Below are 144179 nucleotides of genomic sequence, written 5' to 3'. Positions count from 1 at the left end.
TCGAGATATTTAAAAGTTCCGAAGCCGCACCAACATAATAGAGATACAGAAACACCGTGGCCCCTTTCTTTGAGATAACTCTGCACTAGTGCGAACCGCAAACGCCACTTACAGCTTAGCTGTGCAGAAGAAGAGCAACAAGAAGAAGAAATATCTCGAAATATGTCCGACAGGCCCCTTCCCTTGAGATAAATCTGCAAATATCTCGGAAACGATGCGAGCTATGGCGAAATGTTAAGAGACATTTTTTGTAGAGAATTAAGTTTCCTACTTTTTATCTTCTATGATATTTTTTGATCAGATGCGTAGTTCTCGAGATAGATCAAGATACTTAAAAGTTCCGAAGCCGCACCAACATAATAGAGATACAGAAACACCGTGGCCCCTCTCTTTGAGATAACTCTGCACTATTGCGAGCTGCAAATGCCACTTCCAGCTTAGCTGTGCAGAAGAAGAACAACAAGAAGAAGAAATATCTCGAAATATGTCCGTCAGGACCCTTCCCTTGAGATATATCTGCAAATATCTCGGAAACGAAGCGAGCTATTGCAAAACGTTAAGAGACCTTTTTTGTAGAGAATTAAGTTTCCTACTTTTTATGTTGTATGATATTTTTTATCAGAAGCGTAGTTTTCGAGATATATCGAGATATTTAAAAGTTCCGAAGCCGCACCAACATAATAGAGATACAGAAACACCGTGGCCCCTTTCTTTGGGATAACTCTGCACTATTGCGAGCTGCAAATGCCACTTCCAGCTTAGCTGTGCAGAAGAAGAACAACAAGAAGAAGAAATATCTCGAAATATGTCCGTCAGGCCACTTCCCTTGAGATAAATCTGCAAATATCTCGGAAACGAAGCGAGCTATGGCAAAATGTTAAGAGACCTTTTTTGTAGAGAATTAAGTTTCCTACTTTTTATGTTCGATGATATTTTTTGATCAGATGCGTAGTTCTCGAGATATATCAAGATATTTAAAAGTTCCGAAGCTGCACCAACATAATAGAGGTACAGAAACACCGTGGCCTCTTTCTTTGAGATAACTCTGCACTATTGCGAGCCGCAAATGCCACTTCCAGCTTAGCTGTGCAGAAGAAGAACAACAAGAAGAAGAAATATCTCGAAATATGTCCGTCAGGCCACTTCCCTTGAGATAAATCTGCAAATATCTCGGAAACGAAGCGAGCTATGGCAAAATGTTAAGAGACGTTTTTTGTAGAGAATTATGTTTCCTACAATTTATGTTCTATGATATTTTTTGATCAGAAGCGTAGTTTTCGAGATATATCGAGATATTTAAAAGTTCCGAAGCCGCACCAACATAATAGAGATACAGAAACACCGTGGCCCCTTTCTTTGAGATAACTCTGCACTATTGCGACCTGCAAATGCCACTTCCAGCTCAGCTGTGCAGAAGAAGAACAACAAGAAGAAGAAATATCTCGAAATATGTCCGTCAGGCCCCTTCCCTTGAGATAAATCTGCAAATATCTCGGAAACGAAGCGAGCTATGGCAAAACGTTAAGAGACCTTTTTTGTAGAGAATTAAGTTTCCTACTTTTTATGTTCTATGATATTTTTTGATCAGATGCGTAGTTCTCGAGATATATCAAGATATTTAAAAGTTCCGAAGCTGCACCAACATAATAGAGGTACAGAAACACCGTGGCCTCTTTCTTTGAGATAACTCTGCACTATTGCGAGCTGCAAATGCCACTTCGAGCTTAGCTGTGCAGAAGAAGAACAACAAGAAGAAGAAATATCTCGAAATATGTCCGTCAGACCCCTTCCCTTGAGATGAATCTGCAAATATCTCGGAAACGAAGCGAACTATGGCAAAATGTTAAGAGACCTTTTTTGTAGAGAATTAAGTTTCCTACTTTTTATTTTCGATGATATTTTTTGATCAGATGCGTAGTTCTCGAGATATATCAAGATATTTAAAAATTCCGAAGCTGCACCAACATAATAGAGGTACAGAAACACCGTGGCCTCTTTCTTTGAGATAACTCTGCACTATTGCGAGCTGCAAATGCCGCTTCCAGCTTAGCTGTGCAGAAGAAGAACAACAAGAAGAAGAAATATCTCGAAATATGTCCGTCAGACCCCTTCCCTTGAGATGAATCTGCAAATATCTCGGAAACGAAGCGAGCTATGGCAAAATGTTAAGAGACCTTTTTTGTAGAGAATAATGTTTCCTACAATTTACGTTCTATGATATTTTTTGATCAGAAGCGTAGTTTTCGAGATATATCGAGATATTTAAAAGTTCCGAAGCCGCACCAACATAATAGAGATACAGAAACACCGTGGCCCCTTTCTTTGAGATAACTCTGCACTAGTGCGAGCTGCAAATGCCACTTCCAGCTTAGCTGTGCAGAAGAAGAACAACAAGAAGAAGAAATATTCGAAATATGTCCGTCAGGCCCCTTCCCTTGAGATAAATCTGCAAATATCTCGGAAACGAAGCGAGCTATGGCAAAATGTTAAGAGACCTTTTTTGTAGAGAATTAAGTTTCCTACTTTTTATCTTCTATGATATTTTTTGATCAGATGCGTAGTTCTCGAGATATATCAAGATATTGAAAAGTTCCGAAACCGCACCAACATAATAGAGATACAGAAACACCGTGGCCCCTTTCTTTGAGATAACTCTGCACTATTGCGAGCTGCAAATGCCACTTCCAGCTTAGCTGTGCAGAGGAAGAACAACAAGAAGAAGAAATATCTCGAAATATGTCCGTCAGGCCAGTTCCTTTGAGCTGAATCTGCAAATATCTCGGAAACGAAGCGAGCTATGGCAAAATGTTAAGAGACGTTTTTTGTAGAGAATTGTGTTTCCTACAATTTATGTTCTATGATATTTTTTGATCAGAAGCGTAGTTTTCGAGATATATCGAGATATTTAAAAGTTCCGAAGCCGCACCAACATAATAGAGATACAGAAACACCGTGGCCCCTTTCTTTGAGATAACTCTGCACTAGTGCGAGCCGCAAATGCCACTTCCAGCTTAGCTGTGCAGAAGAAGAGCAACAAGAAGAAGAAATATCTCGAAATATGCCCGTCAGGCCCCTTCCCTTGAGATAAATCTGCAAATATCTCGGAAACGAAGCGAGCTATGGCAAAATGTTTAGAGACCTTTCTTGTAGAGAATTAAGTTTCCTACTTTTTATGTAGTATGATATTTTTTGATCAGATGCGTAGTTCTCGAGATATATCAAGATATTTAAAAGTTCCGAAGCCGCACCAACATAATAGAGATACAGAAACACCGTGGCCCCTTTCTTTGAGATAACTCTGCACTATTGCGCGCTGCAAATGCCACTTCCAGCTTAGCTGTGCAGAAGAAGAACAACAAGAAGAAGAAATATCTCGAAATATGTCCGTCATGCCCCTTCCCTTGAGATAAATCTGCAAATATCTCGGAAACGAAGCGAGCTATGGCAAAATGTTAAGAGACCTTTTTTGTAGAGAATTATGTTTCCTACAATTTATGTTGTATGATATTTTTTGATCAGAAGCGTAGTTTTCGAGATATATCGAGATATTTAAAAGTTCCGAAGCCGCACCAACATAATAGAGATACAGAAACATCGTGGCCCCTTTCTTTGGGATAACTCTGCACTATTGCGAGCTGGAAATGCCACTTCCAGTTTAGCTGTGCAGAAGAAGAACAACAAGAAGAAGAAATATCTCGAAATATGTCCGTCAGGCCCCTTCCCTTGAGATAAATCTGCAAATATCTCGGAAACGAAGCGAGCTATGGCAAAATGTTAAGAGACCTTTTTTGTAGAGAATTATGTTTCCTACAATTTATGTTGTATGATATTTTTTATCAGAAGCGTAGTTTTCGAGATATATCGAGATATTTAAAAGTTCCGAAGCCGCACCAACATAATAGAGATACAGAAACACCGTGGCACCTTTCTTTGGGATAACTCTGCACTATTGCGAGCTGCAAATGCCACTTCCAGCTTAGCTGTGCAGAAGAAGAACAACAAGAAGAAGAAATATCTCGAAATATGTCCGTCAGGCCACTTCCCTTGAGATAAATCTGCAAATATCTCGGAAACGAAGCGAGCTATGGCAAAATGTTAAGAGACCTTTTTTGTAGAGAATTAAGTTTCCTACTTTTTATCTTCGATGATATTTTTTGATCAGATGCGTAGTTCTCGAGATATATCAAGATATTTAAAAGTTCCGAAGCTGCACCAACATAATAGAGGTACAGAAACACCGTGGCCTCTTTCTTTGAGATAACTCTGCACTATTGCGAGCTGCAAATGCCACTTCGAGCTTAGCTGTGCAGAAGAAGAACAACGAGAAGAAGAAATATCTCGAAATATGTCCGTCAGACCCCTTCCCTTGAGATGAATCTGCAAATATCTCGGAAACGAAGCGAACTATGGCAAAATGTTAAGAGACCTTTTTTGTAGAGAATTAAGTTTCCTACTTTTTATGTTGGATGATATTTTTTGATCAGATGCGTAGTTCTCGAGATATATCAAGATATTTAAAAGTTCCGAAGCTGCACCAACATAATAGAGGTACAGAAACACCGTGGCCTCTTTCTTTGAGATAACTCTGCACTATTGCGAGCTGCAAATGCCGCTTCGAGCTTAGCTGTGCAGAAGAAGAACAACAAGAAGAAGAAATATCTCGAAATATGTCCGTCAGGCCACTTCCCTTGAGATAAATCTGCAAATATCTCGGAAACGAAGCGAGCTATGGCAAAATGTTAAGAGACGTTTTTTGTAGAGAATTATGTTTCCTACAATTTATGTTCTATGATATTTTTTGATCAGAAGCGTTGTTTTCGAGATATATCGAGATATTTAAAAGTTCCGAAGCCGCACCAACATAATAGAGATACAGAAACACCGTGGCCCCTTTCTTTGAGATAACTCTGCACTAGTGCGAGCCGCAAATGCCACTTCCAGCTTAGCTGTGCAGAAGAAGAGCAACAAGAAGAAGAAATATCTCGAAATATGTCGGTCAGGCCCCTTCCCTTGAGATAAATCTGCAAATATCTCGGAAACGAAGCGAGCTATGGCAAAATGTTTAGAGACCTTTCTTGTAGAGAATTAAGTTTCCTACTTTTTATGTAGTATGATATTTTTTGATCAGATGCGTAGTTCTCGAGATATATCAAGATATTTAAAAGTTCCGAAGCCGCACCAACATAATAGAGGTACAGAAACACCGTGGCCTCTTTCTTTGAGATAACTCTGCACTATTGCGAGCTGCAAATGCCACTTCGAGCTTAGCTGTGCAGAAGAAGAACAACAAGAAGAAGAAATATCTCGAAATATGTCCGTCAGACCCCTTCCCTTGAGATGAATCTGCAAATATCTCGGAAACGAAGCGAACTATGGCAAAATGTTAACAGACCTTTTTTGTAGAGAATTAAGTTTCCTACTTTTTATTTTCGATGATATTTTTTGATCAGATGCGTAGTTCTCGAGATATATCAAGATATTTAAAAGTTCCGAAGCTGCACCAACATAATAGAGTTACAGAAACACCGTGGCCTCTTTCTTTGAGATAACTCTGCACTATTGCGAGCTGCAAATGCCGCTTCGAGCTTAGCTGTGCAGAAGAAGAACAACAAGAAGAAGAAATATCTCGAAATATGTCCGTCAGACCCCTTCCCTTGAGATGAATCTGCAAATATCTCGGAAACGAAGCGAGCTATGGCAAAATGTTAAGAGACCTTTTTTGTAGAGAATAATGTTTCCTACAATTTACGTTCTATGATATTTTTTGATCAGAAGCGTAGTTTTCGAGATATATCGAGATATTTAAAAGTTCCGAAGCCGCACCAACATAATAGAGATACAGAAACACCGTGGCCCCTTTCTTTGAGATAACTCTGCACTAGTGCGAGCTGCAAATGCCACTTCCAGCTTAGCTGTGCAGAAGAAGAACAACAAGAAGAAGAAATATCTCGAAATATGTCCGTCAGGCCAGTTCCTTTGAGCTGAATCTGCAAATATCTCGGAAACGAAGCGAGCTATTGCAAAATGTTAAGAGACGTTTTTTGTAGAGAATTATGTTTCCTACAATTTATGTTCTATGATATTTTTTGATCAGAAGCGTAGTTTTCGAGACATATCGAGATATTTAAAAGTTCCGAAGCCGCACCAACATAATAGGGATACAGAAACACCGTGGCCCCTTTCTTTAAGATAACTCTGCACTAGTGCGAGCCGCAAATGCCACTTCCAGCTTAGCTGTGCAGAAGAAGAACAACAAGAAGAAGAAATATCTCGAAATACGTCCGTCAGGCCACTTCCCTTGAGATAAATCTGCAAATATCTCGGAAACGAAGCGAGCTATGGCAAAATGTTAAGAGACGTTTTTTGTAGAGAATTATGTTTCCTACAATTTATGTTCTATGATATTTTTTGATCAGAAGCGTACTTTTCGAGATATATCGAGATATTTAAAAGTTCCGAAGCCGCACCAACATAATAGAGATACAGAAACACCGTGGCCCCTTTCTTTGAGATAACTCTGCACTAGTGCGAACCGCAAACGCCACTTACAGCTTAGCTGTGCAGAAGAAGAGCAACAAGAAGAAGAAATATCTCGAAATATGTCCGACAGGCCCCTTCCCTTGAGATAAATCTGCAAATATCTCGGAAACGATGCGAGCTATGGCGAAATGTTAAGAGACATTTTTTGTAGAGAATTAAGTTTCCTACTTTTTATCTTCTATGATATTTTTTGATCAGATGCGTAGTTCTCGAGATAGATCAAGATACTTAAAAGTTCCGAAGCCGCACCAACATAATAGAGATACAGAAACACCGTGGCCCCTCTCTTTGAGATAACTCTGCACTATTGCGAGCTGCAAATGCCACTTCCAGCTTAGCTGTGCAGAAGAAGAACAACAAGAAGAAGAAATATCTCGAAATATGTCCGTCAGACCCCTTCCCTTGAGATGAATCTGCAAATATCTCGGAAACGAAGCGAGCTATGGCAAAATGTTAAGAGACCTTTTTTGTAGAGAATAATGTTTCCTACAATTTACGTTCTATGATATTTTTTGATCAGAAGCGTAGTTTTCGAGATATATCGAGATATTTAAAAGTTCCGAAGCCGCACCAACATAATAGAGATACAGAAACACCGTGGCCCCTTTCTTTGAGATAACTCTGCACTAGTGCGAGCTGCAAATGCCACTTCCAGCTTAGCTGTGCAGAAGAAGAACAACAAGAAGAAGAAATATCTCGAAATATGTCCGTCAGGCCAGTTCCTTTGAGCTGAATCTGCAAATATCTCGGAAACGAAGCGAGCTATTGCAAAATGTTAAGAGACGTTTTTTGTAGAGAATTATGTTTCCTACAATTTATGTTCTATGATATTTTTTGATCAGAAGCGTAGTTTTCGAGACATATCGAGATATTTAAAAGTTCCGAAGCCGCACCAACATAATAGGGATACAGAAACACCGTGGCCCCTTTCTTTAAGATAACTCTGCACTAGTGCGAGCCGCAAATGCCACTTCCAGCTTAGCTGTGCAGAAGAAGAACAACAAGAAGAAGAAATATCTCGAAATATGTCCGTCAGGCCACTTCCCTTGAGATAAATCTGCAAATATCTCGGAAACGAAGCGAGCTATGGCAAAATGTTAAGAGACCTTTTTTGTAGAGAATTAAGTTTCCTACTTTTTATGTTCGATGATATTTTTTGATCAGATGCGTAGTTCTCGAGATATATCAAGATATTTAAAAGTTCCGAAGCTGCACCAACATAATAGAGGTACAGAAACACCGTGGCCTCTTTCTTTGAGATAACTCTGCACTATTGCGAGCCGCAAATGCCACTTCCAGCTTAGCTGTGCAGAAGAAGAACAACAAGAAGAAGAAATATCTCGAAATATGTCCGTCAGGCCACTTCCCTTGAGATAAATCTGCAAATATCTCGGAAACGAAGCGAGCTATGGCAAAATGTTAAGAGACGTTTTTTGTAGAGAATTATGTTTCCTACAATTTATGTTCTATGATATTTTTTGATCAGAAGCGTAGTTTTCGAGGTATATCGAGATATTTAAAAGTTCCGAAGCCGCACCAACATAATAGAGATACAGAAACACCGTGGCCCCTTTCTTTGAGATAACTCTGCACTATTGCGACCTGCAAATGCCACTTCCAGCTCAGCTGTGCAGAAGAAGACCAACAAGAAGAAGAAATATCTCGAAATATGTCCGTCAGGCCCCTTCCCTTGAGATAAATCTGCAAATATCTCGGAAACGAAGCGAGCTATGGCAAAATGTTAAGAGACCTTTTTTGTAGAGAATTAAGTTTCCTACTTTTTATGTTCGATGATATTTTTTGATCAGATGCGTAGTTCTCGAGATATATCAAGATATTTAAAAGTTCCGAAGCTGCACCAACATAATAGAGGTACAGAAACACCGTGGCCTCTTTCTTTGAGATAACTCTGCACTATTGCGACCTGCAAATGCCACTTCCAGCTCAGCTGTGCAGAAGCAGAACAACAAGAAGAAGAAATATCTCGAAATATGTCCGTCAGGCCCCTTCCCTTGAGATAAATCTGCAAATATCTCGGAAACGAAGCGAGCTATGGCAAAACGTTAAGAGACCTTTTTTGTAGAGAATTAAGTTTCCTACTTTTTATGTTCTATGATATTTTTTGATCAGATGCGTAGTTCTCGAGATATATCAAGATATTTAAAAGTTCCGAAGCTGCACCAACATAATAGAGGTACAGAAACACCGTGGCCTCTTTCTTTGAGATAACTCTGCACTATTGCGAGCTGCAAATGCCACTTCGAGCTTAGCTGTGCAGAAGAAGAACAACAAGAAGAAGAAATATCTCGAAATATGTCCGTCAGACCCCTTCCCTTGAGATGAATCTGCAAATATCTCGGAAACGAAGCGAACTATGGCAAAATGTTAAGAGACCTTTTTTGTAGAGAATTAAGTTTCCTACTTTTTATGTTCGATGATATTTTTTGATCAGATGCGTAGTTCTCGAGATATATCAAGATATTTAAAAATTCCGAAGCTGCACCAACATAATAGAGGTACAGAAACACCGTGGCCTCTTTCTTTGAGATAACTCTGCACTATTGCGAGCTGCAAATGCCGCTTCGAGCTTAGCTGTGCAGAAGAAGAACAACAAGAAGAAGAAATATCTCGAAATATGTCCGTCAGACCCCTTCCCTTGAGATGAATCTGCAAATATCTCGGAAACGAAGCGAGCTATGGCAAAATGTTAAGAGACCTTTTTTGTAGAGAATAATGTTTCCTACAATTTACGTTCTATGATATTTTTTGATCAGAAGCGTAGTTTTCGAGATATATCGAGATATTTAAAAGTTCCGAAGCCGCACCAACATAATAGAGATACAGAAACACCGTGGCCCCTTTCTTTGAGATAACTCTGCACTAGTGCGAGCTGCAAATGCCACTTCCAGCTTAGCTGTGCAGAAGAAGAACAACAAGAAGAAGAAATATTCGAAATATGTCCGTCAGGCCCCTTCCCTTGAGATAAATCTGCAAATATCTCGGAAACGAAGCGAGCTATGGCAAAATGTTAAGAGACCTTTTTTGTAGAGAATTAAGTTTCCTACTTTTTATCTTCTATGATATTTTTTGATCAGATGCGTAGTTCTCGAGATATATCAAGATATTGAAAAGTTCCGAAACCGCACCAACATAATAGAGATACAGAAACACCGTGGCCCCTTTCTTTGAGATAACTCTGCACTATTGCGAGCTGCAAATGCCACTTCCAGCTTAGCTGTGCAGAGGAAGAACAACAAGAAGAAGAAATATCTCGAAATATGTCCGTCAGGCCAGTTCCTTTGAGCTGAATCTGCAAATATCTCGGAAACGAAGCGAGCTATGGCAAAATGTTAAGAGACGTTTTTTGTAGAGAATTGTGTTTCCTACAATTTATGTTCTATGATATTTTATGATCAGAAGCGTAGTTTTCGAGATATATCGAGATATTTAAAAGTTCGGAAGCCGCACCAACATAATAGGGATACAGAAACACCGTGGCCCCTTTCTTTGAGATAACTCTGCACTAGTGCGAGCCGCAAATGCCACTTCCAGCTTAGCTGTGCAGAAGAAGAACAACAAGAAGAAGAAATATCTCGAAATATGTCCGTCAGGCCACTTCCCTTGAGATAAATCTGCAAATATCTCGGAAAAGAAGCGAGCTATGGCAAAATGTTGAGACGTTTTTTGTAGAGAATTATGTTTCCTACAATTTATGTTCTATGATATTTTTTGATGAGAAGCGTAGTTTTCGAGATATATCGAGATATTTAAAAGTTCCGAAGCCGCACCAACATAATAGAGATACAGAAACACCGTGGCCCCTTTCTTTGAGATAACTCTGCACTAGTGCGAGCCGCAAATGCCACTTCCAGCTTAGCTGTGCAGAAGAAGAGCAACAAGAAGAAGAAATATCTCGAAATATGTCCGACAGGCCCCTTCCCTTGAGATAAATCTGCAAATATCTCGGAAACGAAGCGAGCTATTGCAAAACGTTAAGAGACCTTTTTTGTAGAGAATTAAGTTTCCTACTTTTTATGTTCGATGATATTTTTTGATCAGATGCGTAGTTCTCGAGATATATCAAGATATTTAAAAGTTCCGAAGCTGCACCAACATAATAGAGGTACAGAAACACCGTGGCCTCTTTCTTTGAGATAACTCTGCACTATTGCGAGCTGCAAATGCCACTTCGAGCTTAGCTGTGCAGAAGAAGAAATATCTCGAAATATGTCCGTCAGACCCCTTCCCTTGAGATGAATCTGCAAATATCTCGGAAACGAAGCGAACTATGGCAAAATGTTAAGAGACCTTTTTTGTAGAGAATTAAGTTTCCTACTTTTTATGTTCGATGATATTTTTTGATCAGATCCGTAGTTCTCGAGATATATCAAGATATTTAAAGGTTCCGAAGCTGCACCAACATAATAGAGGTACAGAAACACCGTGGCCTCTTTCTTTGAGATAACTCTGCACTATTGCGAGCTGCAAATGCCACTTCCAGCTTAGCTGTGCAGAGGAAGAACAACAAGAAGAAGAAATATCTCGAAATATGTCCGTCAGGCCAGTTCCTTTGAGCTGAATCTGCAAATATCTCGGAAACGAAGCGAGCTATGGCAAAATGTTAAGAGACGTTTTTTGTAGAGAATTATGTTTCCTACAATTTATGTTCTGTGATATTTTTTGATCAGAAGCGTAGTTTTCGAGATATATCGAGATATTTAAAAGTTCCGAAGCCGCACCAACATAATAGGGATACAGAAACACCGTGGCCCCTTTCTTTGAGATAACTCTGCACTAGTGCGAGCCGCAAATGCCACTTCCAGCTTAGCTGTACAGAAGAAGAACAACAAGAAGAAGAAATATCTCGAAATATGTCCGTCAGGCCACTTCCCTTGAGATAAATCTGCAAATATCTCGGAAACGAAGCGAGCTATGGCAAAATGTTAAGAGACGTTTTTTGTAGAGAATTATGTTTCCTACAATTTATGTTCTATGATATTTTTTGATCAGAAGCGTAGTTTTCGAGATATATCGAGATATTTAAAAGTTCCGAAGCCGCACCAACATAATAGAGATACAGAAACACCGTGGCCCCTTTCTTTGAGATAACTCTGCACTATTGCGACCTGCAAATGCCACTTCCAGCTCAGCTGTGCAGAAGAAGAACAACAAGAAGAAGAAATATCTCGAAATATGTCCGTCAGGCCCCTTCCCTTGAGATAAATCTGCAAATATCTCGGAAACGAAGCGAGCTATGGCAAAACGTTAAGAGACCTTTTTTGTAGGGAATTAAGTTTCCTACTTTTTATGTTCTATGATATTTTTTGATCAGATGCGTAGTTCTCGAGATATATCAAGATATTTAAAAGTTCCAAAGCTGCACCAACATAATAGAGGTACAGAAACACCGTGGCCTCTTTCTTTGAGATAACTCTGCACTATTGCGAGCTGCAAATGCCACTTCGAGCTTAGCTGTGCAGAAGAAGAACAACAAGAAGAAGAAATATCTCGAAATATGTCCGTCAGACCCCTTCCCTTGAGATGAATCTGCAAATATCTCGGAAAGGAAGCGAACTATGGCAAAATGTTAAGAGACCTTTTTTGTAGAGAATTAAGTTTCCTACTTTTTATGTTCGATGATATTTTTTGATCAGATGCGTAGTTCTCGAGATATATCAAGATATTTAAAAGTTCCGAAGCTGCACCAACATAATAGAGGTACAGAAACACCGTGGCCTCTTTCTTTGAGATAACTCTGCACTATTGCGAGCTGCAAATGCCGCTTCGAGCTTAGCTGTGCAGAAGAAGAACAACAAGAAGAAGAAATATCTCGAAATATGTCCGTCAGACCCCTTCCCTTGAGATGAATCTGCAAATATCTCGGAAACGAAGCGAGCTATGGCAAAATGTTAAGAGACCTTTTTTGTAGAGAATAATGTTTCCTACAATTTACGTTCTATGATATTTTTTGATCAGAAGCGTAGTTTTCGAGATATATCGAGATATTTAAAAGTTCCGAAGCCGCACCAACATAATAGAGATACAGAAACACCGTGGCCCCTTTCTTTGAGATAACTCTGCACTATTGCGACCTCCAAATGCCACTTCCAGCTCAGCTGTGCAGAAGAAGAACAACAAGAAGAAGAAATATCTCGAAATATGTCCGTCAGGCCCCTTCCCTTGAGATAAATCTGCAAATATCTCGGAAACGAAGCGAGCTATGGCAAAATGTTAAGAGACATTTTCTGTAGAGAATTAAGTTTCCTACTTTTTACGTTCTATGATATTTTTTGATCAGAAGCGTAGTTTTCGAGATATATCGAGATATTTAAAAGTTCCGAAGCCGCACCAACATAATAGAGATACAGAAACACCGTGGCCCCTTTCTTTGAGATAACTCTGCACTATTGCGAGCTGCAAATGCCACTTCCAGCTTAGCTGTGCAGAGGAAGAACAACAAGAAGAAGAAATATCTCGAAATATGTCCGTCAGGCCAGTTCCTTTGAGCTGAATCTGCAAATATCTCGGAAACGAAGCGAGCTATGGCAAAATGTTAAGAGACGTTTGTTGTAGAGAATTATGTTTCCTACAATTTATGTTCTGTGATATTTTTTGATCAGAAGCGTAGTTTTCGAGATATATCGAGATATTTAAAAGTTCCGAAGCCGCACCAACATAATAGGGATACAGAAACACCGTGGCCCCTTTCTTTGAGATAACTCTGCACTAGTGCGAGCCGCAAATGCCACTTCCAGCTTAGCTGTGCAGAAGAAGAACAACAAGAAGAAGAAATATCTCGAAATATGTCCGTCAGGCCACTTCCCTTGAGATAAATCTGCAAATATCTCGGAAACGAAGCGAGCTATGGCAAAATGTTAAGAGACGTTTTTTGTAGAGAATTATGTTTCCTACAATTTATGTTCTATGATATTTTTTGATCAGAAGCGTAGTTTTCGAGATATATCGAGATATTTAAAAGTTCCGAAGCCGCACCAACATAATAGAGATACAGAAACACCGTGGCCCCTTTCTTTGAGATAACTCTGCACTATTGCGAGCTGCAAATGCCACTTCCAGCTTAGCTGTGCAGAGGAAGAACAACAAGAAGAAGAAATATCTCGAAATATGTCCGTCAGGCCAGTTCCTTTGAGCTGAATCTGCAAATATCTCGGAAACGAAGCGAGCTATGGCAAAATGTTAAGAGACGTTTTTTGTAGAGAATTATGTTTCCTACAATTTATGTTCTGTGATATTTTTTGATCAGAAGCGTAGTTTTCGAGATATATCGAGATATTTAAAAGTTCCGAAGCCGCACCAACATAATAGGGATACAGAAACACCGTGGCCCCTTTCTTTGAGATAACTCTGCACTAGTGCGAGCCGCAAATGCCACTTCCAGCTTAGCTGTGCAGAAGAAGAACAACAAGAAGAAGAAATATCTCGAAATATGTCCGTCAGGCCACTTCCCTTGAGATAAATCTGCAAATATCTCGGAAACGAAGCGAGCTATGGCAAAATGTTAAGAGACGTTTTTTGTAGAGAATTATGTTTCCTACAATTTATGTTCTATGATATTTTTTGATCAGAAGCGTAGTTTTCGAGATATATCGAGATATTTAAAAGTTCCGAAGCCGCACCAACATAATAGAGATACAGAAACACCGTGGCCCCTTTCTTTGAGATAACTCTGCACTATTGCGACCTGCAAATGCCACTTCCAGCTCAGCTGTGCAGAAGAAGAACAACAAGAAGAAGAAATATCTCGAAATATGTCCGTCAGGCCCCTTCCCTTGAGATAAATCTGCAAATATCTCGGAAACGAAGCGAGCTATGGCAAAACGTTAAGAGACCTTTTTTGTAGGGAATTAAGTTTCCTACTTTTTATGTTCTATGATATTTTTTGATCAGATGCGTAGTTCTCGAGATATATCAAGATATTTAAAAGTTCCAAAGCTGCACCAACATAATAGAGGTACAGAAACACCGTGGCCTCTTTCTTTGAGATAACTCTGCACTATTGCGAGCTGCAAATGCCACTTCGAGCTTAGCTGTGCAGAAGAAGAACAACAAGAAGAAGAAATATCTCGAAATATGTCCGTCAGACCCCTTCCCTTGAGATGAATATGCAAATATCTCGGAAACGAAGCGAACTATGGCAAAATGTTAAGAGACCTTTTTTGTAGAGAATTAAGTTTCCTACTTTTTATGTTGGATGATATTTTTTGATCAGATGCGTAGTTCTCGAGATATATCAAGATATTTAAAAGTTCCGAAGCTGCACCAACATAATAGAGGTACAGAAACACCGTGGCCTCTTTCTTTGAGATAACTCTGCACTATTGCGAGCTGCAAATGCCGCTTCGAGCTTAGCTGTGCAGAAGAAGAACAACAAGAAGAAGAAATATCTCGAAATATGTCCGTCAGACCCCTTCCCTTGAGATGAATCTGCAAATATCTCGGAAACGAAGCGAGCTATGGCAAAATGTTAAGAGACCTTTTTTGTAGAGAATAATGTTTCCTACAATTTACGTTCTATGATATTTTTTGATCAGAAGCGTAGTTTTCGAGATATATCGAGATATTTAAAAGTTCCGAAGCCGCACCAACATAATAGAGATACAGAAACACCGTGGCCCCTTTCTTTGAGATAACTCTGCACTATTGCGACCTCCAAATGCCACTTCCAGCTCAGCTGTGCAGAAGAAGAACAACAAGAAGAAGAAATATCTCGAAATATGTCCGTCAGGCCCCTTCCCTTGAGATAAATCTGCAAATATCTCGGAAACGAAGCGAGCTATGGCAAAATGTTAAGAGACATTTTTTGTAGAGAATTAAGTTTCCTACTTTTTACGTTCTATGATATTTTTTGATCAGAAGCGTAGTTTTCGAGATATATCGAGATATTTAAAAGTTCCGAAGCCGCACCAACATAATAGAGATACAGAAACACCGTGGCCCCTTTCCTTGAGATAACTCTGCACTATTGCGAGCTGCAAATGCCACTTCCAGCTTAGCTGTGCAGAGGAAGAACAACAAGAAGAAGAAGTATCTCGAAATATGTCCGTCAGGCCCGTTCCTTTGAGCTGAATCTGCAAATATCTCGGAAACGAAGCGAGCTATGGCAAAATGTTAAGATACGTTTTTTGTAGAGAATTATGTTTCCTACAATTTATGCTCTATGATATTTTTTGATCAGAAGCGTAGTTTTCGAGATATATCGAGATATTTAAAAGTTCCGAAGCCGCACCAACATAATAGAGATACAGAAACACCGTGGCCCCTTTCTTTGAGATAACTCTGCACTAGTGCGAGCCGCAAATGCCACTTCCAGCATGGCTGTGCAGAAGAAGAAGAACAAGAAGAAGAAATATCTCGAAATATGTCCGTCAGGCCCCTTCCCTTGAGATAAATCTGCAAATATCTCGGAAACGAAGCGAGCTATGGCAAAATGTTAAGAGACCTTTTTTGTAGAGAATTATGTTTCCTACAATTTATGTTCTATGATATTTTTTGATCAGAAGCGTAGTTTTCGAGATATATCGAGATATTTAAAAGTTCCGAAGCCGCACCAACATAATAGAGATACAGAAACACCGTGGCCCCTTTCTTTGAGATAACTCTGCACTAGTGAGTGCCGCAAATGCCACTTCCAGCTTAGCTGTGCAGAAGAAGAACAACAAGAAGAAGAAATATCTCGAAATATGTCCGTCAGGCCCCTTCCCTTGAGATAAATATGCAAATATCTCGGAAACGAAGCGAGCTATGGCAAAATGTTAAGAGACCTTTTTTGTAGAGAATTAAGTTTCCTACTTTTTATGTTCTATGATATTTTTTGATCAGATGCGTAGTTCTCGAGATATATCAAGATATTTAAAAGTTCCGAAGCTGCACCAACATAATAGAGGTACAGAAACACCGTGGCCTCTTTCTTTGAGATAACTCTGCACTATTGCGAGCTGCAAATGCCGCTTCGAGCTTAGCTGTGCAGAAGAAGAACAACAAGAAGAAGAAATATCTCGAAATATGTCCGTCAGACCCCTTCCCTTGAGATGAATCTGCAAATATCTCGGAAATGAAGCGAGCTATGGCAAAATGTAAAGAGACCTTTTTTGTAGAGAATAATGTTTCCTACAATTTACGTTCTATGATATTTTTTGATCAGAAGCGTAGTTTTCGAGATATATCGAGATATTTAGAAGTTCCGAAGCCGCACCAACATAATAGAGATACAGAAACACCGTGGCCCCTTTCTTTGAGATAACTCTGCACTATTGCGACCTGCAAATGCCACTTCCAGCTCAGCTGTGCAGAAGAAGAACAAGAAGAAGAAGAAGTATCTCGAAATATGTCCGTCAGGCCCGTTCCTTTGAGCTGAATCTGCAAATATCTCGGAAACGAAGCGAGCTATGGCAAAATGTTAAGAGACGTTTTTTGTAGAGAATTAAGTTTCCTACTTTTTATGTTCTATGATATTTTTTGATCAGATGCGTAGTTCTCGAGATATATCAAGATATTTAAAAGTTCCGAAGCCGCACCAACATAATAGAGATACAGAAACACCGTGGCTCCTTTCTTTGAGATAACTCTGCACTATTGCGAGCTGGAAATGCCACTTCTAGTTTAGCTGTGCAGAAGAAGAACAACAAGAAGAAGAAATATCTCGAAATATGTCCGTTAGGCCCCTTCCCTTGAGATAAATCTGCAAATATCTCGGAAACGAAGCGAGCTATGGCAAAATGTTAAGAGACGTTTTTTGTAGAGAATTATGTTTCCTACAATTTATGTTCTATGATATTTTCTGATCAGAAGCGTAGTTTTCGAGATATATCGAGATATTTAAAAGTTCCGAAGCCGCACCAACATAATAGGGATACAGAAACACCGTGGCCCCTTTCTTTGAGATAACTCTGCACTAGTGCGAGCCGCAAATGCCACTTCCAGCTTAGCTGTGCCGAAGAAGAACAACAAGAAGAAGAAATATCTCGAAATATGTCCGTCAGACCCCTTCCCTTGAGATGAATCTGCAAATATCTCGGAAACGAAGCGAGCTATGGCAAAATGTTAAGAGACCTTTTTTGTAGAGAATTAAGTTTCCTACTTTTTATGTTCTATGATATTTTTTGATCAGAAGCGTAGTTTTCGAGATATATCGAGATATTTAAAAGTTCCGAAGCCGCACCAACATAATAGAGATACAGAAACACCGTGGCCCCTTTCTTTGAGATAACTCTGCACTAGTGCGAGCCGCAAATGCCACTTCCAGCTTAGCTGTGCAGAAGAAGAGCAACAAGAAGAAGAAATATCTCGAAATATGTCCGACAGGCCCCTTCCCTTGAGATAAATCTGCAAATATCTCGGAAACGATGCGAGCTATGGCGAAATGTTAAGAGACCTTTTTTGTAGAGAATTAAGTTTTCTACTTTTTATGTTCTATGATATTTTTTGATCAGATGCGTAGTTCTCGAGATATATCAAGATATTTAAAAGTTCCGAAGCCGCACCAACATAATAGAGATACAGAAACACCGTGGCCCCTTTCTTTGAGATAACTCTGCACTATTGCGAGCTGCAAATGCCACTTCCAGCTTAGCTGTGCAGAGGAAGAACAACAAGAAGAAGAAGTATCTCGAAATATGTCCGTCAGGCCCGTTCCTTTGAGCTGAATCTGCAAATATCTCGGAAACGAAGCGAGCTATGGCAAAATGTTAAGATACGTTTTTTGTAGAGAATTATGTTTCCTACAATTTATGCTCTATGATATTTTTTGATCAGAAGCGTAGTTTTCGAGATATATCGAGATATTTAAAAGTTCCGAAGCCGCACCAACATAATAGAGATACAGAAACACCGTGGCCCCTTTCTTTGAGATAACTCTGCACTAGTGAGAGCCGCAAATGCCACTTCCAGCTTAGCTGTGCAGAAGAAGAACAACAAGAAGAAGAAATATCTCGAAATATGTCCGTCAGGCCCCTTCCCTTGAGATAAATATGCAAATATCTCGGAAACGAAGCGAGCTATGGCAAAATGTTAAGAGACCTTTTTTGTAGAGAATTAAGTTTCCTACTTTTTATGTTCTATGATATTTTTTGATCAGATGCGTAGTTCTCGAGATATATCAAGATATTTAAAAGTTCCGAAGCTGCACCAACATAATAGAGGTACAGAAACACCGTGGCCTCTTTCTTTGAGATAACTCTGCACTATTGCGAGCTGCAAATGCCGCTTCGAGCTTAGCTGTGCAGAAGAAGAACAACAAGAAGAAGAGATATCTCGAAATATGTCCGTCAGACCCCTTCCCTTGAGATGAATCTGCAAATATCTCGGAAATGAAGCGAGCTATGGCAAAATGTAAAGAGACCTTTTTTGTAGAGAATAATGTTTCCTACAATTTACGTTCTATGATATTTTTTGATCAGAAGCGTAGTTTTCGAGATATATCGAGATATTTAAAAGTTCCGAAGCCGCACCAACATAATAGAGATACAGAAACACCGTGGCCCCTTTCTTTGAGATAACTCTGCACTATTGCGAGCTGCAAATGCCACTTCCAGCTTAGCTGTGCAGAGGAAGAACAACAAGAAGAAGAAGTATCTCGAAATATGTCCGTCAGGCCCGTTCCTTTGAGCTGAATCTGCAAATATCTCGGAAACGAAGCGAGCTATGGCAAAATGTTAAGATACGTTTTTTGTAGAGAATTATGTTTCCTACAATTTATGCTCTATGATATTTTTTGATCAGAAGCGTAGTTTTCGAGATATATCGAGATATTTAAAAGTTCCGAAGCCGCACCAACAGAATAGAGATACAGAAACACCGTGGCCCCTTTCTTTGAGATAACTCTGCACTAGTGCGAGCCGCAAATGCCACTTCCAGCATGGCTGTGCAGAAGAAGAAGAACAAGAAGAAGAAATATCTCGAAATATGTCCTTCAGGCCCCTTCCCTTGAGATAAATCTGCAAATATCTCGGAAACGAAGCGAGCTATGGCAAAATGTTAAGAGACCTTTTTTGTAGAGAATTATGTTTCCTACAATTTATGTTCTATGATATTTTTTGATCAGAAGCGTAGTTTTCGAGATATATCGAGATATTTAAAAGTTCCGAAGCCGCACCAACATAATAGAGATACAGAAACACCGTGGCCCCTTTCTTTGAGATAACTGCACTAGTGCGAGCTGCAAATGCCACTTCCAGCTTAGCTGTGCAGAAGAAGAACAACAAGAAGAAGAAATATCTCGAAATATGTCCGTCAGGCCCCTTCCCCTGAGATAAATCTGCAAATATCTCGGAAACGAAGCGAGCTATGGCAAAATGTTAAGAGACCTTTTTTGTAGAGAATTAAGTTTTCTACTTTTTATGTTCTATGATATTTTTTGATCAGATGCGTAGTTCTCGAGATATATCAAGATATTTAAAAGTTCCGAAGCCGCACCAACATAATAGAGATACAGAAACACCGTGGCCCCTTTCTTTGAGATAACTCTGCACTATTGCGAGCTGCAAATGCCACTTCCAGCTTAGCTGTGCAGAGGAAGAACAACAAGAAGAAGAAGTATCTCGAAATATGTCCGTCAGGCCCGTTCCTTTGAGCTGAATCTGCAAATATCTCGGAAACGAAGCGAGCTATGGCAAAATGTTAAGATACGTTTTTTGTAGAGAATTATGTTTCCTACAATTTATGCTCTATGATATTTTTTGATCAGAAGCGTAGTTTTCGAGATATATCGAGATATTTAAAAGTTCCGAAGCCGCACCAACATAATAGAGATACAGAAACACCGTGGCCCCTTTCTTTGAGATAACTCTGCACTAGTGAGAGCCGCAAATGCCACTTCCAGCTTAGCTGTGCAGAAGAAGAACAACAAGAAGAAGAAATATCTCGAAATATGTCCGTCAGGCCCCTTCCCTTGAGATAAATATGCAAATATCTCGGAAACGAAGCGAGCTATGGCAAAATGTTAAGAGACCTTTTTTGTAGAGAATTAAGTTTCCTACTTTTTATGTTCTATGATATTTTTTGATCAGATGCGTAGTTCTCGAGATATATCAAGATATTTAAAAGTTCCGAAGCTGCACCAACATAATAGAGGTACAGAAACACCGTGGCCTCTTTCTTTGAGATAACTCTGCACTATTGCGAGCTGCAAATGCCGCTTCGAGCTTAGCTGTGCAGAAGAAGAACAACAAGAAGAAGAGATATCTCGAAATATGTCCGTCAGACCCCTTCCCTTGAGATGAATCTGCAAATATCTCGGAAATGAAGCGAGCTATGGCAAAATGTAAAGAGACCTTTTTTGTAGAGAATAATGTTTCCTACAATTTACGTTCTATGATATTTTTTGATCAGAAGCGTAGTTTTCGAGATATATCGAGATATTTAAAAGTTCCGAAGCCGCACCAACATAATAGAGATACAGAAACACCGTGGCCCCTTTCTTTGAGATAACTCTGCACTATTGCGACCTGCAAATGCCACTTCCAGCTCAGCTGTGCAGAAGAAGAACAAGAAGAAGAAGAAGTATCTCGAAATATGTCCGTCAGGCCCGTTCCTTTGAGCTGAATCTGCAAATATCTCGGAAACGAAGCGAGCTATGGCAAAATGTTAAGAGACGTTTTTTGTAGAGAATTAAGTTTCCTACTTTTTATGTTCTATGATATTTTTTGATCAGATGCGTAGTTCTCGAGATATATCAAGATATTTAAAAGTTCCGAAGCCGCACCAACATAATAGAGATACAGAAACACCGTGGCTCCTTTCTTTGAGATAACTCTGCACTATTGCGAGCTGGAAATGCCACTTCTAGTTTAGCTGTGCAGAAGAAGAACAACAAGAAGAAGAAATATCTCGAAATATGTCCGTTAGGCCCCTTCCCTTGAGATAAATCTGCAAATATCTCGGAAACGAAGCGAGCTATGGCAAAATGTTAAGAGACGTTTTTTGTAGAGAATTATGTTTCCTACAATTTATGTTCTATGATATTTTCTGATCAGAAGCGTAGTTTTCGAGATATATCGAGATATTTAAAAGTTCCGAAGCCGCACCAACATAATAGGGATACAGAAACACCGTGGCCCCTTTCTTTGAGATAACTCTGCACTAGTGCGAGCTGCAAATGCCACTTCCAGCTTAGCTGTGCAGAAGAAGAACAACAAGAAGAAGAAATATCTCGAAATATGTCCGTCAGGCCCCTTCCCTTGAGATAAATCTGCAAATATCTCGGAAACGAAGCGAGCTATGGCAAAATGTTAAGAGACCTTTTTTGTAGAGAATTAAGTTTTCTACTTTTTATGTTCTATGGTATTTTTTGATCAGATGCGTAGTTCTCGAGATATATCAAGATATTTAAAAGTTCCGAAGCCGCACCAACATAATAGAGATACAGAAACACCGTGGCCCCTTTCTTTGAGATAACTCTGCACTATTGCGAGCTGCAAATGCCACTTCCAGCTTAGCTGTGCAGAGGAAGAACAACAAGAAGAAGAAGTATCTCGAAATATGTCCGTCAGGCCCGTTCCTTTGAGCTGAATCTGCAAATATCTCGGAAACGAAGCGAGCTATGGCAAAATGTTAAGATACGTTTTTTGTAGAGAATTATGTTTCCTACAATTTATGCTCTATGATATTTTTTGATCAGAAGCGTAGTTTTCGAGATATATCGAGATATTTAAAAGTTCCGAAGCCGCACCAACATAATAGAGATACAGAAACACCGTGGCCCCTTTCTTTGAGATAACTCTGCACTAGTGCGAGCCGCAAATGCCACTTCCAGCATGGCTGTGCAGAAGAAGAAGAACAAGAAGAAGAAATATCTCGAAATATGTCCGTCAGGCCCCTTCCCTTGAGATAAATCTGCAAATATCTCGGAAACGAAGCGAGCTATGGCAAAATGTTAAGAGACCTTTTTTGTAGAGAATTAAGTTTTCTACTTTTTATGTTCTATGGTATTTTTTGATCAGATGCGTAGTTCTCGAGATATATCAAGATATTTAAAAGTTCCGAAGCCGCACCAACATAATAGAGATACAGAAACACCGTGGCCCCTTTCTTTGAGATAACTCTGCACTATTGCGAGCTGCAAATGCCACTTCCAGCTTAGCTGTGCAGAGGAAGAACAACAAGAAGAAGAAGTATCTCGAAATATGTCCGTCAGGCCCGTTCCTTTGAGCTGAATCTGCAAATATCTCGGAAACGAAGCGAGCTATGGCAAAATGTTAAGATACGTTTTTTGTAGAGAATTATGTTTCCTACAATTTATGCTCTATGATATTTTTTGATCAGAAGCGTAGTTTTCGAGATATATCGAGATATTTAAAAGTTCCGAAGCCGCACCAACATAATAGAGATACAGAAACACCGTGGCCCCTTTCTTTGAGATAACTCTGCACTAGTGCGAGCCGCAAATGCCACTTCCAGCATGGCTGTGCAGAAGAAGAAGAACAAGAAGAAGAAATATCTCGAAATATGTCCGTCAGGCCCCTTCCCTTGAGATAAATCTGCAAATATCTCGGAAACGAAGCGAGCTATGGCAAAATGTTAAGAGACCTTTTTTGTAGAGAATTATGTTTCCTACAATTTATGTTCTATGATATTTTTTGATCAGAAGCGTAGTTTTCGAGATATATCGAGATATTTAAAAGTTCCGAAGCCGCACCAACATAATAGAGATACAGAAACACCGTGGCCCCTTTCTTTGAGATAACTCTGCACTATTGCGAGCTGCAAATGCCACTTCCAGCTTAGCTGTGCAGAAGAAGAACAACAAGAAGAAGAAATATCTCGAAATATGTCCGTCAGACCCCTTCCCTTGAGATGAATCTGCAAATATCTCGGAAATGAAGCGAGCTATGGCAAAATGTAAAGAGACCTTTTTTGTAGAGAATAATGTTTCCTACAATTTACGTTCTATGATATTTTTTGATCAGAAGCGTAGTTTTCGAGATATATCGAGATATTTAAAAGTTCCGAAGCCGCACCAACATAATAGAGATACAGAAACACCGTGGCCCCTTTCTTTGAGATAACTCTGCACTATTGCGACCTGCAAATGCCACTTCCAGCTCAGCTGTGCAGAAGAAGAACAAGAAGAAGAAGAAGTATCTCGAAATATGTCCGTCAGGCCCGTTCCTTTGAGCTGAATCTGCAAATATCTCGGAAACGAAGCGAGCTATGGCAAAATGTTAAGAGACGTTTTTTGTAGAGAATTAAGTTTCCTACTTTTTATGCTCTATGATATTTTTTGATCAGATGCGTAGTTCTCGAGATATATCAAGATATTTAAAAGTTCCGAAGCCGCACCAACATAATAGAGATACAGAAACACCGTGGCTCCTTTCTTTGAGATAACTCTGCACTATTGCGAGCTGGAAATGCCACTTCCAGTTTAGCTGTGCAGAAGAAGAACAACAAGAAGAAGAAATATCTCGAAATATGTCCGTTAGGCCCCTTCCCTTGAGATAAATCTGCAAATATCTCGGAAACGAAGCGAGCTATGGCAAAATGTTAAGAGACCTTTTTTGTAGAGAATTAAGTTTCCTACTTTTTATGTTCTATGATATTTTTTGATCAGATGCGTAGTTCTCGAGATATATCAAGATATTTAAAAGTTCCGAAGCCGCACCAACATAATAGAGATACAGAAACACCGTGGCCCCTTTCTTTGAGATAACTCTGCACTATTGCGAGCTGCAAATGCCACTTCCAGCTTAGCTGTGCAGAGGAAGAACAACAAGAAAAAGAAGTATCTCGAAATATGTCCGTCAGGCCCCGTTCCTTTGAGCTGAATCTGCAAATATCTCGGAAACGAAGCGAGCTATGGCAAAATGTTAAGAGACGTTTTTTGTAGAGAATTATGTTTCCTACAATTTATGTTCTATGATATTTTTCGATCAGAAGCGTAGTTTACGAGATATATCAAGATATTTAAAAGTTCCGAAGCCGCACCAACATAATACAGATACAGAAACACCGTGGCCCCTTTCTTTGAGATAACTCTGCACTAGTGCGAGCCGCAAATGCCACTTCCAGCTTAGCTGTGCAGAAGAAGAACAACAAGAAGAAGAAATATCTCGAAATATGTCCGTCAGGCCCCTTCCCTTAAGATAAATCTGCAAATATCTCGGAAACGATGCGAGCTATGGCAAAATGTTAAGAGACCTTTTTTGTAGAGAATTAAGTTTCCTACTTTTTATGTTCTATGATATTTTTTGATCAGAAGCGTAGTTTTCGAGATATATCGAGATATTTAAAAGTTCCGAAGCCGCACCAACATAATAGAGATACAGAAACACCGTGGCCCCTTTCTTTGAGATAACTCTGCACTAGTGCGAGCCGCAAATGCCACTTCCAGCTTAGCTGTGCAGAAGAAGAACAACAAGAAGAAGAAATATCTCGAAATATGTCCGTCAGGCCCCTTTCCTTGAGATAAATCTGCAAATATCTCGGAAACGAAGCGAGCTATGGCAAAATGTTAAGAGACCTTTTTTGTAGAGAATTATGTTTCCTACTTTTTATGTTCTATGATATTTTTTGATCAGACGCGTAGTTCTCGAGATATATCAAGATATTTAAAAGTTCCGAAGCCGCACCAACATAATAGAGATACAGAAACACCGTGGCCCCTTTCTTTGAGATAGCTCTGCAATAGTGCGAGCCGCAAATGCCACTTCCAGCTTAGCTGTGCAGAAGAAGAACAACAAGAAGAAGAAATATCTCGAAATATGTCCGTTAGGCCCCTTCCCTTGAGATAAATCTGCAAATATCTCGGAAACGAAGCGAGCTACGGCAAAATGTTAAGAGACCTTTTTTGTAGAGAATTAAGTTTCCTACTTTTTATGTTCTATGATATTTTTTGATCAGATGCGTAGTTCCCGAGATATATCAAGATATTTAAAAGTTCCGAAGCCGCACCAACATAATAGAGATACAGAAACACCGTGGCCCCTTTCTTTGAGATACCTCTGCAATAGTGCGAGCCGCAAATGCCACTTCCAGCTTAGCTGTGCAGAAGAAGAACAACAAGAAGAAGAAATATCTCGAAATATGTCCGTTAGGCCCCTTCCCTTGAGATAAATCTGCAAATATCTCGGAAACGAAGCGAGCTATGGCAAAATGTTAAGAGACCTTTTTTGTAGAGAATTATGTTTCCTACAATTTATGTTCTATGATATTTTTTGATCAGAAGCGTAGTTTTCGAGATATATCGAGATATTTAAAAGTTCCGAAGACGCACCAACATAATAGAGATACAGAAACACCGTGGCCCCTTTCTTTGAGATAAATCTGCAAATATCTCGGAAACGAAGCGAGCTATGGCAAAATGTTAAGAGACCTTTTTTGTAGAGAATTATGTTTCCTACAATTTATGTTCTATGATATTTTTTGATCAGAAGCGTAGTTTCCGAGATATATCGAGATATTTAAAAGTTCCGAAGACGCACCAACATAATAGAGATACAGAAACACCGTGGCCCCTTTCTTTGAGATAACTGTGCACTAGTGCGAGCTGCAAATGCCACTTCCAGCTTAGCTGTGCAGAGGAAGAACAACAAGAAGAAGAAATATCTCGAAATATGTCCGTCAGGCCAGTTCCTTTGAGTTGGATCTGCAAATATCTCGGAAACGAAGCGAGCTATGGCAAAATGTTAAGAGACGTTTTTTGTAGAGAATAATGTTTCCTACAATTTACGTTCTATGATATTTTTTGATCAGAAGCGTAGTTCTCGAGATATATCAAGATATTTAAAAGTTCCGAGGCCGCACCAACATAATAGAGATACAGAAACACCGTGGCCCCTTTCTTTGAGATAACTCTGCACTATTGCGAGCTGCAAATGCCACTTCCAGCTTAGCTGTGCAGAGGAAGAACAACAAGAAGAAGAAATATCTCGAAATATGTCCGTCAGGCCAGTTCCTTTGAGTTGAATCTGCAAATATCTCGGAAACGAAGCGAGCTATGGCAAAATGTTAAGAGACGTTTTTTGTAGAGAATTATGTTTCCTACAATTTATGTTCTATGATATTTTTTGATCAGAGGCGTAGTTTTCGAGATATATCGAGATATTTAAAAGTTCCGAAGACGCACCAACATAATAGAGATACAGAAACACCGTGGCCCCTTTCTGTGAGATAACTCTGCACTATTGCGAGCTGCAAATGCCACTTCCAGCTTAGCTGTGCAGAAGAAGAACAACAAGAAGAAGAAATATCTCGAAATATGTCCGTCAGGCCCCTTCCCTTGAGATATATCTGCAAATATCTCGGAAACGAAGCGAGCTATGGCAAAATGTTAAGAGACCGTTTTTGTAGAGAATTAAGTTTCCTACTTTTTATGTTCTATCATATTTTTTGATCAGACGCGTAGTTCTCGAGATATATCAAGATATTTAAAAGTTCCGAAGCCGCACCAACATAATAGAGATACAGAAACACCGTGGCCCCTTTCTGTGAGATAACTCTGCACTATTGCGAGCTGCAAATGCCACTTCCAGCTTAGCTGTGCAGAAGAAGAACAACAAGAAGAAGAAATATCTCGAAATATGTCCGTCAGGCCCCTTCCCTTGAGATAAATCTGCAAATATCTCGGAAACGAAGAGAGCTATGGCAAAATGTTAAGAGACCTTTTTTGTAGAGAATTAAGTTTCCTACTTTTCATGTTCTATGATATTTTTTGATCAGATGCGTAGTTCTCGAGATATATCAAGATATTCAAAAGTTCCGAAGCCGCACCAACATAATAGAGATACAGAAACACCGTGGCCCCTTTCTTTGAGATAACTCTGCACTATTGCGAGCTGTAAATGCCACTTCCAGCTTAGCTGTGCAGAAGAAGAACAACAAGAAGAAGAAATATCTCGAAATATGTCCGTCAGGCCCCTTCCCTTGAGATATATCTGCAAATATCTCGGAAACGAAGCGAGCTATGGCAAAATGTTAAGAGACCTTTTTTGTACAGAATTATCTTTCCTACAATTTATGTTCTATGATATTTTTTGATCAGAAGCGTAGTTTTCGAGATATATCGAGATATTTAAAAGTTCCGAAGCCGCACCAACATAATAGAGATACAGAAACACCGTGGCCCCTTTCTTTGAGATAACTCTGCACTATTGCGAGCTGCAAATGCCACTTCCAGCTTAGCTGTGCACAGGAAGAACAACAAGAAGAAGAAGTATCTCGAAATATGTCCGTCAGGCCCGTTCCTTTGAGCTGAATCTGCAAATATCTCGGAAACGAAGCGAGCTATGGCAAAATGTTAAGAGACGTTTTTTGTAGAGAATTATGTTTCCTACAATTTATGTTCTATGATATTTTTTGATCAGAAGCGTAGTTTTCGAGATATATCGAGATATTTAAAAGTTCCGAAGCCGCACCAACATAATAGAGATACAGAAACACCGTGGCCCCTTTCTTTGAGATAACTCTGCACTAGCGCGAGCCGCAAATGCCACTTCCAGCTTAGCTGTGCAGAAGAAGAACAACAAGAAGAAGAAATATCTCGAAATATGTCCGACAGGCCCCTTCCCTTGAGATAAATCTGCAAATATCTCGGAAACGAAGCGAGCTATGGCGAAATGTTAAGAGACCTTTTTTGTAGAGAATTAAGTTTCCTACGTTTTATCTTCTATGATATTTTTTGATCAGATGCGTAGTTCTCGAGATATATCAAGATATTTAAAAGTTCCGAAGCCGCACCAACATAATAGAGATACAGAAACACCGTGGCCCCTTTCTTTGAGATAACTCTGCACTATTGCGAGCTGTAAATGCCACTTCCAGCTTAGCTGTGCAGAAGAAGAACAACAAGAAGAAGAAATATCTCGAAATATGTCCGTCAGGCCCCTTCCCTTGAGATATATCTGCAAATATCTCGGAAACGAAGCGAGCTATGGCGAAATGTTAAGAGACCTTTTTTGTAGAGAATTAAGTTTCCTACTTTTTATCTTCTATGATATTTTTTGATCAGATGCGTAGTTCTCGAGATATATCAAGATATTTAAAAGTTCCGAAGCCGCACCAACATAATAGAGATACAGAAAAACCGTGGCCCCTCTCTTTGAGATAACTCTGCACTATTGCGAGCTGCAAATGCCACTTCCAGCTTAGCTGTGCAGAAGAAGAACAACAAGAAGAAGAAATATCTCGAAATATGTCCGTCAGGCCCCTTCCCTTGAGATAAATCTACAAATATCTCGGAAACGAAGCGAGCTATGGCGAAATGTTAAGAGACCTTTTTTGTAGAGAATTAAGTTTCCTACTTTTTATCTTCTATGATATTTTTTGATCAGATGCGTAGTTCTCGAGATATATCAAGATATTTAAAAGTTCCGAAGCCGCACCAACATAATAGAGATACAGAAACACCGTGGCCCCTCTGTTTGAGATAACTCTGCACTATTGCGAGCTGCAAATGCCACTTCCAGCTTAGCTGTGCAGAAGAAGAACAACAAGAAGAAGAAATATCTCGATATATGTCCGTCACGCCCCTTCCCTTGAGATAAATCTGCAAATATCTCGGAAACGAAGCGAGCTATGGCAAAATGTTTGGAGACCTTTCTTGTAGAGAATTAAGTTTCCTACTTTTTATGTAGTATGATATTTTTTGATCAGATGCGTAGTTCTCGAGATATATCAAGATATTTAAAAGTTCCGAAGCCGCACCAACATAATAGAGATACAGAAACACCGTGGCCCCTTTCTTTGAGATAACTCTGCACTATTGCGAGCTGCAAATGCCACTTCGAGCTTAGATGTGCACAAGAAGAACAACAAGAAGAAGAAATATCTCGAAGTATGTCCGTCAGACCCCTTCCCTTGAGATGAATCTGCAAATATCTCGGAAACGAAGCGAGCTATGGCAAAATGTTAAGAGACGTTTTTTGTAGAGAATTATGTTTCCTACAATTTATGTTCTATGATATTTTTTGATCAGAAGCGTAGTTTTCGAGATATATCGAGATATTTAAAAGTTCCGAAGCCGCACCAACATAATAGAGATACAGAAACACCGTGGCCCCTTTCTTTGAGATGACTCTGCACTAGTGCGAGCCGCAAATGCCACTTCCAGCTTAGCTGTGCAGAAGAAGAACAACAAGAAGAAGAAATATCTCGAAATATGTCCGTCAGGCCCCTTTCCTTGAGATAAATCTGCAAATATCTCGGAAACGAAGCGAGCTATGGCAAAATGTTAAGAGACCTTTTTTGTAGAGAATTATGTTTCCTACTTTTTATGTTCTATGATATTTTTTGATCAGACGCGTAGTTCTCGAGATATATCAAGATATTCAAAAGTTCCGAAGCCGCACCAACATAATAGAGATACAGAAACACCGTGGCCCCTTTCTTTGAGATAACTCTGCACTATTGCGAGCTGTAAATGCCACTTCCAGCTTAGCTGTGCAGAAGAAGAACAACAAGAAGAAGAAATATCTCGAAATATGTCCGTCAGGCCCCTTCCCTTGAGATATATCTGCAAATATCTCGGAAACGAAGCGAGCTATGGCAAAATGTTAAGAGACCTTTTTTGTAGAGAATTATCTTTCCTACAATTTATGTTCTATGATATTTTTTGATCAGAAGCGTAGTTTTCGAGATATATCGAGATATTTAAATGTTCCGAAGCCGCACCAACATAATAGAGATACAGAAACACCGTGGCCCCTTTCTTTGAGATAACTCTGCACTATTGCGAGCTGCAAATGCCACTTCGAGCTTAGATGTGCAGAAGAAGAACAACAAGAAGAAGAAATATCTCGAAATATGTCCGTCAGACCCCTTCCCTTGAGATGAATCTGCAAATATCTCGGAAACGAAGCGAGCTATGGCAAAATGTTAAGAGACCCTTTTTGTAGAGAATAATGTTTCCTACAATTTACGTTCTATGATATTTTTTGATCAGAAGCGTAGTTTTCGAGATATATCGAGATATTTAAAAGTTGCGAAGCCGCACCAACATAATAGAGATACAGAAACACCGTGGCCCCTTTCTTTGAGATAACTCTGCACTATTGCGACCTGCAAATGCCACTTCCAGCTCAGCTGTGCAGAAGAAGAACAACAAGAAGAAGAAATATCTCGAAATATGTCCGTCAGGCCCCTTCCTTTGAGTTGGATCTGCAAATATCTCGGAAACGAAGCGAGCTATGGCAAAATGTTAAGAGACCTTTTTTGTAGAGAATTATCTTTCCTACAATTTATGTTCTATGATATTTTTTGATCAGAAGCGTAGTTTTCGAGATATATCGAGATATTTAAAAGTTCCGAAGCCGCACCAACATAATAGAGATACAGAAACACCGTGGCCCCTTTCTTTGAGATAACTCTGCACTATTGCGAGCTGCAAATGCCACTTCCAGCTTAGCTGTGCAGAGGAAGAACAACAAGAAGAAGAAGTATCTCGAAATATGTCCGTCAGGCCCGTTCCTTTGAGCTGAATCTGCAAATATCTCGGAAACGAAGCGAGCTATGGCAAAATGTTAAGAGACGTTTTTTGTAGAGAATTATGTTTCCTACAATTTATGTTCTATGATATTTTTTGATCAGAAGCGTAGTTTTCGAGATATATCGAGATATTTAAAAGTTCCGAAGCCGCACCAACATAATAGAGATACAGAAACACCGTGGCCCCTTTCTTTGAGATGACTCTGTACTAGTGCGAGCCGCAAATGCCACTTCCAGCTTAGCTGTGCAGAAGAAGAACAGCAAGAAGAAGAAATATCTCGAAATATGTCCGTCAGGCCCCTTTCCTTGAGATAAATCTGCAAATATCTCGGAAACGAAGCTAGCTATGGCAAAATGTTAAGAGACGTTTTTTGTAGAGAATTATGTTTCCTACTTTTTATGTTCTATGATATTTTTTGATCAGACGCGTAGTTCTCGAGATATATCAAGATATTTAAAAGTTCCGAAGCCGCACCAACATAATAGAGATACAGAAACACCGTGGCCCCTTTCTTTGAGATAGCTCTGCAATAGTGCGAGCCGCAAATGCCACTTCCAGCTTAGCTGTGCAGAAGAAGAACAACAAGAAGAAGAAATATCTCGAAATATGTCCGTTAGGCCCCTTCCCTTGAGATAAATCTGCAAATATCTCGGAAACGAAGCGAGCTATGGCAAAATGTTAAGAGACCTTTTTTGTAGAGAATTAAGTTTCCTACTTTTTATGTTCTATGATATTTTTTGATCAGATGCGTAGTTCCCGAGATATATCAAGATATTTAAAAGTTCCGAAGCCGCACCAACATAATAGAGATACAGAAACACCGTGGCCCCTTTCTTTGAGATAAATCTGCAAATATCTCGGAAACGAAGCGAGCTATGGCAAAATGTTAAGAGACCTTTTTTGTAGAGAATTATGTTTCCTACAATTTATGTTCTATGATATTTTTTGATCAGAAGCGTAGTTTTCGAGATATATCGAGATATTTAAAAGTTCCGAAGACGCACCAACATAATAGAGATACAGAAACACCGTGGCCCCTTTCTTTGAGATAACTGTGCACTAGTGCGAGCTGCAAATGCCACTTCCAGCTTAGCTGTGCAGAGGAAGAACAACAAGAAGAAGAAATATCTCGAAATATGTCCGTCAGGCCAGTTCCTTTGAGTTGGATCTGCAAATATCTCGGAAACGAAGCGAGCTATGGCAAAATGTTAAGAGACCCTTTTTGTAGAGAATAATGTTTCCTACAATTTACGTTCTATGATATTTTTTGATCAGAAGCGTAGTTTTCGAGATATATCGAGATATTTGAAAGTTGCGAAGCCGCACCAACATAATAGAGATACAGAAACACCGTGGCCCCTTTCTTTGAGATAACTCTGCACTATTGCGACCTGCAAATGCCACTTCCAGCTCAGCTGTGCAGAAGAAGAACAACAAGAAGAAGAAATATCTCGAAATATGTCCGTCAGGCCCCTTCCTTTGAGTTGGATCTGCAAATATCTCGGAAACGAAGCGAGCTATGGCAAAATGTTAAGAGACCTTTTTTGTAGAGAATTATCTTTCCTACAATTTATGTTCTATGATATTTTTTGATCAGAAGCGTAGTTTTCGAGATATATCGAGATATTTAAAAGTTCCGAAGCCGCACCAACATAATAGAGATACAGAAACACCGTGGCCCCTTTCTTTGAGATAACTCTGCACTATTGCGAGCTGCAAATGCCACTTCCAGCTTAGCTGTGCAGAGGAAGAACAACAAGAAGAAGAAGTATCTCGAAATATGTCCGTCAGGCCCGTTCCTTTGAGCTGAATCTGCAAATATCTCGGAAACGAAGCGAGCTATGGCAAAATGTTAAGAGACGTTTTTTGTAGAGAATTATGTTTCCTACAATTTATGTTCTATGATATTTTTTGATCAGAAGCGTAGTTTTCGAGATATATCGAGATATTTAAAAGTTCCGAAGCCGCACCAACATAATAGAGATACAGAAACACCGTGGCCCCTTTCTTTGAGATGACTCTGCACTAGTGCGAGCCGCAAATGCCACTTCCAGCTTAGCTGTGCAGAAGAAGAACAACAAGAAGAAGAAATATCTCGAAATATGTCCGTCAGGCCCCTTTCCTTGAGATAAATCTGCAAATATCTCGGAAACGAAGCGAGCTATGGCAAAATGTTAAGAGACCTTTTTTGTAGAGAATTATGTTTCCTACTTTTTATGTTCTATGATATTTTTTGATCAGACGCGTAGTTCTCGAGATATATCAAGATATTTAAAAGTTCCGAAGCCGCACCAACATAATAGAGATACAGAAACACCGTGGCCCCTTTCTTTGAGATAGCTCTGCAATAGTGCGAGCCGCAAATGCCACTTCCAGCTTAGCTGTGCAGAAGAAGAACAACAAGAAGAAGAAATATCTCGAAATATGTCCGTTAGGCCCCTTCCCTTGAGATAAATCTGCAAATATCTCGGAAACGAAGCGAGCTATGGCAAAATGTTAAGAGACCTTTTTTGTAGAGAATTAAGCTTCCTACTTTTTATGTTCTATGATATTTTTTGATCAGATGCGTAGTTCCCGAGATATATCAAGATATTTAAAAGTTCCGAAGCCGCACCAACATAATAGAGATACAGAAACACCGTGGCCCCTTTCTTTGAGATAAATCTGCAAATATCTCGGAAACGAAGCGAGCTATGGCAAAATGTTAAGAGACCTTTTTTGTAGAGAATTATGTTTCCTACAATTTATGTTCTATGATATTTTTTGATCAGAAGCGTAGTTTTCGAGATATATCGAGATATTTAAAAGTTCCGAAGACGCACCAACATAATAGAGATACAGAAACACCGTGGCCCCTTTCTTTGAGATAACTGTGCACTAGTGCGAGCTGCAAATGCCACTTCCAGCTTAGCTGTGCAGAGGAAGAACAACAAGAAGAAGAAATATCTCGAAATATGTCCGTCAGGCCAGTTCCTTTGAGTTGGATCTGCAAATATCTCGGAAACGAAGCGAGCTATGGCAAAGTGTTAAGAGACGTTTTTTGTAGAGAATAATGTTTCCTACAATTTACGTTCTATGATATTTTTTGATCAGAAGCGTAGTTCTCGAGATATATCAAGATATTTAAAAGTTCCGAGGCCGCACCAACATAATAGAGATACAGAAACACCGTGGCCCCTTTCTTTGAGATAACTCTGCACTATTGCGAGCTGCAAATGCCACTTCCAGCTTAGCTGTGCAGAGGAAGAACAACAAGAAGAAGAAATATCTCGAAATATGTCCGTCAGGCCAGTTCCTTTGAGTTGAATCTGCAAATATCTCGGAAACGAAGCGAGCTATGGCAAAATGTTAAGAGACGTTTTTTGTAGAGAATTATGTTTCCTACAATTTATGTTCTATGATATTTTTTGATCAGAAGCGTAGTTTTCGAGATATATCGAGATATTTAAAAGTTGCGAAGCCGCACCAACATAATAGAGATACAGAAACACCGTGGCCCCTTTCTTTGAGATAACTCTGCACTATTGCGACCTGCAAATGCCACTTCCAGCTCAGCTGTGCAGAAGAAGAACAACAAGAAGAAGAAATATCTCGAAATATGTCCGTCAGGCCCCTTCCTTTGAGTTGGATCTGCAAATATCTCGGAAACGAAGCGAGCTATGGCAAAATGTTAAGAGACCTTTTTTGTAGAGAATTATCTTTCCTACAATTTATGTTCTATGATATTTTTTGATCAGAAGCGTAGTTTTCGAGATATATCGAGATATTTAAAAGTTCCGAAGCCGCACCAACATAATAGAGATACAGAAACACCGTGGCCCCTTTCTTTGAGATAACTCTGCACTATTGCGAGCTGCAAATGCCACTTCCAGCTTAGCTGTGCAGAGGAAGAACAACAAGAAGAAGAAGTATCTCGAAATATGTCCGTCAGGCCCGTTCCTTTGAGCTGAATCTGCAAATATCTCGGAAACGAAGCGAGCTATGGCAAAATGTTAAGAGACGTTTTTTGTAGAGAATTATGTTTCCTACAATTTATGTTCTATGATATTTTTTGATCAGAAGCGTAGTTTTCGAGATATATCGAGATATTTAAAAGTTCCGAAGCCGCACCAACATAATAGAGATACAGAAACACCGTGGCCCCTTTCTTTGAGATGACTCTGCACTAGTGCGAGCCGCAAATGCCACTTCCAGCTTAGCTGTGCAGAAGAAGAACAACAAGAAGAAGAAATATCTCGAAATATGTCCGTCAGGCCCCTTTCCTTGAGATAAATCTGCAAATATCTCGGAAACGAAGCGAGCTATGGCAAAATGTTAAGAGACCTTTTTTGTAGAGAATTATGTTTCCTACTTTTTATGTTCTATGATATTTTTTGATCAGACGCGTAGTTCTCGAGATATATCAAGATATTTAAAAGTTCCGAAGCCGCACCAACATAATAGAGATACAGAAACACCGTGGCCCCTTTCTTTGAGATAGCTCTGCAATAGTGCGAGCCGCAAATGCCACTTCCAGCTTAGCTGTGCAGAAGAAGAACAACAAGAAGAAGAAATATCTCGAAATATGTCCGTTAGGCCCCTTCCCTTGAGATAAATCTGCAAATATCTCGGAAACGAAGCGAGCTATGGCAAAATGTTAAGAGACCTTTTTTGTAGAGAATTAAGCTTCCTACTTTTTATGTTCTATGATATTTTTTGATCAGATGCGTAGTTCCCGAGATATATCAAGATATTTAAAAGTTCCGAAGCCGCACCAACATAATAGAGATACAGAAACACCGTGGCCCCTTTCTTTGAGATAAATCTGCAAATATCTCGGAAACGAAGCGAGCTATGGCAAAATGTTAAGAGACCTTTTTTGTAGAGAATTATGTTTCCTACAATTTATGTTCTATGATATTTTTTGATCAGAAGCGTAGTTTTCGAGATATATCGAGATATTTAAAAGTTCCGAAGACGCACCAACATAATAGAGATACAGAAACACCGTGGCCCCTTTCTTTGAGATAACTGTGCACTAGTGCGAGCTGCAAATGCCACTTCCAGCTTAGCTGTGCAGAGGAAGAACAACAAGAAGAAGAAATATCTCGAAATATGTCCGTCAGGCCAGTTCCTTTGAGTTGGATCTGCAAATATCTCGGAAACGAAGCGAGCTATGGCAAAGTGTTAAGAGACGTTTTTTGTAGAGAATAATGTTTCCTACAATTTACGTTCTATGATATTTTTTGATCAGAAGCGTAGTTCTCGAGATATATCAAGATATTTAAAAGTTCCGAGGCCGCACCAACATAATAGAGATACAGAAACACCGTGGCCCCTTTCTTTGAGATAACTCTGCAGTATTGCGAGCTGCAAATGCCACTTCCAGCTTAGCTGTGCAGAGGAAGAACAACAAGAAGAAGAAATATCTCGAAATATGTCCGTCAGGCCAGTTCCTTTGAGTTGAATCTGCAAATATCTCGGAAACGAAGCGAGCTATGGCAAAATGTTAAGAGACGTTTTTTGTAGAGAATTATGTTTCCTACAATTTATGTTCTATGATATTTTTTGATCAGAAGCGTAGTTTTCGAGATATATCGAGATATTTAAAAGTTCCGAAGACGCACCAACATAATAGAGATACAGAAACACCGTGGCCCCTTTCTTTGAGATAACTGTGCACTAGTGCGAGCCGCAAATGCCACTTCCAGCTTAGCTGTGCAGAAGAAGAACAACAAGAAGAAGAAATATCTCGAAATATGTCCGTCAGGCCCCTTCCCTTGAGATATATCTGCAAATATCTCGGAAACGAAGCGAGCTATGGCAAAATGTTAAGAGACCGTTTTTGTAGAGAATTAAGTTTCCTACTTTTTATGTTCTATCATATTTTTTGATCAGACGCGTAGTTCTCGAGATATATCAAGATATTTAAAAGTTCCGAAGCCGCACCAACATAATAGAGATACAGAAACACCGTGGCCCCTTTCTTTGAGATAACTCTGCACTATTGCGAGCTGCAAATGCCACTTCCAGCTTAGCTGTGCAGAAGAAGAACAACAAGAAGAAGAAATATCTCGAAATATGTCCGTCAGGCCCCTTCCCTTGAGATAAATCTGCAAATATCTCGGAAACGAAGAGAGCTATGGCAAAATGTTAAGAGACCTTTTTTGTAGAGAATTAAGTTTCCTACTTTTCATGTTCTATGATATTTTTTGATCAGATGCGTAGTTCTCGAGATATATCAAGATATTCAAAAGTTCCGAAGCCGCACCAACATAATAGAGATACAGAAACACCGTGGCCCCTTTCTTTGAGATAACTCTGCACTATTGCGAGCTGTAAATGCCACTTCCAGCTTAGCTGTGCAGAAGAAGAACAACAAGAAGAAGAAATATCTCGAAATATGTCCGTCAGGCCCCTTCCCTTGAGATATATCTGCAAATATCTCGGAAACGAAGCGAGCTATGGCAAAATGTTAAGAGACCTTTTTTGTAGAGAATTATCTTTCCTACAATTTATGTTCTATGATATTTTTTGATCAGAAGCGTAGTTTTCGAGATATATCGAGATATTTAAAAGTTCCGAAGCCGCACCAACATAATAGAGATACAGAAACACCGTGGCCCCTTTCTTTGAGATAACTCTGCACTATTGCGAGCTGCAAATGCCACTTCCAGCTTAGCTGTGCAGAGGAAGAACAACAAGAAGAAGAAGTATCTCGAAATATGTCCGTCAGGCCCGTTCCTTTGAGCTGAATCTGCAAATATCTCGGAAACGAAGCGAGCTATGGCAAAATGTTAAGAGACGTTTTTTGTAGAGAATTATGTTTCCTACAATTTATGTTCTATGATATTTTTTGATCAGAAGCGTAGTTTTCGAGATATATCGAGATATTTAAAAGTTCCGAAGCCGCACCAACATAATAGAGATACAGAAACACCGTGGCCCCTTTCTTTGAGATAACTCTGCACTATTGCGAGCTGCAAATGCCACTTCCAGCTTAGCTGTGCAGAGGAAGAACAACAAGAAGAAGAAGTATCTCGAAATATGTCCGTCAGGCCCGTTCCTTTGAGCTGAATCTGCAAATATCTCGGAAACGAAGCGAGCTATGGCAAAATGTTAAGAGACGTTTTTTGTAGAGAATTATGTTTGCTACAATTTATGTTCTATGATATTTTTTGATCAGAAGCGTAGTTTTCGAGATATATCGAGATATTTAAAAGTTCCGAAGCCGCACCAACATAATAGAGATACAGAAACACCGTGGCCCCTTTCTTTGAGATGACTCTGCACTAGTGCGAGCCGCAAATGCCACTTCCAGCTTAGCTGTGCAGAAGAAGAACAACAAGAAGAAGAAATATCTCGAAATATGTCCGTCAGGCCCCTTTCCTTGAGATAAATCTGCAAATATCTCGGAAACGAAGCGAGCTATGGCAAAATGTTAAGAGACCTTTTTTGTAGAGAATTATGTTTCCTACTTTTTATGTTCTATGATATTTTTTGATCAGACGCGTAGTTCTCGAGATATATCAAGATATTTAAAAGTTCCGAAGCCGCACAAACATAATAGAGATACAGAAAAACCGTGGCCCCTCTCTTTGAGATAACTCTGCACTATTGCGAGCTGCAAATGCCACTTCCAGCTTAGCTGTGCAGAAGAAGAACAACAAGAAGAAGAAATATCTCGAAATATGTCCGTCAGGCCCCTTCCCTTGAGATAAATCTGCAAATATCTCGGAAACGAAGCGAGCTATGGCGAAATGTTAAGAGACCTTTTTTGTAGAGAATTAAGTTTCCTACTTTTTATCTTCTATGATATTTTTTGATCAGATGCGTAGTTCTCGAGATATATCAAGATATTTAAAAGTTCCGAAGCCGCACCAACATAATAGAGATACAGAAACACCGTGGCCCCTCTCTTTGAGATAACTCTGCACTATTGCGAGCTGCAAATGCCACTTCCAGCTTAGCTGTGCAGAAGAAGAACAACAAGAAGAAGAAATATCTCGATATATGTCCGTCACGCCCCTTCCCTTGAGATAAATCTGCAAATATCTCGGAAACGAAGCGAGTTATGGCAAAATGTTTAGAGACCTTTCTTGTAGAGAATTAAGTTTCCTACTTTTTATGTAGTATGATATTTTTTGATCAGATGCGTAGTTCTCGAGATATATCAAGATATTTAAAAGTTCCGAAGCCGCACCAACATAATAGAGATACAGAAACACCGTGGCCCCTTTCTTTGAGATAACTCTGCACTATTGCGAGCTGCAAATGCCACTTCGAGCTTAGATGTGCAGAAGAAGAGCAACAAGAAGAAGAAATATCTCGAAATATGTCCGTCAGACCCCTTCCCTTGAGATGAATCTGCAAATATCTCGGAAACGAAGCGAGCTATGGCAAAATGTTAAGAGACCTTTTTTGTAGAGAATTAAGTTTCCTACTTTTTATGTTCTATGATACTTTTTGATCAGATGCGTAGTTCTCGAGATATATCAAGATATTTAAAAGTTCCGAAGCCGCACCAACATAATAGAGATACAGAAACACCGTGGCCCCTTTCTTTGAGATAACTCTGCACTAGTGCGAGCCGCAAATGCCACTTCCAGCTTAGCTGTGCAGAAGAAGAACAACAAGAAGAAGAAATATCTCGAAATATGTCCGTCAGGCCAGTTCCTTTGAGCTGAATCTGCAAATATCTCGGAAACGAAGCGAGCTATGGCAAAATGTTAAGAGACGTTTTTTGTAGAGATTATGTTTCCTACAATTTATGTTCTATGATATTTTTTGATCAGAAGCGTAGTTTTCGAGATATATCGAGATATTTAAAAGTTCCGAAGCCGCACCAACATAATAGAGATACAGAAACACCGTGGCCCCTTTCTTTGAGATAACTCTGCACTATTGCGAGCTGGAAATGCCACTTCCAGTTTAGCTGTGCAGAAGAAGAACATCAAGAAGAAGAAATATCTCGAAATATGTCCGTTAGGCCCCTTCCCTTGAGATAAATCTGCAAATATCTCGGAAACGAAGCGAGCTATGGCAAAATATTAAGAGACCTTTTTTGTAGAGAATTAAGTTTCCTACTTTTTATGTTCTATGATATTTTTTGATCAGATGCGCAGTTCTCGAGATATATCAAGATATTTAAAAGTTCCGAAGCCGCACCAACATAATAGAGATACAGAAACACCGTGGCTCCTTTCTTTGAGATAACTCTGCACTATTGCGAGCTGGAAATGCCACTTCCAGTTTAGCTGTGCAGAAGAAGAACAACAAGAAGAAGAAATATCTCGAAATATGTCCGTTAGGCCCCTTCCCTTGAGATATATCTGCAAATATCTCGGAAACGAAGCGAGCTATGGCAAAATGTTAAGAGACCTTTTTTGTAGAGAATTAAGTTTCCTACTTTTTATGTTCTATGATATTTTTTGATCAGACTCGTAGTTCTCGAGATATATCAAGATATTTAAAAGTTCCGAAGCCGCACCAACATAATAGAGATACAGAAACACCGTGGCCCCTTTCTTTGAGATAACTCTGCACTATTGCGAGCTGCAAATGCCACTTCCAGCTTAGCTGTGCAGAGGAAGAACAACAAGAAGAAGAAATATCTCGAAATATGTCCGTCAGGCCAGTTCCTTTGAGCTGAATCTGCAAATATCTCGGAAACGAAGCGAGCTATGGCAAAATGTTAAGAGACGTTTTTTGTAGAGATTATGTTTCCTACAATTTATGTTCTATGATATTTTTTGATCAGAAGCGTTGTTTTCGAGATATATCGAGATATTTAAAAGTTCCGAAGACGCACCAACATAATAGAGATACAGAAACACCGTGGCCCCTTTCTTTGAGATAACTGTGCAGTAGTGCGAGCCGCAAATGCCACTTGCAGCTTAGCTGTGCAGAAGAAGAACAACAAGAAGAAGAAATATCTCGAAATATGTCCGTCAGGCCCCTTCCCTTGAGATATATCTGCAAATATCTCGGAAACGAAGCGAGCTATGGCAAAATGTTAAGAGACAGTTTTTGTAGAGAATTAAGTTTCCTACTTTTTATGTTCTATGATATTTTTTGATCAGACGAGTAGTTCTCGAGATATATCGAGATATTTAAAAGTTCCGAAGCCGCACCAACATAATAGAGATACAGAAACACCGTGGCCCCTTTCTTTGAGATAACTCTGCACTATTGCGAGCTGGAAATGCCACTTCCAGTTTAGCTGTGCAGAAGAAGAACATCAAGAAGAAGAAATATCTCGAAATATGTCCGTTAGGCCCCTTCCCTTGAGATAAATCTGCAAATATCTCGGAAACGAAGCGAGCTATGGCAAAATATTAAGAGACCTTTTTTGTAGAGAATTAAGTTTCCTACTTTTTATGTTCTATAATATTTTTTGATCAGATGCGCAGTTCTCGAGATATATCAAGATATTTAAAAGTTCCGAAGCCGCACCAACATAATAGAGATACAGAAACACCGTGGCCCCTTTCTTTGAGATAACTCTGCACTATTGCGAGCTGGAAATGCCACTTCCAGTTTAGCTGTGCAGAAGAAGAACAACAAGAAGAAGAAATATCTCGAAATATGTCCGTTAGGCCCCTTCCCTTGAGATAAATCTGCAAATATCTCGGAAACGAAGCGAGCTATGGCAAAATGTTAAGAGACCTTTTTTGTAGAGAATTAAGTTTCCTACTTTTTATGTTCTATGATATTTTTTGATCAGACGCGTAGTTCTCGAGATATATCAAGATATTTAAAAGTTCCGAAGCCGCACCAACATAATAGAGATACAGAAACACCGTGGCCCCTTTCTTTGAGATAACTCTGCACTATTGCGAGCTGCAAATGCCACTTCCAGCTTAGCTGTGCAGAGGAAGAACAACAAGAAGAAGAAATATCTCGAAATATGTCCGTCAGGCCAGTTCCTTTGAGCTGAATCTGCAAATATCTCGGAAACGAAGCGAGCTATGGCAAAATGTTAAGAGACGTTTTTTGTAGAGATTATGTTTCCTACAATTTATGTTCTATGATATTTTTTGATCAGAAGCGTTGTTTTCGAGATATATCGAGATATTTAAAAGTTCCGAAGACGCACCAACATAATAGAGATACAGAAACACCGTGGCCCCTTTCTTTGAGATAACTGTGCAGTAGTGCGAGCCGCAAATGCCACTTGCAGCTTAGCTGTGCAGAAGAAGAACAACAAGAAGAAGAAATATCTCGAAATATGTCCGTCAGGCCCCTTCCCTTGAGATATATCTGCAAATATCTCGGAAACGAAGCGAGCTATGGCAAAATGTTAAGAGACAGTTTTTGTAGAGAATTAAGTTTCCTACTTTTTATGTTCTATGATATTTTTTGATCAGACGAGTAGTTCTCGAGATATATCGAGATATTTAAAAGTTCCGAAGCCGCACCAACATAATAGAGATACAGAAACACCGTGGCCCCTTTCTTTGAGATAACTCTGCACTATTGCGAGCTGGAAATGCCACTTCCAGTTTAGCTGTGCAGAAGAAGAACATCAAGAAGAAGAAATATCTCGAAATATGTCCGTTAGGCCCCTTCCCTTGAGATAAATCTGCAAATATCTCGGAAACGAAGCGAGCTATGGCAAAATATTAAGAGACCTTTTTTGTAGAGAATTAAGTTTCCTACTTTTTATGTTCTATAATATTTTTTGATCAGATGCGCAGTTCTCGAGATATATCAAGATATTTAAAAGTTCCGAAGCCGCACCAACATAATAGAGATACAGAAACACCGTGGCCCCTTTCTTTGAGATAACTCTGCACTATTGCGAGCTGGAAATGCCACTTCCAGTTTAGCTGTGCAGAAGAAGAACAACAAGAAGAAGAAATATCTCGAAATATGTCCGTTAGGCCCCTTCCCTTGAGATAAATCTGCAAATATCTCGGAAACGAAGCGAGCTATGGCAAAATGTTAAGAGACCTTTTTTGTAGAGAATTAAGTTTCCTACTTTTTATGTTCTATGATATTTTTTGATCAGACGCGTAGTTCTCGAGATATATCAAGATATTTAAAAGTTCCGAAGCCGCACCAACATAATAGAGATACAGAAACACCGTGGCCCCTTTCTTTGAGATAACTCTGCACTATTGCGAGCTGCAAATGCCACTTCCAGCTTAGCTGTGCAGAGGAAGAACAACAAGAAGAAGAAATATCTCGAAATATGTCCGTCAGGCCAGTTCCTTTGAGCTGAATCTGCAAATATCTCGGAAACGAAGCGAGCTATGGCAAAATGTTAAGAGACGTTTTTTGTAGAGATTATGTTTCCTACAATTTATGTTCTATGATATTTTTTGATCAGAAGCGTAGTTTTCGAGATATATCGAGATATTTAAAAGTTCCGAAGACGCACCAACATAATAGAGATACAGAAACACCGTGGCCCCTTTCTTTGAGATAACTGTGCACTAGTGCGAGCCGCAAATGCCACTTCCAGCTTAGCTGTGCAGAAGAAGAACAACAAGAAGAAGAAATATCTCGAAATATGTCCGTCAGACCCCTTCCCTTGAGATATATCTGCAAATATCTCGGAAACGAAGCGAGCTATGGCAAAATGTTAAGAGACAGTTTTTGTAGAGAATTAAGTTTCCTACTTTTTATGTTCTATGATATTTTTTGATCAGACGAGTAGTTCTCGAGATATATCGAGATATTTAAAAGTTCCGAAGCCGCACCAACATAATAGAGATACAGAAACACCGTGGCCCCTTTCTTTGAGATAACTCTGCACTAGTGCGAGCCGCAAATGCCACTTCCAGCTTAGCTGTGCAGAAGAAGAACAACAAGAAGAAGAAATATCTCGAAATATGTCCGTCAGGCCCCTTCCCTTGAGATAAATATGCAAATATCTCGGAAACGAAGCGAGCTATGGCAAAATGTTAAGAGACCTTTTTTGTAGAGAATTAAGTTTCCTACTTTTTATGTTCTATGATATTTTTTGATCAGATGCGTAGTTCTCGAGATATATCAAGATATTTAAAAGTTCCGAAGCCGCACCAACATAATAGAGATACAGAAACACCGTGGCCCCTTTCTTTGAGATAACTCTGCACTATTGCGAGCTGCAAATGCCACTTCCAGCTTAGCTGTGCAGAGGAAGAACAACAAGAAGAAGAAATATCTCGAAATATGTCCGTCAGGCCAGTTCCTTTGAGCTGAATCTGCAAATATCTCGGAAACGAAGCGAGCTATGGCAAAATGTTAAGAGACGTTTTTTGTAGACAATTATGTTTCCTACAATTTATGTTCTATGATATTTTTTGATCAGAAGCGTAGTTTTCGAGATATATCGAGATATTTAAAAGTTCCGAAGACGCACCAACATAATAGAGATACAGAAACACCGTGGCCCCTTTCTTTGAGATAACTGTGCACTAGTGCGAGCCGCAAATGCCACTTCCAGCTTAGCTGTGCAGAAGAAGAACAACAAGAAGAAGAAATTTCTCGAAATATGCCCGTCAGGCCCCTTCCCTTGAGATAAATCTGCAAATATCTCGGAAACGAAGAGAGCTATGGCAAAATGTTAAGAGACCTTTTTTGTAGAGAATTAAGTTTCCTACTTTTCATGTTCTATGATAGTTTTTGATCAGATGCGTAGTTTTCGAGATATATCAAGATATTTAAAAGTTCCGAAGCCGCACCAACATAATAGAGATACAGAAACACCGTGGCCCCTTTCTTTGAGATAACTCTGCACTATTGCGAGCTGCAAATGCCACTTCGAGCTTAGATGTGCAGAAGAAGAACAACAAGAAGAAGAAATATCTCGAAATATGTCCGTCAGACCCCTTCCCTTGAGATGAATCTGCAAATATCTCGGAAACGAAGCGAGCTATGGCAAAATGTTAAGAGACCTTTTTTGTAGAGAATTAAGTTTCCTACTTTTTATGTTGTATGATATTTTTTGATCAGAAGCGTAGTTTTCGAGATATATCGAGATATTTAAAAGTTCCGAAGCCGCACCAACATAATAGAGATACAGAAACACCGTGGCCCCTTTCTTTGAGATAACTCTGCACTAGTGCGAGCCGCAAATGCCACTTCCAGCTTAGCTGTGCAGAAGAAGAACAACAAGAAGAAGAAATATCTCGAAATATGTCCGTCAGGCCCCTTCCCTTGAGATAAATATGCAAATATCTCGGAAACGAAGCGAGCTATGGCAAAATGTTAAGAGACCTTTTTTGTGGAGAATTAAGTATCCTACTTTTTATGTTGTATGATATTTTTTGATCAGATGCGTAGTTCTCGAGATATATCAAGATATTTAAAAGTTCCGAAGCCGCACCAACATAATAGAGATACAGAAACACCGTGGCCCCTTTCTTTGAGATAACTCTGCACTATTGCGAGCTGCAAATGCCACTTCCAGCTTAGCTGTGCAGAAGAAGAACAACAAGAAGAAGAAATATCTCGAAATATGTCCGTCAGGCCCCTTCCCTTGAGATAAATATGCAAATATCTCGGAAACGAAGCGAGCTATGGCAAAATGTTAAGAGACCTTTTTTGTGGAGAATTAAGTATCCTACTTTTTATGTTGTATGATATTTTTTGATCAGATGCGTAGTTCTCGAGATATATCAAGATATTTAAAAGTTCCGAAGCCGCACCAACATAATAGAGATACAGAAACACCGTGGCCCCTTTCTTTGAGATAACTCTGCACTATTGCGAGCTGCAAATGCCACTTCCAGCTTAGCTGTGCAGAGGAAGAACAACAAGAAGAAGAAATATCTCGAAATATGTCCGTCAGGCCAGTTCCTTTGAGCTGAATCTGCAAATATCTCGGAAACGAAGCGAGCTATGGCAAAATGTTAAGAGACGTTTTTTGTAGAGATTATGTTTCCTACAATTTATGTTCTATGATATTTTTTGATCAGAAGCGTAGTTTTCGAGATATATCGAGATATTTAAAAGTTCCGAAGACGCACCAACATAATAGAGATACAGAAACACCGTGGCCCCTTTCTTTGAGATAACTCTGCACTAGTGCGAGCCGCAAATGCCACTTCCAGCTTAGCTGTGCAGAAGAAGAACAACAAGAAGAAGAAATATCTCGAAATATGTCCGTCAGGCCCCTTCCCTTGAGATAAATATGCAAATATCTCGGAAACGAAGCGAGCTATGGCAAAATGTTAAGAGACCTTTTTTGTAGAGAATTAAGTTTCCTACTTTTTATGTTGTATGATATTTTTTGAACAGATGCGTAGTTCTCGAGATATATCAAGATATTTAAAAGTTCCGAAGCCGCACCAACATAATAGAGATACAGAAACACCGTGGCCCCTTTCTTTGAGATAACTCTGCACTATTGCGAGCTGCAAATGCCACTTCCAGCTTAGCTGAGCAGAGGAAGAACAACAAGAAGAAGAAATATCTCGAAATATGTCCGTCAGGCCAGTTCCTTTGAGCTGAATCTGCAAATATCTCGGAAACGAAGCGAGCTATGGCAAAATGTTAAGAGACGTTTTTTGTAGACAATTATGTTTCCTACAATTTATGTTCTATGATATTTTTTGATCAGAAGCGTAGTTTTCGAGATATATCGAGATATTTAAAAGTTCCGAAGACGCACCAACATAATAGAGATACAGAAACACCGTGGCCCCTTTCTTTGAGATAACTGTGCACTAGTGCGAGCCGCTAATGCCACTTCCAGCTTAGCTGTGCAGAAGAAGAACAACAAGAAGAAGAAATATCTCGAAATATGTCCGTCAGGCCCCTTCCCTTGAGATATATCTGCAAATATCTCGGAAACGAAGCGAGCTATGGCAAAATGTTAAGAGACAGTTTTTGTAGAGAATTAAGTTTCCTACTTTTTATGTTCTATGATATTTTTTGGTCAGACGAGTAGTTCTCGAGATATATCGAGATATTTAAAAGTTCCGAAGCCGCACCAACATAATAGAGATACAGAAACACCGTGGCCCCTTTCTTTGAGATAACTCTGCACTAGTGCGAGCCGCAAATGCCACTTCCAGCTTAGCTGTGCAGAAGAAGAACAACAAGAAGAAGAAATATCTCGAAATATGTCCGTCAGGCCCCTTCCCTTGAGATAAATATGCAAATATCTCGGAAACGAAGCGAGCTATGGCAAAATGTTAAGAGACCTTTTTTGTAGAGAATTAAGTTTCCTACTTTTTATGTTCTATGATATTTTTTGATCAGATGCGTAGTTCTCGAGATATATCAAGATATTTAAAAGTTCCGAAGCCGCACCAACATAATAGAGATACAGAAACACCGTGGCCCCTTTCTTTGAGATAACTCTGCACTATTGCGAGCTGCAAATGCCACTTCGAGCTTAGATGTGCAGAAGAAGAGCAACAAGAAGAAGAAATATCTCGAAATATGTCCGTCAGACCCCTTCCCTTGAGATGAATCTGCAAATATCTCGGAAACGAAGCGAGCTATGGCAAAATGTTAAGAGACCTTTTTTGTAGAGAATTAAGTTTCCTACTTTTTATGTTCTATGATACTTTTTGATCAGATGCGTAGTTCTCGAGATATATCAAGATATTTAAAAGTTCCGAAGCCGCACCAACATAATAGAGATACAGAAACACCGTGGCCCCTTTCTTTGAGATAACTCTGCACTAGTGCGAGCCGCAAATGCCACTTCCAGCTTAGCTGTGCAGAAGAAGAACAACAAGAAGAAGAAATATCTCGAAATATGTCCGTCAGGCCAGTTCCTTTGAGCTGAATCTGCAAATATCTCGGAAACGAAGCGAGCTATGGCAAAATGTTAAGAGACGTTTTTTGTAGAGATTATGTTTCCTACAATTTATGTTCTATGATATTTTTTGATCAGAAGCGTAGTTTTCGAGATATATCGAGATATTTAAAAGTTCCGAAGACGCACCAACATAATAGAGATACAGAAACACCGTGGCCCCTTTCTTTGAGATAACTCTGCACTAGTGCGAGCCGCAAATGCCACTTCCAGCTTAGCTGTGCAGAAGAAGAACAACAAGAAGAAGAAATATCTCGAAATATGTCCGTCAGGCCCCTTCCCTTGAGATATATCTGCAAATATCTCGGAAACGAAGCGAGCTATGGCAAAATGTTAAGAGACAGTTTTTGTAGAGAATTAAGTTTCCTACTTTTTATGTTCTATGATATTTTTTGATCAGACGAGTAGTTCTCGAGATATATCGAGATATTTAAAAGTTCCGAAGCCGCACCAACATAATAGAGATACAGAAACACCGTGGCCCCTTTCTTTGAGATAACTCTGCACTATTGCGAGCTGGAAATGCCACTTCCAGTTTAGCTGTGCAGAAGAAGAACATCAAGAAGAAGAAATATCTCGAAATATGTCCGTTAGGCCCCTTCCCTTGAGATAAATCTGCAAATATCTCGGAAACGAAGCGAGCTATGGCAAAATATTAAGAGACCTTTTTTGTAGAGAATTAAGTTTCCTACTTTTTATGTTCTATGATATTTTTTGATCAGATGCGCAGTTCTCGAGATATATCAAGATATTTAAAAGTTCCGAAGCCGCACCAACATAATAGAGATACAGAAACACCGTGGCTCCTTTCTTTGAGATAACTCTGCACTATTGCGAGCTGGAAATGCCACTTCCAGTTTAGCTGTGCAGAAGAAGAACAACAAGAAGAAGAAATATCTCGAAATATGTCCGTTAGGCCCCTTCCCTTGAGATATATCTGCAAATATCTCGGAAACGAAGCGAGCTATGGCAAAATGTTAAGAGACCTTTTTTGTAGAGAATTAAGTTTCCTACTTTTTATGTTCTATGATATTTTTTGATCAGACTCGTAGTTCTCGAGATATATCAAGATATTTAAAAGTTCCGAAGCCGCACCAACATAATAGAGATACAGAAACACCGTGGCCCCTTTCTTTGAGATAACTCTGCACTATTGCGAGCTGCAAATGCCACTTCCAGCTTAGCTGTGCAGACGAAGAACAACAAGAAGAAGAAATATCTCGAAATATGTCCGTCAGGCCAGTTCCTTTGAGCTGAATCTGCAAATATCTCGGAAACGAAGCGAGCTATGGCAAAATGTTAAGAGACGTTTTTTGTAGAGATTATGTTTCCTACAATTTATGTTCTATGATATTTTTTGATCAGAAGCGTTGTTTTCGAGATATATCGAGATATTTAAAAGTTCCGAAGACGCACCAACATAATAGAGATACAGAAACACCGTGGCCCCTTTCTTTGAGATAACTGTGCAGTAGTGCGAGCCGCAAATGCCACTTGCAGCTTAGCTGTGCAGAAGAAGAACAACAAGAAGAAGAAATATCTCGAAATATGTCCGTCAGGCCCCTTCCCTTGAGATATATCTGCAAATATCACGGAAACGAAGCGAGCTATGGCAAAATGTTAAGAGACAGTTTTTGTAGAGAATTAAGTTTCCTACTTTTTATGTTCTATGATATTTTTTGATCAGACGAGTAGTTCTCGAGATATATCGAGATATTTAAAAGTTCCGAAGCCGCACCAACATAATAGAGATACAGAAACACCGTGGCCCCTTTCTTTGAGATAACTCTGCACTATTGCGAGCTGGAAATGCCACTTCCAGTTTAGCTGTGCAGAAGAAGAACATCAAGAAGAAGAAATATCTCGAAATATGTCCGTTAGGCCCCTTCCCTTGAGATAAATCTGCAAATATCTCGGAAACGAAGCGAGCTATGGCAAAATATTAAGAGACCTTTTTTGTAGAGAATTAAGTTTCCTACTTTTTATGTTCTATAATATTTTTTGATCAGATGCGCAGTTCTCGAGATATATCAAGATATTTAAAAGTTCCGAAGCCGCACCAACATAATAGAGATACAGAAACACCGTGGCCCCTTTCTTTGAGATAACTCTGCACTATTGCGAGCTGGAAATGCCACTTCCAGTTTAGCTGTGCAGAAGAAGAACATCAAGAAGAAGAAATATCTCGAAATATGTCCGTTAGGCCCCTTCCCTTGAGATAAATCTGCAAATATCTCGGAAACGAAGCGAGCTATGGCAAAATATTAAGAGACCTTTTTTGTAGAGAATTAAGTTTCCTACTTTTTATGTTCTATGATATTTTTTGATCAGATGCGCAGTTCTCGAGATATATCAAGATATTTAAAAGTTCCGAAGCCGCACCAACATAATAGAGATACAGAAACACCGTGGCTCCTTTCTTTGAGATAACTCTGCACTATTGCGAGCTGGAAATGCCACTTCCAGTTTAGCTGTGCAGAAGAAGAACAACAAGAAGAAGAAATATCTCGAAATATGTCCGTTAGGCCCCTTCCCTTGAGATATATCTGCAAATATCTCGGAAACGAAGCGAGCTATGGCAAAATGTTAAGAGACCTTTTTTGTAGAGAATTAAGTTTCCTACTTTTTATGTTCTATGATATTTTTTGATCAGACTCGTAGTTCTCGAGATATATCAAGATATTTAAAAGTTCCGAAGCCGCACCAACATAATAGAGATACAGAAACACCGTGGCCCCTTTCTTTGAGATAACTCTGCACTATTGCGAGCTGCAAATGCCACTTCCAGCTTAGCTGTGCAGAGGAAGAACAACAAGAAGAAGAAATATCTCGAAATATGTCCGTCAGGCCAGTTCCTTTGAGCTGAATCTGCAAATATCTCGGAAACGAAGCGAGCTATGGCAAAATGTTAAGAGACGTTTTTTGTAGAGATTATGTTTCCTACAATTTATGTTCTATGATATTTTTTGATCAGAAGCGTTGTTTTCGAGATATATCGAGATATTTAAAAGTTCCGAAGACGCACCAACATAATAGAGATACAGAAACACCGTGGCCCCTTTCTTTGAGATAACTGTGCAGTAGTGCGAGCCGCAAATGCCACTTGCAGCTTAGCTGTGCAGAAGAAGAACAACAAGAAGAAGAAATATCTCGAAATATGTCCGTCAGGCCCCTTCCCTTGAGATATATCTGCAAATATCACGGAAACGAAGCGAGCTATGGCAAAATGTTAAGAGACAGTTTTTGTAGAGAATTAAGTTTCCTACTTTTTATGTTCTATGATATTTTTTGATCAGACGAGTAGTTCTCGAGATATATCGAGATATTTAAAAGTTCCGAAGCCGCACCAACATAATAGAGATACAGAAACACCGTGGCCCCTTTCTTTGAGATAACTCTGCACTATTGCGAGCTGGAAATGCCACTTCCAGTTTAGCTGTGCAGAAGAAGAACATCAAGAAGAAGAAATATCTCGAAATATGTCCGTTAGGCCCCTTCCCTTGAGATAAATCTGCAAATATCTCGGAAACGAAGCGAGCTATGGCAAAATATTAAGAGACCTTTTTTGTAGAGAATTAAGTTTCCTACTTTTTATGTTCTATAATATTTTTTGATCAGATGCGCAGTTCTCGAGATATATCAAGATATTTAAAAGTTCCGAAGCCGCACCAACATAATAGAGATACAGAAACACCGTGGCCCCTTTCTTTGATATAACTCTGCACTATTGCGAGCTGGAAATGCCACTTCCAGTTTAGCTGTGCAGAAGAAGAACAACAAGAAGAAGAAATATCTCGAAATATGTCCGTTAGGCCCCTTCCCTTGAGATAAATCTGCAAATATCTCGGAAACGAAGCGAGCTATGGCAAAATGTTAAGAGACCTTTTTTGTAGAGAATTAAGTTTCCTACTTTTTATGTTCTATGATATTTTTTGATCAGACGCGTAGTTCTCGAGATATATCAAGATATTTAAAAGTTCCGAAGCCGCACCAACATAATAGAGATACAGAAACACCGTGGCCCCTTTCTTTGAGATAACTCTGCACTATTGCGAGCTGCAAATGCCACTTCCAGCTTAGCTGTGCAGAGGAAGAACAACAAGAAGAAGAAATATCTCGAAATATGTCCGTCAGGCCAGTTCCTTTGAGCTGAATCTGCAAATATCTCGGAAACGAAGCGAGCTATGGCAAAATGTTAAGAGACGTTTTTTGTAGAGATTATGTTTCCTACAATTTATGTTCTATGATATTTTTTGATCAGAAGCGTAGTTTTCGAGATATATCGAGATATTTAAAAGTTCCGAAGACGCACCAACATAATAGAGATACAGAAACACCGTGGCCCCTTTCTTTGAGATAACTGTGCACTAGTGCGAGCCGCAAATGCCACTTCCAGCTTAGCTGTGCAGAAGAAGAACAACAAGAAGAAGAAATATCTCGAAATATGTCCGTCAGACCCCTTCCCTTGAGATATATCTGCAAATATCTCGGAAACGAAGCGAGCTATGGCAAAATGTTAAGAGACAGTTTTTGTAGAGAATTAAGTTTCCTACTTTTTATGTTCTATGATATTTTTTGATCAGACGAGTAGTTCTCGAGATATATCGAGATATTTAAAAGTTCCGAAGCCGCACCAACATAATAGAGATACAGAAACACCGTGGCCCCTTTCTTTGAGATAACTCTGCACTAGTGCGAGCCGCAAATGCCACTTCCAGCTTAGCTGTGCAGAAGAAGAACAACAAGAAGAAGAAATATCTCGAAATATGTCCGTCAGGCCCCTTCCCTTGAGATAAATATGCAAATATCTCGGAAACGAAGCGAGCTATGGCAAAATGTTAAGAGACCTTTTTTGTAGAGAATTAAGTTTCCTACTTTTTATGTTCTATGATATTTTTTGATCAGATGCGTAGTTCTCGAGATATATCAAGATATTTAAAAGTTCCGAAGCCGCACCAACATAATAGAGATACAGAAACACCGTGGCCCCTTTCTTTGAGATAACTCTGCACTATTGCGAGCTGCAAATGCCACTTCCAGCTTAGCTGTGCAGAGGAAGAACAACAAGAAGAAGAAATATCTCGAAATATGTCCGTCAGGCCAGTTCCTTTGAGCTGAATCTGCAAATATCTCGGAAACGAAGCGAGCTATGGCAAAATGTTAAGAGACGTTTTTTGTAGACAATTATGTTTCCTACAATTTATGTTCTATGATATTTTTTGATCAGAAGCGTAGTTTTCGAGATATATCGAGATATTTAAAAGTTCCGAAGACGCACCAACATAATAGAGATACAGAAACACCGTGGCCCCTTTCTTTGAGATAACTGTGCACTAGTGCGAGCCGCAAATGCCACTTCCAGCTTAGCTGTGCAGAAGAAGAACAACAAGAAGAAGAAATATCTCGAAATATGTCCGTCAGGCCCCTTCCCTTGAGATAAATATGCAAATATCTCGGAAACGAAGCGAGCTATGGCAAAATGTTAAGAGACCTTTTTTGTAGAGAATTAAGTATCCTACTTTTTATGTTCTATGATATTTTTTGATCAGATGCGTAGTTCTCGAGATATATCAAGATATTTAAAAGTTCCGAAGCCGCACCAACATAATAGAGATACAGAAACACCGTGGCCCCTTTCTTTGAGATAACTCTGCACTATTGCGAGCTGCAAATGCCACTTCCAGCTTAGCTGTGCAGAGGAAGAACAACAAGAAGAAGAAATATCTCGAAATATGTCCGTCAGGCCAGTTCCTTTGAGCTGAATCTGCAAATATCTCGGAAACGAAGCGAGCTATGGCAAAATGTTAACAGACGTTTTTTGTAGAGATTATGTTTCCTACAATTTATGTTCTATGATATTTTTTGATCAGAAGCGTAGTTTTCGAGATATATCGAGATATTTAAAAGTTCCGAAGACGCACCAACATAATAGAGATACAGAAACACCGTGGCCCCTTTCTTTGAGATAACTGTGCACTAGTGCGAGCCGCAAATGCCACTTCCAGCTTAGCTGTGCAGAAGAAGAACAACAAGAAGAAGAAATATCTCGAAATATGTCCGTCAGGCCCCTTCCCCTTGAGATATATCTGCAAATATCTCGGAAACGAAGCGAGCTATGGCAAAATGTTAAGAGACAGTTTTTGTAGAGAATTAAGTTTCCTACTTTTTATGTTCTATGATATTTTTTGATCAGACGAGTAGTTCTCGAGATATATCGAGATATTTAAAAGTTCCGAAGCGGCACCAACATAATAGAGATACAGAAACACCGTGGCCCCTTTCTTTGAGATAACTCTGCACTAGTGCGAGCCGCAAATGCCACTTCCAGCTTAGCTGTGCAGAAGAAGAACAACAAGAAGAAGAAATATCTCGAAATATGTCCGTCAGGCCCCTTCCCTTGAGATAAATATGCAAATATCTCGGAAACGAAGCGAGCTATGGCAAAATGTTAAGAGACCTTTTTTGTAGAGAATTAAGTATCCTACTTTTTATGTTCTATGATATTTTTTGATCAGATGCGTAGTTCTCGAGATATATCAAGATATTTAAAAGTTCCGAAGCCGCACCAACATAATAGAGATACAGAAACACCGTGGCCCCTTTCTTTGAGATAACTCTGCACTATTGCGAGCTGCAAATGCCACTTCCAGCTTAGCTGTGCAGAGGAAGAACAACAAGAAGAAGAAATATCTCGAAATATGTCCGTCAGGCCAGTTCCTTTGAGCTGAATCTGCAAATATCTCGGAAACGAAGCGAGCTATGGCAAAATGTTAAGAGACGTTTTTTGTAGAGATTATGTTTCCTACAATTTATGCTCTATGATATTTTTTGATCAGAAGCGTAGTTTTCGAGATATATCGAGATATTTAAAAGTTCCGAAGACGCACCAACAGAATAGAGATACAGAAACACCGTGGCCCCTTTCTTTGAGATAACTGTGCACTAGTGCGAGCCGCAAATGCCACTTCCAGCTTAGCTGTGCAGAAGAAGAATAACAAGAAGAAGAAATATCTCGAAATATGTCCGTCAGGCCCCTTCCCCTTGAGATATATCTGCAAATATCTCGGAAACGAAGCGAGCTATGGCAAAATGTTAAGAGACAGTTTTTGTAGAGAATTAAGTTTCCTACTTTTTATGTTCTATGATATTTTTTGATCAGACGAGTAGTTCTCGAGATATATCGAGATATTTAAAAGTTCCGAAGCCGCACCAACATAATAGAGATACAGAAACACCGTGGCCCCTTTCTTTGAGATAACTCTGCACTAGTGCGAGCCGCAAATGCCACTTCCAGCTTAGCTGTGCAGAAGAAGAACAACAAGAAGAAGAAATATCTCGAAATATGTCCGTCAGGCCCCTTCCCTTGAGATAAATATGCAAATATCTCGGAAACGAAGCGAGCTATGGCAAAATGTTAAGAGACCTTTTTTGTAGAGAATTAAGTTTCCTACTTTTTATGTTCTATGATATTTTTTGATCAGATGCGTAGTTCTCGAGATATATCAAGATATTTAAAAGTTCCGAAGCCGCACCAACATAATAGAGATACAGAAACACCGTGGCCCCTTTCTTTGAGATAACTCTGCACTATTGCGAGCTGCAAATGCCACTTCCAGCTTAGCTGAGCAGAGGAAGAACAACAAGAAGAAGAAATATCTCGAAATATGTCCGTCAGGCCAGTTCCTTTGAGCTGAATCTGCAAATATCTCGGAAACGAAGCGAGCTATGGCAAAATGTTAAGAGACGTTTTTTGTAGACAATTATGTTTCCTACAATTTATGTTCTATGATATTTTTTGATCAGAAGCGTAGTTTTCGAGATATATCGAGATATTTAAAAGTTCCGAAGACGCACCAACATAATAGAGATACAGAAACACCGTGGCCCCTTTCTTTGAGATAACTGTGCACTAGTGCGAGCCGCTAATGCCACTTCCAGCTTAGCTGTGCAGAAGAAGAACAACAAGAAGAAGAAATATCTCGAAATATGTCCGTCAGGCCCCTTCCCTTGAGATATATCTGCAAATATCTCGGAAACGAAGCGAGCTATGGCAAAATGTTAAGAGACAGTTTTTGTAGAGAATTAAGTTTCCTACTTTTTATGTTCTATGATATTTTTTGATCAGACGAGTAGTTCTCGAGATATATCGAGATATTTAAAAGTTCCGAAGCCGCACCAACATAATAGAGATACAGAAACACCGTGGCCCCTTTCTTTGAGATAACTCTGCACTATTGCGAGCTGCAAATGCCACGTCCAGCTTAGCTGTGCAGAGGAAGAACAACAAGAAGAAGAAATATCTCGAAATATGTCCGTCAGGCCAGTTCCTTTGAGCTGAATCTGCAAATATCTCGGAAACGAAGCGAGCTATGGCAAAATGTTAAGAGACCTTTTTTGTAGAGAATAATGTTTCCTACAATTTACGTTCTATGATATTTTTTGATCAGAAGCGTAGTTTTCGAGATATATCGAGATATTTAAAAGTTCCGAAGGCGCACCAACATAATAGAGATACAGAAACACCGTGGCCCCTTTCTTTGAGATAACTCTGCACTAGTGCGAGCCGCAAATGCCACTTCCAGCTTAGCTGTGCAGAAGAAGAACAACAAGAAGAAGAAATATCTCGAAATATGTCCGTCAGGCCCCTTCCCTTGAGATAAATCTGCAAATATCTCGGAAACGAAGCGAGCTATGGCAAAATGTTAAGAGACCTTTTTTGTAGAGAATTAGGTTTTCTACTTTTTATCTTCTATGATATTTTTTGATCAGATGCGTAGTTCTCGAGATATATCAAGATATTTAAAAGTTCCGAAGCCGCACCAACATAATAGAGATACAGAAACACCGTGGCCCCTTTCTTTGAGATAACTCTGCACTATTGCGAGCTGCAAATGCCACTTCCAGCTTAGCTGAGCAGAGGAAGAACAACAAGAAGAAGAAATATCTCGAAATATGTCCGTCAGGCCAGTTCCTTTGAGCTGAATCTGCAAATATCTCGGAAACGAAGCGAGCTATGGCAAAATGTTAAGAGACGTTTTTTGTAGACAATTATGTTTCCTACAATTTATGTTCTATGATATTTTTTGATCAGAAGCGTAGTTTTCGAGATATATCGAGATATTTAAAAGTTCCGAAGACGCACCAACATAATAGAGATACAGAAACACCGTGGCCCCTTTCTTTGAGATAACTGTGCACTAGTGCGAGCCGCTAATGCCACTTCCAGCTTAGCTGTGCAGAAGAAGAACAACAAGAAGAAGAAATATCTCGAAATATGTCCGTCAGGCCCCTTCCCTTGAGATATATCTGCAAATATCTCGGAAACGAAGCGAGCTATGGCAAAATGTTAAGAGACAGTTTTTGTAGAGAATTAAGTTTCCTACTTTTTATGTTCTATGATATTTTTTGATCAGACGAGTAGTTCTCGAGATATATCGAGATATTTAAAAGTTCCGAAGCCGCACCAACATAATAGAGATACAGAAACACCGTGGCCCCTTTCTTTGAGATAACTCTGCACTAGTGCGAGCCGCAAATGCCACTTCCAGCTTAGCTGTGCAGAAGAAGAACAACAAGAAGAAGAAATATCTCGAAATATGTCCGTCAGGCCCCTTCCCTTGAGATAAATATGCAAATATCTCGGAAACGAAGCGAGCTATGGCAAAATGTTAAGAGACCTTTTTTGTAGAGAATTAAGTTTCCTACTTTTTATGTTCTATGATATTTTTTGATCAGATGCGTAGTTCTCGAGATATATCAAGATATTTAAAAGTTCCGAAGCCGCACCAACATAATAGAGATACAGAAACACCGTGGCCCCTTTCTTTGAGATAACTCTGCACTATTGCGAGCTGCAAATGCCACTTCCAGCATAGCTGTGCAGAAGAAGAACAACAAGAAGAAGAAATATCTCGAAATATGTCCGTCAGGCCCCTTCCCTGGAGATAAATCTGCAAATATCTCGGAAACGAAGCGAGCTATGGCAAAATGTTAAGAGACGTTTTTTGTAGAGAATTAAGTTTCCTACTTTTTATGTTCTATGATATTTTTTGATCAGATGCGTAGTTCTCGAGATATATCAAGATATTTAAAAGTTCCGAAACCGCACCAACATAATAGAGACACAGAAACACCGTGGCCCCTTTCTTTGAGATAACTCTGCACTAGTGCGAGCCGCAAATGCCACTTCCAGCTTAGCTGTGCAGAAGAAGAACAACAAGAAGAACAAATATCTCGAAACATGTCCGTCAGGCCCCTTCCCTTGAGATAAATCTGCAAATATCTCGGAAACGAAGCGAGCTATGGCAAAATGTTAAGAGACTTTATTTGTAGAGAATTATGTTTCCTACAATTTATGTTCTATGATATTTTTTGATCAGAAGCGTAGTTTTCGAGATATATCGAGATATTTAAAAGTTCCGAAGCCGCACCAACATAATAGAGATACAGAAACACCGTGGCCCCATTCTTTGAGATAACTCTGCACTATTGCGAGCTGCAAATGCCACTTCCAGCTTAGCTGTGCAGAAGAAGAACAACAAGAAGAAGAAATATCTCGAAATATGTCCGTCAGGCCCCTTCCCTTGAGATAAATCTGCAAATATCTCGGAAACTAAGCGAGCTATGGCAAAATGTTAAGAGACCTTTTTTGTAGAGAATTAAGTTTTCTACTTTTTATGTTCCATGATATTTTTGATCAGAAGCATAGTTCTCGAGATATATCAAGATATTTAAAAGTTCCGAAGCCGCACCAACATAATAGAGATACAGAAACACCGTGGCCCCTTTCTTTGAGATAACTCTGCACTATTGCGAGCTGGAAATGCCACTTCCAGTTTAGCTGTGCAGAAGAAGAACAACAAGAAGAAGAAATATGTCGAAACATGTCCGTCAGGCCCCTTCCCTTGAGATAAATGTGCAAATATCTCGGAAACGAAGCGAGCTATGGCAAAATGCTGAGAGACCTTTTTTGTGGAGAATTAAGTTTGCTACTTTTTATGTTCTATGATATTTTTTGATCAGATGCGTAGTTCTCGAGATATATCAAGATATTTAAAAGTTCCGAAGCCGCACCAACATAATAGAGATACAGAAACACCGTGGCCCCTTTCTTTGAGATAACTCTGCACTATTGCGAGCTGCAAATGCCACTTCCAGCATAGCTGTGCAGAAGAAGAACAACAAGAAGAAGAAATATCTCGAAATATGTCCGTCAGGCCCCTTCCCTTGAGATAAATCTGCAAATATCTCGGAAACGAAGCGAGCTATGGCAAAATGTTAACAGACGTTTTTTGTAGAGAATTAAGTTTCCTACTATTTATGTTCTATGATATTTTTTGATCAGATGCGTAGTTCTCGAGATATATCAAGATACTTAAAAGTTCCGAAGCCGCACCAACATAATAGAGATACAGAAACACCGTGGCCCCTTTCTTTGAGATAACTCTGCACTATTGCGAGCTGCAAATGCCACTTCCAGCTTCGCTGTGCAGAAGAAGAACAACAAGAAGAAGAAATATCTCGAAATATGTCCGTCAGGCCCCTTCCCTTGAGATATATCTGCAAATATTTCGGAAACGAAACGAGCTATGGCAAAATCTTAAGAGACCTTTTTTGTAGAGAATTATGTTTCCTACAATTTATGTTCTATGATATTTTTTGATCAGAAGCGTAGTTCTCGAGATATATCAAGATATTTAAAAGTTCCGAAGCCGCACCACCATAATAGAGATACAGAAACACCGTGGCCCCTTTCTTTGAGATAACTCTGCACTAGTGCGAGCCGCAAATGCCACTTCCAGCTTAGCTGTGCAGAAGAAGAACAACAAGAAGAAGAAATATCTCGAAATATGTCCGTCAGGCCCCTTCCCTTGAAATAAATATGCAAATATCTCGGAAACGAAGCGAGCTATGGCAAAATGTTAAGAGACCTTTTTTGTAGAGAATTAAGTTTCCTACTTTTTATGTTCTATGATATTTTTTGATCAGATGCGTAGTTCTCGAGATATATCAAGATATTTAAAAGTTCCGAAACCGCACCAACATAATAGAGACACAGAAACACCGTGGCCCCTTTCTTTGAGATAACTCTGCACTAGTGCGAGCCGCAAATGCCACTTCCAGCTTAGCTGTGCAGAGGAAGAACAACAAGAAGAAGAAATATCTCGAAATATGTCCGTTAGGCCCCTTCCCTTGAGATAAATCTGCAAATATCTCGGAAACGAAGCGAGCTATGGCAAAATGTTAAGAGACCTTTTTTGTAGAGAATTAAGTTTCCTACTTTTTATGTTCTATGATATTTTTTGATCAGAAGCGTAGTTTTCGAGATATATCGAGATATTTAAAAGTTCCGAAGCCGCACCAACATAATAGAGATACAGAAACACCGTGGCCCCTTTCTTTGAGATAACTCTGCACTATTGCGAGCTGCAAATGCCACGTCCAGCTTAGCTGTGCAGAGGAAGAACAACAAGAAGAAGAAATATCTCGAAATATGTCCGTCAGGCCAGTTCCTTTGAGCTGAATCTGCAAATATCTCGGAAACGAAGCGAGCTATGGCAAAATGTTAAGAGACCTTTTTTGTAGAGAATAATGTTTCCTACAATTTACGTTCTATGATATTTTTTGATCAGAAGCGTAGTTTTCGAGATATATCGAGATATTTAAAAGTTCCGAAGGCGCACCAACATAATAGAGATACAGAAACACCGTGGCCCCTTTCTTTGAGATAACTCTGCACTAGTGCGAGCCGCAAATGCCACTTCCAGCTTAGCTGTGCAGAAGAAGAACAACAAGAAGAAGAAATATCTCGAAATATGTCCGTCAGGCCCCTTCCCTTGAGATAAATCTGCAAATATCTCGGAAACGAAGCGAGCTATGGCAAAATGTTAAGAGACCTTTTTTGTAGAGAATTAGGTTTTCTACTTTTTATCTTCTATGATATTTTTTGATCAGATGCGTAGTTCTCGAGATATATCAAGATATTTAAAAGTTCCGAAGCCGCACCAACATAATAGAGATACAGAAACACCGTGGCCCCTTTCTTTGAGATAACTCTGCACTATTGCGAGCTGGAAATGCCACTTCCAGTTTAGCTGTGCAGAAGAAGAACAACAAGAAGAAGAAATATGTCGAAACATGTCCGTCAGGCCCCTTCCCTTGAGATAAATGTGCAAATATCTCGGAAACGAAGCGAGCTATGGCAAAATGCTGAGAGACCTTTTTTGTGGAGAATTAAGTTTGCTACTTTTTATGTTCTATGATATTTTTTGATCAGATGCGTAGTTCTCGAGATATATCAAGATATTTAAAAGTTCCGAAGCCGCACCAACATAATAGAGATACAGAAACACCGTGGCCCCTTTCTTTGAGATAACTCTGCACTATTGCGAGCTGCAAATGCCACTTCCAGCTTAGCTGTGCAGAAGAAGAACAACAAGAAGAAGAAATATCGCGAAATATGTCCGTCAGGCCCCTTCCCTTGAGATAAATCTGCAAATATCTCGGAAACGAAGAGAGCTATGGCAAAATGTTAAGAGACCTTTTTTGTAGAGAATTAAGTTTCCTACTTTTTATGTTCTATGATATTTTTTGATCAGAAGCGTAGTTTTCGAGATATATCGAGATATTTAAAAGTTCCGAAGCCGCACCAACATAATAGAGATACAGAAACACCGTGGCCCCTTTCTTTGAGATAACTGTGTACTAGTGCGAGCCGCAAATGCCACTTCCAGCTTAGCTGTGCAGAAGAAGAACAACAAGAAGAAGAAATATCTCGAAATATGTCCGTCAGGCCCCTTCCCTTGAGATAAATCTGCAAATATCTCGGAAACGAAGCGAGCTATGGCAAAATGTTAGGAGACCTTTCTTGGAGAGAATTAAGTTTCCTACTTTTTATGTAGTATGATATTTTTTGATCAGATGCGTAGTTCTCGAGATATATCAAGATATTTAAAAGTTCCGAAGCCGCACCAACATAATAGAGATACAGAAACACCGTGGCCCCTTTCTTTGAGATAACTCTGCACTATTGCGAGCTGCAAATGCCACTTCCAGCTTAGCTGTGCAGAAGAAGAACAACAAGAAGAAGAAATATCGCGAAATATGTCCGTCAGGCCCCTTCCCTTGAGATAAATCTGCAAATATCTCGGAAACGAAGAGAGCTATGGCAAAATGTTAAGAGACCTTTTTTGTAGAGAATTAAGTTTCCTACTTTTTATGTTCTATGATATTTTTTGATCAGAAGCGTAGTTTTCGAGATATATCGAGATATTTAAAAGTTCCGAAGCCGCACCAACATAATAGAGATACAGAAACACCGTGGCCCCTTTCTTTGAGATAACTGTGTACTAGTGCGAGCCGCAAATGCCACTTCCAGCTTAGCTGTGCAGAAGAAGAACAACAAGAAGAAGAAATATCTCGAAATATGTCCGTCAGGCCCCTTCCCTTGAGATAAATCTGCAAATATCTCGGAAACGAAGCGAGCTATGGCAAAATGTTAGGAGACCTTTCTTGGAGAGAATTAAGTTTCCTACTTTTTATGTAGTATGATATTTTTTGATCAGATGCGTAGTTCTCGAGATATATCAAGATATTTAAAAGTTCCGAAGCCGCACCAACATAACAGAGATACAGAAACACCGTGGCCCCTTTCTTTGAGATAACTCTGCACTATTGCGCGCTGCAAATGCCACTTCCAGCTTAGCTGTGCAGAAGAAGAACAACATGAAGAAGAAATATCTCGAAATATGTCCGTCAGGCCCCTTCCCTTGAGATAAATCTGCAAATATCTCGGAAACGAAGCGAGCTATGGCAAAATGTTAAGAGACCTTTTTTGTAGAGAATTAAGTTTCCTACTTTTTATGTTCTATGATATTTTTCGATCAGAGGCGTAGTTCTCGAGATATATCAAGATATTTAAAAGTTCCGAAGCCGCACCAACATAATAGAGATACAGAAACACCGTGGCCCCTTTCTTTGAGATAACTCTGCACTATTGCGACCTACAAATGCCACTTCCAGCTTAGCTGTGCAGAAGAAGAACAACAAGAAGAAGAAATATCTCGAAATATGTCCGTCAGGCCCCTTCCCTTGGGATATATCTGCAAATATCTCGGAAACGAAGCGAGCTATGGCAAAATGTTAGGAGACCTTTCTTGGAGAGAATTAAGTTTCCTACTTTTTATGTAGTATGATATTTTTTGATCAGATGCGTAGTTCTCGAGATATATCAAGATATTTAAAAGTTCCGAAGCCGCACCAACATAACAGAGATACAGAAACACCGTGGCCCCTTTCTTTGAGATAACTCTGCACTATTGCGCGCTGCAAATGCCACTTCCAGCTTAGCTGTGCAGAAGAAGAACAACATGAAGAAGAAATATCTCGAAATATGTCCGTCAGGCCCCTTCCCTTGAGATAAATCTGCAAATATCTCGGAAACGAAGCGAGCTATGGCAAAATGTTAAGAGACCTTTTTTGTAGAGAATTAAGTTTCCTACTTTTTATGTTCTATGATATTTTTCGATCAGAGGCGTAGTTCTCGAGATATATCAAGATATTTAAAAGTTCCGAAGCCGCACCAACATAATAGAGATACAGAAACACCGTGGCCCCTTTCTTTGAGATAACTCTGCACTATTGCGACCTACAAATGCCACTTCCAGCTTAGCTGTGCAGAAGAAGAACAACAAGAAGAAGAAATATCTCGAAATATGTCCGTCAGGCCCCTTCCCTTGGGATATATCTGCAAATATCTCGGAAACGAAGCGAGCTATGGCAAAATGTTAAGAGACGTTTTTTGTAGAGAATTATGTTTCCTACAATTTATGTTCTATGACATTTTTTGATCAGAAGGGTAGTTTTCGAGATATATCGAGATATTTAAAAGTTCCGAAGCCGCACCAACATAATAGAGATACAGAAACACCGTGGCCCCTTTCTTTGAGATAACTCTGCACTATTGCGACCTGCAAATGCCACTTCCAGCTTAGCTGTGCAGAAGAAGAACAACAAGAAGAAGAAATATCTCGAAATATGTCCGTCAGGCCCCTTCCCTTGGGATATATCTGCAAATATCTCGGAAACGAAGCGAGCTATGGCAAAATGTTAAGAGACGTTTTTTGTAGAGAATTACGTTTCCTACAATTTATGTTCTATGATATTTTTTGATCAGAAGCGTAGTTTTCGAGATATATCGAGATATTTAAAAGTTCCGAAGCCGCACCAACATAACAGAGATACAGAAACACCGTGGCCCCTTTCTTTGAGATAACTCTGCACTATTGCGAGCTGGAAATGCCACTTCCAGTTTAGCTGTGCAGACGAAGAACAACATGAAGAAGAAATATCTCGAAATATGTCCGTCAGGCCCCTTCCCTTGAGATAAATCTGCAAATATCTCGGAAACGAAGCGAGCTATGGCAAAATGCTGAGAGACCTTTTTTGTAGAGAATAATGTTTCCTACAATTTATGTTCTATGATATTTTTTGATCAGATGCGTAGTTCTCGAGATATATCAAGATATTTAAAAGTTCCGAAGCCGCACCAACATAATAGAGATACAGAAACACCGTGGCCCCTTTCTTTGAGATAACTCTGCACTATTGCGAGCTGCAAATGCCACTTCCAGCTTAGCTGTGCAGAAGAAGAACAACATGAAAAAGAAATATCTCGAAATATGTCCGTCAGGCCCCTTCCCTTGAGATAAATCTGCAAATATCTCGGAAACGAAGCGAGCTATGGCAAAATGTTAAGAGACCTTTTTTGTAGAGAATAATGTTTCCTACAATTTACGTTCTATGATATTTTTTGATCAGAAGCGTAGTTTTCGAGATATATCGAGATATTTAAAAGTTCCGAAGCCGCACCAACATAATAGAGATACAGAATCACCGTGGCCCCTTTCTTTGAGATAACTCTGCACTATTGGGAGCTGCAAATGCCACTTCCAGCTTAGCTGTGCAGAAGAAGAACAACAAGAAGAAGAAATATCTCGAAATATGTCCGTCAGGCCCCTTCCCTTGAGATAAATCTGCAAATATCTCGGAAACGAAGAGAGCTATGGCAAAATGTTAAGAGACCTTTTTTGTAGAGAATTAAGTTTCCTACAATTTATGTTCTATGATATTTTTTGATCAGAAGCGTAGTTTTCGAGATATATCGAGATATTTAAAAGTTCCGAAGCCGCACCAACATAATAGAGATACAGAAACACCGTGGCCCCTTTCTTTGAGATAACTTTGCACTATTGCGAGCTGTAAATGCCACTTTCAGCTTATCTGTGCAGAAGAAGAACAACAAGAAGAAGAAATATCTCGAAATATGTCCGTCAGGCCCCTTCCCTTGAGATATATCTGCAAATATCTCGGAAACGAAGCGAGCTATGGCAAAATGTTAAGAGACCTTTTTTGTAGAGAATTATGTTTCCTACAATTTATGTTCTATGATATTTTTTGATCAGAAGCGTAGTTTTCGAGATATATCGAGATATTTAAAAGTTCCGAAGCCGCACCAACATAATAGAGATACAGAAACACCGTGGCCCCTTTCTCTGAGATAACTCTGCACTAGTGCGAGCCGCAAATGCCACTTCCAGCTTAGCTGTGCAGAAGAAGAACAACAAGAAGAAGAAATATCTCGAAATATGTCCGTCAGGCCCCTTCCCTTGAGATATATCTGCAAATATCTCGGAAACGAAGCGAGCTATGGCAAAATGTTAAGAGACCTTTTTTGTAGAGAATTATGTTTCCTACAATTTATGTTCTATGATATTTTTTGATCAGAAGCGTAGTTTTCGAGATATATCGAGATATTTAAAAGTTCCGAAGCCGCACCAACATAATAGAGATACAGAAACACCGTGGCCCCTTTCTCTGAGATAACTCTGCACTAGTGCGAGCCGCAAATGCCACTTCCAGCTTAGCTGTGCAGAAGAAGAACAACAAGAAGAAGAAATATCTCGAAATATGTCCGTCAGGCCCCTTCCCTTGAGATATATCTGCAAATATCTCGGAAACGAAGCGAGCTATGGCAAAATGTTAAGAGACCTTTTTTGTAGAGAATTATGTTTCCTACAATTTATGTTCTATGATATTTTTTGATCAGAAGCGTAGTTTTCGAGATATATCGAGATATTTAAAAGTTCCGAAGCCGCACCAACATAATAGAGATACAGAAACACCGTGGCCCCTTTCTCTGAGATAACTCTGCACTAGTGCGAGCCGCAAATGCCACTTCCAGCTTAGCTGTGCAGAAGAAGAACAACAAGAAGAAGAAATATCTCGAAATATGTCCGTCAGGCCCCTTCCCTTGAGATATATCTGCAAATATCTCGGAAACGAAGCGAGCTATGGCAAAATGTTAAGAGACCTTTTTTGTAGAGAATTATGTTTCCTACAATTTATGTTCTATGATATTTTTTGATCAGAAGCGTAGTTTTCGAGATATATCGAGATATTTAAAAGTTCCGAAGCCGCACCAACATAATAGAGATACAGAAACACCGTGGCCCCTTTCTCTGAGATAACTCTGCACTAGTGCGAGCCGCAAATGCCACTTCCAGCTTAGCTGTGCAGAAGAAGAACAACAAGAAGAAGAAATATCTCGAAATATGTCCGTCATGCCCCTTCCCTTGAGATAAATCTGCAAATATCTCGGAAACGAAGCGAGCTATGGCAAAATGTTAAGAGACCTTTTTTGTAGAGAATTAAGTTTCCTACTTTTTATGTTCTATGATATTTTTTGATCAGATGCGTAGTTCTCGAGATATATCAAGATATTTAAAAGTTCCGAAGCCGCACCAACATAATAGAGATACAGAAACACCGTGGCCCATTTCTTTGAGATAACTGTGTACTAGTGCGAGCCGCAAATGCCACTTCCAGCTTAGCTGTGCAGAAGAAGAACAACAAGAAGAAGAAATATCTCGAAATATGTCCGTCAGGCCCCTTCCCTTGAGATAAATCTGCAAATATCTCGGAAACGAAGCGAGCTATGGCAAAATGTTAAGAGACCTTTCTTGTAGAGAATTAAGTTTCCTACTTTTTATGTAGTATGATATTTTTTGATCAGATGCGTAGTTCTCGAGATATATCAAGATATTTAAAAGTTCCGAAGCCGCACCAACATAACAGAGATACAGAAACACCGTGGCCCCTTTCTTTGAGATAACTCTGCACTATTGCGCGCTGCAAATGCCACTTCCAGCTTAGCTGTGCAGAAGAAGAACAACATGAAGAAGAAATATCTCGAAATATGTCCGTCAGGCCCCTTCCCTTGAGATAAATCTGCAAATATCTCGGAAACGAAGCGAGCTATGGCAAAATGTTAAGAGACCTTTTTTGTAGAGAATAATGTTTCCTACAATTTACGTTCTATGATATTTTTTGATCAGAAGCGTAGTTTTCGCGATATATCGAGATATTTAAAAGTTCCGAAGGCGCACCAACATAATAGAGATACAGAAACACCGTGGCCCCTTTCTTTGAGATAACTCTGCACTATTGCGACCTACAAATGCCACTTCCAGCTTAGCTGTGCAGAAGAAGAACAACAAGAAGAAGAAATATCTCGAAATATGTCCGTCAGGCCAGTTCCTTTGAGCTGAATCTGCAAATATCTCGGAAACGAAGCGAGCTATGACAAAATGTTAAGAGACGTTTTTTGTAGAGAATTATGTTTCCTACAATTTATGTTCTATGATATTTTTTGATCAGAAGCGTAGTTTTCGAGATATATCGAGATATTTAAAAGTTCCGAAGCCGCACCAACATAATAGGGATACAGAAACACCGTGGCCCCTTTCTTTGAGATAAATCTGCACTACTGCGAGCCGCAAATGCCACTTCCAGCTTAGCTGTGCAGAAGAAGAACAACAAGAAGAAGAAATATCTCGAAATATGTCCGTCAGGCCCCTTCCCTTGAGATATATCTGCAAATATCTCGGAAACGAAGCGAGCTATGGCGAAATGTTAAGAGACCTTTTTTGTAGAGAATTAAGTTTCCTACTTTTTATCTTCTATGATATTTTTTGATCAGATGCGTAGTTCTCGAGATATATCAAGATATTTAAAAGTTCCGAAGCCGCACCAACATAATAGAGATACAGAAACACCGTGGCTCCTCTCTTTGAGATAACTCTGCACTATTGCGAGCTGCAAATGCCACTTCCAGCTTAGCTGTGCAGAAGAAGAACAACAAGAAGAAGAAATATCTCGAAATATGTCCGTCAGGCCCCTTCCCTTGAGATAAATCTGCAAATATCTCGGAAACGAAGCGAGCTATGGCAAAATGTTAGGAGACCTTTTTTGTAAAGAATTATGTTTCCTACAATTTATGTTCTATGATATTTTTTGATCAGAAGCGTAGTTTTCGAGATATATCGAGATATTTAAAAGTTCCGAAGCCGCACCAACATAATAGAGATACAGAAACACCGTGGCCCCTTTCTTTGAGATAACTCTGCACTATTGCGACCTGCAAATGCCACTTCCAGCTCAGCTGTGCAGAAGAAGAACAACAAGAAGAAGAAATATCTCGAAATATGTCCGTCAGGCCCCTTCCCTTGAGATAAATCTGCAAATATCTCGGAAACGAAGCGAGCTATGGCAAAATGTTAAGAGACCTTTTTTGTAGAGAATTAAGTTTCCTACTTTTTATGTGCTATGATATTTTTTGATCAGATGCGTAGTTCTCGAGATATATCAAGATATTTAAAAGTTCCGAAGCCGCACCAACATAATAGAGATACAGAAACACCGTGGCCTCTTTCTTTGAGATAACTCTGCACTATTGCGAGCTGCAAATGCCGCTTCGAGCTTAGCTGTGCAGAAGAAGAACAACAAGAAGAAGAAATATCTCGAAATATGTCCGTCAGACCCCTTCCCTTGAGATGAATCTGCAAATATCTCGGAAACGAAGCGAGCTATGGCAAAATGTTAAGAGACCTTTTTTGTAGAGAATTAAGTTTCCTACTTTTTATGTTCGATGATATTTTTTCATCAGATGCGTAGTTCTCGAGATATATCAAGATATTTAAAAGTTCCGAAGCTGCACCAACATAATAGAGGTACAGAAACACCGTGGCCTCTTTCTTTGAGATAACTCTGCACTATTGCGAGCTGCAAATGCCGCTTCGAGCTTAGCTGTGCAGAAGAAGAACAACAAGAAGAAGAAATATCTCGAAATATGTCCGTCAGACCCCTTCCCTTGAGATGAATCTGCAAATATCTCGGAAACGAAGCGAGCTATGGCAAAATGTTAAGAGACCTTTTTTGTTGAGAATAATGTTTCCTACAATTTACGTTCTATGATATTTTTTGATCAGAAGCGTAGTTTTCGAGATATATCGAGATATTTAAAAGTTCCGAAGCCGCACCAACATAATAGAGATACAGAAACACCGTGGCCCCTTTCTTTGAGATAACTCTGCACTATTGCGACCTGCAAATGCCACTTCCAGCTCAGCTGTGCAGAAGAAGAACAACAAGAAGAAGAAATATCTCGAAATATGTCCGTCAGGCCCCTTCCCTTGAGATAAATCTGCAAATATCTCGGAAACGAAGCGAGCTATGGCAAAATGTTAAGAGACCTTTTTTGTAGAGAATTAAGTTTCCTACTTTTTGTGTTCTATGATATTTTTTGATCAGATGCGTAGTTCTCGAGATATATCAAGATATTTAAAAGTTCCGAAGCCGCACCAACATAATAGAGATACAGAAACACCGTGGCCCCTTTCTTTGAGATAACTCTGCACTATTGCGAGCTACAAATGCCACTTCCAGTTTAGGTGTGCAGAAGAAGAACAACAAGAATAAGAAATATCTCGAAATATGTCCGTTAGGCCCCTTCCCTTGAGATAAATCTGCAAATATCTCGGAAACGAAGCGAGCTATGGCAAAATGTTAAGAGACCTTTTTTGTAGAGAATTATGTTTCCTACAATTTATGTTCTATGATATTTTTTGATCAGAAGCGTAGTTTTCGAGATATATCGAGATATTTAAAAGTTCCGAAGCCGCACCAACATAATAGAGATACAGAAACACGGTGGCCCCTTTCTTTGAGATAACTCTGCACTAGTGCGAGCCGCAAATGCCACTTCCAGCTTAGCTGTGCAGAAGAAGAACAACAAGAAGAAGAAATATCTCGAAATATGTCCGTCAGGCCCCTTCCCTTGAGATAAATATGCAAATATCTCGGAAACGAAGCGAGCTATGGCAAAATGTTAAGAGACCTTTTTTGTAGAGAATTAAGTTTCCTACTTTTTATCTTCTATGATATTTTTTGATCAGATGCGTAGTTCTCGAGATATATCAAGATATTTAAAAGTTCCGAAACCGCACCAACATAATAGAGATACAGAAACACCGTGGCCCCTTTCTTTGAGATAACTCTGCACTATTGCGAGCTGTAAGTGCCACTTCCAGCTTAGCTGTGCAGAAGAAGAACAACAAGAAGAAGAAATATCTCGAAATATGTCCGTCAGGCCCCTTCCCTTGAGATATATCTGCAAATATCTCGGAAACGAAGCGAGCTATGGCAAAATGTTAAGAGACCTTTTTTGTAGAGAATTAAGTTTCCTACTTTTTATGATCCACGATATTTTTTGATCAGATGCGTAGTTCTCGAGATATATCAAGATATTTAAAAGTTCCGAAGCTGCACCAACATAATAGAGGTACAGAAACACCGTGGCCTCTTTCTTTGAGATAACTCTGCACTATTGCGAGCTGCAAATGCCGCTTCGAGCTTAGCTGTGCAGAAGAAGAACAACAAGAAGAAGAAATATCTCGAAATATGTCCGTCAGACCCCTTCCCTTGAGATGAATCTGCAAATATCTCGGAAACGAAGCGAGCTATGGCAAAATGTTAAGAGACCTTTTTTGTTGAGAATAATGTTTCCTACAATTTACGCTCTATGATATTTTTTGATCAGAAGCGTAGTTTTCGAGATATATCGAGATATTTAAAAGTTCCGAAGCCGCACCAACATAATAGAGATACAGAAACACCGTGGCCCCTTTCTTTGAGATAACTCTGCACTATTGCGACCTGCAAATGCCACTTCCAGCTCAGCTGTGCAGAAGAAGAACAACAAGAAGAAGAAATATCTCGAAATATGTCCGTCAGACCCCTTCCCTTGAGATGAATCTGCAAATATCTCGGAAACGAAGCGAGCTATGGCAAAATGTTAAGAGACCTTTTTTGTAGAGAATTAAGTTTCCTACTTTTTGTGTTCTATGATATTTTTTGATCAGATGCGTAGTTCTCGAGATATATCAAGATATTTAAAAGTTCCGAAGCCGCACCAACATAATAGAGATACAGAAACACCGTGGCCCCTTTCTTTGAGATAACTCTGCACTATTGCGAGCTACAAATGCCACTTCCAGTTTAGGTGTGCAGAAGAAGAACAACAAGAATAAGAAATATCTCGAAATATGTCCGTTAGGCCCCTTCCCTTGAGATAAATCTGCAAATATCTCGGAAACGAAGCGAGCTATGGCAAAATGTTAAGAGACCTTTTTTGTAGAGAATTATGTTTCCTACAATTTATGTTCTATGATATTTTTTGATCAGAAGCGTAGTTTTCGAGATATATCGAGATATTTAAAAGTTCCGAAGCCGCACCAACATAATAGAGATACAGAAACACGGTGGCCCCTTTCTTTGAGATAACTCTGCACTAGTGCGAGCCGCAAATGCCACTTCCAGCTTAGCTGTGCAGAAGAAGAACAACAAGAAGAAGAAATATCTCGAAATATGTCCGTCAGGCCCCTTCACTTGAGATAAATATGCAAATATCTCGGAAACGAAGCGAGCTATGGCAAAATGTTAAGAGACCTTTTTTGTAGAGAATTAAGTTTCCTACTTTTCATCTTCTATGATATTTTTTGATCAGATGCGTAGTTCTCGAGATATATCAAGATATTTAAAAGTTCCGAAACCGCACCAACATAATAGAGATACAGAAACACCGTGGCCCCTTTCTTTGAGATAACTCTGCACTATTGCGAGCTGTAAGTGCCACTTCCAGCTTAGCTGTGCAGAAGAAGAACAACAAGAAGAAGAAATATCTCGAAATATGTCCGTCAGGCCCCTTCCCTTGAGATATATCTGCAAATATCTCGGAAACGAAGCGAGCTATGGCAAAATGTTAAGAGACCTTTTTTGTAGAGAATTAAGTTTCCTACTTTTTATGATCCACGATATTTTTTGATCAGATGCGTAGTTCTCGAGATATATCAAGATATTTAAAAGTTCCGAAGCTGCACCAACATAATAGAGGTACAGAAACACAGTGGCCTCTTTCTTTGAGATAACTCTGCACTATTGCGAGCTGCAAATGCCACTTCGAGCTTAGCTATGCAGAAGAAGAACAACAAGAAGAAGAAATATCTCGAAATATGTCCGTCAGGCCCCTTCCCTTGAGATAAATCTGCAAATATCTCGGAAACGAAGCGAGCTATGGCAAAATGTTAAGAGACCTTTTTTGTAGAGAATTAAGTTTCCTACTTTTTGTCTTCTATGATATTTTTTGATCAGATGCGTAGTTCTCGAGATATATCAAGATATTTAAAAGTTCCGAAGCTGCACCAACATAATAGAGGTACAGAAACACCGTGGCCTCTTTCTTTGAGATAACTCTGCACTATTGCGAGCTGCAAATGCCGCTTCGAGCTTAGCTGTGCAGAAGAAGAACAACAAGAAGAAGAAATATCTCGAAATATGTCCGTCAGACCCCTTCCCTTGAGATGAATCTGCAAATATCTCGGAAACGAAGCGAGCTATGGCAAAATGTTAAGAGACCTTTTTTGTTGAGAATAATGTTTCCTACAATTTACGCTCTATCATATATTTTTGGATCAGAAGCGTAGTTTTCGAGATATATCGAGATATTTAAAAGTTCCGAAGCCGCACCAACATAATAGAGATACAGAAACACCGTGGCCCCTTTCTTTGAGATAACTCTGCACTATTGCGACCTGCAAATGCCACTTCCAGCTCAGCTGTGCAGAAGAAGAACAACAAGAAGAAGAAATATCTCGAAATATGTCCGTCAGGCCCCTTCCCTTGAGATAAATCTGCAAATATCTCGGAAACGAAGCGAGCTATGGCAAAATGTTAAGAGACCTTTTTTGTAGAGAATTAAGTTTCCTACTTTTTGTGTTCTATGATATTTTTTGATCAGATGCGTAGTTCTCGAGATATATCAAGATATTTAAAAGTTCCGAAGCCGCACCAACATAATAGAGATACAGAAACACCGTGGCCCCTTTCTTTGAGATAACTCTGCACTATTGCGAGCTACAAATGCCACTTCCAGTTTAGGTGTGCAGAAGAAGAACAACAAGAATAAGAAATATCTCGAAATATGTCCGTTAGGCCCCTTCCCTTGAGATAAATCTGCAAATATCTCGGAAACGAAGCGAGCTATGGCAAAATGTTAAGAGACCTTTTTTGTAGAGAATTATGTTTCCTACAATTTATGTTCTATGATATTTTTTGATCAGAAGCGTAGTTTTCGAGATATATCGAGATATTTAAAAGTTCCGAAGCCGCACCAACATAATAGAGATACAGAAACACGGTGGCCCCTTTCTTTGAGATAACTCTGCACTAGTGCGAGCCGCAAATGCCACTTCCAGCTTAGCTGTGCAGAAGAAGAACAACAAGAAGAAGAAATATCTCGAAATATGTCCGTCAGGCCCCTTCACTTGAGATAAATATGCAAATATCTCGGAAACGAAGCGAGCTATGGCAAAATGTTAAGAGACCTTTTTTGTAGAGAATTAAGTTTCCTACTTTTCATCTTCTATGATATTTTTTGATCAGATGCGTAGTTCTCGAGATATATCAAGATATTTAAAAGTTCCGAAACCGCACCAACATAATAGAGATACAGAAACACCGTGGCCCCTTTCTTTGAGATAACTCTGCACTATTGCGAGCTGTAAGTGCCACTTCCAGCTTAGCTGTGCAGAAGAAGAACAACAAGAAGAAGAAATATCTCGAAATATGTCCGTCAGGCCCCTTCCCTTGAGATATATCTGCAAATATCTCGGAAACGAAGCGAGCTATGGCAAAATGTTAAGAGACCTTTTTTGTAGAGAATTAAGTTTCCTACTTTTTATGATCCACGATATTTTTTGATCAGATGCGTAGTTCTCGAGATATATCAAGATATTTAAAAGTTCCGAAGCTGCACCAACATAATAGAGGTACAGAAACACAGTGGCCTCTTTCTTTGAGATAACTCTGCACTATTGCGAGCTGCAAATGCCACTTCGAGCTTAGCTATGCAGAAGAAGAACAACAAGAAGAAGAAATATCTCGAAATATGTCCGTCAGGCCCCTTCCCTTGAGATAAATCTGCAAATATCTCGGAAACGAAGCGAGCTATGGCAAAATGTTGAGAGACCTTTTTTGTAGAGAATTAAGTTTCCTACAATTTATGTTCTATGATATTTTTTGATCAGAAGCGTAGTTTTCGAGATATATCGAGATATTTAAAAGTTACGAAGCCGCACCAACATAATAGAGATACAGAAACACCGTGGCCCCTTTCTTTGAGATAACTCTGCAATAGTGCGAGCCGCAAATGCCACTTCCAGCTTAGCTGTGCAGAAGAAGAACAACAAGAAGAAGAAATATTTCGAAATATGTCCGACAGGCCCCTTCCCTTGAGATAAATCTGCAAATATCTCGGAAACGAAGCGAGCTATGGCGAAATGTTAAGAGACCTTTTTTGTAGAGAATTAAGTTTCCTACTTTTTATCTTCTATGATATTTTTTGATCAGATGCGTAGTTCTCGAGATATATCAAGATATTTAAAAGTTCCGAAGCTGCACCAACATAATAGAGGTACAGAAACACCGTGGCCTCTTTCTTTGAGATAACTCTGCACTATTGCGAGCTGCAAATGCCGCTTCGAGCTTAGCTGTGCAGCAGAAGAACAACAAGAAGAAGAAATATCTCGAAATATGTCCGTCAGACCCCTTCCCTTGAGATGAATCTGCAAATATCTCGGAAACGAAGCGAGCTATGGCAAAATGTTAAGAGACCTTTTTTGTTGAGAATAATGTTTCCTACAATTTACGCTCTATGATATTTTTTGATCAGAAGCGTAGTTTTCGAGATATATCGAGATATTTAAAAGTTCCGAAGCCGCACCAACATAATAGAGATACAGAAACACCGTGGCCCCTTTCTTTGAGATAACTCTGCACTATTGCGACCTGCAAATGCCACTTCCAGCTCAGCTGTGCAGAAGAAGAACAACAAGAAGAAGAAATATCTCGAAATATGTCCGTCAGGCCCCTTCCCTTGAGATAAATCTGCAAATATCTCGGAAACGAAGCGAGCTATGGCAAAATGTTAAGAGACCTTTTTTGTAGAAAATTAAGTTTCCTACTTTTTGTGTTCTATGATATTTTTTGATCAGATGCGTAGTTCTCGAGATATATCAAGATATTTAAAAGTTCCGAAGCCGCACCAACATAATAGAGATACAGAAACACCGTGGCCCCTTTCTTTGAGATAACTCTGCACTATTGCGAGCTGGAAATGCCACTTCCAGTTTAGCTGTGCAGAAGAAGAACAACAAGAAGAAGAAATATCTCGAAATATGTCCGTTAGGCCCCTTCCCTTGAGATAAATCTGCAAATATCTCGGAAACGAAGCGAGCTATGGCAAAATGTTAAGAGACCTTTTTTGTAGAGAATTAAGTTTCCTACTTTTTATGTTCTATGATATTTTTTGATCAGATGCGTAGTTCTCGAGATATATCAAGATATTTAAAAGTTCCGAAGCCGCACCAACATAATAGAGATACAGAAACACCGTGGCCCCTTTCTTTGAGATAACTCTGCACTATTGCGAGCTGGAAATGCCACTTCCAGCTTAGCTGTGCAGAAGAAGAACAACAAGAAGAAGAAATATCTCGAAATATGTCCGTCAGGCCCCTTCCCTTGAGATAAATCTGCAAATATCTCGGAAACGAAGCGAGCTATGGCAAAATGTTTAGAGACCTTTCTTGTAGAGAATTAAGTTTCCTACTTTTTATGTAGTATGATATTTTTTGATCAGATGCGTAGTTCTCGAGATATATCAAGATATTTAAAAGTTCCGAAGCTGCACCAACATAATAGAGATACAGAAACACCGTGGCCCCTTTCTTTAAGATAACTCTGCACTATTGCGAGCTGCAAATGCCACTTCCAGCTTAGCTGTGCAGAGGAAGAACAACAAGAAGAAGAAATATCTCGAAATATGTCCGTCAGGCCAGTTCCTTTGAGCTGAATCTGCAAATATCTCGGAAACGAAGCGAGCTATGGCAAAATGTTAAGAGACCTTTTTTGTAGAGAATTAAGTTTCCTACTTTTTATGTTCGATGATATTTTTTGATCAGATGCGTAGTTCTCGAGATATATCAAGATATTTAAAAGTTCCGAAGCCGCACCAACATAATAGAGATACAGAAACACCGTGGCCCCTTTCTTTGAGATAACTCTGCACTACTGCGAGCCGCAAATGCCACTTCCAGCTTAGCTGTGCAGAAGAAGAACAACAAGAAGAAGAAATATCTCGAAATATGTCCGTCAGGCCCCTTCCCTTGAGATAAATCTGCAAATATCTCGGAAACGAAGCGAGCTATGGCAAAATGTTTAGAGACCTTTCTTGTAGAGAATTAAGTTTCCTACTTTTTATGTAGTATGATATTTTTTGATCAGATGCGTAGTTCTCGAGATATATCAAGATATTTAAAAGTTCCGAAGCCGCACCAACATAATACAGATACAGAAACACCGTGGCCCCTTTCTTTGAGATAACTCTGCACTATTGCGAGCTGTGAATGCCACTTCCAGCTTAGCTGTGCAGAAGAAGAACAACAAGAAGAAGAAATATCTCGAAATATGTCCGTCAGGCCCCTGCCCTTGAGATATATCTGCAAATATCTCGGAAACCATGCGAGCTATGGCAAAATGTTAAGAGACCTTTTTTGTAGAGAATTATGTTTCCTACAATTTATGTTCTATGATATTTTTTGATCAGAAGCGTAGTTTTCGAGATATATCTAGATATTTAAAAGTTACGAAGCCGCACCAACATAATAGAGATACAGAAACACCGTGGCCCCTTTCTTTGAGATAACTCTGCAATAGTGCGAGCCGCAAATGCCACTTCCAGCTTAGCTGTGCAGAAGAAGAACAACAAGAAGAAGAAATATCTCGAAATATGTCCGTCAGGCCCCTTCCCTTGAGATAAATCTGCAAATATCTCGGAAACGAAGCGAGCTATGGCAAAATGTTAAGAGACCTTTTTTGTAGAGAATTAAGTTTCCTACTTTTTATGTTCTATGATATTTTGTGATCAGATGCGTAGTTCTCGAGATATATCAAGATATTTAAAAGTTCCGAAGCCGCACCAACATAATACAGATACAGAAACACCGTGGCCCCTTTCTTTGAGATATCTCTGCACTATTGCGAGCTGCAAATGCCACTTCCAGCTTAGCTGTGCAGAAGAAGAACAACAAGAAGAAGAAATATCTTGAAATATGTCCGTGAATCCCCTTCCCTTGAGATAAATCTGCAAATATCTCGGAAACGAAGCGAGCTATGGCAAAATGTTAAGAGACCTTATTTGTAGAGAATTAAGTTTCCTACTTTTTATGTTCTATGATATTTTGTGATCAGATGCGTAGTTCTCGAGATATATCAAGATATTTAAAAGTTCCGAAACCGCACCAACATAATAGAGATACAGAAACACCGTGGCCCCTTTCTTTGAGATAACTCTGCACTATTGCGAGCTGTAAATGCCACTTCCAGCTTAGCTGTGCAGAAGCAGAACAACAAGAAGAAGAAATATCTCGAAATATGTCCGTCAGGCCCCTGCCCTTGAGATATATCTGCAAATATCTCGGAAACCAAGCGAGCTATGGCAAAATGTTAAGAGACCTTTTTTGTAGAGAATTATGTTTCCTACAATTTATGTTCTATGATATTTTTTGATCAGAAGCGTAGTTTTCGAGATATATCTAGATATTTAAAAGTTACGAAGCCGCACCAACATAATAGAGATACAGAAACACCGTGGCCCCTTTCTTTGAGATAACTCTGCAATAGTGCGAGCCGCAAATGCAACTTCCAGCTTAGCTGTGCAGAAGAAGAACAACAAGAAGAAGAAATATCTCGAAATATGTCCGTCAGGCCCCTTCCCTTGAGATAAATCTGCAAATATCTCGGAAACGAAGCGAGCTACGGCAAAATGTTAAGAGACCTTTTTTGTAGAGAATTAAGTTTCCTACTTTTTATGTTCTATGATATTTTTTGATCAGATGCGTAGTTCTCGAGATATATCAAGATATTTAAAAGTTCCGAAGCCGCACCAACATAATACAGATACAGAAACACCGTGGCCCCTTTCTTTGAGATAACTCTGCACTAGTGCGAGCCGCAAATGCCACTTCCAGCTTAGCTGTGCAGAAGAAGAACAACAAGAAGAAGAAATATCTCGAAATATGTCCGTCAGGCCCCTTCCCTTGAGATAAATCTGCAAATATCTCGGAAACGAAGCGAGCTATGGCAAAATGTTAAGAGACCTTTTTTGTAGAGAATTAAGTTTCCTACTTTTTATGTTCTATGATATTTTTTGATCAGATGCGTAGTTCTCGAGATATATCAAGATATTTAAAAGTTCCGAAGCCGCACCAACATAATAGGGATACAGAAATACCGTGGCCCCTTTCTTTGAGATAACTCTGCACTAGTGCATGCCGCAAATGCCACTTCCAGCTTAGCTGTGCAGAAGAAGAACAACAAGAAGAAGAAATATCTCGAAATATGTCCGTCAGGCCCCTTCCCTTGAGATATATCTGCAAATATCTCGGAAACGAAGCGAGCTATGGCAAAATGTTAAGAGACCTTTTTTGTAGAGAATTATGTTTCCTACAATTTATGTTCTATGATATTCTTTGATCAGATGCGTAGTTCTCGAGATATATCAAGATATTTAAAAGTTCCGAAGCCGCACCAACATAATAGAGATACAGAAACACCGTGGCCCCTTTCTTTGAGATAACTCTGCACTATTGCGAGCTGCAAATGCCACTTCCAGCTTAGCTGTGCAGAAGAAGAACATCAAGAAGAAGAAATATCTCGATTAATGTCCGTCAGGCCCCTTCCCTTGAGACAAATCTGCAAATATCTCGGAAACGAAGCGAGCTATGGCAAAATGTTAAGAGACCTTTTTTGTAGAGAATTAAGTTTCCTACTTTTTATGTTCTATGATATTTTTTGATCAGATGCGTAGTTCTCGAGATATATCAAGATATTTAAAAGTTTCGAAGCCGCACCAACATAATAGAGATACAGAAACACCGTGGCCCCTTTCTTTGAGATAACTCTGCACTATTGCGAGCTGCAAATGCCACTTCCAGCTTAGCTGTGCAGAGGAAGAACAACAAGAAGAAGAAATATCTCGAAATATGTCCGTCAGGCCAGTTCCTTTGAGCTGAATCGGCAAATATCTCGGAAACGAAGCGAGCTATGGCAAAATGTTAACAGACGTTTTTTGTAGAGAATTATGTTTCCTACAATTAATTATCTATGATATTTTTTGATCAGAAGCGTAGTTTTCGAGATATATCGAGATATTTAAAAGTTCCGAAGCCGCACCAACATAATAGGGATACAGAAACACCGTGGCCCCTTTCTTTGAGATAACTCTGCACTAGTGCGAGCCGCAAATGCCACTTCCAGCTTAGCTGTGCAGAGGAAGAACAACAAGAAGAAGAAATATCTCGAAATATGTCCGTCAGGCCAGTTCCTTTGAGCTGAATCTTCAAATATCTCGGAAACGAAGCGAGCTATGGCAAAATGTTAAGAGACGTTTTTTGTAGAGAATTATGTTTGCTACAATTTATGTTCTATGATATTTTTTGGTCAGAAGCGTAGTTTTCGATATATCGAGATATTTAAAAGTTCAGAAGCCGCACCAACATAATAGGGATACAGAAACACCGTGACCCCTTTCTTTGAGATAACTCTGCACTATTGCGAGCTGCAAATGCCACTTCCAGCTTAGCTGTGCAGAGGAAGAACAACAAGAAGAAGAAATATCTCGAAATATGTCCGTCAGGCCAGTTCCTTTGAGCTGAATCGGCAAATATCTCGGAAACGAAGCGAGCTATGGCAAAATGTTAAGAGACGTTTTTTGTAGAGAATTATGTTTCCTACAATTTATGTTCTATGATATTTTTTGATCAGAAGCGTAGTTTTCGAGATATATCGAGATATTTAAAAGTTCCGAAGCCGCACCAACATAATAGGGATACAGAAACACCGTGGCCCCTTTCTTTGAGATAACTCTGCACTAGTGCGAGCCGCAAATGCCACTTCCAGCTTAGCTGTGCAGAGGAAGAACAACAAGAAGAAGAAATATCTCGAAATATGTCCGTCAGGCCCCTTCCCTTGAGATAAATCTGCAAATATCTCGGAAACGAAGCGAGCTATGGCAAAATGTTAAGAGACCTTTTTTGTAGAGAATTAAGTTTCCTACTTTTTATCTTCTATGATATTTTTTGATCAGATGCGTAGTTCTCGAGATATATCCAGATATTTAAAAGTTCCGAAACCGCACCAACATAATAGAGATACAGAAACACCGTGGCCCCTTTCTTTGAGATAACTCTGCACTATTGCGAGCTGTAAGTGCCACTTCCAGCTTAGCTGTGCAGAAGAAGAACAACAAGAAGAAGAAATATCTCGAAATATGTCCGTCAGGCCCCTTCCCTTGAGATATATCTGCAAATATCTCGGAAACGAAGCGAGCTATGGCAAAATGTTAAGAGACCTTTTTTGTAGAGAATTATGTTTCCTACAATTTATGTTCTATGATATTTTTTGATCAGAAGCGTAGTTTTCGAGATATATCGAGATATTTAAAAGTTCCAAAGCCGCACCAACATAATAGAGATACAGAAACACCGTGGCCCCTTTCTTTGAGATAACTCTGCACTAGTTCGAGCCGCAAATGCCACTTCCAGCTTAGCTGTGCAGAAGAAGAACAACAAGAAGAAGAAATATCTCGAAATATGTCCGTCAGGCCCCTTCCCTTGAGATATATCTGCAAATATCTCGGAAACGAAGCGAGGTATGGCAAAATGTTAAGAGACCTTTAGTGTAGAGAATTATGTTTCCTACAATTTATGTTCTATGATATTTTTTGATCAGAAGCGTAGTTTTCGAGATATATCGAGATATTTAAAAGTTCCGAAGCCGCACCAACATAATAGGGATACAGAAATACCGTGGCCCCTTTCTTTGAGATAACTCTGCACTAGTGCGAGCCGCAAATGCCACTTCCAGCTTAGCTGTGCAGAAGAAGAACAACAAGAAGAAGAAATATCTCGAAATATGTCCGTCAGGCCCCTTCCCTTGAGATATATCTGCAAATATCTCGGAAACGAAGCGAGCTATGGCAAAATGTTAAGAGACCTTTTTTGTAGAGAATTATGTTTCCTACAATTTATGTTGTATGATATTCTTTGATCAGATGCGTAGTTCTCGAGATATATCAAGATATTTAAAAGTTCCGAAGCCGCACCAACATAATAGAGATACAGAAACACCGTGGCCCCTTTCTTTGAGATAACTCTGCACTATTGCGAGCTGCAAATGCCACTTCCAGCTTAGCTGTGCAGAAGAAGAACATCAAGAAGAAGAAATATCTCGATTAATGTCCGTCAGGCCCCTTCCCTTGAGATAAATCTGCAAATATCTCGGAAACGAAGAGGGCTATGGCAAAATGTTAAGAGACCTTTTTTGTAGAGAATTAAGTTTCCTACTTTTTATGTTCTATGATATTTTTTTATCTGATGCGTAGTTCTCGAGATATATCAAGATATTTAAAAGTTCCGAAGCCGCACCAACATAATAGAGATACAGAAACACCGTGGCCCCTTTCTTTGAGATAACTCTGCACTATTGCGAGCTGTAAATGCCACTTCCAGCTTAGCTGTGCAGAAGAAGAACAACAAGAAGAAGAAATACCTCGAAATATGTCCGTCAGGCCCCTTCCCTTGAGATATATCTGCAAATATCTCGGAAACCAAGCGAGCTATGGCAAAATGTTAAGAGACCTTTTTTGTAGAGAAGTATGTTTCCTACAATTTATGTTCTATGATATTTTTTGATCAGAAGCGTAGTTTTCGAGATATATCGAGATATTTAAAAGTTCCGAAGCCGCACCAACATAATAGACATACAGAAACACCGTGGCCCCTTTCTTTGAGATAACTCTGCACTATTGCGAGCTGTAAATGCCACTTCCAGCTTAGCTGTGCAGAAGAAGAACAACAAGAAGAAGAAATATCTCGAAATATGTCCGTCAGGCCCCTTCCCTTGAGATATATCTGCAAATATCTCGGAAACGAAGCGAGCTATGGCAAAATGTTAAGAGACCTTTTTTGTAGAGAATTATGTTTCCTACTTTTTATGTTCTATGATATTTTTTTATCTGATGCGTAGTTCTCGAGATATATCAAGATATTTAAAAGTTCCGAAGCCGCACCAACATAATAGAGATACAGAAACACCGTGGCCCCTTTCTTTGAGATAACTCTGCACTATTGCGAGCTGTAAATGCCACTTCCAGCTTAGCTGTGCAGAAGAAGAACAACAAGAAGAAGAAATATCTCGAAATATGTCCGTCAGGCCCCTTCCCTTGAGATATATCTGCAAATATCTCGGAAACCAAGCGAGCTATGGCAAAATGTTAAGAGACCTTTTTTGTAGAGAAGTATGTTTCCTACAATTTATGTTCTATGATATTTTTTGATCAGAAGCGTAGTTTTCGAGATATATCGAGATATTTAAAAGTTCCGAAGCCGCACCAACATAATAGACATACAGAAACACCGTGGCCCCTTTCTTTGAGATAACTCTGCACTATTGCGAGCTGTAAATGCCACTTCCAGCTTAGCTGTGCAGAAGAAGAACAACAAGAAGAAGAAATATCTCGAAATATGTCCGTCAGGCCCCTTCCCTTGAGATATATCTGCAAATATCTCGGAAACCAAGCGAGCTATGGCAAAATGTTAAGAGACCTTTTTTGTAGAGAAGTATGTTTCCTACAATTTATGTTCTATGATATTTTTTGATCAGAAGCGTAGTTTTCGAGATATATCGAGATATTTAAAAGTTCCGAAGCCGCACCAACATAATAGACATACAGAAACACCGTGGCCCCTTTCTTTGAGATAACTCTGCACTATTGCGAGCTGTAAATGCCACTTCCAGCTTAGCTGTGCAGAAGAAGAACAACAAGAAGAAGAAATACCTCGAAATATGTCCGTCAGGCCCCTTCCCTTGAGATATATCTGCAAATATCTCGGAAACCAAGCGAGCTATGGCAAAATGTTAAGAGACCTTTTTTGTAGAGAAGTATGTTTCCTACAATTTATGTTCTATGATATTTTTTGATCAGAAGCGTAGTTTTCGAGATATATCGAGATATTTAAAAGTTCCGAAGCCGCACCAACATAATAGACATACAGAAACACCGTGGCCCCTTTCTTTGAGATAACTCTGCACTATTGCGAGCTGTAAATGCCACTTCCAGCTTAGCTGTGCAGAAGAAGAACAACAAGAAGAAGAAATATCTCGAAATATGTCCGTCAGGCCCCTTCCCTTGAGATATATCTGCAAATATCTCGGAAACGAAGCGAGCTATGGCAAAATGTTAAGAGACCTTTTTTGTAGAGAATTATGTTTCCTACTTTTTATGTTCTATGATATTTTTTTATCTGATGCGTAGTTCTCGAGATATATCAAGATATTTAAAAGTTCCGAAGCCGCACCAACATAATAGAGATACAGAAACACCGTGGCCCCTTTCTTTGAGATAACTCTGCACTATTGCGAGCTGTAAATGCCACTTCCAGCTTAGCTGTGCAGAAGAAGAACAACAAGAAGAAGAAATATCTCGAAATATGTCCGTCAGGCCCCTTCCCTTGAGATATATCTGCAAATATCTCGGAAACCAAGCGAGCTATGGCAAAATGTTAAGAGACCTTTTTTGTAGAGAAGTATGTTTCCTACAATTTATGTTCTATGATATTTTTTGATCAGAAGCGTAGTTTTCGAGATATATCGAGATATTTAAAAGTTCCGAAGCCGCACCAACATAATAGACATACAGAAACACCGTGGCCCCTTTCTTTGAGATAACTCTGCACTATTGCGAGCTGTAAATGCCACTTCCAGCTTAGCTGTGCAGAAGAAGAACAACAAGAAGAAGAAATATCTCGAAATATGTCCGTCAGGCCCCTTCCCTTGAGATATATCTGCAAATATCTCGGAAACCAAGCGAGCTATGGCAAAATGTTAAGAGACCTTTTTTGTAGAGAAGTATGTTTCCTACAATTTATGTTCTATGATATTTTTTGATCAGAAGCGTAGTTTTCGAGATATATCGAGATATTTAAAAGTTCCGAAGCCGCACCAACATAATAGGGATACAGAAATACCGTGGCCCCTTTCTTTGAGATAACTCTGCACTAGTGCGAGCCGCAAATGCCACTTCCAGCTTAGCTGTGCAGAAGAAGAACAACAAGAAGAAGAAATATCTCGAAATATGTCCGTCAGGCCCCTTCCCTTGAGATATATCTGCAAATATCTCGGAAACGAAGCGAGCTATGGCAAAATGTTAAGAGACCTTTTTTGTAGAGAATTATGTTTCCCACAATTTATGTTCTATGATATTCTTTGATCAGATGCGTAGTTCTCGAGATATATCAAGATATTTAAAAGTTCCGAAGCCGCACCAACATAATAGAGATACAGAAACACCGTGGCCCCTTTCTTTGAGATAACTCTGCACTATTGCGAGCTGCAAATGCCACTTCCAGCTTAGCTGTGCAGAGGAAGAACAACAAGAAGAAGAAATATCTCGAAATATGTCCGTCAGGCCAGTTCCTTTGAGCTGAATCGGCAAATATCTCGGAAACGAAGCGAGCTATGGCAAAATGTTAACAGACGTTTTTTGTAGAGAATTATGTTTCCTACAATTAATTATCTATGATATTTTTTGATCAGAAGCGTAGTTTTCGAGATATATCGAGATATTTAAAAGTTCCGAAGCCGCACCAACATAATAGGGATACAGAAACACCGTGGCCCCTTTCTTTGAGATAACTCTGCACTAGTGCGAGCCGCAAATGCCACTTCCAGCTTAGCTGTGCAGAGGAAGAACAACAAGAAGAAGAAATATCTCGAAATATGTCCGTCAGGCCAGTTCCTTTGAGCTGAATCTTCAAATATCTCGGAAACGAAGCGAGCTATGGCAAAATGTTAAGAGACGTTTTTTGTAGAGAATTATGTTTGCTACAATTTATGTTCTATGATATTTTTTGGTCAGAAGCGTAGTTTTCGATATATCGAGATATTTAAAAGTTCAGAAGCCGCACCAACATAATAGGGATACAGAAACACCGTGACCCCTTTCTTTGAGATAACTCTGCACTATTGCGAGCTGCAAATGCCACTTCCAGCTTAGCTGTGCAGAGGAAGAACAACAAGAAGAAGAAATATCTCGAAATATGTCCGTCAGGCCAGTTCCTTTGAGCTGAATCGGCAAATATCTCGGAAACGAAGCGAGCTATGGCAAAATGTTAAGAGACGTTTTTTGTAGAGAATTATGTTTCCTACAATTTATGTTCTATGATATTTTTTGATCAGAAGCGTAGTTTTCGAGATATATCGAGATATTTAAAAGTTCCGAAGCCGCACCAACATAATAGGGATACAGAAACACCGTGGCCCCTTTCTTTGAGATAACTCTGCACTAGTGCGAGCCGCAAATGCCACTTCCAGCTTAGCTGTGCAGAGGAAGAACAACAAGAAGAAGAAATATCTCGAAATATGTCCGTCAGGCCCCTTCCCTTGAGATAAATCTGCAAATATCTCGGAAACGAAGCGAGCTATGGCAAAATGTTAAGAGACCTTTTTTGTAGAGAATTAAGTTTCCTACTTTTTATCTTCTATGATATTTTTTGATCAGATGCGTAGTTCTCGAGATATATCAAGATATTTAAAAGTTCCGAAACCGCACCAACATAATAGAGATACAGAAACACCGTGGCCCCTTTCTTTGAGATAACTCTGCACTATTGCGAGCTGTAAGTGCCACTTCCAGCTTAGCTGTGCAGAAGAAGAACAACAAGAAGAAGAAATATCTCGAAATATGTCCGTCAGGCCCCTTCCCTTGAGATATATCTGCAAATATCTCGGAAACGAAGCGAGCTATGGCAAAATGTTAAGAGACCTTTTTTGTAGAGAATTATGTTTCCTACAATTTATGTTCTATGATATTTTTTGATCAGAAGCGTAGTTTTCGAGATATATCGAGATATTTAAAAGTTCCAAAGCCGCACCAACATAATAGAGATACAGAAACACCGTGGCCCCTTTCTTTGAGATAACTCTGCACTAGTTCGAGCCGCAAATGCCACTTCCAGCTTAGCTGTGCAGAAGAAGAACAACAAGAAGAAGAAATATCTCGAAATATGTCCGTCAGGCCCCTTCCCTTGAGATATATCTGCAAATATCTCGGAAACGAAGCGAGGTATGGCAAAATGTTAAGAGACCTTTAGTGTAGAGAATTATGTTTCCTACAATTTATGTTCTATGATATTTTTTGATCAGAAGCGTAGTTTTCGAGATATATCGAGATATTTAAAAGTTCCGAAGCCGCACCAACATAATAGGGATACAGAAATACCGTGGCCCCTTTCTTTGAGATAACTCTGCACTAGTGCGAGCCGCAAATGCCACTTCCAGCTTAGCTGTGCAGAAGAAGAACAACAAGAAGAAGAAATATCTCGAAATATGTCCGTCAGGCCCCTTCCCTTGAGATATATCTGCAAATATCTCGGAAACGAAGCGAGCTATGGCAAAATGTTAAGAGACCTTTTTTGTAGAGAATTATGTTTCCTACAATTTATGTTGTATGATATTCTTTGATCAGATGCGTAGTTCTCGAGATATATCAAGATATTTAAAAGTTCCGAAGCCGCACCAACATAATAGAGATACAGAAACACCGTGGCCCCTTTCTTTGAGATAACTCTGCACTATTGCGAGCTGTAAATGCCACTTCCAGCTTAGCTGTGCAGAAGAAGAACAACAAGAAGAAGAAATACCTCGAAATATGTCCGTCAGGCCCCTTCCCTTGAGATATATCTGCAAATATCTCGGAAACCAAGCGAGCTATGGCAAAATGTTAAGAGACCTTTTTTGTAGAGAAGTATGTTTCCTACAATTTATGTTCTATGATATTTTTTGATCAGAAGCGTAGTTTTCGAGATATATCGAGATATTTAAAAGTTCCGAAGCCGCACCAACATAATAGACATACAGAAACACCGTGGCCCCTTTCTTTGAGATAACTCTGCACTATTGCGAGCTGTAAATGCCACTTCCAGCTTAGCTGTGCAGAAGAAGAACAACAAGAAGAAGAAATATCTCGAAATATGTCCGTCAGGCCCCTTCCCTTGAGATATATCTGCAAATATCTCGGAAACGAAGCGAGCTATGGCAAAATGTTAAGAGACCTTTTTTGTAGAGAATTATGTTTCCTACAATTTGTGTTCTATGATATTCTTTGATCAGATGCGTAGTTCTCGAGATATATCAAGATATTTAAAAGTTCCGAAGCCGCACCAACATAATAGAGATACAGAAACACCGTGGCCCCTTTCTTTGAGATAACTCTGCACTATTGCGAGCTGCAAATGCCACTTCCAGCTTAGCTGTGCAGAGGAAGAACAACAAGAAGAAGAAATATCTCGAAATATGTCCGTAAGGCCCCTTCCCTTGAGATAAATCTGCAAATATCTCGGAAACGAAGAGGGCTATGGCAAAATGTTAAGAGACCTTTTTTGTAGAGAATTAAGTTTCCTACTTTTTATGTTCTATGATATTTTTTTATCTGATGCGTAGTTCTCGAGATATATCAAGATATTTAAAAGTTCCGAAGCCGCACCAACATAATAGAGATACAGAAACACCGTGGCCCCTTTCTTTGAGATAACTCTGCACTATTGCGAGCTGTAAATGCCACTTCCAGCTTAGCTGTGCAGAAGAAGAACAACAAGAAGAAGAAATATCTCGAAATATGTCCGTCAGGCCCCTTCCCTTGAGATATATCTGCAAATATCTCGGAAACCAAGCGAGCTATGGCAAAATGTTAAGAGACCTTTTTTGTAGAGAAGTATGTTTCCTACAATTTATGTTCTATGATATTTTTTGATCAGAAGCGTAGTTTTCGAGATATATCGAGATATTTAAAAGTTCCGAAGCCGCACCAACATAATAGACATACAGAAACACCGTGGCCCCTTTCTTTGAGATAACTCTGCACTATTGCGAGCTGTAAATGCCACTTCCAGCTTAGCTGTGCAGAAGAAGAACAACAAGAAGAAGAAATATCTCGAAATATGTCCGTCAGGCCCCTTCCCTTGAGATATATCTGCAAATATCTCGGAAACGAAGCGAGCTATGGCAAAATGTTAAGAGACCTTTTTTGTAGAGAATTATGTTTCCTACAATTTGTGTTCTATGATATTCTTTGATCAGATGCGTAGTTCTCGAGATATATCAAGATATTTAAAAGTTCCGAAGCCGCACCAACATAATAGAGATACAGAAACACCGTGGCCCCTTTCTTTGAGATAACTCTGCACTATTGCGAGCTGCAAATGCCACTTCCAGCTTAGCTGTGCAGAGGAAGAACAACAAGAAGAAGAAATATCTCGAAATATGTCCGTAAGGCCCCTTCCCTTGAGATAAATCTGCAAATATCTCGGAAACGAAGAGGGCTATGGCAAAATGTTAAGAGACCTTTTTTGTAGAGAATTAAGTTTCCTACTTTTTATGTTCTATGATATTTTTTTATCTGATGCGTAGTTCTCGAGATATATCAAGATATTTAAAAGTTCCGAAGCCGCACCAACATAATAGAGATACAGAAACACCGTGGCCCCTTTCTTTGAGATAACTCTGCACTATTGCGAGCTGTAAATGCCACTTCCAGCTTAGCTGTGCAGAAGAAGAACAACAAGAAGAAGAAATATCTCGAAATATGTCCGTCAGGCCCCTTCCCTTGAGATATATCTGCAAATATCTCGGAAACCAAGCGAGCTATGGCAAAATGTTAAGAGACCTTTTTTGTAGAGAAGTATGTTTCCTACAATTTATGTTCTATGATATTTTTTGATCAGAAGCGTAGTTTTCGAGATATATCGAGATATTTAAAAGTTCCGAAGCCGCACCAACATAATAGACATACAGAAACACCGTGGCCCCTTTCTTTGAGATAACTCTGCACTATTGCGAGCTGTAAATGCCACTTCCAGCTTAGCTGTGCAGAAGAAGAACAACAAGAAGAAGAAATATCTCGAAATATGTCCGTCAGGCCCCTTCCCTTGAGATATATCTGCAAATATCTCGGAAACCAAGCGAGCTATGGCAAAATGTTAAGAGACCTTTTTTGTAGAGAAGTATGTTTCCTACAATTTATGTTCTATGATATTTTTTGATCAGAAGCGTAGTTTTCGAGATATATCGAGATATTTAAAAGTTCCGAAGCCGCACCAACATAATAGACATACAGAAACACCGTGGCCCCTTTCTTTGAGATAACTCTGCACTATTGCGAGCTGTAAATGCCACTTCCAGCTTAGCTGTGCAGAAGAAGAACAACAAGAAGAAGAAATATCTCGAAATATGTCCGTCAGGCCCCTTCCCTTGAGATATATCTGCAAATATCTCGGAAACCAAGCGAGCTATGGCAAAATGTTAAGAGACCTTTTTTGTAGAGAAGTATGTTTCCTACAATTTATGTTCTATGATATTTTTTGATCAGAAGCGTAGTTTTCGAGATATATCGAGATATTTAAAAGTTCCGAAGCCGCACCAACATAATAGGGATACAGAAATACCGTGGCCCCTTTCTTTGAGATAACTCTGCACTAGTGCGAGCCGCAAATGCCACTTCCAGCTTAGCTGTGCAGAAGAAGAACAACAAGAAGAAGAAATATCTCGAAATATGTCCGTCAGGCCCCTTCCCTTGAGATATATCTGCAAATATCTCGGAAACGAAGCGAGCTATGGCAAAATGTTAAGAGACCTTTTTTGTAGAGAATTATGTTTCCCACAATTTATGTTCTATGATATTCTTTGATCAGATGCGTAGTTCTCGAGATATATCAAGATATTTAAAAGTTCCGAAGCCGCACCAACATAATAGAGATACAGAAACACCGTGGCCCCTTTCTTTGAGATAACTCTGCACTATTGCGAGCTGCAAATGCCACTTCCAGCTTAGCTGTGCAGAGGAAGAACAACAAGAAGAAGAAATATCTCGAAATATGTCCGTGAGGCCCCTTCCCTTGAGATAAATCTGCAAATATCTCGGAAACGAAGCGAGCTATGGCAAAATGTTAAGAGACCTTTTTTGTAGAGAATTAAGTTTCCTACTTTTTATCTTCTATGATATTTTTTGATCAGATGCGTAGTTCTCGAGATATATCAAGATATTTAAAAGTTCCGAAGCCGCACCAACATAATAGAGATACAGAAACACCGTGGCCCCTTTCTTTGAGATAACTCTGCACTATTGCGAGCTGTAAATGCCACTTCCAGCTTAGCTGTGCAGAAGATGAACAACAAGAAGAAGAAATATCTCGAAATATGTCCGTCAGGCCCCTTCCCTTGAGATATATCTGCAAATATCTCGGAAACCAAGCGAGCTATGGCAAAATGTTAAGAGACCTTTTTTGTAGAGAAGTATGTTTCCTACAATTTATGTTCTATGATATTTTTTGATCAGAAGCGTAGTTTTCGAGATATATCGAGATATTTAAAAGTTCCGAAGCCGCACCAACATAATAGAGATACAGAAACACCGTGGCCCCTTTCTTTGAGATAACTCTGCACTATTGCGAGCTGTAAATGCCACTTCCAGCTTAGCTGTGCAGAAGAAGAACAACAAGAAGAAGAAATATCTCGAAATATGTCCGTCAGGCCCCTTCCCTTGAGATATATCTGCAAATATCTCGGAAACCAAGCGAGCTATGGCAAAATGTTAAGAGACCTTTTTTGTAGAGAAGTATGTTTCCTACAATTTATGTTCTATGATATTTTTTGATCAGAAGCGTAGGTTTCGAGATATATCGAGATATTTAAAAGTTCCGAAGCCGCACCAACATAATAGAGATACAGAAACACCGTGGCCCCTTTCTTTGAGATAACTCTGCACTAGTGCGAGCCGCAAATGCCACTTCCAGCTTAGCTGTGCAGAAGAAGAACAACAAGAAGAAGAAATATCTCGAAATATGTCCGTCAGGCCCCTTCCCTTGAGATAAATCTGCAAATATCTCGGAAACGAAGCGAGCTATGGCAAAATGTTAAGAGACCTTTTTTGTAGAGAATTAAGTTTCCTACTTTTTATGTTCTATGATATTTTTTGATCAGATGCGTAGTTCTCGAGATATATCAAGATATTTAAAAGTTTCGAAGCCGCACCAACATAATAGAGATACAGAAACACCGTGGCCCCTTTCTTTGAGATAACTCTGCACTATTGCGAGCTGCAAATGCCACTTCCAGCTTAGCTGTGCAGAGGAAGAACAACAAGAAGAAGAAATATCTCGAAATATGTCCGTCAGGCCAGTTCCTTTGAGCTGAATCGGCAAATATCTCGGAAACGAAGCGAGCTATGGCAAAATGTTAAGAGACGTTTTTTGTAGAGAATTATGTTTCCTACAATTTATGTTCTATGATATTTTTTGATCAGAAGCGTAGTTTTCGAGATATATCGAGATATTTAAAAGTTCCGAAGCCGCATCAACATAATAGGGATACAGAAACACCGTGGCCCCTTTCTTTGAGATAACTCTGCACTAGTGCGAGCCGCAAATGCCACTTCCAGCTTAGCTGTACAGAGGAAGAACAACAAGAAGAAGAAATATCTCGAAATATGTCCGTCAGGCCAGTTCCTTTGAGCTGAATCTGCAAATATCTCGGAAACGAAGCGAGCTATGGCAAAATGTTAAGAGACGTTTTTTGTAGAGAATTATGTTTCCTACAATTTATGTTCTATGATATTTTTTGGTCAGAAGCGTAGTTTTCGAGATATATCGAGATATTTAAAAGTTCAGAAGCCGCACCAACATAATAGGGATACAGAAACACCGTGACCCCTTTCTTTGAGATAACTCTGCACTATTGCGAGCTGCAAATGCCACTTCCAGCTTAGCTGTGCAGAGGAAGAACAACAAGAAGAAGAAATATCTCGAAATATGTCCGTCAGGCCAGTTCCTTTGAGCTGAATCGGCAAATATCTCGGAAACGAAGCGAGCTATGGCAAAATGTTAAGAGACCTTTTTTGTAGAGAATTAAGTTTCCTACTTTTTATCTTCTATGATATTTTTTGATCAGATGCGTAGTTCTCGAGATATATCAAGATATTTAAAAGTTCCGAAGCCGCACCAACATAATAGAGATACAGAAACACCGTGGCCCCTCTCTTTGAGATAACTCTGCACTATTGCGGGCTGGAAATGCCACTTCCAGTTTAGCTGTGCAGAAGAAGAACAACAAGAAGAAGAAATATCTCGAAATATGTCCGTCAGGCCCCTTCCCTTGAGATATATCTGCAAATATCTCGGAAACGAAGCGAGCTATGACAAAATGTTAAGAGACCTTTTTTGTAGAGAATTATGTTTCCTACAATTTATGTTCTATGATATTTTTTGATCAGAAGCGTAGTTTTCGAGATATATCGAGATATTTAAAAGTTCCAAAGCCGCACCAACATAATAGAGATACAGAAACACCGTGGCCCCTTTCTTTGAGATAACTCTGCACTAGTTCGAGCCGCAAATGCCACTTCCAGCTTAGCTGTGCAGAAGAAGAACAACAAGAAGAAGAAATATCTCGAAATATGTCCGTCAGGCCCCTTCCCTTGAGATATATCTGCAAATATCTCGGAAACGAAGCGAGGTATGGCAAAATGTTAAGAGACCTTTAGTGTAGAGAATTATGTTTCCTACAATTTATGTTCTATGATATTTTTTGATCAGAAGCGTAGTTTTCGAGATATATCGAGATATTTAAAAGTTCCGAAGCCGCACCAACATAATAGGGATACAGAAATACCGTGGCCCCTTTCTTTGAGATAACTCTGCACTAGTTCGAGCCGCAAATGCCACTTCCAGCTTAGCTGTGCAGAAGAAGAACAACAAGAAGAAGAAATATCTCGAAATATGTCCGTCAGGCCCCTTCCCTTGAGATATATCTGCAAATATCTCGGAAACGAAGCGAGGTATGGCAAAATGTTAAGAGACCTTTAGTGTAGAGAATTATGTTTCCTACAATTTATGTTCTATGATATTTTTTGATCAGAAGCGTAGTTTTCGAGATATATCGAGATATTTAAAAGTTCCGAAGCCGCACCAACATAATAGAGATACAGAAATACCGTGGCCCCTTTCTTTGAGATAACTCTGCACTAGTGCGAGCCGCAAATGCCACTTCCAGCTTAGCTGTGCAGAAGAAGAACAACAAGAAGAAGAAATATCTCGAAATATGTCCGTCAGGCCCCTACCCTTGAGATATATCTGCAAATATCTCGGAAACGAAGCGAGCTATGGCAAAATGTTAAGAGACCTTTTTTGTAGAGAATTATGTTTCCTACAATTTATGTTCTATGATATTCTTTGATCAGATGCGTAGTTCTCGAGATATATCAAGATATTTAAAAGTTCCGAAGCCGCACCAACATAATAGAGATACAGAAACACCGTGGCCCCTTTCTTTGAGATAACTCTGCACTATTGCGAGCTGCAAATGCCACTTCCAGCTTAGCTGTGCAGAAGAAGAACATCAAGAAGAAGAAATATCTCGATTAATGTCCGTCAGGCCCCTTCCCTTGAGATAAATCTGCAAATATCTCGGAAACGAAGAGGGCTATGGCAAAATGTTAAGAGACCTTTTTTGTAGAGAATTAAGTTTCCTACTTTTTATGTTCTATGATATTTTTTTATCTGATGCGTAGTTCTCGAGATATATCAAGATATTTAAAAGTTCCGAAGCCGCACCAACATAATAGAGATACAGAAACACCGTGGCCCCTTTCTTTGAGATAACTCTGCACTATTGCGAGCTGTAAATGCCACTTCCAGCTTAGCTGTGCAGAAGAAGAACAACAAGAAGAAGAAATATCTCGAAATATGTCCGTCAGGCCCCTTCCCTTGAGATATATCTGCAAATATCTCGGAAACCAAGCGAGCTATGGCAAAATGTTAAGAGACCTTTTTTGTAGAGAAGTATGTTTCCTACAATTTATGTTCTATGATATTTTTTGATCAGAAGCGTAGTTTTCGAGATATATCGAGATATTTAAAAGTTCCGAAGCCGCACCAACATAATAGGGATACAGAAATACCGTGGCCCCTTTCTTTGAGATAACTCTGCACTAGTGCGAGCCGCAAATGCCACTTCCAGCTTAGCTGTGCAGAAGAAGAACAACAAGAAGAAGAAATATCTCGAAATATGTCCGTCAGGCCCCTTCCCTTGAGATATATCTGCAAATATCTCGGAAACCAAGCGAGCTATGGCAAAATGTTAAGAGACCTTTTTTGTAGAGAAGTATGTTTCCTACAATTTATGTTCTATGATATTTTTTGATCAGAAGCGTAGTTTTCGAGATATATCGAGATATTTAAAAGTTCCAAAGCCGCACCAACATAATAGAGATACAGAAACACCGTGGCCCCTTTCTTTGAGATAACTCTGCACTAGTTCGAGCCGCAAATGCCACTTCCAGCTTAGCTGTGCAGAAGAAGAACAACAAGAAGAAGAAATATCTCGAAATATGTCCGTCAGGCCCCTTCCCTTGAGATATATCTGCAAATATCTCGGAAACGAAGCGAGGTATGGCAAAATGTTAAGAGACCTTTAGTGTAGAGAATTATGTTTCCTACAATTTATGTTCTATGATATTTTTTGATCAGAAGCGTAGTTTTCGAGATATATCGAGATATTTAAAAGTTCCGAAGCCGCACCAACATAATAGGGATACAGAAATACCGTGGCCCCTTTCTTTGAGATAACTCTGCACTAGTGCGAGCCGCAAATGCCACTTCCAGCTTAGCTGTGCAGAAGAAGAACAACAAGAAGAAGAAATATCTCGAAATATGTCCGTCAGGCCCCTTCCCTTGAGATATATCTGCAAATATCTCGGAAACGAAGCGAGCTATGGCAAAATGTTAAGAGACCTTTTTTGTAGAGAATTATGTTTCCTACAATTTATGTTCTATGATATTCTTTGATCAGATGCGTAGTTCTCGAGATATATCAAGATATTTAAAAGTTCCGAAGCCGCACCAACATAATAGAGATACAGAAACACCGTGGCCCCTTTCTTTGAGATAACTCTGCACTATTGCGAGCTGCAAATGCCACTTCCAGCTTAGCTGTGCAGAAGAAGAACATCAAGAAGAAGAAATATCTCGATTAATGTCCGTCAGGCCCCTTCCCTTGAGATAAATCTGCAAATATCTCGGAAACGAAGAGGGCTATGGCAAAATGTTAAGAGACCTTTTTTGTAGAGAATTAAGTTTCCTACTTTTTATGTTCTATGATATTTTTTTATCTGATGCGTAGTTCTCGAGATATATCAAGATATTTAAACGTTCCGAAGCCGCACCAACATAATAGAGATACAGAAACACCGTGGCCCCTTTCTTTGAGATAACTCTGCACTATTGCGAGCTGTAAATGCCACTTCCAGCTTAGCTGTGCAGAAGAAGAACAACAAGAAGAAGAAATATCTCGAAATATGTCCGTCAGGCCCCTTCCCTTGAGATATATCTGCAAATATCTCGGAAACCAAGCGAGCTATGGCAAAATGTTAAGAGACCTTTTTTGTAGAGAAGTATGTTTCCTACAATTTATGTTCTATGATATTTTTTGATCAGAAGCGTAGTTTTCGAGATATATCGAGATATTTAAAAGTTCCGAAGCCGCACCAACATAATAGACATACAGAAACACCGTGGCCCCTTTCTTTGAGATAACTCTGCACTATTGCGAGCTGTAAATGCCACTTCCAGCTTAGCTGTGCAGAAGAAGAACAACAAGAAGAAGAAATATCTCGAAATATGTCCGTCAGGCCCCTTCCCTTGAGATATATCTGCAAATATCTCGGAAACCAAGCGAGCTATGGCAAAATGTTAAGAGACCTTTTTTGTAGAGAAGTATGTTTCCTACAATTTATGTTCTATGATATTTTTTGATCAGAAGCGTAGTTTTCGAGATATATCGAGATATTTAAAAGTATCGAAGCCGCACCAACATAATAGGGATACAGAAATACCGTGGCCCCTTTCTTTGAGATAACTCTGCACTAGTGCGAGCCGCAAATGCCACTTCCAGCTTAGCTGTGCAGAAGAAGAACAACAAGAAGAAGAAATATCTCGAAATATGTCCGTCAGGCCCCTTCCCTTGAGATATATCTGCAAATATCTCGGAAACGAAGCGAGCTATGGCAAAATGTTAAGAGACCTTTTTTGTAGAGAATTATGTTTCCTACAATTTATGTTCTATGATATTCTTTGATCAGATGCGTAGTTCTCGAGATATATCAAGATATTTAAAAGTTCCGAAGCCGCACCAACATAATAGAGATACAGAAACACCGTGGCCCCTTTCTTTGAGATAACTCTGCACTATTGCGAGCTGCAAATGCCACTTCCAGCTTAGCTGTGCAGAGGAAGAACAACAAGAAGAAGAAATATCTCGAAATATGTCCGTAAGGCCCCTTCCCTTGAGATAAATCTGCAAATATCTCGGAAACGAAGCGAGCTATGGCAAAATGTTAAGAGACCTTTTTTGTAGAGAATTAAGTTTCCTACTTTTTATCTTCTATGATATTTTTTGATCAGATGCGTAGTTCTCGAGATATATCAAGATATTTAAAAGTTCCGAAGCCGCACCAACATAATAGAGATACAGAAACACCGTGGCCCCTTTCTTTGAGATAACTCTGCACTATTGCGAGCTGTAAATGCCACTTCCAGCTTAGCTGTGCAGAAGAAGAACAACAAGAAGAAGAAATATCTCGAAATATGTCCGTCAGGCCCCTTCCCTTGAGATATATCTGCAAATATCTCGGAAACCAAGCGAGCTATGGCAAAATGTTAAGAGACCTTTTTTGTAGAGAAGTATGTTTCCTACAATTTATGTTCTATGATATTTTTTGATCAGAAGCGTAGTTTTCGAGATATATCGAGATATTTAAAAGTTCCGAAGCCGCACCAACATAATAGAGATACAGAAACACCGTGGCCCCTTTCTTTGAGACAACTCTGCAGTATTGCGAGCTGTAAATGCCACTTCCAGCTTAGCTGTGCAGAAGAAGAACAACAAGAAGAAGAAATATCTCGAAATATGTCCGTCAGGCCCCTTCCCTTGAGATATATCTGCAAATATCTCGGAAACGAAGCGAGGTATGGCAAAATGTTAAGAGACCTTTAGTGTAGAGAATTATGTTTCCTACAATTTATGTTCTACGATATTTTTTGATCAGAAGCGTAGTTTTCGAGATATATCGAGATATTTAAAAGTTCCGAAGCCGCACCAACATAATAGGGATACAGAAATACCGTGGCCCCTTTCTTTGAGATAACTCTGCACTAGTGCGAGCCGCAAATGCCACTTCCAGCTTAGCTGTGCAGAAGAAGAACAACAAGAAGAAGAAATATCTCGAAATATGTCCGTCAGGCCCCTTCCCTTGAGATATATCTGCAAATATCTCGGAAACGAAGCGAGCTATGGCAAAATGTTAAGAGACCTTTTTTGTAGAGAATTATGTTTCCTACAATTTATGTTCTATGATATTCTTTGATCAGATGCGTAGTTCTCGAGATATATCAAGATATTTAAAAGTTCCGAAGCCGCACCAACATAATAGAGATACAGAAACACCGTGGCCCCTTTCTTTGAGATAACTCTGCACTATTGCGAGCTGCAAATGCCACTTCCAGCTTAGCTGTGCAGAAGAAGAACATCAAGAAGAAGAAATATCTCGATTAATGTCCGTCAGGCCCCTTCCCTTGAGATAAATCTGCAAATATCTCGGAAACGAAGAGTGCTATGGCAAAATGTTAAGAGACCTTTTTTGTAGAGAATTAAGTTTCCTACTTTTTATGTTCTATGATATTTTTTTATCTGATGCGTAGTTCTCGAGATATATCAAGATATTTAAAAGTTCCGAAGCCGCACCAACATAATAGAGATACAGAAACACCGTGGCCCCTTTCTTTGAGATAACTCTGCACTAGTGCGAGCCGCAAATGCCACTTCCAGCTTAGCTGTGCAGAAGAAGAACAACAAGAAGAAGAAATATCTCGAAATATGTCCGTCAGGCCCCTTCCCTTGAGATATATCTGCAAATATCTCGGAAACGAAGCGAGCTATGGCAAAATGTTAAGAGACCTTTTTTGTAGAGAATTATGTTTCCTACAATTTATGTTCTATGATATTCTTTGACCAGATGCGTAGTTCTCGAGATATATCAAGATATTTAAAAGTTCCGAAGCCGCACCAACATAATAGAGATACAGAAACACCGTGGCCCCTTTCTTTGAGATAACTCTGCACTATTGCGAGCTGCAAATGCCACTTCCAGCTTAGCTGTGCAGAAGAAGAACATCAAGAAGAAGAAATATCTCGATTAATGTCCGTCAGGCCCCTTCCCTTGAGATAAATCTGCAAATATCTCGGAAACGAAGAGTGCTATGGCAAAATGTTAAGAGACCTTTTTTGTAGAGAATTAAGTTTCCTACTTTTTATGTTCTATGATATTTTTTTATCTGATGCGTAGTTCTCGAGATATATCAAGATATTTAGAAGTTCCGAAGCCGCACCAACATAATAGAGATACAGAAACACCGTGGCCCCTTTCTTTGAGATAACTCTGCACTATTGCGAGCTGCAAATGCCACTTCCAGCTTAGCTGTGCAGAAGAAGAACAACAAGAAGAAGAAATATCTCGAAATATGTCCGTCAGGCCCCTTCCCTTGAGATATATCTGCAAATATCTCGGAAACCAAGCGAGCTATGGCAAAATGTTAAGAGACCTTTTTTGTAGAGAAGTATGTTTCCTACAATTTATGTTCTATGATATTTTTTGATCAGAAGCGTAGTTTTCGAGATATATCGAGATATTTAAAAGTTCCGAAGCCGCACCAACATAATAGACATACAGAAACACCGTGGCCCCTTTCTTTGAGATAACTCTGCACTATTGCGAGCTGCAAATGCCACTTCCAGCTTAGCTGTGCAGAAGAAGAACAACAAGAAGAAGAAATATCTCGAAATATGTCCGTCAGGCCAGTTCCTTTGAGCTGAATCGGCAAATATCTCGGAAACGAAGCGAGCTATGGCAAAATGTTAAGAGACGTTTTTTGTAGAGAATTATGTTTCCTACAATTTATGTTCTATGATATTTTTTGATCAGAAGCGTAGTTTTCGAGATATATCGAGATATTTAAAAGTTCCGAAGCCGCACCAACATAATAGGGATACAGAAACACCGTGGCCCCTTTCTTTGAGATAACTCTGCACTAGTGCGAGCCGCAAATGCCACTTCCAGCTTAGCTGTACAGAGGAAGAACAACAAGAAGAAGAAATATCTCGAAATATGTCCGTCAGGCCAGTTCCTTTGAGCTGAATCTGCAAATATCTCGGAAACGAAGCGAGCTATGGCAAAATGTTAAGAGACGTTTTTTGTAGAGAATTATGTTTCCTACAATTTATGTTCTATGATATTTTTTGGTCAGAAGCGTAGTTTTCGAGATATATCGAGATATTTAAAAGTTCAGAAGCCGCACCAACATAATAGGGATACAGAAACACCGTGACCCCTTTCTTTGAGATAACTCTGCACTATTGCGAGCTGCAAATGCCACTTCCAGCTTAGCTGTGCAGAGGAAGAACAACAAGAAGAGGAAATATCTCGAAATATGTCCGTCAGGCCAGTTCCTTTGAGCTGAATCGGCAAATATCTCGGAAACGAAGCGAGCTATGGCAAAATGTTAAGAGACCTTTTTTGTAGAGAATTAAGTTTCCTACTTTTTATCTTCTATGATATTTTTTGATCAGATGCGTAGTTCTCGAGATATATCAAGATATTTAAAAGTTCCGAAGCCGCACCAACATAATAGAGATACAGAAACACCGTGGCCCCTCTCTTTGAGATAACTCTGCACTATTGCGGGCTGGAAATGCCACTTCCAGTTTAGCTGTGCAGAAGAAGAACAACAAGAAGAAGAAATATCTCGAAATATGTCCGTCAGGCCCCTTCCCTTGAGATATATCTGCAAATATCTCGGAAACGAAGCGAGCTATGACAAAATGTTAAGAGACCTTTTTTGTAGAGAATTATGTTTCCTACAATTTATGTTCTATGATATTTTTTGATCAGAAGCGTAGTTTTCGAGATATATCGAGATATTTAAAAGTTCCAAAGCCGCACCAACATAATAGAGATACAGAAACACCGTGGCCCCTTTCTTTGAGATAACTCTGCACTAGTTCGAGCCGCAAATGCCACTTCCAGCTTAGCTGTGCAGAAGAAGAACAACAAGAAGAAGAAATATCTCGAAATATGTCCGTCAGGCCCCTTCCCTTGAGATAAATCTGCAAATATCTCGGAAACGAAGCGAGCTATGGCAAAATGTTAAGAGACCTTTTTTGTAGAGAATTAAGTTTCCTACTTTTTATGTTCTATGATATTTTTTGATCAGATGCGTAGTTCTCGAGATATATCAAGATATTTAAAAGTTTCGAAGCCGCACCAACATAATAGAGATACAGAAACACCGTGGCCCCTTTCTTTGAGATAACTCTGCACTAGTGCGAGCCGCAAATGCCACTTCCAGCTTAGCTGTGCAGAGGAAGAACAACAAGAAGAAGAAATATCTCGAAATATGTCCGTCAGGCCAGTTCCTTTGAGCTGAATCTGCAAATATCTCGGAAACGAAGCGAGCTATGGCAAAATGTTAAGAGACGTTTTTTGTAGAGAATTATGTTTTCTACAATTTATGTTCTATGATATTTTTTGGTCAGAAGCGTAGTTTTCGAGATATATCGAGATATTTAAAAGTTCAGAAGCCGCACCAACATACTAGGGATACAGAAACACCGTGACCCCTTTCTTTGAGATAACTCTGCACTATTGCGAGCTGCAAATGCCACTTCCAGCTTAGCTGTGCAGAGGAAGAACAACAAGAAGAAGAAATATCTCGAAATATGTCCGTCAGGCCAGTTCCTTTGAGCTGAATCGGCAAATATCTCGGAAACGAAGCGAGCTATGGCAAAATGTTAAGAGACGTTTTTTGTAGAGAATTATGTTTCCTACAATTTATGTTCTATGATATTTTTTGATCAGAAGCGTAGTTTTCGAGATATATCGAGATATTTAAAAGTTCCGAAGCCGCACCAACATAATAGGGATACAGAAACACCGTGGCCCCTTTCTTTGAGATAACTCTGCACTAGTGCGAGCCGCAAATGCCACTTCCAGCTTAGCTGTGCAGAGGAAGAACAACAAGAAGAAGAAATATCTCGAAATATGTCCGTAAGGCCCCTTCCCTTGAGATAAATCTGCAAATATCTCGGAAACGAAGCGAGCTATGGCAAAATGTTAAGAGACCTTTTTTGTAGAGAATTAAGTTTCCTACTTTTTATCTTCTATGATATTTTTTGATCAGATGCGTAGTTCTCGAGATATATCAAGATATTTAAAAGTTCCGAAGCCGCACCAACATAATAGAGATACAGAAACACCGTGGCCCCTTTCTTTGAGATAACTCTGCACTATTGCGAGCTGTAAATGCCACTTCTAGCTTAGCTGTGCAGAAGAAGAACAACAAGAAGAAGAAATATCTCGAAATATGTCCGTCAGGCCCCTTCCCTTGAGATATATCTGCAAATATCTCGGAAAACAAGCGAGCTATGGCAAAATGTTAAGAGACCTTTTTTGTAGAGAAGTATGTTTCCTACAATTTATGTTCTATGATATTTTTTGATCAGAAGCGTAGTTTTCGAGATATATCGAGATATTTAAAAGTTCCGAAGCCGCACCAACATAATAGAGATACAGAAACACCGTGGCCCCTTTCTTTGAGATAACTCTGCACTATTGCGAGCTGTAAATGCCACTTCCAGCTTAGCTGTGCAGAAGAAGAACAACAAGAAGAAGAAATATCTCGAAATATGTCCGTCAGGCCCCTTCCCTTGAGATATATCTGCAAATATCTCGGAAACCAAGCGAGCTATGGCAAAATGTTAAGAGACCTTTTTTGTAGAGAAGTATGTTTCCTATAATTTATGTTCTATGATATTTTTTGATCAGAAGCGTAGGTTTCGAGATATATCGAGATATTTAAAAGTTCCGAAGCCGCACCAACATAATAGAGATACAGAAACACCGTGGCCCCTTTCTTTGAGATAACTCTGCACTAGTGCGAGCCGCAAATGCCACTTCCAGCTTAGCTGTGCAGAAGAAGAACAACAAGAAGAAGAAATATCTCGAAATATGTCCGTCAGGCCCCTTCCCTTGAGATAAATCTGCAAATATCTCGGAAACGAAGCGAGCTATGGCAAAATGTTAAGAGACCTTTTTTGTAGAGAATTAAGTTTCCTACTTTTTATCTTCTATGATATTTTTTGATCAGATGCGTAGTTCTCGAGATATATCAAGATATTTAAAAGTTCCGAAGCCGCACCAACATAATAGAGATACAGAAACACCGTGGCCCCTCTCTTTGAGATAACTCTGCACTATTGCGGGCTGGAAATGCCACTTCCAGTTTAGCTGTGCAGAAGAAGAACAACAAGAAGAAGAAATATCTCGAAATATGTCCGTCAGGCCCTTTCCCTTGAGATATATCTGCAAATATCTCGGAAACGAAGCGAGCTATGACAAAATGTTAAGAGACCTTTAGTGTAGAGAATTATGTTTCCTACAATTTATGTTCTATGATATTTTTTGATCAGAAGCGTAGTTTTCGAGATATATCGAGATATTTAAAAGTTCCAAAGCCGCACCAACATAATAGAGATACAGAAACACCGTGGCCCCTTTCTTTGAGATAACTCTGCACTAGTTCGAGCCGCAAATGCCACTTCCAGCTTAGCTGTGCAGAAGAAGAACAACAAGAAGAGGAAATATCTCGAAATATGTCCGTCAGGCCCCTTCCCTTGAGATAAATCTGCAAATATCTCGGAAACGAAGCGAGCTATGGCAAAATGTTAAGAGACCTTTTTTGTAGAGAATTAAGTTTCCTACTTTTTATCTTCTATGATATTTTTTGATCAGATGCGTAGTTCTCGAGATATATCAAGATATTTAAAAGTTCCGAAACCGCACCAACATAATAGAGATACAGAAACACCGTGGCCCCTTTCTTTGAGATAACTCTGCACTATTGCGAGCTGTAAATGCCACTTCCAGCTTAGCTGTGCAGAAGAAGAACAACAAGAAGAAGAAATATCTCGAAATATGTCCGTCAGGCCCCTTCCCTTGAGATATATCTGCAAATATCTCGGAAACGAAGCGAGCTATGGCAAAATGTTAAGAGACCTTTTTTGTAGAGAATTATGTTTCCTACAATTTATGTTGTATGATATTTTTTGATCAGAAGCGTAGTTTTCGAGATATATCGAGATATTTAAAAGTTCCAAAGCCGCACCAACATAATAGAGATACAGAAACACCGTGGCCCCTTTCTTTGAGATAACTCTGCACTAGTTCGAGCCGCAAATGCCACTTCCAGCTTAGCTGTGCAGAAGAAGAACAACAAGAAGAAGAAATATCTCGAAATATGTCCGTCAGGCCAGTTCCTTTGAGCTGAATCGGCAAATATCTCGGAAACGAAGCGAGCTATGGCAAAATGTTAAGAGACCTTTTTTGTAGAGAATTAAGTTTCCTACTTTTTATCTTCTATGATATTTTTTGATCAGATGCGTAGTTCTCGAGATATATCAAGATATTTAAAAGTTCCGAAGCCGCACCAACATAATAGAGATACAGAAACACCGTGGCCCCTCTCTTTGAGATAACTCTGCACTATTGCGGGCTGGAAATGCCACTTCCAGTTTAGCTGTGCAGAAGAAGAACAACAAGAAGAAGAAATATCTCGAAATATGTCCGTCAGGCCCCTTCCCTTGAGATATATCTGCAAATATCTCGGAAACGAAGCGAGCTATGACAAAATGTTAAGAGACCTTTTTTGTAGAGAATTATGTTTCCTACAATTTATGTTCTATGATATTTTTTGATCAGAAGCGTAGTTTTCGAGATATATCGAGATATTTAAAAGTTCCAAAGCCGCACCAACATAATAGAGATACAGAAACACCGTGGCCCCTTTCTTTGAGATAACTCTGCACTAGTTCGAGCCGCAAATGCCACTTCCAGCTTAGCTGTGCAGAAGAAGAACAACAAGAAGAAGAAATATCTCGAAATATGTCCGTCAGGCCCCTTCCCTTGAGATAAATCTGCAAATATCTCGGAAACGAAGCGAGCTATGGCAAAATGTTAAGAGACCTTTTTTGTAGAGAATTAAGTTTCCTACTTTTTATGTTCTATGATATTTTTTGATCAGATGCGTAGTTCTCGAGATATATCAAGATATTTAAAAGTTTCGAAGCCGCACCAACATAATAGAGATACAGAAACACCGTGGCCCCTTTCTTTGAGATAACTCTGCACTAGTGCGAGCCGCAAATGCCACTTCCAGCTTAGCTGTGCAGAGGAAGAACAACAAGAAGAAGAAATATCTCGAAATATGTCCGTCAGGCCAGTTCCTTTGAGCTGAATCTGCAAATATCTCGGAAACGAAGCGAGCTATGGCAAAATGTTAAGAGACGTTTTTTGTAGAGAATTATGTTTTCTACAATTTATGTTCTATGATATTTTTTGGTCAGAAGCGTAGTTTTCGAGATATATCGAGATATTTAAAAGTTCAGAAGCCGCACCAACATACTAGGGATACAGAAACACCGTGACCCCTTTCTTTGAGATAACTCTGCACTATTGCGAGCTGCAAATGCCACTTCCAGCTTAGCTGTGCAGAGGAAGAACAACAAGAAGAAGAAATATCTCGAAATATGTCCGTCAGGCCAGTTCCTTTGAGCTGAATCGGCAAATATCTCGGAAACGAAGCGAGCTATGGCAAAATGTTAAGAGACGTTTTTTGTAGAGAATTATGTTTCCTACAATTTATGTTCTATGATATTTTTTGATCAGACGCGTAGTTTTCGAGATATATCGAGATATTTAAAAGTTCCGAAGCCGCACCAACATAATAGGGATACAGAAACACCGTGGCCCCTTTCTTTGAGATAACTCTGCACTAGTGCGAGCCGCAAATGCCACTTCCAGCTTAGCTGTGCAGAGGAAGAACAACAAGAAGAAGAAATATCTCGAAATATGTCCGTAAGGCCCCTTCCCTTGAGATAAATCTGCAAATATCTCGGAAACGAAGCGAGCTATGGCAAAATGTTAAGAGACCTTTTTTGTAGAGAATTAAGTTTCCTACTTTTTATCTTCTATGATATTTTTTGATCAGATGCGTAGTTCTCGAGATATATCAAGATATTTAAAAGTTCCGAAGCCGCACCAACATAATAGAGATACAGAAACACCGTGGCCCCTTTCTTTGAGATAACTCTGCACTATTGCGAGCTGTAAATGCCACTTCTAGCTTAGCTGTGCAGAAGAAGAACAACAAGAAGAAGAAATATCTCGAAATATGTCCGTCAGGCCCCTTCCCTTGAGATATATCTGCAAATATCTCGGAAAACAAGCGAGCTATGGCAAAATGTTAAGAGACCTTTTTTGTAGAGAAGTATGTTTCCTACAATTTATGTTCTATGATATTTTTTGATCAGAAGCGTAGTTTTCGAGATATATCGAGATATTTAAAAGTTCCGAAGCCGCACCAACATAATAGAGATACAGAAACACCGTGGCCCCTTTCTTTGAGATAACTCTGCACTATTGCGAGCTGTAAATGCCACTTCCAGCTTAGCTGTGCAGAAGAAGAACAACAAGAAGAAGAAATATCTCGAAATATGTCCGTCAGGCCCCTTCCCTTGAGATATATCTGCAAATATCTCGGAAACCAAGCGAGCTATGGCAAAATGTTAAGAGACCTTTTTTGTAGAGAAGTATGTTTCCTACAATTTATGTTCTATGATATTTTTTGATCAGAAGCGTAGGTTTCGAGATATATCGAGATATTTAAAAGTTCCGAAGCCGCACCAACATAATAGAGATACAGAAACACCGTGGCCCCTTTCTTTGAGATAACTCTGCACTAGTGCGAGCCGCAAATGCCACTTCCAGCTTAGCTGTGCAGAAGAAGAACAACAAGAAGAAGAAATATCTCGAAATATGTCCGTCAGGCCCCTTCCCTTGAGATAAATCTGCAAATATCTCGGAAACGAAGCGAGCTATGGCAAAATGTTAAGAGACCTTTTTTGTAGAGAATTATGTTTCCTACTTTTTATCTTCTATGATATTTTTTGATCAGATGCGTAGTTCTCGAGATATATCAAGATATTTAAAAGTTCCGAAGCCGCACCAACATAATAGAGATACAGAAACACCGTGGCCCCTCTCTTTGAGATAACCCTGCACTATTGCGAGCTGGAAATGCCACTTCCAGTTTAGCTGTGCAGAAGAAGAACAACAAGAAGAAGAAATATCTCGAAATATGTCCGTCAGGCCCCTTCCCTTGAGATATATCTGCAAATATCTCGGAAACGAAGCGAGCTATGACAAAATGTTAAGAGACCTTTGTTGTAGAGAATTATGTTTCCTACAATTTATGTTCTATGATATTTTTTGATCAGATGCGTAGTTCTCGAGATATATCAAGATATTTAAAAGTTTCGAAGCCGCACCAACATAATAGAGATACAGAAACACCGTGGTCCCTTTCTTTGAGATAACTCTGCACTATTGCGAGCTGCAAATGCCACTTCCAGCTTAGCTGTGCAGAGGAAGAACAACAAGAAGAAGAAATATCTCGAAATATGTCCGTCAGGCCAGTTCCTTTGAGCTGAATCGGCAAATATCTCGGAAACGAAGCGAGCTATGGCAAAATGTTAAGAGACGTTTTTTGTAGAGAATTATGTTTCCTACAATTTATGTTCTATGATATTTTTTGATCAGAAGCGTAGTTTTCGAGATATATCGAGATATTTAAAAGTTCCAAAGCCGCACCAACATAATAGAGATACAGAAACACCGTGGCCCCTTTCTTTGAGATAACTCTGCACTAGTTCGAGCCGCAAATGCCACTTCCAGCTTAGCTGTGCAGAAGAAGAACAACAAGAAGAGGAAATATCTCGAAATATGTCCGTCAGGCCCCTTCCCTTGAGATAAATCTGCAAATATCTCGGAAACGAAGCGAGCTATGGCAAAATGTTAAGAGACCTTTTTTGTAGAGAATTAAGTTTCCTACTTTTTATCTTCTATGATATTTTTTGATCAGATGCGTAGTTCTCGAGATATATCAAGATATTTAAAAGTTCCGAAACCGCACCAACATAATAGAGATACAGAAACACCGTGGCCCCTTTCTTTGAGATAACTCTGCACTATTGCGAGCTGTAAATGCCACTTCCAGCTTAGCTGTGCAGAAGAAGAACAACAAGAAGAAGAAATATCTCGAAATATGTCCGTCAGGCCCCTTCCCTTGAGATAAATCTGCAAATATCTCGGAAACGAAGAGGGCTATGGCAAAATGTTAAGAGACCTTTTTTGTAGAGAATTAAGTTTCCTACTTTTTATGTTCTATGATATTTTTTTATCTGATGCGTAGTTCTCGAGATATATCAAGATATTTAAAAGTTCCGAAGCCGCACCAACATAATAGAGATACAGAAACACCGTGGCCCCTTTCTTTGAGATAACTCTGCACTATTGCGAGCTGTAAATGCCACTTCCAGCTTAGCTGTGCAGAAGAAGAACAACAAGAAGAAGAAATATCTCGAAATATGTCCGTCAGGCCCCTTCCCTTGAGATAAATCTGCAAATATCTCGGAAACGAAGCGAGCTATGGCAAAATGTTAAGAGACCTTTTTTGTAGAGAATTAAGTTTCCTACTTTTTATGTTCTATGATATTTTTTGATCAGATGCGTAGTTCTCGAGATATATCAAGATATTTAAAAGTTTCGAAGCCGCACCAACATAATAGAGATACAGAAACACCGTGGCCCCTTTCTTTGAGATAACTCTGCACTAGTGCGAGCCGCAAATGCCACTTCCAGCTTAGCTGTGCAGAGGAAGAACAACAAGAAGAAGAAATATCTCGAAATATGTCCGTCAGGCCAGTTCCTTTGAGCTGAATCTGCAAATATCTCGGAAACGAAGCGAGCTATGGCAAAATGTTAAGAGACGTTTTTTGTAGAGAATTATGTTTTCTACAATTTATGTTCTATGATATTTTTTGGTCAGAAGCGTAGTTTTCGAGATATATCGAGATATTTAAAAGTTCAGAAGCCGCACCAACATACTAGGGATACAGAAACACCGTGACCCCTTTCTTTGAGATAACTCTGCACTATTGCGAGCTGCAAATGCCACTTCCAGCTTAGCTGTGCAGAGGAAGAACAACAAGAAGAAGAAATATCTCGAAATATGTCCGTCAGGCCAGTTCCTTTGAGCTGAATCGGCAAATATCTCGGAAACGAAGCGAGCTATGGCAAAATGTTAAGAGACGTTTTTTGTAGAGAATTATGTTTCCTACAATTTATGTTCTATGATATTTTTTGATCAGAAGCGTAGTTTTCGAGATATATCGAGATATTTAAAAGTTCCGAAGCCGCACCAACATAATAGGGATACAGAAACACCGTGGCCCCTTTCTTTGAGATAACTCTGCACTAGTGCGAGCCGCAAATGCCACTTCCAGCTTAGCTGTGCAGAGGAAGAACAACAAGAAGAAGAAATATCTCGAAATATGTCCGTAAGGCCCCTTCCCTTGAGATAAATCTGCAAATATCTCGGAAACGAAGCGAGCTATGGCAAAATGTTAAGAGACCTTTTTTGTAGAGAATTAAGTTTCCTACTTTTTATCTTCTATGATATTTTTTGATCAGATGCGTAGTTCTCGAGATATATCAAGATATTTAAAAGTTCCGAAGCCGCACCAACATAATAGAGATACAGAAACACCGTGGCCCCTTTCTTTGAGATAACTCTGCACTATTGCGAGCTGTAAATGCCACTTCTAGCTTAGCTGTGCAGAAGAAGAACAACAAGAAGAAGAAATATCTCGAAATATGTCCGTCAGGCCCCTTCCCTTGAGATATATCTGCAAATATCTCGGAAAACAAGCGAGCTATGGCAAAATGTTAAGAGACCTTTTTTGTAGAGAAGTATGTTTCCTACAATTTATGTTCTATGATATTTTTTGATCAGAAGCGTAGTTTTCGAGATATATCGAGATATTTAAAAGTTCCGAAGCCGCACCAACATAATAGAGATACAGAAACACCGTGGCCCCTTTCTTTGAGATAACTCTGCACTATTGCGAGCTGTAAATGCCACTTCCAGCTTAGCTGTGCAGAAGAAGAACAACAAGAAGAAGAAATATCTCGAAATATGTCCGTCAGGCCCCTTCCCTTGAGATATATCTGCAAATATCTCGGAAACCAAGCGAGCTATGGCAAAATGTTAAGAGACCTTTTTTGTAGAGAAGTATGTTTCCTACAATTTATGTTCTATGATATTTTTTGATCAGAAGCGTAGGTTTCGAGATATATCGAGATATTTAAAAGTTCCGAAGCCGCACCAACATAATAGAGATACAGAAACACCGTGGCCCCTTTCTTTGAGATAACTCTGCACTAGTGCGAGCCGCAAATGCCACTTCCAGCTTAGCTGTGCAGAAGAAGAACAACAAGAAGAAGAAATATCTCGAAATATGTCCGTCAGGCCCCTTCCCTTGAGATATATCTGCAAATATCTCGGAAACGAAGCGAGCTATGACAAAATGTTAAGAGACCTTTAGTGTAGAGAATTATGTTTCCTACAATTTATGTTCTATGATATTTTTTGATCAGAAGCGTAGTTTTCGAGATATATCGAGATATTTAAAAGTTCCGAAGCCGCACCAACATAATAGGGATACTGAAACACCGTGGCCCCTTTCTTTGAGATAACTCTGCACTAGTGCGAGCCGCAAATGCCACTTCCAGCTTAGCTGTGCAGAGGAAGAACAACAAGAAGAAGAAATATCTCGAAATATGTCCGTCAGGCCCCTTCCCTTGAGATATATCTGCAAATATCTCGGAAACGAAGCGAGCTATGACAAAATGTTAAGAGACCTTTGTTGTAGAGAATTATGTTTCCTACTTTTTATCTTCTATGATATTTTTTGATCAGATGCGTAGTTCTCGAGATATATCAAGATATTTAAAAGTTCCGAAGCCGCACCAACATAATAGAGATACAGAAACACCGTGGCCCCTCTCTTTGAGATAACCCTGCACTATTGCGAGCTGGAAATGCCACTTCCAGTTTAGCTGTGCAGAAGAAGAACAACAAGAAGAAGAAATATCTCGAAATATGTCCGTCAGGCCCCTTCCCTTGAGATATATCTGCAAATATCTCGGAAACGAAGCGAGCTATGACAAAATGTTAAGAGACCTTTGTTGTAGAGAATTATGTTTCCTACAATTTATGTTCTATGATATTTTTTGATCAGATGCGTAGTTCTCGAGATATATCAAGATATTTAAAAGTTTCCAAGCCGCACCAACATAATAGAGATACAGAAACACCGTGGTCCCTTTCTTTGAGATAACTCTGCACTATTGCGAGCTGCAAATGCCACTTCCAGCTTAGCTGTGCAGAGGAAGAACAACAAGAAGAAGAAATATCTCGAAATATGTCCGTCAGGCCAGTTCCTTTGAGCTGAATCGGCAAATATCTCGGAAACGAAGCGAGCTATGGCAAAATGTTAAGAGACCTTTTTTGTAGAGAATTATGTTTCCTACAATTTATGTTCTATGATATTTTTTGATCAGAAGCGTAGTTTTCGAGATATATCGAGATATTTAAAAGTTCCAAAGCCGCACCAACATAATAGAGATACAGAAACACCGTGGCCCCTTTCTTTGAGATAACTCTGCACTAGTTCGAGCCGCAAATGCCACTTCCAGCTTAGCTGTGCAGAAGAAGAACAACAAGAAGAGGAAATATCTCGAAATATGTCCGTCAGGCCCCTTCCCTTGAGATAAATCTGCAAATATCTCGGAAACGAAGCGAGCTATGGCAAAATGTTAAGAGACCTTTTTTGTAGAGAATTAAGTTTCCTACTTTTTATCTTCTATGATATTTTTTGATCAGATGCGTAGTTCTCGAGATATATCAAGATATTTAAAAGTTCCGAAACCGCACCAACATAATAGAGATACAGAAACACCGTGGCCCCTTTCTTTGAGATAACTCTGCACTATTGCGAGCTGTAAATGCCACTTCCAGCTTAGCTGTGCAGAAGAAGAACAACAAGAAGAAGAAATATCTCGAAATATGTCCGTCAGGCCCCTTCCCTTGAGATAAATCTGCAAATATCTCGGAAACGAAGAGGGCTATGGCAAAATGTTAAGAGACCTTTTTTGTAGAGAATTAAGTTTCCTACTTTTTATGTTCTATGATATTTTTTTATCTGATGCGTAGTTCTCGAGATATATCAAGATATTTAAAAGTTCCGAAGCCGCACCAACATAATAGAGATACAGAAACACCGTGGCCCCTTTCTTTGAGATAACTCTGCACTATTGCGAGCTGTAAATGCCACTTCCAGCTTAGCTGTGCAGAAGAAGAACAACAAGAAGAAGAAATATCTCGAAATATGTCCGTCAGGCCAGTTCCTTTGAGCTGAATCGGCAAATATCTCGGAAACGAAGCGAGCTATGGCAAAATGTTAAGAGACCTTTTTTGTAGAGAATTATGTTTCCTACAATTTATGTTCTATGATATTTTTTGATCAGAAGCGTAGTTTTCGAGATATATCGAGATATTTAAAAGTTCCGAAGCCGCACCAACATAATAGGGATACAGAAACACCGTGGCCCCTTTCTTTGAGATAACACTGCACTAGTGCGAGCCGCAAATGCCACTTCCAGCTTAGCTGTGCAGAGGAAGAACAACAAGAAGAAGAAATATCTCGAAATATGTCCGTCAGGCCCCTTCCCTTGAGATATATCTGCAAATATCTCGGAAACGAAGCGAGCTATGACAAAATGTTAAGAGACCTTTGTTGTAGAGAATTATGTTTCCTACTTTTTATCTTCTATGATATTTTTTGATCAGATGCGTAGTTCTCGAGATATATCAAGATATTTAAAAGTTCCGAAGCCGCACCAACATAATAGAGATACAGAAACACCGTGGCCCCTCTCTTTGAGATAACCCTGCACTATTGCGAGCTGGAAATGCCACTTCCAGTTTAGCTGTGCAGAAGAAGAACAACAAGAAGAAGAAATATCTCGAAATATGTCCGCCAGGCCAGTTCCTTTGAGCTGAATCGGCAAATATCTCGGAAACGAAGCGAGCTATGGCAAAATGTTAAGAGACCTTTTTTGTAGAGAATTATGTTTCCTACAATTTATGTTCTATGATATTTTTTGATCAGAAGCGTAGTTTTCGAGATATATCGAGATATTTAAAAGTTCCAAAGCCGCACCAACATAATAGAGATACAGAAACACCGTGGCCCCTTTCTTTGAGATAACTCTGCACTAGTTCGAGCCGCAAATGCCACTTCCAGCTTAGCTGTGCAGAAGAAGAACAACAAGAAGAGGAAATATCTCGAAATATGTCCGTCAGGCCCCTTCCCTTGAGATATATCTGCAAATATCTCGGAAACGAAGCGAGCTATGGCAAAATGTTAAGAGACCTTTTTTGTAGAGAATTATGTTTCCTACAATTTATGTTCTATGATATTTTTTGATCAGAAGCGTAGTTTTCGAGATATATCGAGATATTTAAAAGTTCCAAAGCCGCACCAACATAATAGAGATACAGAAACACCGTGGCCCCTTTCTTTGAGATAACTCTGCACTAGTTCGAGCCGCAAATGCCACTTCCAGCTTAGCTGTGCAGAAGAAGAACAACAAGAAGAAGAAATATCTCGAAATATGTCCGTCAGGCCCCTTCCCTTGAGATATATCTGCAAATATCTCGGAAACGAAGCGAGGTATGGCAAAATGTTAAGAGACCTTTAGTGTAGAGAATTATGTTTCCTACAATTTATGTTCTATGATATTTTTTGATCAGAAGCGTAGTTTTCGAGATATATCGAGATATTTAAAAGTTCCGAAGCCGCACCAACATAATAGGGATACAGAAACACCGTGGCCCCTTTCTTTGAGATAACTCTGCACTAGTGCGAGCCGCAAATGCCACTTCCAGCTTAGCTGTGCAGAGGAAGAACAACAAGAAGAAGAAATATCTCGAAATATGTCCGTAAGGCCCCTTCCCTTGAGATAAATCTGCAAATATCTCGGAAACGAAGCGAGCTATGGCAAAATGTTAAGAGACCTTTTTTGTAGAGAATTAAGTTTGCTACTTTTTATCTTCTATGATATTTTTTGATCAGATGCGTAGTTCTCGAGATATATCAAGATATTTAAAAGTTCCGAAGCCGCACCAACATAATAGAGATACAGAAACACCGTGGCCCCTCTCTTTGAGATAACCCTGCACTATTGCGAGCTGGAAATGCCACTTCCAGTTTAGCTGTGCAGAAGAAGAACAACAAGAAGAAGAAATATCTCGAAATACGTCCGTCAGGCCCCTTCCCTTGAGATATATCTGCAAATATCTCGGAAACGAAGCGAGCTATGACAAAATGTTAAGAGACCTTTTTTGTAGAGAATTATGTTTCCTACAATTTATGTTCTATGATATTTTTTGATCAGAAGCGTAGTTTTCGAGATATATCGAGATATTTAAAAGTTCCGAAGCCGCACCAACATAATAGGGATACAGAAACACCGTGGCCCCTTTCTTTGAGATAACTCTGCACTAGTGCGAGCCGCAAATGCCACTTCCAGCTTAGCTGTGCAGAGGAAGAACAACAAGAAGAAGAAATATCTCGAAATATGTCCGTCAGGCCCCTTCCCTTGAGATAAATCTGCAAATATCTCGGAAACGAAGCGTGCTATGGCAAAATGTTAAGAGACCCTTTTTGTAGAGAATTAAGTTTCCTACTTTTTATCTTCTATGATATTTTTTGAGCAGATGCGTAGTTCTCGAGATATATCAAGATATTTAAAAGTTCCGAAGCCGCACCAACATAATAGAGATACAGAAACACCGTGGCCCCTCTCTTTGAGATAACCCTGCACTATTGCGAGCTGGAAATGCCACTTCCAGTTTAGCTGTGCAGAAGAAGAACAACAAGAAGAAGAAATATCTCGAAATATGTCCGTCAGGCCCCTTCCCTTGAGATATATCTGCAAATATCTCGGAAACGAAGCGAGCTATGGCAAAATGTTAAGAGACGTTTTTTGTAGAGAATTATGTTTCCTACAATTTATGTTCTATGATATTTTTTGATCAGAAGCGTATTTTTCGAGATATATCGAGATATTTAAAAGTTCCAAAGCCGCACCAACATAATAGAGATACAGAAACACCGTGGCCCCTTTCTTTGAAATAACTCTGCACTAGTTCGAGCCGCAAATGCCACTTCCAGCTTAGCTGTGCAGAAGAAGAACAACAAGAAGAAGAAATATCTCGAAATATGTCCGTCAGGCCCCTTCCCTTGAGATATATCTGCAAATATCTCGGAAACGAAGCGAGGTATGGCAAAATGTTAAGAGACCTTTAGTGTAGAGAATTATGTTTCCTACAATTTATGTTCTATGATATTCTTTGATCAGATGCGTAGTTCTCGAGATATATCAAGATATTTAAAAGTTCCGAAGCCGCACCAACATAATAGAGATACAGAAACACCGTGGCCCCTTTCTTTGAGATAACTCTGCACTATTGCGAGCTGCAAATGCCACTTCCAGCTTAGCTGTGCAGAAGAAGAACATCAAGAAGAAGAAATATCTCGATTAATGTCCGTCAGGCCCCTTCCCTTGAGATAAATCTGCAAATATCTCGGAAACGAAGAGGGCTATGGCAAAATGTTAAGAGACCTTTTTTGTAGAGAATTAAGTTTCCTACTTTTTATGTTCTATGATATTTTTTTATCTGATGCGTAGTTCTCGAGATATATCAAGATATTTAAAAGTTCCGAAGCCGCACCAACATAATAGAGATACAGAAACACCGTGGCCCCTTTCTTTGAGATAACTCTGCACTATTGCGAGCTGTAAATGCCACTTCCAGCTTAGCTGTGCAGAAGAAGAACAACAAGAAGAAGAAATATCTCGAAATATGTCCGTCAGGCCCCTTCCCTTGAGATATATCTGCAAATATCTCGGAAACGAAGCGAGCTATGACAAAATGTTAAGAGACCTTTTTTGTAGAGAATTATGTTTCCTACAATTTATGTTCTATGATATTTTTTGATCAGATGCGTAGTTCTCGAGATATATCAAGATATTTAAAAGTTTCGAAGCCGCACCAACATAATAGAGATACAGAAACACCGTGGTCCCTTTCTTTGAGATAACTCTGCACTATTGCGAGCTGGAAATGCCACTTCCAGTTTAGCTGTGCAGAAGAAGAACAACAAGAAGAAGAAATATCTCGAAATATGTCCGTCAGGCCCCTTCCCTTGAGATATATCTGCAAATATCTCGGAAACGAAGCGAGCTATGACAAAATGTTAAGAGACCTTTTTTGTAGAGAATTATGTTTCCTACAATTTATGTTCTATGATATTTTTTGATCAGATGCGTAGTTCTCGAGATATATCAAGATATTTAAAAGTTTCGAAGCCGCACCAACATAATAGAGATACAGAAACACCGTGGTCCCTTTCTTTGAGATAACTCTGCACTATTGCGAGCTGCAAATGCCACTTCCAGCTTAGCTGTGCAGAGGAAGAACAACAAGAAGAAGAAATATCTCGAAATATGTCCGTCAGGCCAGTTCCTTTGAGCTGAATCGGCAAATATCTCGGAAACGAAGCGAGCTATGGCAAAATGTTAAGAGACGTTTTTTGTAGAGAATTATGTTTCCTACAATTTATGTTCTATGATATTTTTTGATCAGAAGCGTATTTTTCGAGATATATCGAGATATTTAAAAGTTCCGAAGCCGCACCAACAGAATAGGGATACAGAAACACCGTGGCCCCTTTCTTTGAGATAACTCTGCACTATTGCGAGCTGCAAATGCCACTTCCAGCTTAGCTGTGCAGAGGAAGAACAACAAGAAGAAGAAATATCTCGAAATATGTCCGTCAGGCCAGTTCCTTTGAGCTGAATCGGCAAATATCTCGGAAACGAAGCGAGCTATGGCAAAATGTTAAGAGACCTTTTTTGTAGAGAATTATGTTTCCTACTTTTTATCTTCTATGATATTTTTTGATCAGATGCGTAGTTCTCGAGATATATCAAGATATTTAAAAGTTCCGAAGTCGCACCAACATAATAGAGATACAGAAACACCGTGGCCCCTCTCTTTGAGATAACCCTGCACTATTGCGAGCTGGAAATGCCACTTCCAGTTTAGCTGTGCAGAAGAAGAACAACAAGAAGAAGAAATATCTCGAAATATGTCCTTCAGGCCCCTTCCCTTGAGATATATCTGCAAATATCTCGGAAACGAAGCTAGCTATGACAAAATGTTAAGAGACCTTTTTTGTAGAGAATTATGTTTCCTACAATTTATGTTCTATGATATTTTTTGATCAGATGCGTAGTTCTCGAGATATATCAAGATATTTAAAAGTTTCGAAGCCGCACCAACATAATAGAGATACAGAAACACCGTGGTCCCTTTCTTTGAGATAACTCTGCACTATTGCGAGCTGCAAATGCCACTTCCAGCTTAGCTGTGCAGAGGAAGAACAACAAGAAGAAGAAATATCTCGAAATATGTCCGTCAGGCCAGTTCCTTTGAGCTGAATCGGCAAATATCTCGGAAACGAAGCGAGCTATGGCAAAATGTTAAGAGACGTTTTTTGTAGAGAATTATGTTTCCTACAATTTATGTTCTATGATATTTTTTGATCAGAAGCGTATTTTTCGAGATATATCGAGATATTTAAAAGTTCCGAAGCCGCACCAACATAATAGGGATACAGAAACACCGTGGCCCCTTTCTTTGAGATAACTCTGCACTATTGCGAGCTGCAAATGCCACTTCCAGCTTAGCTGTGCAGAGGAAGAACAACAAGAAGAAGAAATATCTCGAAATATGTCCGTCAGGCCCCTTCCCTTGAGATAAATCTGCAAATATCTCGGAAACGAAGCGAGCTATGGCAAAATCTTAAGAGACCTTTTTTGTAGAGAATTAAGTTTCCTACTTTTTATCTTCTATGATATTTTTTGATCAGATGCGTAGTTCTCGAGATATATCAAGATATTTAAAAGTTCCGAAGCCGCACCAACATAATAGAGATACAGAAACACCGTGGCCCCTTTCGTTGAGATAACTCTGCACTAGTGCGAGCCGCAAATGCCACTTCCAGCTTAGCTGTGCAGAAGAAGAACAACAAGAAGAAGAAATATCTCGAAATATGACCGTCAGGCCCCTTCCCTTGAGATAAATCTGCACATATCTCGGAAACGAAGCGAGCTATGGCAAAATGTTAAGAGACCTTTTTTGTAGAGAATTAAGTTTCCTACTTTTTATGTTCTATGATATTTTTTGATCAGATGCGTAGTTCTCGAGATATATCAAGTTATTTAAAAGTTCCGAAGCCGCACCAACATAATAGAGATACAGAAACACCGTGGCCCCTTTCTTTGAGATAACTCTGCACTATTGCGAGCTGCAAATGCCACTTCCAGCTTAGCTGTGCAGAGGAAGAACAACAAGAAGAAGAAATATCTCGAAATATGTCCGTCAGGCCAGTTCCTTTGAGCTGAATCTGCAAATATCTCGGAAACGAAGCGAGCTATGGCAAAATGTTAAGAGACGTTTTTTGTAGAGAATTATGTTTCCTACTTTTTATCTTCTATGATATTTTTTGATCAGATGCGTAGTTCTCGAGATATATCAAGATATTTAAAAGTTCCGAAGCCGCACCAACATAATAGAGATACAGAAACACCGTGGCCCCTCTCTTTGAGATAACCCTGCACTATTGCGAGCTGGAAATGCCACTTCCAGTTTAGCTGTGCAGAAGAAGAACAACAAGAAGAAGAAATATCTCGAAATATGTCCGTCAGGCCCCTTCCCTTGAGATATATCTGCAAATATCTCGGAAACGAAGCGAGCTATGACAAAATGTTAAGAGACCTTTTTTGTAGAGAATTATGTTTCCTACAATTTATGTTCTATGATATTTTTTGATCAGATGCGTAGTTCTCGAGATATATCAAGATATTTAAAAGTTTCGAAGCCGCACCAACATAATAGAGATACAGAAACACCGTGGTCCCTTTCTTTGAGATAACTCTGCACTATTGCGAGCTGCAAATGCCACTTCCAGCTTAGCTGTGCAGAGGAAGAACAACAAGAAGAAGAAATATCTCGAAATATGTCCGTCAGGCCAGTTCCTTTGAGCTGAATCGGCAAATATCTCGGAAACGAAGCGAGCTATGGCAAAATGTTAAGAGACGTTTTTTGTAGAGAATTATCTTTCCTACAATTTATGTTCTATGATATTTTTTGATCAGAAGCGTATTTTTCGAGATATATCGAGATATTTAAAAGTTCCGAAGCCGCACCAACAGAATAGGGATACAGAAACACCGTGGCCCCTTTCTTTGAGATAACTCTGCACTATTGCGAGCTGCAAATGCCACTTCCAGCTTAGCTGTGCAGAGGAAGAACAACAAGAAGAAGAAATATCTCGAAATATGTCCGTCAGGCCAGTTCCTTTGAGCTGAATCGGCAAATATCTCGGAAACGAAGCGAGCTATGGCAAAATGTTAAGAGACCTTTCTTGTAGAGAATTATGTTTCCTACTTTTTATCTTCTATGATATTTTTTGATCAGATGCGTAGTTCTCGAGATATATCAAGATATTTAAAAGTTCCGAAGCCGCACCAACATAATAGAGATACAGAAACACCGTGGCCCCTCTCTTTGAGATAACCCTGCACTATTGCGAGCTGGAAATGCCACTTCCAGTTTAGCTGTGCAGAAGAAGAACAACAAGAAGAAGAAATATCTCGAAATATGTCCGTCAGGCCCCTTCCCTTGAGATATATCTGCAAATATCTCGGAAACGAAGCGAGCTATGACAAAATGTTAAGAGACCTTTTTTGTAGAGAATTATGTTTCCTACAATTTATGTTCTATGATATTTTTTGATCAGATGCGTAGTTCTCGAGATATATCAAGATATTTAAAAGTTTCGAAGCCGCACCAACATAATAGAGATACAGAAACACCGTGGTCCCTTTCTTTGAGATAACTCTGCACTATTGCGAGCTGCAAATGCCACTTCCAGCTTAGCTGTGCAGAGGAAGAACAACAAGAAGAAGAAATATCTCGAAATATGTCCGTCAGGCCAGTTCCTTTGAGCTGAATCGGCAAATATCTCGGAAACGAAGCGAGCTATGGCAAAATGTTAAGAGATGTTTTTTGTAGAGAATTATGTTTCCTACAATTTATGTTCTATGATATTCTTTGATCAGATGCGTAGTTCTCGAGATATATCAAGATATTTAAAAGTTCCGAAGCCGCACCAACATAATAGAGATACAGAAACACCGTGGCCCCTTTCTTTGAGATAACTCTGCACTATTGCGAGCTGCAAATGCCACTTCCAGCTTAGCTGTGCAGAAGAAGAACATCAAGAAGAAGAAATATCTCGATTAATGTCCGTCAGGCCCCTTCCCTTGAGATAAATCTGCAAATATCTCGGAAACGAAGAGGGCTATGGCAAAATGTTAAGAGACCTTTTTTGTAGAGAATTAAGTTTCCTACTTTTTATGTTCTATGATATTTTTTTATCTGATCCGTAGTTCTCGAGATATATCAAGATATTTAAAAGTTCCGAAGCCGCACCAACATAATAGAGATACAGAAACACCGTGGCCCCTTTCTTTGAGATAACTCTGCACTATTGCGAGCTGTAAATGCCACTTCCAGCTTAGCTGTGCAGAAGAAGAACAACAAGAAGAAGAAATATCTCGAAATATGTCCGTCAGGCCCCTTCCCTTGAGATATATCTGCAAATATCTCGGAAACGAAGCTAGCTATGGCAAAATGTTAAGAGACCTTTTTTGTAGAGAATTACGTTTCCTACAATTTATGTTCTATGATATTTTTTGATCAGAAGCGTAGTTTTCGAGATATATCGAGATATTTAAAAGTTCCGAAGCCGCACCAACATAATAGAGATACAGAAACACCGTGGCCCCTTTCTTTGAGATAACTCTGCACTATTGCGAGCTGTAAATGCCACTTCCAGCTTAGCTGTGCAGAAGAAGAACAACAAGAAGAAGAAATATCTCGAAATATGTCCGTCAGGCCCCTTCTCTTGAGATAAATCTGCAAATATCTCGGAAACGAAGCGAGCTATGGCAAAATGTTAAGAGACCTTTTTTGTAGAGAATTAAGTTTCCTACTTTTTATCTTCTATGATATTTTTTGATCAGATGCGTAGTTCTCGAGATATATCAAGATATTTAAAAGTTCCGAAGCCGCACCAACATAATAGAGATACAGAAACACCGTGGCCCCTTTCTTTGAGATAACTCTGCACTATTGCGAGCTGTAAATGCCACTTCCAGCTTAGCTGTGCAGAAGAAGAACAACAAGAAGAAGAAATATCTCGAAATATGTCCGTCAGGCCCCTTCCCTTGAGATATATCTGCAAATATCTCGGAAACGAAGCTAGCTATGGCAAAATGTTAAGAGACCTTTTTTGTAGAGAATTACGTTTCCTACAATTTATGTTCTATGATATTTTTTGATCAGAAGCGTAGTTTTCGAGATATATCGAGATATTTAAAAGTTCCGAAGCCGCACCAACATAATAGAGATACAGAAACACCGTGGCCCCTTTCTTTGAGATAACTCTGCACTATTGCGAGCTGTAAATGCCACTTCCAGCTTAGCTGTGCAGAAGAAGAACAACAAGAAGAAGAAATATCTCGAAATATGTCCGTCAGGCCCCTTCCCTTGAGATAAATCTGCAAATATCTCGGAAACGAAGCGAGCTATGGCAAAATGTTAAGAGACCTTTTTTGTAGAGAATTAAGTTTCCTACTTTTTATCTTCTATGATATTTTTTGATCAGATGCGTAGTTCTCGAGATATATCAAGATATTTAAAAGTTCCGAAGCCGCACCAACATAATAGAGATACAGAAACACCGTGGCCCCTCTCTTTGAGATAACCCTGCACTATTGCGAGCTGGAAATGCCACTTCCAGTTTAGCTGTGCAGAAGAAGAACAACAAGAAGAAGAAATATCTCGAAATATGTCCGTCAGGCCCCTTCCCTTGAGATATATCTGCAAATATCTCGGAAACGAAGCGAGCTATGACAAAATGTTAAGAGACCTTTTTTGTAGAGAATTATGTTTCCTACAATTTATGTTCTATGATATTTTTTGATCAGAAGCGTAGTTTTCGAGATATATCGAGATATTTAAAAGTTCCGAAGCCGCACCAACATAATAGGGATACAGAAACACCGTGGCCCCTTTCTTTGAGATAACTCTGCACTAGTGCGAGCCGCAAATGCCACTTCCAGCTTAGCTGTGCAGAGGAAGAACAACAAGAAGAAGAAATATCTCGAAATATGTCCGTCAGGCCCCTTCCCTTGAGATAAATCTGCAAATATCTCGGAAACGAAGCGAGCTATGGCAAAATGTTAAGAGACCTTTTTTGTAGAGAATTAAGTTTCCTACTTTTTATCTTCTATGATATTTTTTGATCAGATGCGTAGTTCTCGAGATATATCAAGATATTTAAAAGTTCCGAAGCCGCACCAACATAATAGAGATACAGAAACACCGTGGCCCCTCTCTTTGAGATAACCCTGCACTATTGCGAGCTGGAAATGCCACTTCCAGTTTAGCTGTGCAGAAGAAGAACAACAAGAAGAAGAAATATCTCGAAATATGTCCGTCAGGCCCCTTCCCTTGAGATATATCTGCAAATATCTCGGAAACGAAGCGAGCTATGACAAAATGTTAAGAGACCTTTTTTGTAGAGAATTATGTTTCCTACAATTTATGTTCTATGATATTTTTTGATCAGAAGCGTAGTTTTCGAGATATATCGAGATATTTAAAAGTTCCGAAGCCGCACCAACATAATAGAGATACAGAAACACCGTGGCCCCTTTCTTTGAGATAACTCTGCACTAGTGCGAGCCGCAAATGCCACTTCCAGCTTAGCTGTGCAGAGGAAGAACAACAAGAAGAAGAAATATCTCGAAATATGTCCGTCAGGCCAGTTCCTTTGAGCTGAATCTGCAAATATCTCGGAAACGAAGCGAGCTATGGCAAAATGTTAAGAGACGTTTTTTGTAGAGAATTATGTTTCCTACAATTTATGTTCTATGATATTTTTTGATCAGAAGCGTAGTTTTCGAGATATATCGAGATATTTAAAAGTTCCGAAGCCGCACCAACATAATAGGGATACAGAAATACCGTGGCCCCTTTCTTTGAGATAACTCTGCACTAGTGCGAGCCGCAAATGCCACTTCCAGCTTATCTGTGCAGAAGAAGAACAACAAGAAGAAGAAATATCTCGAAATATGTCCGTCAGGCCCCTTCCCTTGAGATATATCTGCAAATATCTCGGAAACAAAGCGAGCTATGGCAAAATGTTAAGAGACCTTTTTTGTAGAGAATTATGTTTCCTATAATTTATGTTCTATGATATTCTTTGATCAGATGCGTAGTTCTCGAGATATATCAAGATATTTAAAAGTTCCGAAGCCGCACCAACATAATAGAGATACAGAAACACCGTGGCCCCTTTCTTTGAGATAACTCTGCACTATTGCGAGCTGCAAATGCCACTTCCAGCTTAGCTGTGCAGAAGAAGAACATCAAGAAGAAGAAATATCTCGATTAATGTCCGTCAGGCCCCTTCCCTTGAGATAAATCTGCAAATATCTCGGAAACGAAGAGGGCTATGGCAAAATGTTAAGAGACCTTTTTTGTAGAGAATTAAGTTTCCTACTTTTTATGTTCTATGATATTTTTTTATCTGATGCGTAGTTCTCGAGATATATCAAGATATTTAAAAGTTCCGAAGCCGCACCAACATAATAGAGATACAGAAACACCGTGGCCCCTTTCTTTGAGATAACTCTGCACTATTGCGAGCTGTAAATGCCACTTCCAGCTTAGCTGTGCAGAAGAAGAACAACAAGAAGAAGAAGTATCTCGAAATATGTCCGTCAGGCCCCTTCCCTTGAGATATATCTGCAAATATCTCGGAAACGAAGCTAGCTATGGCAAAATGTTAAGAGACCTTTTTTGTAGAGAATCACGTTTCCTACAATTTATGTTCTATGATATTTTTTGATCAGAAGCGTAGTTTTCGAGATATATCGAGATATTTAAAAGTTCCGAAGCCGCACCAACATAATAGAGATACAGAAACACCGTGGCCCCTTTCTTTGAGATAACTCTGCACTATTGCGAGCTGTAAATGCCACTTCCAGCTTAGCTGTGCAGAAGAAGAACAACAAGAAGAAGAAATATCTCGAAATATGTCCGTCAGGCCCCTTCCCTTGAGATAAATCTGCAAATATCTCGGAAACGAAGCGAGCTATGGCAAAATGTTAAGAGACCTTTTTTGTAGAGAATTAAGTTTCCTACTTTTTATCTTCTATGATATTTTTTGATCAGATGCGTAGTTCTCGAGATATATCAAGATATTTAAAAGTTCCGAAGCCGCACCAACATAATAGAGATACAGAAACACCGTGGCCCCTCTCTTTGAGATAACCCTGCACTATTGCGAGCTGGAAATGCCACTTCCAGTTTAGCTGTGCAGAAGAAGAACAACAAGAAGAAGAAATATCTCGAAATATGTCCGTCAGGCCCCTTCCCTTGAGATATATCTGCAAATATCTCGGAAACGAAGCGAGCTATGACAAAATGTTAAGAGACCTTTTTTGTAGAGAATTATGTTTCCTACAATTTATGTTCTATGATATTTTTTGATCAGAAGCGTAGTTTTCGAGATATATCGAGATATTTAAAAGTTCCGAAGCCGCACCAACATAATAGAGATACAGAAACACCGTGGCCCCTTTCTTTGAGATAACTCTGCACTAGTGCGAGCCGCAAATGCCACTTCCAGCTTAGCTGTGCAGAAGAAGAACAACAAGAAGAAGAAATATCTCGAAATATGTCCGTCAGGCCCCTTCCCTTGAGATAAATCTGCAAATATCTCGGAAACGAAGCGAGCTATGGCAAAATGTTAAGACACCTTTTTTGTAGAGAATTAAGTTTCCTACTTTTTATGTTCTATGATATTTTTTGATCAGATGCGTAGTTCTCGAGATATATCAAGATATTTAAAAGTTTCGAAGCCGCACCAACATAATAGAGATACAGAAACACCGTGGCCCCTTTCTTTGAGATAACTCTGCACTAGTGCGAGCCGCAAATGCCACTTCCAGCTTAGCTGTGCAGAGGAAGAACAACAAGAAGAAGAAATATCTCGAAATATGTCCGTCAGGCCAGTTCCTTTGAGCTGAATCCGCAAATATCTCGGAAACGAAGCGAGCTATGGCAAAATGTTAAGAGACGTTTTTTGTAGAGAATTATGTTTCCTACAATTTATGTTCTATGATATTTTTTGGTCAGAAGCGTAGTTTTCGAGATATATCGAGATATTTAAAAGTTCAGAAGCCGCACCAACATAATAGGGATACAGAAACACCGTGACCCCTTTCTTTGAGATAACTCTGCAATAGTGCGAGCCGCAAATGCCACTTCCAGCTTAGCTGTGCAGAGGAAGAACAACAAGAAGAAGAAATATCTCGAAATATGTCCGTCAGGCCAGTTCCTTTGAGCTGAATCGGCAAATATCTCGGAAACGAAGCGAGCTATGGCAAAATGTTAAGAGACGTTTTTTGTAGAGAATTATGTTTCCTACAATTTATGTTCTATGATATTTTGTTGATCAGAAGCGTAGTTTTCGAGATATATCGAGATATTTAAAAGTTCCGAAGCCGCACCAACATAATAGGGATACAGAAACACCGTGGCCCCTTTCTTTGAGATAACTCTGCACTAGTGCGAGCCGCAAATGCCACTTCCAGCTTAGCTGTGCAGAGGAAGAACAACAAGAAGAAGCAATATCTCGAAATATGTCCGTAAGGCCCCTTCCCTTGAGATAAATCTGCAAATATCTCGGAAACGAAGCGAGCTATGGCAAAATGTTAAGAGACCTTTTTTGTAGAGAATTAAGTTTCCTACTTTTTATCTTCTATGATATTTTTTGATCAGATGCGTAGTTCTCGAGATATATCAAGATATTTAAAAGTTCCGAAGCCGCACCAACATAATAGAGATACAGAAACACCGTGGCCCCTCTCTTTGAGATAACCCTGCACTATTGCGAGCTGGAAATGCCACTTCCAGTTTAGCTGTGCAGAAGAAGAACAACAAGAAGAAGAAATATCTCGAAATATGTCCGTCAGGCCCCTTCCCTTGAGATATATCTGCAAATATCTGGGAAACGAAGCGAGCTATGACAAAATGTTAAGAGACCTTTTTTGTAGAGAATTATGTTTCCTACTTTTTATCTTCTATGATATTTTTTGATCAGATGCGTAGTTCTCGAGATATATCAAGATATTTAAAAGTTCCGAAGCCGCACCAACATAATAGAGATACAGAAACACCGTGGCCCCTCTCTTTGAGATAACCCTGCACTATTGCGAGCTGGAAATGCCACTTCCAGTTTAGCTGTGCAGAAGAAGAACAACAAGAAGAAGAAATATCTCGAAATATGTCCGTCAGGCCCCTTCCCTTGAGATATATCTGCAAATATCTCGGAAACGAAGCGAGCTATGACAAAATGTTAAGAGACCTTTTTTGTAGAGAATTATGTTTCCTACAATTTATGTTCTATGATATTTTTTGATCAGATGCGTAGTTCTCGAGATATATCAAGATATTTAAAAGTTTCGAAGCCGCACCAACATAATAGAGATACAGAAACACCGTGGTCCCTTTCTTTGAGATAACTCTGCACTATTGCGAGCTGCAAATGCCACTTCCAGCTTAGCTGTGCAGAGGAAGAACAACAAGAAGAAGAAATATCTCGAAATATGTCCGTCAGGCCAGTTCCTTTGAGCTGAATCGGCAAATATCTCGGAAACGAAGCGAGCTATGGCAAAATGTTAAGAGACGTTTTTTGTAGAGAATTATGTTTCCTACAATTTATGTTCTATGATATTTTTTGATCAGAAGCGTATTTTTCGAGATATATCGAGATATTTAAAAGTTCCGAAGCCGCACCAACATAATAGGGATACAGAAACACCGTGGCCCCATTCTTTGAGATAACTCTGCACTATTGCGAGCTGCAAATGCCACTTCCAGCTTAGCTGTGCAGAGGAAGAACAACAAGAAGAAGAAATATCTCGAAATATGTCCGTCAGGCCAGTTCCTTTGAGCTGAATCGGCAAATATCTCGGAAACGAAGCGAGCTATGGCAAAATGTTAAGAGACCTTTTTTGTAGAGAATTAAGTTTCCTACTTTTTATCTTCTATGATATTTTTTGATCAGGTGCGTAGTTCTCGAGATATATCAAGATATTTAAAAGTTCCGAAGCCGCACCAACATAATAGAGATACAGAAACACCGTGGCCCCTTTCGTTGAGATAACTCTGCACTAGTGCGAGCCGCAAATGCCACTTCCAGCTTAGCTGTGCAGAAGAAGAACAACAAGAAGAAGAAATATCTCGAAATATGACCGTCAGGCCCCTTCCCTTGAGATAAATCTGCACATATCTCGGAAACGAAGCGAGCTATGGCAAAATGTTAAGAGACCTTTTTTGTAGAGAATTAAGTTTCCTACTTTTTATGTTCTATGATATTTTTTGATCAGATGCGTAGTTCTCGAGATATATCAAGTTATTTAAAAGTTCCGAAGCCGCACCAACATAATAGAGATACAGAAACACCGTGGCCCCTTTCTTTGAGATAACTCTGCACTATTGCGAGCTGCAAATGCCACTTCCAGCTTAGCTGTGCAGAGGAAGAACAACAAGAAGAAGAAATATCTCGAAATATGTCCGTCAGGCCAGTTCCTTTGAGCTGAATCTGCAAATATCTCGGAAACGAAGCGAGCTATGGCAAAATGTTAAGAGACGTTTTTTGTAGAGAATTAAGTTTCCTACTTTTTATCTTCTATGATATTTTTTGATCAGATGCGTAGTTCTCGAGATATATCAAGATATTTAAAAGTTCCGAAGCCGCACCAACATAATAGAGATACAGAAACACCGTGGCCCCTCTCTTTGAGATAACCCTGCACTATTGCGAGCTGGAAATGCCACTTCCAGTTTAGCTGTGCAGAAGAAGAACAACAAGAAGAAGAAATATCTCGAAATATGTCCGTCAGGCCCCTTCCCTTGAGATATATCTGCAAATATCTCGGAAACGAAGCGAGCTATGACAAAATGTTAAGAGACCTTTTTTGTAGAGAATTATGTTTCCTACAATTTATGTTCTATGATATTTTTTGATCAGATGCGTAGTTCTCGAGATATATCAAGATATTTAAAAGTTTCGAAGCCGCACCAACATAATAGAGATACAGAAACACCGTGGTCCCTTTCTTTGAGATAACTCTGCACTATTGCGAGCTGCAAATGCCACTTCCAGCTTAGCTGTGCAGAAGAAGAACAACAAGAAGAAGAAATATCTCGAAATATGTCCGTCAGGCCCCTTCCCTTGAGATAAATCTGCAAATATCTCGGAAACGAAGCGAGCTATGGCAAAATGTTAAGAGACCTTTTTTGTAGAGAATTAAGTTTCCTACTTTTTATCTTCTATGATATTTTTTGATCAGATGCGTAGTTCTCGAGATATATCAAGATATTTAAAAGTTCCGAAGCCGCACCAACATAATAGAGATACAGAAACACCGTGGCCCCTTTCGTTGAGATAACTCTGCACTAGTGCGAGCCGCAAATGCCACTTCCAGCTTAGCTGTGCAGAGGAAGAACAACAAGAAGAAGAAATATCTCGAAATATGTCCGTCAGGCCTGTTCCTTTGAGCTGAATCTGCAAATATCTCGGAAACGAAGCGAGCTATGGCAAAATGTTAAGAGACCTTTTTTGTAGAGAATTATGTTTCCTACAATTTATGTTCTATGATATTTTTTGATCAGAAGCGTAGTTTTCGAGATATATCGAGATATTTAAAAGTTCCGAAGCCGCACCAACATAATAGGGATACAGAAACACCGTGGCCCCTTTCTTTGAGATAACTCTGCACTATTGCGAGCTGCAAATGCCACTTCCAGCTTAGCTGTGCAGAGGAAGAACAACAAGAAGAAGAAATATCTCGAAATATGTCCGTCAGGCCAGTTCCTTTGAGCTGAATCTGCAAATATCTCGGAAACGAAGCGAGCTATGGCAAAATGTTAAGAGACGTTTTTTGTAGAGAATTATGTTTCCTACAATTTATGTTCTATGATATTTTTTGATCAGAAGCGTAGTTTTCGAGATATATCGAGATATTTAAAAGTTCCGAAGCCGCACCAACATAATAGAGATACAGAAACACCGTGGCCCCTTTCGTTGAGATAACTCTGCACTAGTGCGAGCCGCAAATGCCACTTCCAGCTTAGCTGTGCAGAAGAAGAACAACAAGAAGAAGAAATATCTCGAAATATGACCGTCAGGCCCCTTCCCTTGAGATAAATCTGCACATATCTCGGAAACGAAGCGAGCTATGGCAAAATGTTAAGAGACCTTTTTTGTAGAGAATTAAGTTTCCTACTTTTTATGTTCTATGATATTTTTTGATCAGATGCGTAGTTCTCGAGATATATCAAGTTATTTAAAAGTTCCGAAGCCGCACCAACATAATAGAGATACAGAAACACCGTGGCCCCTTTCTTTGAGATAACTCTGCACTATTGCGAGCTGCAAATGCCACTTCCAGCTTAGCTGTGCAGAGGAAGAACAACAAGAAGAAGAAATATCTCGAAATATGTCCGTCAGGCCAGTTCCTTTGAGCTGAATCTGCAAATATCTCGGAAACGAAGCGAGCTATGGCAAAATGTTAAGAGACGTTTTTTGTAGAGAATTAAGTTTCCTACTTTTTATCTTCTATGATATTTTTTGATCAGATGCGTAGTTCTCGAGATATATCAAGATATTTAAAAGTTCCGAAGCCGCACCAACATAATAGAGATACAGAAACACCGTGGCCCCTCTCTTTGAGATAACCCTGCACTATTGCGAGCTGGAAATGCCACTTCCAGTTTAGCTGTGCAGAAGAAGAACAACAAGAAGAAGAAATATCTCGAAATATGTCCGTCAGGCCCCTTCCCTTGAGATATATCTGCAAATATCTCGGAAACGAAGCGAGCTATGACAAAATGTTAAGAGACCTTTTTTGTAGAGAATTATGTTTCCTACAATTTATGTTCTATGATATTTTTTGATCAGATGCGTAGTTCTCGAGATATATCAAGATATTTAAAAGTTTCGAAGCCGCACCAACATAATAGAGATACAGAAACACCGTGGTCCCTTTCTTTGAGATAACTCTGCACTATTGCGAGCTGCAAATGCCACTTCCAGCTTAGCTGTGCAGAGGAAGAACAACAAGAAGAAGAAATATCTCGAAATATGTCCGTCAGGCCAGTTCCTTTGAGCTGAATCGGCAAATATCTCGGAAACGAAGCGAGCTATGGCAAAATGTTAAGAGACGTTTTTTGTAGAGAATTATGTTTCCTACAATTTATGTTCTATGATATTTTTTGATCAGAAGCGTATTTTTCGAGATATATCGAGATATTTAAAAGTTCCGAAGCCGCACCAACAGAATAGGGATACAGAAACACCGTGGCCCCTTTCTTTGAGATAACTCTGCACTATTGCGAGCTGCAAATGCCACTTCCAGCTTAGCTGTGCAGAGGAAGAACAACAAGAAGAAGAAATATCTCGAAATATGTCCGTCAGGCCAGTTCCTTTGAGCTGAATCGGCAAATATCTCGGAAACGAAGCGAGCTATGGCAAAATGTTAAGAGACCTTTTTTGTAGAGAATTAAGTTTCCTACTTTTTATCTTCTATGATATTTTTTGATCAGATGCGTAGTTCTCGAGATATATCAAGATATTTAAAAGTTCCGAAGCCGCACCAACATAATAGAGATACAGAAACACCGTGGCCCCTCTCTTTGAGATAACTCTGCACTATTGCGGGCTGGAAATGCCACTTCCAGTTTAGCTGTGCAGAAGAAGAACAACAAGAAGAAGAAATATCTCGAAATATGTCCGTCAGGCCCCTTCCCTTGAGATATATCTGCAAATATCTCGGAAACGAAGCGAGCTATGACAAAATGTTAAGAGACCTTTTTTGTAGAGAATTATGTTTCCTACAATTTATGTTCTATGATATTTTTTGATCAGAAGCGTAGTTTTCGAGATATATCGAGATATTTAAAAGTTCCGAAGCCGCACCAACATAATAGGGATACAGAAACACCGTGACCCCTTTCTTTGAGATAACTCTGCACTAGTGCGAGCCGCAAATGCCACTTCCAGCTTAGCTGTGCAGAAGAAGAACAACAAGAAGAAGAAATATCTCGAAATATGTCCGTCAGGCCCCTTCCCTTGAGATAAATCTGCAAATATCTCGGAAACGAAGCGAGCTATGGCAAAATGTTAAGAGACCTTTTTTGTAGAGAATTAAGTTTCCTACTTTTTATCTTCTATGATATTTTTTGATCAGATGCGTAGTTCTCGAGATATATCAAGATATTTAAAAGTTCCGAAGCCGCACCAACATAATAGAGATACAGAAACACCGTGGCCCCTTTCGTTGAGATAACTCTGCACTAGTGCGAGCCGCAAATGCCACTTCCAGCTTAGCTGTGCAGAGGAAGAACAACAAGAAGAAGAAATATCTCGAAATATGTCCGTCAGGCCTGTTCCTTTGAGCTGAATCTGCAAATATCTCGGAAACGAAGCGAGCTATGGCAAAATGTTAAGAGACCTTTTTTGTAGAGAATTATGTTTCCTACAATTTATGTTCTATGATATTTTTTGATCAGAAGCGTAGTTTTCGAGATATATCGAGATATTTAAAAGTTCCGAAGCCGCACCAACATAATAGGGATACAGAAACACCGTGGCCCCTTTCTTTGAGATAACTCTGCACTATTGCGAGCTGCAAATGCCACTTCCAGCTTAGCTGTGCAGAGGAAGAACAACAAGAAGAAGAAATATCTCGAAATATGTCCGTCAGGCCAGTTCCTTTGAGCTGAATCTGCAAATATCTCGGAAACGAAGCGAGCTATGGCAAAATGTTAAGAGACGTTTTTTGTAGAGAATTATGTTTCCTACAATTTATGTTCTATGATATTTTTTGATCAGAAGCGTAGTTTTCGAGATATATCGAGATATTTAAAAGTTCCGAAGCCGCACCAACATAATAGAGATACAGAAACACCGTGGCCCCTTTCGTTGAGATAACTCTGCACTAGTGCGAGCCGCAAATGCCACTTCCAGCTTAGCTGTGCAGAAGAAGAACAACAACAAGAAGAAATATCTCGAATTATGTCCGTCAGGCCCCTTCCCTTGAGATAAATCTGCACATATCTCGGAAACGAAGCGAGCTATGGCAAAATGTTAAGAGACGTTTTTTGTAGAGAATTACGTTTCCTACTATTTATGTTCTATGATATTTTTTGATCCGAAGCGTAGTTTTCGAGATATATCGAGATATTTAAAAGTTCCGAAGCCGCACCAACATAATAGAGATACAGAAACACCGTGGCCCCTCTCTTTGAGATAACTCTGCACTATTGCGAGCTGGAGATGCCACTTCCAGTTTAGCTGTGCAGAAGAAGGACAACAAGAAGAAGAAATATCTCGAAATATGTCCGTTAGGCCCCTTCCCTTGAGATAAATCTGCAAATATCTCGGAAACGAAGCGACCTATGGCAAAATGTTAAGAGACCTTTTTTGTAGAGAATTAAGTTTCCTACTTTTTATGTTCTATGATATTTTTTGATCAGATGCGTAGTTCTCGAGATATATCAAGATATTTAAAAGTTCCGAAGCCGCACCAACATAATAGAGATACAGAAACACCGTGGCCCCTCTCTTTGAGATAACTCTGCACTATTGCGGGCTGGAAATGCCACTTCCAGTTTAGCTGTGCAGAAGAAGAACAACAAGAAGAAGAAATATCTCGAAATATGTCCGTCAGGCCCCTTCCCTTGAGATAAATCTGCAAATATCTCGGAAACGAAGCGAGCTATGGCAAAATGTTAAGAGACCTTTTTTGTAGAGAATTAAGTTTCCTACTTTTTATGTTCTATGATATTTTTTGATCAGATGCGTAGTTCTCGAGATATATCAAGATATTTAAAAGTTCCGAAGCCGCACCAACATAATAGAGATACAGAAACACCGTGGCCCCTTTCTTTGAGATAACTCTGCACTATTGCGAGCTGCAAATGCCACTTCCAGCTTAGCTGTGCAGAGGAAGAACAACAAGAAGAAGAAGTATCTCGAAATATGTCCGTCAGGCCCGTTCCTTTGAGCTGAATCTGCAAATATCTCGGAAACGAAGCGAGCTATGGCAAAATGTTAAGAGACGTTTTTTGTAGAGAATTATCTTTCCTATAATTTATGTTCTATGATATTTTTTGATCAGAAGCGTAGTTTTCGAGATATATCGAGATATTTAAAAGTTCCGAAGCCGCACCAACATAATAGAGATACAGAAACACCGTGGCCCCTTTCTTTGAGATAACTCTGCACTAGTGCGAGCCGCAAATGCCACTTCCAGCTTAGCTGTGCAGAAGAAGAACAACAAGAAGAAGAAATATCTCGAAATATGTCCGTCAGGCCCCTTCCCTTGAGATATATCTGCAAATATCTCGGAAACGAAGCGAGCTATGGCAAAATGTTAAGAGACGTTTTTTGTAGAGAATTATCTTTCCTACAATTTATGTTCTATGATATTTTTTGATCAGAAGCGTAGTTTTCGAGATATATCGAGATATTTAAAAGTTCCGAAGCCGCACCAACAGAATAGGGATACAGAAACACCGTGGCCCCTTTCTTTGAGATAACTCTGCACTATTGCGAGCTGCAAATGCCACTTCCAGCTTAGCTGTGCAGAGGAAGAACAACAAGAAGAAGAAATATCTCGAAATATGTCCGTCAGGCCAGTTCCTTTGAGCTGAATCGGCAAATATCTCGGAAACGAAGCGAACTATGGCAAAATGTTAAGAGACCTTTTTTGTAGAGAATTAAGTTTCCTACTTTTTATCTTCTATGATATTTTTTGATCAGATGCGTAGTTCTCGAGATATATCAAGATATTTAAAAGTTCCGAAGCCGCACCAACATAATAGAGATACAGAAACACCGTGGCCCCTCTCTTTGAGATAACTCTGCACTATTGCGGGCTGGAAATGCCACTTCCAGTTTAGCTGTGCAGAAGAAGAACAACAAGAAGAAGAAATATCTCGAAATATGTCCGTCAGGCCCCTTCCCTTGAGATATATCTGCAAATATCTCGGAAACGAAGCGAGCTATGACAAAATGTTAAGAGACCTTTTTTGTAGAGAATTATGTTTCCTACAATTTATGTTCTATGATATTTTTTGATCAGAAGCGTAGTTTTCGAGATATATCGAGATATTTAAAAGTTCCGAAGCCGCACCAACATAATAGGGATACAGAAACACCGTGACCCCTTTCTTTGAGATAACTCTGCACTAGTGCGAGCCGCAAATGCCACTTCCAGCTTAGCTGTGCAGAAGAAGAACAACAAGAAGAAGAAATATCTCGAAATATGTCCGTCAGGCCCCTTCCCTTGAGATAAATCTGCAAATATCTCGGAAACGAAGCGAGCTATGGCAAAATGTTAAGAGACCTTTTTTGTAGAGAATTAAGTTTCCTACTTTTTATCTTCTATGATATTTTTTGATCAGATGCGTAGTTCTCGAGATATATCAAGATATTTAAAAGTTCCGAAGCCGCACCAACATAATAGAGATACAGAAACACCGTGGCCCCTTTCGTTGAGATAACTCTGCACTAGTGCGAGCCGCAAATGCCACTTCCAGCTTAGCTGTGCAGAGGAAGAACAACAAGAAGAAGAAATATCTCGAAATATGTCCGTCAGGCCTGTTCCTTTGAGCTGAATCTGCAAATATCTCGGAAACGAAGCGAGCTATGGCAAAATGTTAAGAGACCTTTTTTGTAGAGAATTATGTTTCCTACAATTTATGTTCTATGATATTTTTTGATCAGAAGCGTAGTTTTCGAGATATATCGAGATATTTAAAAGTTCCGAAGCCGCACCAACATAATAGGGATACAGAAACACCGTGGCCCCTTTCTTTGAGATAACTCTGCACTATTGCGAGCTGCAAATGCCACTTCCAGCTTAGCTGTGCAGAGGAAGAACAACAAGAAGAAGAAATATCTCGAAATATGTCCGTCAGGCCAGTTCCTTTGAGCTGAATCTGCAAATATCTCGGAAACGAAGCGAGCTATGGCAAAATGTTAAGAGACGTTTTTTGTAGAGAATTATGTTTCCTACAATTTATGTTCTATGATATTTTTTGATCAGAAGCGTAGTTTTCGAGATATATCGAGATATTTAAAAGTTCCGAAGCCGCACCAACATAATAGAGATACAGAAACACCGTGGCCCCTTTCGTTGAGATAACTCTGCACCAGTGCGAGCCGCAAATGCCACTTCCAGCTTAGCTGTGCAGAAGAAGAACAACAACAAGAAGAAATATCTCGAATTATGTCCGTCAGGCCCCTTCCCTTGAGATAAATCTGCACATATCTCGGAAACGAAGCGAGCTATGGCAAAATGTTAAGAGACGTTTTTTGTAGAGAATTACGTTTCCTACTATTTATGTTCTATGATATTTTTTGATCCGAAGCGTAGTTTTCGAGATATATCGAGATATTTAAAAGTTCCGAAGCCGCACCAACATAATAGAGATACAGAAACACCGTGGCCCCTCTCTTTGAGATAACTCTGCACTATTGCGAGCTGGAGATGCCACTTCCAGTTTAGCTGTGCAGAAGAAGGACAACAAGAAGAAGAAATATCTCGAAATATGTCCGTTAGGCCCCTTCCCTTGAGATAAATCTGCAAATATCTCGGAAACGAAGCGACCTATGGCAAAATGTTAAGAGACCTTTTTTGTAGAGAATTAAGTTTCCTACTTTTTATGTTCTATGATATTTTTTGATCAGATGCGTAGTTCTCGAGATATATCAAGATATTTAAAAGTACCGAAGCCGCACCAACATAATAGAGATACAGAAACACCGTGGCCCCTCTCTTTGAGATAACTCTGCACTATTGCGGGCTGGAAATGCCACTTCCAGTTTAGCTGTGCAGAAGAAGAACAACAAGAAGAAGAAATATCTCGAAATATGTCCGTCAGGCCCCTTCCCTTGAGATAAATCTGCAAATATCTCGGAAACGAAGCGAGCTATGGCAAAATGTTAAGAGACCTTTTTTGTAGAGAATTAAGTTTCCTACTTTTTATGTTCTATGATATTTTTTGATCAGATGCGTAGTTCTCGAGATATATCAAGATATTTAAAAGTTCCGAAGCCGCACCAACATAATAGAGATACAGAAACACCGTGGCCCCTTTCTTTGAGATAACTCTGCACTATTGCGAGCTGCAAATGCCACTTCCAGCTTAGCTGTGCAGAGGAAGAACAACAAGAAGAAGAAGTATCTCGAAATATGTCCGTCAGGCCCGTTCCTTTGAGCTGAATCTGCAAATATCTCGGAAACGAAGCGAGCTATGGCAAAATGTTAAGAGACGTTTTTTGTAGAGAATTATCTTTCCTACAATTTATGTTCTATGATATTTTTTGATCAGAAGCGTAGTTTTCGAGATATATCGAGATATTTAAAAGTTCCGAAGCCGCACCAACATAATAGAGATACAGAAACACCGTGGCCCCTTTCTTTGAGATAACTCTGCACTAGTGCGAGCCGCAAATGCCACTTCCAGCTTAGCTGTGCAGAAGAAGAACAACAAGAAGAAGAAATATCTCGAAATATGTCCGTCAGGCCCCTTCCCTTGAGATATATCTGCAAATATCTCGGAAACGAAGCGAGCTATGGCAAAATGTTAACAGACCTTTTTTGTAGAGAATTATGTTTTCTACAATTTATGTTCTATGATATTTTTTGATCAGAAGCGTAGTTTTCGAGATATATCGAGATATTTAAAAGTTCCGAAGCCGCACCAACATAATAGAGATACAGAAACACCGTGGCCCCTTTCTTTGAGATAACTCTGCACTAGTGCGAGCCGCAAATGCCACTTCCAGCTTAGCTGTGCAGAAGAAGAACAACAAGAAGAAGAAATATCTCGAATTATGTCCGTCAGGCCCCTTCCCTTGAGATAAATCTGCACATATCTCGGAAGCGAAGCGAGCTATGGCAAAATGTTAAGAGACGTTTTTTGTAGAGAATTACGTTTCCTACTATTTATGTTCTATGATATTTTTTGATCCGAAGCGTAGTTTTCGAGATATATCGAGATATTTAAAAGTTCCGAAGCCGCACCAACATAATAGAGATACAGAAACACCGTGGCCCCTCTCTTTGAGATAACTCTGCACTATTGCGAGCTGGAGATGCCACTTCCAGTTTAGCTGTGCAGAAGAAGGACAACAAGAAGAAGAAATATCTCGAAATATGTCCGTTAGGCCCCTTCCCTTGAGATAAATCTGCAAATATCTCGGAAACGAAGCGACCTATGGCAAAATGTTAAGAGACCTTTTTTGTAGAGAATTAAGTTTCCTACTTTTTATGTTCTATGATATTTTTTGATCAGATGCGTAGTTCTCGAGATATATCAAGATATTTAAAAGTTCCGAAGCCGCACCAACATAATAGAGATACAGAAACACCGTGGCCCCTCTCTTTGAGATAACTCTGCACTATTGCGGGCTGGAAATGCCACTTCCAGTTTAGCTGTGCAGAAGAAGAACAACAAGAAGAAGAAATATCTCGAAATATGTCCGTCAGGCCCCTTCCCTTGAGATAAATCTGCAAATATCTCGGAAACGAAGCGAGCTATGGCAAAATGTTAAGAGACCTTTTTTGTAGAGAATTAAGTTTCCTACTTTTTATGTTCTATGATATTTTTTGATCAGATGCGTAGTTCTCGAGATATATCAAGATATTTAAAAGTTCCGAAGCCGCACCAACATAATAGAGATACAGAAACACCGTGGCCCCTTTCTTTGAGATAACTCTGCACTATTGCGAGCTGCAAATGCCACTTCCAGCTTAGCTGTGCAGAGGAAGAACAACAAGAAGAAGAAGTATCTCGAAATATGTCCGTCAGGCCCGTTCCTTTGAGCTGAATCTGCAAATATCTCGGAAACGAAGCGAGCTATGGCAAAATGTTAAGAGACGTTTTTTGTAGAGAATTATCTTTCCTACAATTTATGTTCTATGATATTTTTTGATCAGAAGCGTAGTTTTCGAGATATATCGAGATATTTAAAAGTTCCGAAGCCGCACCAACATAATAGAGATACAGAAACACCGTGGCCCCTTTCTTTGAGATAACTCTGCACTAGTGCGAGCCGCAAATGCCACTTCCAGCTTAGCTGTGCAGAAGAAGAACAACAAGAAGAAGAAATATCTCGAAATATGTCCGTCAGGCCCCTTCCCTTGAGATATATCTGCAAATATCTCGGAAACGAAGCGAGCTATGGCAAAATGTTAACAGACCTTTTTTGTAGAGAATTATGTTTTCTACAATTTATGTTCTATGATATTTTTTGATCAGAAGCGTAGTTTTCGAGATATATCGAGATATTTAAAAGTTCCGAAGCCGCACCAACATAATAGAGATACAGAAACACCGTGGCCCCTTTCTTTGAGATAACTCTGCACTAGTGCGAGCCGCAAATGCCACTTCCAGCTTAGCTGTGCAGAAGAAGAACAACAAGAAGAAGAAATATCTCGAAATATGTCCGTCAGGCCCCTTCCCTTGAGATAAATCTGCAAATATCTCGGAAACGAAGCGAGCTATGGCAAAATGTTAAGAGACCTTTTTTGTAGAGAATTAAGTTTCCTACTTTTTATCTTCTATGATATTTTTTGATCAGATGCGTAGTTCTCGAGATATATCAAGATATTTAAAAGTTCCGAAGCCGCACCAACATAATAGAGATACAGAAACACCGTGGCCCCTCTCTTTGAGATAACCCTGCACTATTGCGAGCTGGAAATGCCACTTCCAGTTTAGCTGTGCAGAAGAAAAACAACAAGAAGAAGAAATATCTCGAAATATGTCCGTCAGGCCCCTTCCCTTGAGATATATCTGCAAATATCTCGGAAACGAAGCGAGCTATGACAAAATGTTAAGAGACCTTTTTTGTAGAGAATTATGTTTCCTACAATTTATGTTCTATGATATTTTTTGATCAGAAGCGTAGTTTTCGAGATATATCGAGATATTTAAAAGTTCCGAAGCCGCACCAACATAATAGAGATACAGAAACACCGTGGCCCCTTTCTTTGAGATAACTCTGCACTAGTGCGAGCCGCAAATGCCACTTCCAGCTTAGCTGTGCAGAAGAAGAACAACAAGAAGAAGAAATATCTCGAAATATGTCCGTCAGGCCCCTTCCCTTGAGATAATTCTGCAAATATCTCGGAAACGAAGCGAGCTATGGCAAAATGTTAAGAGACCTTTTTTGTAGAGAATTATGTTTCCTACAATTTATGTTCTATGATATTTTTTGATCAGAAGCGTAGTTTTCGAGATATATCGAGATATTTAAAAGTTCCGAAGCCGCACCAACATAATAGAGATACAGAAACACCGTGGCCCCTTTCTTTGAGATAACTCTGCACTAGTGCGAGCCGCAAATGCCACTTCCAGCTTAGCTGTGCAGAAGAAGAACAACAAGAAGAAGAAATATCTCGAAATATGTCCGACAGGCCCCTTCCCTTGAGATAAATCTGCAAATATCTCGGAAACGAAGCGAGCTATGGCGAAATGTTAAGAGACCTTTTTTGTAGAGAATTAAGTTCCCTACTTTTTATCTTCTATGATATTTTTTGATCAGATGCGTAGTTCTCGAGATATATCAAGATATTTAAAAGTTCCGAAGCCGCACCAACATAATAGAGATACAGAAACACCGTGGCCCCTCTCTTTGAGATAACTCTGCACTATTGCGAGCTGCAAATGCCACTTCCAGCTTAGCTGTGCAGAAGAAGAACAACAAGAAGAAGAAATATCTCGAAATATGTCCGTCAGGCCAGTTCCTTTGAGCTGAATCTGCAAATATCTCGGAAACGAAGCGAGCTATGGCAAAATGTTAAGAGACCTTTTTTGTAGAGAATTAAGTTTCCTACTTTTTATGTTCTATGATATTTTTTGATCAGAAGCGTAGTTTTCGAGATATATCGAGATATTTAAAAGTTCCGAAGACGCACCAACATAATAGAGATACAGAATCACCGTGGCCCCTTTCTTTGAGATAACTGTGCACTAGTGCGAGCCGCAAATGCCACTTCCAGCTCAGCTGTGCAGAAGAAGAACAACAAGAAGAAGAAATATCTCGAAATATGTCCGTCAGGCCCCTTCCCTTGAGATAAATCTGCAAATATCTCGGAAACGAAGCGAGCTATGGCAAAATGTTAAGAGACCTTTTTTGTAGAGAATTAAGTTTCCTACTTTTTATGTTCTATGATATTTTTCGATCAGAGGCGTAGTTCTCGAGATATATCGAGATATTTAAAAGTTCCGAAGCCGCACCAACATAATAGAGATACAGAAACACCGTGGCCCCTTTCTTTGAGATAACTCTGCACTATTGCGAGCTGCAAATGCCACTTCCAGCTTAGCTGTGCAGAGGAAGAACAACAAGAAGAAGAAATATCTCGAAATATGTCCGTCAGGCCAGTTCCTTTGAGCTGAATCTGCAAATATCTCGGAAACGAAGCGAGCTATGGCAAAATGTTAAGAGACGTTTTTGGTAGAGAATTATGTTTCCTACAATTCATGTTCTATGATATTTTTTGATCAGAAGCGTAGTTCTCGAGATATATCAAGATATTTAAAAGTTCCGAAGCCGCACCAACATAATAGAGATACAGAAACACCGTGGCCCCTTTCTTTGAGATAACTCTGCACTATTGCGAGCTGTGAATGCCACTTCCAGCTTCGCTGTGCAGAAGAAGAACAACAAGAAGAAGAAATATCTCGAAATATGTCCGTCAGGCCCCTTCCCTTGAGATATATCTGCAAATATCTCGGAAACGAAGCGAGCTATGGCAAAATGTTGAGAGACCTTTTTTGTAGAGAATTATGTTTCCTACAATTTATGTTCTATGATATTTTTTGATCAGAAGCGTAGTTTTCGAGATATATCGAGATATTTAAAAGTTCCGAAGCCGCACCAACATAATAGAGATACAGAAACACCGTGGCCCCTTTCTTTGAGATAACTCTGCACTAGTGCGAGCTGCCAATGCCACTTCCAGCTTAGCTGTGCAGAAGAAGAACAACAAGAAGAAGAAATATCTCGAAATATGTCCGTCAGGCCCCTTCCCTTGAGATAAATCTGCAAATATCTCGGAAACGAAGCGAGCTATGGCAAAATGTTAAGAGACCTTTTTTGTAGAGAATTAAGTTTCCTACTTTTTATGTTCTATGATATTTTTTGATCAGATGCGTAGTTCTCGAGATATATCAAGATATTTAAAAGTTCCGAAGCCGCACCAACATAATAGAGATACAGAAACACCGTGGTCCCTTTCTTTGAGATAACTCTGCACTATTGCGAGCTGCAAATGCCACTTCCAGCTTAGCTGTGCAGAGGAAGAACAACAAGAAGAAGAAATATCTCGAAATATGTCCGTCAGGCCAGTTCCTTTGAGCTGAATCGGCAAATATCTCGGAAACGAAGCGAGCTATGGCAAAATGTTAAGAGACGTTTTTTGTAGAGAATTATGTTTGCTACAATTTATGTTCTATGATATTTTTTGATCAGAAGCGTATTTTTCGAGATATATCGAGATATTTAAAAGTTCCGAAGCCGCACCAACATAATAGGGATACAGAAACACCGTGGCCCCTTTCTTTGAGATAACTCTGCACTATTGCGAGCTGCAAATGCCACTTCCAGCTTAGCTGTGCAGAGGAAGAACAACAAGAAGAAGAAATATCTCGAAATATGTCCGTCAGGCCCCTTCCCTTGAGATAAATCTGCAAATATCTCGGAAACGAAGCGAGCTATGGCAAAATCTTAAGAGACCTTTTTTGTAGAGAATTAAGTTTCCTACTTTTTATCTTCTATGATATTTTTTGATCAGATGCGTAGTTCTCGAGATATATCAAGATATTTAAAAGTTCCGAAGCCGCACCAACATAATAGAGATACAGAAACACCGTGGCCCCTTTCGTTGAGATAACTCTGCACTAGTGCGAGCCGCAAATGCCACTTCCAGCTTAGCTGTGCAGAAGAAGAACAACAAGAAGAAGAAATATCTCGAAATATGACCGTCAGGCCCCTTCCCTTGAGATAAATCTGCACATATCTCGGAAACGAAGCGAGCTATGGCAAAATGTTAAGAGACCTTTTTTGTAGAGAATTAAGTTTCCTACTTTTTATGTTCTATGATATTTTTTGATCAGATGCGTAGTTCTCGAGATATATCAAGTTATTTAAAAGTTCCGAAGCCGCACCAACATAATAGAGATACAGAAACACCGTGGCCCCTTTCTTTGAGATAACTCTGCACTATTGCGAGCTGCAAATGCCACTTCCAGCTTAGCTGTGCAGAGGAAGAACAACAAGAAGAAGAAATATCTCGAAATATGTCCGTCAGGCCAGTTCCTTTGAGCTGAATCGGCAAATATCTCGGAAACGAAGCGAGCTATGGCAAAATGTTAAGAGACCTTTCTTGTAGAGAATTATGTTTCCTACTTTTTATCTTCTATGATATTTTTTGATCAGATGCGTAGTTCTCGAGATATATCAAGATATTTAAAAGTTCCGAAGCCGCACCAACATAATAGAGATACAGAAACACCGTGGCCCCTCTCTTTGAGATAACCCTGCACTATTGCGAGCTGGAAATGCCACTTCCAGTTTAGCTGTGCAGAAGAAGAACAACAAGAAGAAGAAATATCTCGAAATATGTCCGTCAGGCCCCTTCCCTTGAGATATATCTGCAAATATCTCGGAAACGAAGCGAGCTATGACAAAATGTTAAGAGACCTTTTTTGTAGAGAATTATGTTTCCTACAATTTATGTTCTATGATATTTTTTGATCAGATGCGTAGTTCTCGAGATATATCAAGATATTTAAAAGTTTCGAAGCCGCACCAACATAATAGAGATACAGAAACACCGTGGTCCCTTTCTTTGAGATAACTCTGCACTATTGCGAGCTGCAAATGCCACTTCCAGCTTAGCTGTGCAGAGGAAGAACAACAAGAAGAAGAAATATCTCGAAATATGTCCGTCAGGCCAGTTCCTTTGAGCTGAATCGGCAAATATCTCGGAAACGAAGCGAGCTATGGCAAAATGTTAAGAGATGTTTTTTGTAGAGAATTATGTTTCCTACAATTTATGTTCTATGATATTTTTTGATCAGAAGCGTATTTTTCGAGATATATCGAGATATTTAAAAGTTCCGAAGCCGCACCAACATAATAGGGATACAGAAACACCGTGGCCCCTTTCTTTGAGATAACTCTGCACTATTGCGAGCTGCAAATGCCACTTCCAGCTTAGCTGTGCAGAGGAAGAACAACAAGAAGAAGAAATATCTCGAAATATGTCCGTCAGGCCCCTTCCCTTGAGATAAATCTGCAAATATCTCGGAAACGAAGCGAGCTATGGCAAAATGTTAAGAGACCTTTTTTGTAGAGAATTAAGTTTCCTACTTTTTACCTTCTATGATATTTTTTGATCAGATGCGTAGTTCTCGAGATATATCAAGATATTTAAAAGTTCCGAAGCCGCACCAACATAATAGAGATACAGAAACACCGTGGCCCCTTTCGTTGAGATAACTCTGCACTAGTGCGAGCCGCAAATGCCACTTCCAGCTTAGCTGTGCAGAAGAAGAACAACAAGAAGAAGAAATATCTCGAAATATGACCGTCAGGCCCCTTCCCTTGAGATAAATCTGCACATATCTCGGAAACGAAGCGAGCTATGGCAAAATGTTAAGAGACGTTTTTTGTAGAGAATTATGTTTCCTACTTTTTATCTTCTATGATATTTTTTGATCAGATGCGTAGTTCTCGAGATATATCAAGATATTTAAAAGTTCCGAAGCCGCACCAACATAATAGAGATACAGAAACACCGTGGCCCCTCTCTTTGAGATAACCCTGCACTATTGCGAGCTGGAAATGCCACTTCCAGTTTAGCTGTGCAGAAGAAGAACAACAAGAAGAAGAAATATCTCGAAATATGTCCGTCAGGCCCCTTCCCTTGAGATATATCTGCAAATATCTCGGAAACGAAGCGAGCTATGACAAAATGTTAAGAGACCTTTTTTGTAGAGAATTATGTTTCCTACAATTTATGTTCTATGATATTTTTTGATCAGATGCGTAGTTCTCGAGATATATCAAGATATTTAAAAGTTTCGAAGCCGCACCAACATAATAGAGATACAGAAACACCGTGGTCCCTTTCTTTGAGATAACTCTGCACTATTGCGAGCTGCAAAAGCCACTTCCAGCTTAGCTGTGCAGAGGAAGAACAACAAGAAGAAGAAATATCTCGAAATATGTCCGTCAGGCCAGTTCCTTTGAGCTGAATCGGCAAATATCTCGGAAACGAAGCGAGCTATGGCAAAATGTTAAGAGACGTTTTTTGTAGAGAATTATGTTTCCTACAATTTATGTTCTATGATATTTTTTGATCAGAAGCGTATTTTTCGAGATATATCGAGATATTTAAAAGTTCCGAAGCCGCACCAACAGAATAGGGATACAGAAACACCGTGGCCCCTTTCTTTGAGATAACTCTGCACTATT

The sequence above is a fragment of the Osmia lignaria genome, unplaced genomic scaffold (genome assembly GCF_051020975.1).
Source record: "Osmia lignaria lignaria isolate PbOS001 unplaced genomic scaffold, iyOsmLign1 scaffold0002, whole genome shotgun sequence".
NCBI lineage: Eukaryota > Metazoa > Arthropoda > Insecta > Hymenoptera > Megachilidae > Osmia > Osmia lignaria.
The sequence above is the reverse complement of the archived record's forward strand: the minus strand, read 5'-3'. Positions refer to the sequence as shown.